The 104,822-nt window shown below is 46.4% G+C and overlaps 5 protein-coding genes and 1 pseudogene across 6 annotated transcripts; 3 read left to right on the top strand and 3 right to left on the bottom strand.

The window, feature by feature from the left end:
* The first annotated feature begins 36,095 nt into the window (after positions 1–36,095).
* Positions 36,096–37,280, top strand: LOC121046112. The gene has a single exon (XM_040499913.2). It carries the CDS (start codon positions 36,096–36,098, stop codon positions 37,278–37,280), a length of 1,185 nt encoding a protein of 394 aa, XP_040355847.1.
* A 1,734-nt stretch (positions 37,281–39,014) lies between these two features.
* On the top strand, positions 39,015–50,123 carry LOC8026535 (ras-related protein Rab-43). The gene is made up of 3 exons (XM_002404079.5): positions 39,015–39,302; positions 39,601–39,784; positions 46,142–50,123. Exons 1-3 carry the CDS (start codon positions 39,123–39,125, stop codon positions 46,402–46,404), a joined length of 627 nt encoding a protein of 208 aa, XP_002404123.1. The 5' UTR covers positions 39,015–39,122; the 3' UTR covers positions 46,405–50,123.
* A 1,979-nt stretch (positions 50,124–52,102) lies between these two features.
* LOC8026541 (dolichol-phosphate mannosyltransferase subunit 3) lies at positions 52,103–57,946 on the bottom strand. 2 transcript variants are annotated; one of them, XM_002404078.5, is made up of 5 exons: positions 57,836–57,945; positions 57,423–57,550; positions 57,313–57,342; positions 55,406–55,483; positions 52,103–52,210 (listed from the first exon to the last, which is right to left on the bottom strand). In XM_002404078.5, the coding sequence occupies exons 2-5, from the start codon at positions 57,537–57,539 to the stop codon at positions 52,157–52,159; spliced, it is 279 nt and encodes a 92-aa protein (XP_002404122.1). In that variant the 5' UTR covers positions 57,540–57,550; positions 57,836–57,945; the 3' UTR covers positions 52,103–52,156. The 2 variants fall into 2 exon arrangements, with proteins under 2 accessions (XP_002404122.1, XP_040063450.1); XM_040207516.3 differs by lacking the exon at positions 57,313–57,342 and having other exon boundaries at positions 57,836–57,946.
* A 4,657-nt stretch (positions 57,947–62,603) lies between these two features.
* LOC115323652 (coiled-coil domain-containing protein 88B-like) lies at positions 62,604–64,382 on the top strand. The gene is made up of 2 exons (XM_040207520.1): positions 62,604–63,324; positions 63,484–64,382. Exons 1-2 carry the CDS (start codon positions 62,604–62,606, stop codon positions 64,380–64,382), a joined length of 1,620 nt encoding a protein of 539 aa, XP_040063454.1.
* Positions 64,383–66,364: 1,982 nt separating this feature from the next.
* LOC115323646 lies at positions 66,365–70,267 on the bottom strand (annotated as a pseudogene).
* Positions 66,822–101,809, bottom strand: LOC8026540 (calcium/calmodulin-dependent protein kinase type 1). The gene is made up of 10 exons (XM_029984034.4): positions 101,580–101,809; positions 91,135–91,269; positions 89,685–89,759; positions 85,710–85,848; positions 84,224–84,347; positions 81,970–82,045; positions 80,345–80,457; positions 79,110–79,188; positions 77,227–77,314; positions 66,822–73,440 (listed from the first exon to the last, which is right to left on the bottom strand). The coding sequence occupies exons 1-10, from the start codon at positions 101,672–101,674 to the stop codon at positions 73,294–73,296; spliced, it is 1,071 nt and encodes a 356-aa protein (XP_029839894.1). The 5' UTR covers positions 101,675–101,809; the 3' UTR covers positions 66,822–73,293.
* Between the last annotated feature and the right edge of the window lie 3,013 nt (positions 101,810–104,822).

Below are 104,822 nucleotides of genomic sequence, written 5' to 3'. Positions count from 1 at the left end.
AATTTGAGCACAATGAATACGATAGTTTGTCGAAAATAGCTCGAAGCAATTTTCTCGTGTTTTTGTTTTTTGATTGGTTTTTGCACATATGTTTCAACCTTCTAGGCTAGGACACGTGTCCAAAAAGACAACTCAAAATCGCCCCAGAGAAGATCGCAACGTGCGAAATTAGTTTCACTTTGTTTCTTGATATCAACCAGGTGCGGAAAAATGCTATCGGTCATTATTGAAATCGGGTAGGACAGCAATCGCGGAGTAATTGCATTACTTTCTAAAATTAATGAATTGTAAAAAAATTGCGTTTTGTGAGCGAGTAATTCTACTTGTAATAAGCTACTTTGGTAACAAAGTAGCTGGGAATGTAATTAAATTACATTTCTAGGGTAATTTACTGTAGTACACTGAGAGAATAAGGACTTTTAGCAAACCGTTACCGCGTACGGTAAGAGGAAGACACTAACGGTTTGCTAAAAGTGCGTATTAAGCCTGCCCTTGTGATGTGACGAGACCGTATGTTCAACGCTGTATATACTTGGGACCCTAAACTCGTCAAAAACAAAGTTCGAGCAGAAAGTTCTCGGAAAGCGCCGACTGGACGTCGGCGAAAAAAGCGCGAAGTCATCGCCGTGATACGCCAATCGTTGCGCTCTGTCAACTTCGACCCCACCTTTGTGTTTGACGAGATTAGCGGCCTTGGACAGTGTAGTTCAAACCGCCAACACGATCGCTGTCGGTAGGTCTGTCAAGAACAAGCGCTGCGATTGTGGGAAATGGGTGCGATGGCATTTCATACGCACTCGCGTTTTGTATAGAATTCGCGACTCTATCGACCTACAGGCGTTTTCTTTTTCCTGTCGTTCTCAATCACGTGGGTTCCGTGTCTGGTATGCGGGGCGAAAAAATCATAAAACATTTCAACCTGGAAGATGGGAAAAAATATAGTTGAGGCAAAACAAGAATGTGTGAAAATCACGCCTTTTTCGTGCACACCTTCCAGCGGCGTGGAGAGATCAAAACGATGTTTTACCACATACCGGAAGTGACGATATTCAAGATGGCCGCGCCCTTCTGGAAATTGTGAGTATTCAATGGCGGCCAACGCGACTGCTGAGCACATGCCGACGGCGAGCTTTCACAGTTATTTTTCAACGTGCATTTTACACAAACAAGATTGTCGGTCTTAGCAGCTTCTTAATGTGAGCTCGTTCTGAGCAGGCGCTCTAAACAGCGCCCTCAAATATGGCGTCCAGTGGATACCACCTCCGTGCACGATGGTGTGCTGTGACACCATGCAGGATCGCGTCAACGTCAATGACGTCAACGTTTGTAACGTCATCGACCGAAACACAGAGAAATCACTTTTCAGGACGTGGTAAACACGCCAGACGGAGACGCGTTCCAGGCAGCATAGTATTAGTCTATACCAGCATGAACCCCGAAGCGGTCGTTGCCCGTCTGGGTCATCAGACGAACGACCCGCCGCGAATTCGATGCGCGGGAACGCGGGAAGGACGCTCCAGTGAGGCCGAAAATCGGGCACCCGTTGGCAGAGGAAAGAGCCCCACCCGCGTTGTGGGCGGCTGAACGGGAAAAGAAAACGCCTCCCGCCGTGTATGCGAGGTGAACCCGGACAAGTTGTCAGTCACGGACGGCCGATGCCGCGGTTACTTCTGGGCAAAGATGCGTGCACGCCGCTGCACCGCTGCGACAGAACTCAGTTTTCTGACCCAACGGGTCATTGGGGTTCGACCTTTGCTTGTAGTTGAAACGGTACCGTGCCCGCTACCGAAAATAAGTAACGAAATATTCGTTAGATTGTCAGGAAGTAACGCGTTACTGAGATTCGTTACCGTTCTGAGGATCCGTTACGTTACTTTTGCGTTAGTGGATTTCAGTATTTGGCAGTGATAAGCTGCGGTTACGAACTTGGACAGCAATGAAATACGGCAGTTTTATCATCTTTTTTTTTTATTATTTTATCAAGTTAAGACTATAGTAAGTTACAGGTCAAGAAGGTGGCGTGGCAAATGCCCCTCAAAGCGAATCATATATCCCTCCGCCACCTCCGCATCCAATACCGTCCCATCGTTTCCGTGACGTCGCTACCAACGTGCGAGGAGGGTCTTGCCTTCCTGTACATATTTGCTTTACCTTTGGACTTTGACTTAGCAATGTGGAAGCCACAAGAGAGAGATTAAAGTTTTCCCCCTCCGATGGAAACAAATACGACTTTGGGAGATTAGGTTCCCCCTCCGATGGATACAAGGGCCGCTTTGAGGGGATCGGTTCCCCCTCCGATGAATACAAAGATCGCTTTCTTAAAAAGTGGGATCGCAGACAAGTTGTCATCAGTCTGTAGCCAATATCTATCCATTGAAGCGAACAAGGGGCCTTTCCGGTGAACTATTTTTTAGACTGCGGAGGGATTTGAAACGGGCGCATCACGCTTGTGGGAGGAGCTTCTCCTACCTTCTTGACTTGTAACCGACTGTAGCTATACACAGAGATACCGACCGATGCTGGACCGGGACCGATAACGTGACTAATTGTAATCAAATGTAAGAATTAACGGGTAACCAAATTTGATAGGCAATAATGAAAATATAGTAAAGAATCTACTTTCCTCGCTAGTGACTTCGCATCCTAACGAGTGGATGGTTAGTGCCTTATTGAAAAACTAGCGCGTTACAAGTAACGTTGTTACTTATAAGTTATAACGCGTTGGTTCCAACACTGTATCAAAGTGAGCGAGGTCTTCGAGAGCTGAGGTAGTGTTCAAACGTGAGAGCGTATATACGTGGTCGAGCACGGAGCATCGAACGCTGGTAGTCACCATGGGTCGGGATTCCCCGTCCTGTACCGTAGATACATAAAACCACCTTTCATCGAGTAGTAAAAAACTAAAGGTTCAAAAGAAAAAGCAATTGAGACGCGATGTTTTCACAGCGTGACCTTGGTCTACCAGAGGGCGACACTGTTGCCCTTAGTCGATGAAACTTTTACCCACTGCCGTGTACGACTGCTCGCCTGGGGGTCTTTAACGTGCATCGCGCAGTGGTGATACACGACCGCACGCCGGTGCTCGTCCAGATCGAAAAGCAGAGGTCGGGATTAAACCCAGGTTACAAGACGATTTTGTAACACGGTGCAATAGCAAGCACGAGAGCGAGAGAGAGGGTCAGGAAGTTCCGGACACTGTCTCCATGAGGAATCAGTTTGCACCAGGGGAACCGTGGCATAGATACGAACTTAAGTTGATCATAAAGCAAAGGGGCTTTAGGAATGATTTCACGCTGAAGAAGAATCCAAATTTTCAAATAAAAAAAAGAAAAAAAAAAGACTCAGCTTTTCCACTGTGGTGAAGAAGGAAGACCAGCGAAGCTGTACTATGGCGGGACGACCTCAAGGACGACGCCTAGAGGACGACGTCTAGGATAACCTCAAGGACGACGTCTAGGACGACCTCAAGGATGACTTTTAAAACGACCTCGAGGACAACATCTACGACGACCTCAAAAACAACTTCTTTGACAACATCTGGGACGACCTCAAGGATGACTTCTAGGACAACCTCGGGTACAACCTCTCAGACGACCTCAAGAATGACGTCTAGGACGACCTCAAGGGCGACGTTAAGGACGACCGGACACCTAGAGAAAGTCAGCCTTTCCACTCTGGTGAAAACCAGAGTGGAAAGACTGCCGCCACCGCTCATAAATGGCGATAACTGTCCAGAATTTGTGTCGACATTTCTTTGTCCACGGACACGAAACTGTGAAAAGTAGCCCTTACCAGCTCCGCTGTGAAAACATTATATTGTCGAGACCGGTTATAACGAAGTCGGTTATAACGAAATAGCGGCTACAGCGAAGCGATCACGGTTTCTCATTTCCTTTCGCACTTCGTTTTAAGCAAAGTCGGTTATAACGAAATAGCCGATATAGCGAAGTGATTTCCGATTCCCGTTGACTTCGTTATAACCGGTCTCGACAGCATAATCACTTTAAGCAACAGAGTACGTAACGAGTTCCGAACATCTGTTTTATGATTTATGAGCAGTGTGAACTGCGGCTTTAGGGGGTATAGACCCAGAAGCCTTTGTCTGAACTCGCTGTTCGAACGCCGAGCGCCGGTCTTCGACGCTATTCTTCCATGGAGCCAATCAAGCAGCGCCAAAAGTGCGTAGTCACGACGCCTGTCGTTTTTGTGCGTTTGGTTAAAAAACTTTTAGCAAACCGTTACCGTGTTCAGCGTACCGCACTGCCGGAGCCTTTAAAGGCGAGTAATACCGTGGCCGCGGGGCGCGCGCTTAAAAGTATGCTTTAAAGGCTCCCTTAGTGCGGTGCGCGGAACACGGTGTCGGCTTGCTAAAAGTCCCCAAATGCTTCAAAGGCTCCGATAATGCGGTACGCAGAACACGGTAACGGTTTGCTAAAAGTCCCCATTGGTTCCGGCAAAGTGAGCGTCGTAGATCTAAAAGAGGATCACGTACTGCAAGTTCAGTACGAACCCTCCACACACAACGTCTTCGATAAGGACCGTTCACAGACCTGCATAGCCCAGTTTACTGCTTAAGTCACGAGGGTGACGAGCCTCGCGACCTCGTTGCTGGCAGCTCCTTTTACCGGAATTTCGCGGCCGTCTTTCTTTTTTTCTTTGAACCGAAACTAAACAGCAACCTATAGGTGGCAATCGCTGTATTCACTGAGCGCCATACTTGGGCGTAGCGTTCACAGCGCATGCTCAGAACGACACTCCATTTATCTTACAAGAAGACTAAAATTCTTGGTGGTGGGAAGTGCACGTTGCAGAAGCCTTGTGGAAGCCCATCGTGAACTCGCACTCTGCAACAGCGGACTCAACTATGGCCGCCAGTGAATACCACTTATCGAGTGCACAAATAAGTTGTTACGTTGATCTGTGGGGCCGAGTGGGCTAGTGTACACCAGCTCGGAGCACTTGGAGCGAAAGCTCGCACTGCAGAACCCAGGATCCTGGATACAATCCCCACCCCTGCCCGTTTCGATCTGAATGAACACCGGCGTGCGGCCGTGTATCACTACTGCGTGATGCACCTTAAAGACCCCAGGATAGCAGTTGTACTACACTGGCTAAATTGCTCATCTACAGCTGAGACACCAGATGCCCACTGAGGCAAAGTTCACACTGTAGAAACATAAACACACAGCCCCAAATGAATTGTCCTAATATCGTGAAATGCGAGTTGCACGCAGATGCCCCTCGTCCACAGCGGGAAGATGCGAAAAATCCCCCAATATGGTGCTTCATCTTATTTTTTGTAATTGAATTTCGCATATTATTTGAATGAAGCTCTGGTTGGGATGATTAACGCGCTCTGCTGTCTGAGGCGTGTTTCTTCCTTGTATGATGGTGGTCGTGCCAAAGCTGTCTGCAGACATGAAACAGACATGCTCCAAAAATACTTAAGGCGTAGTTCGCAGATAATTCTGAAAATAAGGGCTACTGCCCGGGCGAGCTGGTAAACGATCATAATAAAAAAAAAGAGCAAAACTTGAGATTAGGGACAAAAATTGGACAGCACTAAACGGTGTGTTGCGTTGTCTAATGTTTTGCCCCTGTACACGAGCGCCAGACCAGGCGTGTGGAAATAAACTTTATTCTCTCTCTCCCTCTAGTCTCGAGGGCTGCAGCGAACAGGTTTGTGAGATGTATGTAAAGTGCGACTGCGTTGATCTCTTCATAGACGTCCGAACGTGCGTCAACCCGTCGATGGCTAGAGTCACCCGCGAATGAATCAGAACGACAAACACCGTCATTAGAGAATTTGCGAATAGCGTGAGAGGATGGTCCAATGCGCCTGCCTTATCAACCGCGCGTCGTGCGACGTGAATTCATCGTCTACGCGGCGACTGCCTCCTCTTTTTTTTTTTTTTACGTGGTTTCGGAAGAAAAATCACGTAATCCGCAAACATCCCCCGGGCCACGGAACTTGACGCACCACTGTCGGGCTGCCATTGTTTTCGAACGCAATTTTGGTTGACCTCGACTCCCGCTATCCGTGCGTCTATCTGTTCTGACTTTTATAATATCTCTTCATGCGTCTTTATTTTTTTTTTTTTTTCGTTGGAGCGAGTTCTTGGTGAAACAATGACGCACCTTGATATAGCGTGAGTGTTGGTTATTAGTGTCCCCGCTACGCGGAGGAGGAAGAATGGACTCGTCGATGACGCTGGAGACAAAGGAAGGGAAGCTCTGGGCGTTTCGAGGAGAGCGGCGTGGGTGGCGCGCATGTTTGCGGAGGAACCCTCGAACGACGGGGCGGTGGCTCTGCATACGCGACGTGCGAGAACAACTACGTAATAGACCGCGTTTTACGGAACTCAGCATCGGTGTTAAGGGCCATGTGCGTGGGTGGTGCGCGTTTCACGTTCCGGCATGCGTTCTAGGTTGCTGCTCCGGGAGGGAGAGCTTTTAAAGCGCTTCGGGTCCCCCAAGAAGCTTGAGGAACGTCCCTTCTTTGTAAACTCCCTGTTATACTTTTAGGGTTCTTCTCCACCACCATTGCCCACGCCAGTGAACGAAGCGGACCATGACGACTGAGAAACCGTAACACCGGTAGTAAAACCACGTGCGGCACACGCGACACGGGATGTAGACCCACAATCCACTATTTATTATGGGACTGTCCCGGCTTGGAACAAGTGAGAAAACAGCACAGGGAGCCCAAGATCACCATCCTTGGAGAAGTTGACAACCCCAGAAACGGGCGCTCGCCAAACGATACTCTGCATGCCTGTGGGTAGTAGCTAGAACATACCAAATCCCTTAGTTACTCTTCACCCCTTACCCCAAATTAGGCCTTTGTGGCATCTTTTTGATCGATAGAGTTCAGCTGCAGCGGGGGTTCTTTTCGGCCCTGGGGACTGCCCGCATTGTCTGCTCAATGACGGCGCCTTTTCGTCGTTCTTTTTTTTGTACGCCTTCCCTCAAAACCGGAACCCGTGGCTGCGTTTCAGCAGAAGAACGTGTTTCTCGAGTATTGAAGGCCACGCAGCTTTCAAAAACAAAGCAATCACCAATGCTCAGGAAATCGGGAGACACATAATACACGCAGGAGAGGACCGAAGCACAGGGCGAAATTTCGTCATTTTCCCTTTTTTCTTGCACCACAGAGTCAAAAAGCGAAAATCAACTTTGTAAAGGGAAGGCTTATGACTATAGTTGTGCCCACTGAATAGGCTAAGTGTATAGAGTGTTTTCACGGACATAATTTGGACACAATTTTGTTGTAATGAGCTTTGTGCAGTGTGCCGAGTGTGCCCTCAAATTAAGGCTTACGACTATAGTTGTGCCCACCGAATAGGCTAAGTGTATAGAGTACTTTCACGGACGTAATTTCGTCCACCTTTCTGGTGTAATGAGCTGTATGGAGAGTGTGCCGGATGTACCCTCAAATGTGCACAGAAGCGTTTCATCATGCTGACATCGGAAGCCGTGTGAAGGAGCAAAGAACGTTTCAACAACACAATAAAAGAGCGATCACCCGGCGTTCAATCGAGAGGGAGAAAGAAGAAGCCACCGATGTGATCGGACGTGTTTTCTCAAGCTCTCGACTTTTTCGAAAATGCTCGGCGCTAAGCCCAGCCCCGAGCTGTCAAGTTCGGGCCCCCCTTTTGGATCTTCGGGGGATTGTCCCTCGGTAAAACCGGAAGATGCGGCCAGGACTTCGAGCAACGCATCGACCAGCCACGGTCAACCAGAGGCCATGGACACGAGGAATGCGAGTAACGCCGGTCCCGCCACTACCACGACGGGAGCAGGACCTGCTCCAGCCTCGATACTAAACAAATTGACGATGGGGTGCTCAACAGTCTTCCAATTTGGTGAGCCCTCCACAGTCCCAAGCACATGTCCCAATCTGTCGAGCTAGTCTTAAGGGCTCTCCTTTCGAGCATATCGAAAGAGAGCCTTATCGATATTTTCAAAAGTGTCATTGGAGAATCTCACGAAATCGTGCCAACTACCAAGGGGAAGAAGAAGAACAAGTCTGCGACTTCTAAGAAAGCCTTGAAAAGCAGCACAACAGCAATTCTGCCAGCGCCACCGGAGCTGCACCTATATCTGGCAAGACGCCACAACCAGCAGGGAGCCAGGGCGACAGCTCAGTGCCTGCTAAGACACTACCGGCACCAAAGCCTGCGGCCGCCGCGCCACCTACTACAGAACAAACGGAAGAAGAGGACGGCTTCACCACCGTCACGAGCAGGAAGAAAAGGAAACGGGCTCGCGAGGACCCGACACAACAAAATAATGAGAAGGCCAAGCCCTCCCGGCGTTGGCAATTTGAGTACAAGATCCGCCTAACACGATCCCAAGTCTCGATAAAGCCACTACTACCAAGACTGAAAACGCACCTCTCGAGCGTTTCAACAGCATTCACAATGCATTTACTAGACAAGGCCAACACTATTTCAGTCCGCACGGTCTCGAAACAGCTGGCCGAAACCCTCGAGAAGATAACCGAGGTCGACATTGGCGGACAAGCAGTTTCTGTACAAGTCTTTAGAACGTACGGAACCGCCTATTGCAAAGGGGTCATCTACCGACATTTACTCAAAAGAAGAGGATCCCCAAGACAACGTCTTGAACCTTGAATTGGAATCTGAGAAGATCCAGGTGGTCGCTGCTCGTAGACTGGGAAAGTCTAACACGGCAATGCTCACATTTGATGGAGAAAAGACGCCGAGGTCCGTTTTGTACGGCAATAGATATATGCGGGTCTTCCCGTTCAAGCCGAAAGCGGTGACGTGCGGTAACTGCCACCGATTGGGACACAAACCGGACATCTGCCCAAATGCTGCCGTGTGCCCCATCTGCGGAACTCAACGTTTAGCCTCTACGGATCCTGCCCAGGGACCCGGATGCCCCGACTCCACACCCTACTGCCAAGTGTGCAGAAAGAAGGGCCACCTGGGAACGGACCGCAAATGCCCCACATGGCAAGAGACCAACAAGCGAATGCGGGAAGACGTAAAAAAATTCCGAGAACAACATAAGCAACAACAACAGCAGCAGCAGCAGGAGACTGCGACCGGGGCTGTCAAGACCCCGGTCCCTCCCAGCGGCACTTTGTGGGCTGACAGAGTCAAACACGGCATCGTCGCTCCACCACCATCACCGTCGTCACAGGCGGAGATCCAAGAACTACGCAACACCTGCAACTACTTCAAAGCCGAGCTAGACAGGCTCAAGGCCATTGTCCAAGCCCAGCAAGAAGAGAACAACCACCACAAGTCCACCCTCAGTCAGATGAGGGCACTTACAGCGAATATTTTTTAACGCTAATGATAAGGGTGCTCCAATGGAACTGCCAGGCGCTCCGCAAGCGGGCGGCCGAGCTCCGAGTACGTCTGTTGGACAAGCCTGACGAGCGTCCTGATGTATTACTGCTTCAGGAGACTAATACTACAAGCATCAACTTCAATGGTTACACTACCTACTCAAGCCCGTCCTTAACTAGTAAACGGCCGGGGCAATCTGTCTCCCCGCCAGGGAAAGCGCTCGTCTATGTAAGGTGCGACTGGCCCCAGCACCAAGTAGATCTAACCCCCTATTGTAATGAAAATCAAGAAATCGTTGCAGTGAGAGCCACGGTCCGGCAGCAGAACATCGTATTTACATCCGCATACTACAGGCCTCTTAAAAACAAGACACCAAAAAGAAACCACGGTTGGATCGCTCATCTGCACAATCTGTACCCAAGAGAACAAAAGCTCTATTGTGGAGACTTCAACCTCCAACATCATGCTTGGGGATACAACCACGTATCGACAGGAGCGGAAGAGCTGCTTGGTGAGATGCAGATCTTCAGACTCAACATGGTCAATAACCACGGGACCAAGACAAGGCTGGGAGACGCCAGGCAGAAGGACACAACCCCAGACCTTACATGGACCTCAAACATCTACACATATCACCACAAGTGGAAGTGCCTTCCGGACTCTTGGGGCAGCGACCACTTCCCAATCTTCTTTGAATTCTCGCCTACAAAGAAGATCAAAGACAAATCCAAGCGGAGAGTGGCTAAAACCATTCACTGGGACAAGTTCAGGGCAACGCTGGAAGAAGGTAACCTTGAAGGGTCCAGTTTCGAGAGCCTCCTAAACAGCGCCCTGCAAGGAGCTACGATTACTACGAACGTCGATGAAGACGCTCCAAATCCCGACCTCTACCTATTACGGCTCTGGGCTAAACGGCTGCAGGTGGTACAAAAGTACCGAAAGGGTCGCAAAACTCCGCAAGGCAGACACGCCATAACAAGAGCTACGGTAGAGGCCAAGGAATACGCCCAACAATTAGATACACGCCGATGGCTAGACTACAGCTCTTCGCTCTCCGACAAAACCTCGATTACAAAGCTATGGGCTACAAATCGGGCTCTGCTTGGAAAGAAGAAGGTAAAAGGAGCGACGCTCACGCTCGCTCTCAAGATGAATAAGACGGAAGAACAGCTCGCAGGAATGGCGGGGGATCTCTTTTTTCCACAGGCAGACGTGAACGACTGCCCCTCTCTGTACGACGTAGAAATCTTGGCCCCGGACGACGGCATGGACCGACCGTTTACGAGGGGAGAACTCGAGTGGGCGCTACACAAAGGAAAATCCCGATCGTCGCCCGGGCCGGATAAAATCACCATGACCATGCTTAAGAACCTTCCAGAAAACACAAAAGAACAGCTCCTCGAATGGGTGAACCACATCTGGGTCACCGGAAAGCTCCCTGAGCAGTGGAAGCATTCACTTGTCGTTCCCATTCCAAAACCCGGAAAAGACAAGGGATCACTCAGTAACTACATACCCATCTCGCTAACTTCATGTACCTGTAAGGTCATGGAGCGGATGGTATTAGCACGAATTGACTGGCACCTAGAATCCTCTGGCACCTTCCATCCCTCCCAGACTGGTTTCCGATCCTGCCTCGGAACACAGGAAAGCCTCGCCCTCATCTCGGCAGAAGTCATAAGAAATATTGGACTCAACCGCGCGGCGATAAGAACAGTCGTGGCGGTTGACATCAAAAAAGCGTTCGACTCTGTACCCCACACCTCAATCATCAGCGAAGCCAGACAATTTGGCATAGTTGGAAGGCCGCTGAACTTCATCAAGAGCTTTCTAGAAGGAAGGACGTTTTCGATCCGCTGCGGTACGCACGACAGTGAACCGAAGATGAACCGAGTTGGGGTCCCTCAGGGTTCCGTCCTCTCACCAACACTATTTAACCTCGCAATGGCAGCCCTGCCGCATGAGCTCGCCAAAATACCTGGACTCGGTTTTACCGTGTATGCGGATGACATCACAATGTGGACGAAAGGAGAAGACATTGCAAAGCAGCAAGACACACTTCAAGCAGGCCTCGACACAGTCGACGCTCACCTAGCTAGGGTAGGAATGCAAGCCTCTGCAGAAAAGACCCACTACACCGTGGTGGCACCAGGAAAACACAGAAATGCCAAGATTGCAGAACGATTTAATCTCGTAATCGCGGGTAAAAGAATCAAACCCTCCCCTTCAGTCAGGATCCTAGGGATTACGATCGAAGAAACGGGCAAGGGAGACATCTGGTTACAAGACACAATCAAGTACCGCAACTCCGCGCTCAACGCAATCAGGCGTATATGCAGCGCAAGAGGAGGCGCGACTGAAAACGTAGTCAAACGGATGGTCAAAGCCCTCGTAGTCTCGCGCGTAGTCTACGGAGCCCGCCACTACTGGCTCAACAAGGGACAGTGGCAGAAACTAGAAACCTTAAACAATCAAGCAATGCGTGTAATTACCGGCCTTCCTAAGTTTACCCCCCTCGGCAAACTGCGGGAACAAGCCGGTATCAACAAACTCCATGACGTAGTGACGGCCCGCACGGTTGCCCACAGTGAGCGCCTCAAGCTTACTGGACCAGGCAGAGAGATTATGAAGCTTCTCCACAGACCCACGGAGAACCTTCCAGAACTACCCGAGCAACTTCCACCATGGGAAGACCTCGCGGAGATCACCGACAACAAGCCTAGTGCACGCAAGGGGGACACCAAGCAGCTAACACGTAAAGCCAGGGCGTACACTAAGATGGTAGAAGCATGGGATCCGAGTTGCATCATGGCTGCCTACACGGATACCGCATCGCTAGACGGCCCCGTCACCCTGAAGACGGCAGCTGCAGCCATCCCTGCCCTACAAATCAGCGCTACCAAGCAGCTCCCCGAAGGCGCCTCGACCAAAGGAGGAGAACTCACAGCAATCCGCCTCGCCCTTGAGACGGTCCTCGCACTGCCCGACCCGCTAACAACGAATCTCCGGATATTTACAGATTCGCAAGAGGCGGTGAAGGAATGTAGAATAAGGAACAGTCCAAGCCGGATAGTCCGCTCGATAAAAAAACTTTCTTCTCAACTAGCTTCAAGAGGCACCTCCACAAGAATTGCATGGGTTCCCGGTCACGCGGGCATGCCCGGCAACGAACAGGTACATTGCATGGCCCGCGCGTCGCTTATTCTTCCCCGCGGTTCAGACGACATACCTGCATCACAACATGACCACGGGTACGGCCACGCTCGCGATCGGGCACAGGCCAACTGGGAACCACAAGAATATGATCCAGGCGAGGTTCGGGCCAAGATCAGAGAAGACTATCTAGCAAAACTCGAAGAGAAGCTCCCCGAAAACCCAGATCCTCTCCCTTGCACGGGTTTTGGAAGACGGGCGAGAGTTCTCCTGACTCGAGTGAGGACGGACACCGCACTAACACCAGCGCGCATCGCATCTTGGAGCCAAGGAAAACGATCCGGAACTTGCTCCAAGTGCAATATGGGCGTGCCAGACATTTTTCACTTGGTGTGGGAGTGTCCAGAGTACAAAGACATAAGGGCAAGACATCGACCAACAGACATCGCATCTATGGAGGGGTGGACACATCCACCAGGCTCCGAGAGTGACAGACGAAGAGTCTTGAAAGGTCTCCTGGATTTTATCTATGAGGCCAAGCTGGACATATTCATTTAGATTTAGTTACCTTTCCTTAGTGCCAGCGTCCAGATCTTGATATCACCGGCGCACTCCCTCATACCCCCTTCCCTCTTTTCTTCCTTTTTTTTTCTTTTAATTTTTTTCTTTTATGGCATTAAACGTTTTCTGACTGACTGACTGACGTTCAATCGAGCCTCGATGGCGCGAACACTCGTGCGGCGGGAGCAGCAGGCAAAGCAGAGTCCTCACGCCTTGAATCTTCACGGTCAGCATCACAAAAATATTAGCGTGAAAGACAAAGGACAAAAAGGGACAGGACAGGACAAGCGCTCTAATATTTTTTATGACGTTCAAACAACTAGGCCACCAACTTCTCTTGTTTACGGTTAGCCCGTGTTAAGGTGAACAGTGGGCTGGAACAGAGCCCCTAGCTAAACAAGCTACGCATAAAGTCTTGACTGTCTTGCGGCGCCGCCATTTTCTTGACGATTCTAAAGGCCGACTTCCTGAGCTTTACTTACGCTGACCTGCAGGAGGCTCTGGCGTTTTGCTCTTTGCCTGAAGGAAACGCAAAAAGCATTTCCTGCGATTTCAGATAAGGCCAAAGGTAACTGGTAAGCAGCTCGATTTTAAGCAACCTGATGGCTCAAATGTTATCACCTTGAACCAAAGCGAGGCTCATTTAGTGATAAGAGTCATCGGGTGCATTTGTACACCCAGTGCATAGTGAGAGCGTATGGAAGGGAATATTTGTTTGGGTGCGTCTGTACACTTTATGAATTGTGGAATACGAGTAGCGAATGGCTGTACAACCTAATTAGGGTGTGTGCATACACCCGAGGGTGTATGGGATACGAAGGAACCACAAAACTAGGCGTATGCACGCACTCGTTATGAAGGCTCACAGATGGGCACCTGGGGTGCATTGTACGGGACAAGTCACTTACACCTCTGGGGGTGTAAGTAGTACACCCTTTTAGAGCGCAGCTCTTAGGCCCCCGTTTCCAGGTTTCGAGGCGTCGGCGTAACCGCGCTAAATTTAACGGGAAAATTGACGTCACATGACCTCAACACCATTTCAATTCCCCGCTAACTTTAGCGGGAAATCGAATTGCTGTTGAGGTCACGTGACGTCAATTTTCCCGCTAAATCTAGTGGAGAAACTGAATTTGTTCATAGATGACGTCACACCAAGTCATGTGACGTCATTTTGCCGGCTAAAATTAGCGGGGAAACTGCATTGATGTTGAGGTCACGTGCTGTCAATTTTTTAGCTAAATTTAGAGGGGAAACTGTGGGAGGAGGGGAGGGTGTGGAAGAGGAGGAGGATGGAATGGTACGCAGGAGGAGGGAGGGTACGAAGGAGGAGGAGGAGAATCGAAGAAGGTGTAAGAATTGAGGAGGATGAGGAGGGGAGGAGAGAAGGACGGGAGGGTACCGATATAGAGGAGGGGCATACCCTCTCCTCCGTACTCTCCTCTCCTCCTCCTCAAGAGCTGCGCTCCAATTTCGCATTACAGGGATTTGTAAACGCCTAATTTTTTTCTGAGAGTGCACTCGGGAACTGCCCTTAAATTAATTAGTTTCTAGAGTTATAATCGGGTGTGCGCGCGGCTGCGTACTTCTCTGGGTGCGGGGCGCCAACGGCCGGACTCAACGATCGCTGACCCGCATGAGCGATGAACCGAGATTCAGAACGGGGGATCGAGCTGACGGCTTCAACACCGCCGTGTCACGGGTCAAGGCTCGCCACGTTCGTCGGCGAGGCATTTGCATCCACATCGGCCGAGTCACCTCTCGGCGGTGGGAGTCGGAAGGAAGCTCGGATCCATTGCGTCACTGTGCGCCCTTCAAGGAGTGCACGCCGACAGAAGCGGGTGAAGCAGAACGCCCTGGGAGTCACATAACAGACGTTCAAGCTCCCAGCAAACTCGCACAATATACTAAAAAAACAATTGCAGCCAAGAAAACACAAATTACACAAGCTTGATCATGTTGACAAAGACAAGGGAGCATGTGTCCCGCATAATTCATTCACATGCAATTTTTTGTTTTGTTTTTTTCTTTTTCATTTCCCTTTACTCCCTTCCTCTCTCAATCCGTTCCCTCACCTTGCAACGGTGCCCCTTCGCCCCCTCCCGTTGCTTTCCTTCCCATCCCTCCCCCTTCCCTCCCCTACCATCCTACAGTGCTTTCTGCACTAAATTTAAAGGGGAAGCTGCATTGGCGCAGAGGTCCCGTGACGTCGTCCCGACGTCAATGTCCACGCTAAATTCAGCGGGGAAATTGTGGAACGCTCGTTTCTCATGGTCCTTCATGACGGTCCTTCACTGCGATGATCTCGTAGAAAACGGCCAACACAGTCTGTCTTAAAAGTAGTCAAGTTACCGAATATCGGGAAAAATAGCAGCAGAGTAGAGTACTCTGGAAAGTACGTGAGTAGAGTACTCCAAAAAAGTAATTCGTTACTTCCAAGACACTTTCAAGTCACAATTTTTTCTAGACTTCGGTCAGACTAGCTACTATACGAAACAAGCGAATATAAAACCGCCATGATCAAGAAGCCTCATTTTCAAGCAAAACTGCCTCGCAATGTGTGTCCGTCAGCTCGCCCTTTCGACGAAATCACAGAGCGCCTAGCCGAGACAATCTTGTGGAAGCATCCAGAAACTGCTCAAGTTGCAGCCTACTAGACAAAACTTATATTTTCACCCGACTATCCTTTAATTATCGTTCTATGAAAAAAATATTTATTTTATTTCCGTCTTGTAACCGGTGACGTGTATGGAGTATTCGCAACTTTCGCGGCCCATAGGGTGAGAGCGAGTTCTTAACAAAATGGCTTGTCATCTGGATGATCATCGTAGAACAGCAGTACGAGGTTGAGTCTGCGGCTCGTAAGTAATTCTAATTTTGTAAAATTCGAGTGATATAAAAGCCATGCCTGATCATTCTACGCCAGGAAGGGATAAGCAAGCACTTTTATTGTGAAGTCGATCATCCATAGAGCTAGGAAGCGCGATCCTCACACAGTGGTACCATCATAGCTGAAAGTTGCAAATACTTAAAAACAAACTTCTCGTTAGACAAGTACAGAACTACCGAATGCACGGCGTCCAAACATGCCTCAGTTCCGCGAACGTATACACGTTGAGTGAACAGTCGGTTCACAGATTCGTAGGTGAGCTTTTCTCCGCAGAAGACGGTTTTTGGCTGAGCTTTTCTCCGGTGAGCTTTTCTCCGGTGACCTCTTCTCCGGGGACATTTTCTCCGGTGTTCATTGTCGTTTGCGACGTAAGAGCTGCAGACATACTTCAGGCGATGCTTTGAGCTCGTTATTGCTTCTGTTTTGAGTTGCATTCTGAGTAATTCATCTCGGTGTGATACGACACTGTTATATTTGATCTGATCAGGAAGTGTCTACGATACTCTACCTTGTCTCGGTCAAATTCGGCTTCAACAAGAACGCGCGTTCAGCAGTACCGACAACGAGAGAGTTCGACTTAAATAACAATCGACTTTTTCGAGAATACCAAGAAGGCGAATTTACGAAGAGTCGTCGAAACATGGGCGCGCTGTCGACGCCGCGAAGTTTGTCAATAATTCTCCAGGCTCACATTTGTTCCTCAGTCTGTTTACACCTTTTCTTTTTTTCTGCCGTGAAACTCAATTCTCATTTAAGGTGCTGGGTAGCTAATTGATCGCCGGGCACCTCATCTAAAATTGACTAGCCTGCTCTCGCTACGCAGATTGAAACGTCGATTCCCAACTGATGCCTCATTCGTCTTTTTTTTTCTTGTTCTGGTCACGTGCACGCGCATTTCTACGAGCAGAATCGACACTATAATTAACGCTTACGTTATTTCGACTTATTATCGATTGAATAGAAGGGGCTGCCTTTTTTATGCCAAGATACCAGTCACCTCGAGGCAGTGGAGAACTGCGGGTGGGTAAATTCTTTTCGGGTCGCTCATCCACCGAGTTTAATTAATCGTTTAATTAATTATGTCGAGGCAAATCAAAGTTGGGGACAGCACATGCTGGATCACTGGACAGACTACCTCCGTCTTCGTAAGTCATCTTTTCTTCTTTCAAAAAAAGAAAAAAAAAAATCGGGCGGAGCACAGGACACTTTTTTTGTGGTTGCTGTTTCCGAAGTCGACGCACACTCCCGAATGAAAAGGGCTTATAGTATTAACTGTCTGCGCTCACATGGATGCGGCAGTAGCCCATCGAATGGAGAGGGAACCACTCACACAAGGTCCCTCTACCTCTTTATCTTGTACCCAATACCTCAGTCTTCGTAAGTCATCTTTTCTTCTTTCAAAAAAAGAAAAAAAAAAAAATCGGGCGGAGCACAGGACACTTCTTTTGTGGTTGCTGTTTCCGAAGTCGACGCACACTCCCGAATGAAAAGGGCTATAGTATTAACTGTCTGCGCTCATATGGATGCGGCAGTAGCCCATCGAATGGAGAGGGAACCACTTACACAAGGTCCCTCTACCTCTTTACCTTGTACCCAATCACAATCGTCATATCTGGATTGCATGCGCCACGGTCGCGTCCAGGTATCCGCGGCAACAGACAGATTCGGAAACGCGGGGCGTGCCGCGTCCCGAACGTCTTATTGCCGCTTCAATAAGATGGCGGCATTCGCCGAAGAAGGAATGAACGAGCATCGCAGGCAGCGGGGACTATTCAAGTCTACTCACTTTAGGTTCGACCGACGCTACGATGGACCCAATCGAGTAGCACCATCATCGTCTTTGACCCCTAACAGCGACTAAACCAATCACTCTTTTTTTTTTTTGTTCTGTGCGTGATTGGTTGCTTCGGTGATTTACCAAGACAACGAGCGCCGTGGTGATGCGCTCTGCTTGGTCCACTCCATCCGATTGTAGCGTCAGTTGCAGTCGAACTTAAAGTAAAGCATTATGGCTCGTTCAATGTGGCTTCCGTATGGTCTCAACCTTAAGCCGCACTGCTATAGTACAAAAAACAGACACGTTCCAAGCATACGTATACGTACGAAGCAAACGAGCCTCGAACTTGCGAGAGGGTGCGCATTATGGCTAACCAGTCAGGCGTAGGATGACCCGCTCCAGAGTCCGTACTTTGGGGGCCGATCGAGTGCCCTCGAGGAGCCCGATCCGAAGCCGGACCCGGGTCCAACGAGCCGGAGCCGCTGGGCCAAGTGCGGCGTGGTTCTGCTGTACGTCATCGGCTTGCACAACCTGGCCTCGTCGGTGGTCAAGTGCAGTTCCTCGAGGAACCCTTTCGAGGTGCTGGACGCGGTGTCCGTGGCCTGTCGGACGTTCTTCTCGGCGGTCACCACGCACCTCTTCTACACGGGGTACCCCTGCGTGGCCACCTTCCTGTCTCTGGAGCGCGGAGCTGACCTCGCCCTCTCGCACCAGGTTTGTCGGTCCAGGATACCGGAGAGCACTTTGGAAAGGAGACTTCCCCAATGACAGCCTTCGAAAGAGATTTTACTTGACGTGTCACCCCGCTCGTGTTGGCTTTGGCCTTAGCACACACGCACTCTGGGCGCGTGTGTGTTTTTTTGTTTTGTTTGTTTGTTTGGTCGTCGTATAAAGGGCCTTGACGATCAAACTTGTGAGTTCAGCCATTGTGCGTCCTCTCTCCTCTGTCCCGTCTGTCTACGTTGTACGCTTTAACTGTGCTTTCTTTCCCACAGTCATAGCTGAGACGCTGATTGTGGCAAGCCGGCCCAGGATCGTGCACTATAATAAAAGTCTGGGAGTTCACTTTCCTATACAGAACACAGAGACAGCCGACAAACAATGGGAGGGTCTGAGCGATTGACAAAGCTCAAAAATTGATTTGAAGCAAAAAATGTGCGCATGACAACTAGAAAGTGTCACGCTCATTGTCCCCTTCTTTTGCATAATCGTGTTTTCAGTTTCGTCGTTCGCTAGAAACCTTTCATTGTTCGCGCTTATTGGCTGTCTCCGTGTTCTGTTGGCTAGTGAACTCACTGACTTTCTTAGAGTGCGTTCGCATTGGCGACGGCTAAAAAATCGTCTGGCGCGGCGAGTCCTGGGCTCCTGTTTATCGCATCCAATGGGGCATTAGCTGAACGAATGCCGAACAACGAATCAGGAAGCAAATAGCGCGAACATTATAAATCACGCCGCATACGTTCCTTAAGCCGTCACTGACTGCATGTAGGGGTCCTTTTTTTTTTTTCCCCATGTCCCGCCAATTTCGCGTCGCATGCTTCCAGCTCTGATGTTGCCCCGCTCACATGCACATACAGGCTTTTTCTATATTTTTACACGTGGGTGTCATCACTGGTACTTGTATAAAGGAACCAGTCTTAGCTCGCTTCTATTCTACACGACGCTCCAGAGACAGATGAAGTGGAAGCATGGAGCAGCCCGAGGGTTCGTGGTGGCCTACGGCGTGGCCATGATGGTGCACCAGGTGGTTTGGCTGTCTCACTACGGTGCTGCCGCCTACATCCGGACCCAGGTGTACAGCTTGAATGTGAGCGCCCTCAAGATCAACGGCTTCTTAGCCGCGGTACTGGCCTACCTGGACTTCACGGCGTTCCACGCGAGCGTGTTCGTGCCGGCCCTCTGCATCCTGCAGTACGTTCTGGTCTGTGACATGGTTGTCCTCAAGGTTTGTCTTCACCTTTTAATAATCCAGCCCCCACCGTGTTTCAGTAAGCCGGGAGCCGTACTCAGCTTTCGCAAGCAAGTGTGTGTTAGTCTAAACTCTAAGAACTTCGAGTAGCGGGTTTCGTAGACACTAGGCTAGTTTTCGTAGATCGTTTCCGCTGCCCCGGAGCGTTCTTCGCAATCCACTACGGGATCCGGGACTCTGCAAGCAAGGCGAGGGCCGCGAATGCGCAGTAGTGGCGTCTTTGTTCCGGAAAACGTGGCAGAGGTGGGAAAACGGTCCCCCTACTGAATGCTGCGTTCATAACGTGAGACAAAGGGCACAGACAAGCGCCCCAACAACGTAGCGGCATCATGACTTACTTTCGGACTGTCAGTGGCGTGAACTATAAAATTTACGAGTACATATACGTGCTTGTGCTTTATAACTGTATTTTGCTTCCTTTATTTTCTTTTCAATTCACTCTTTCTTGTATTTCCTTCACGGCTCTCTCCAACAGAGAAGCCAATTAGGACAAATTCTCCTGATTAACCTCTCTGTCTACCTGCTGTCTCTCCTCCAAAGAGTATGCTGTCTCTTTGAAACCTGAGGCCCAAGGCAAAATAATAATAATAATATTAAGAAACATTCTCGACCAAGGAAATAATACAGTTGCTTTCAAACCACCTGACGATAAACTTGAGGGCTGGGATTGATTACCGCTACTGAAGGATACATTAGAAAATACTAAAATCGTTGTTAGCTGAACAAAAGGACAAGTTTTGCGCATTGTTCATACGCTGCACGAAGTATTTCTTGCGAGATTTGACTGTATACACAGGCAAAAATCGAGGCTTTTGGCGTCTGAGCGTGTACGCCTTGATAAGATAACATATAGCTAATCTAAATTGAACCCTACATATATCTTGATTTTCCAAATAAAAAGGGGAATTAGTAATGCTCCGTTATGGAGCCGGACTTACTTAGGTGAGTACTATAGTCGGCATTTTATTATTGCTAGGCATGTTTTGTTAAAAGAATGAATAAGGCTGGCACGTATTATGCTTTCATGGGGATCTTAAGTTGATATCAATTATAATATTTGGGATTCGTGGCTACACAGCCTGTACCTGATGCTATGTCAGGGGAGCGAAAGGTCGCGCTGTAGAGCCCAGGGATCCTAGGTTCAATCCCCAGCCGGTTCGATCTGGATGAGCATCGTACCGGAGTGTGGTCGTGTATCACTGCTGCGTGGCACACGTTAAATACTTCAGGCTGGCAGTAGTACTGCACTGACTAAATTTATCATGATACGCCAGACAGTGCCTAAACATACGCACAAAACAATTATTGATGTCACCTACGTGCAGGTGAAGCACTTCAGAAGCCTGGTACGCGTGTGCACGAAAAACAGCGACGTGCAAGCCGGCCCTGTCAAGCGACTGCACAGCATCTACACGTCCCTGTGGAACGCCGTCCAGAAGCTCGATTCCCAGCTAAGCCTAGCCGTGTTCCTGTGGTACGTGGACCTCGTCCTCAACATCATCATCAGCGTCCGGATGGTCCAACACACCCTTTCCCAGTTTAACCCGTACTCGGCAGCCGGTGCGTACGTCCAGGCGCTCTATTTGGGCCTTATGTTCCTGCTGATGTCGTACGCGGCGGCCAACTTGATCGTGGAAGTGAGACACGTCGACCACGACGTCTGCCAGCTGGTCTGCGCCCTGACGGCCGTCGACGGGCAGACGTGCAACCAGGTCATGCTCCTGCAAGAGGAGGTGGCCAACTGCCGGATGGCCTTCACGGGCTGGAACTGCTTCAACATCGATCGCTCGTTCATCCTCACCGTCATAGGCGCCATCATCACGTACGCGGTGGTGCTGCAACAGCTCACCTAAGGAGGATGTTAAATGCTTTGCTTACCTTTCTTCCTTTCCTTCGTAGTGATGTGCACCCAGTGTCGGCGGTAACGCCATTACCGATTACTCGCAGCTCTTTTGGTAACTTAGTAACGTATAAGTATAACATACTTATGTTACTTATTTACAGTAACGGATAATGTAGTTACGTCACTCGTTACTTCTTCCCAAGAATAAAAGAATCATACTTATTTCTTTTTCCGTGTTTATGGGCGCCAAGTCGTGAATTCTTGCACTCATCTTACAGCCTCAAAATCAAAACCGCAGAAAAGATAACGTAAGTATGTTATGTTTCTGCATGAACATAATGTTAAACATGATAAAATACAGCCTCGGTAATCAGGGACAAAGAACAAGAAACGAAAACGACAAGACAACGGCTGATCATAGCAACGGAATGTTATTCCATCAAAAGAAAACCAAGGAAACTTCTTACAAAGATTACACACGCACAGATTAAAACGGACGCTTACCAGGCAACTAGACGCGGCAGAGGTCGCTTTACAAATCGGCACTCATCCTAGATTGAAGATACGTTATCTTCAAGGATAACGCCACCGATGGGTCAGTGACATTTTTGTCTGCCAACGAAAAAAATAAGAAAAAGTGCTTCAATTATTTATTGAGTCCTTCTGTCTCGGTGTCTCCCCGCAACAACCACCTTAGCAAAAGAAAGAAGACATGAACAATCCCTGCCATGTAGAGTAAGCGTGCTTTTTCAACCTTTCATTTAAACATTTAAATAGTAAAAGTATACATGGGTTGCACTGATGGTCACATCGCATACTTTTGACCACCATGTAAGAGGAGGAGGGGGAAGCTGCTTTTGTAGGAATTTGGAGTGACGGGTTAATCTTCTATAATCTTCTGGGAGGAGAATAGCGAAGGGTCTGTGCAAATCTGGGAGTCACAAAAGAGGGCCCTGATAAGAGGAGAGCTCCTTCTTGCCCTCGTCTGTCGTGGTCATCGGAGCGCTCTTTGAATGACGTCACCTGCAACTCATGTATCGCCTTCCTAGAGCGCGGACGAAATAACCAGCAAATATGTTTTTCTTTTTCTTTGAGGGAGAGCGACAGATCCAGAAACTGGATAGTTTCTTTCGGATATATAAGTGTTTCTTCAAATATGGCAAATGTTGAAATGTTTCTTTAAATATGGCATTTAAAGACCCCCCCCCCCCCCCCCCTTCCCTGTTCTAGCGTCACTGCGTGTGCCGGAAGCTTATATAATTTCATGTGGCAGGCTTCAGTACATAAAATCAATAAAACAAACAGTGCACAAAAGCGAGCGATGCACAACGGTACAAATACCAGGATATCTACTCCCGTTCTCCTTACAAAGTAAGGCTCTATGGTATACTGTAAAGCGGGTCCTCGCACTCCACACACTTGGACTTGATAAAAAAAAAAATAATAAACGCTGAGCATTCGGTTTGATTTTCGGTGTTCATTTTTTCGCCTATCCCAGAGCCCGATTACTTCGCAAGTTCGCTGAGCAATATTGAGTATTGTACAGGTCTGGTCATTGATACCTTTTTAGGTACTATGGCGCTCATAAATTCGAAGCAATTTTTCAGGCTTCGATGCCTGATGCAACAATGGTGCGCTAATTTCTCGTTATACTTTTTCATCTTTTTATACAGATTGTGGCTTGGCTAAGGTTCTACGAAAAATGAAAGTCCTTTACAGTTTCCTGTAATGCCGAATTAGAGCGCAGCTCTTGAGGAGGAGGTGGGGAGGGTACGGAGAGGAAGGTATGCCCCTCCTCCTCCGTACCCTTTCCTCCTCCCCGTCCCTCCCTCACCCCCTTCCACCTACCCCGTGACGTCACTCGCGTAGTGACCCTCGTGAAGGTCACTGTGAAGGTCGTGACCGTCGTCGTGACCTTTGCGAGTGACCTTCGTGACATCACTCGTTACGTCATTATGCGAAACGTCCCATAATGCAACGCGCGGTTACGACGACGCCGCTCAAGCCGGAAACGGGCGCCTGAGAGCTGCGCTCTAAAAATATTCCCCAAAATCGCAAGGGAAGCGTATAACGGAAGTTTGTAACGGAAATGTAACGTAAATTCCCGGCTAAATTGAGCGGGGAAACGGCACCCGGCCTGGTGCTCGCGCTCCGAGCGAAAAGGAAAATAAGATAAAAACCAACGAAGCTTTTCTTGTTTTTCTTTTTTTAAGTCAGGTTAGCGCAGGCCACTACAGAGCTCCCCCCCCCCCCCCCTCCCCTCCCCCCCCCCCCCCGAACTCCGAGTCGCGTGCTCCACGAGAAAATCTTTGTGGCGGGGGGTGCACTGACTGACGAGCGGGGGACCTTTTGCTGAAAAGCTGAAGATAGATGAGCGTCATCCAGGAAGGCTGGCTTGACACGGCCCGTGGCAACGACTTCCGTTCGACTGTGCAGGTCGAGAGTCATGGTCTTCGCCGTGCGGCTGATGACTTTAAAAGGTTTGTCATAGAACGATGTAAAGCTTTTCTTTAATAATAATCTTTATTTCCATTTAAAGAAATGGTGGAGCGAAAGGGAAAAAGCTTCAACAAGAAGCTTGACTGGCCCTCAGCCCCATCGGCAGCCAGTGAACAAACAGTTTTCGTGCAAAAAAAAAAAAATTATACAGAAAATTATACATTATCAAATGAGATAACAGAAACAAGACACAGAACACTTAAATATGTAAAAATATATTACGCAACTCTTTAGTAGATATGGTTTCTATATTTCCATTTTCCTTTTCAAAGTTGTTTAGAAGTTTTGGAATTAAACACCGAAGCATTTGCTGCCCATAATTTGACCTGCATGTGGGAACCTTCCAATATTCATTATGGCGGGTCAAGTAAACCGTATTATTTTTTTCTAATCTAACTATCTGGTTTAAAAGAACACTTTCCTTTTTAATTTCATTCTTAATGGTGAGTAAAAGTCTATAATCAGATAGCTTATGAATTTTTAATATTTGCAGATTTCTAAACATATTCTCAGTGTGAGAGTCATAAGGCGCGTTGAAGATGGCTCTTAACATTTTTTTTTGAAGCAGATAAATTTTGTTCAGGTTGGATGCCGTTGTTGTGCCCCAGACAAGGTTACAATAACTGAGGAGTGAGTAAAACAAAGCATTGTACATAATTAATTTCACGCGAACTGGTAGAAATTGGCTGTGGCGATACGTTAAACCAACAACACGTGACAATTTGGAAATCAAATAATTTACATGGCTATCCCATGACATATTTTCAGAAAAGAAGACACCTAGTGTTTTAAAATTTTCCACGATCTCTATTGGACTTGAGCTAAATACTATAGGCCTTGGCATAAAAATTTGTTTATTTTTTGGACGAAAGAAAATAGCCTTTGTCTTTGCAGTGTTAATACTTAATCCATTAAAACCCTCTTTCCTCAGAAAAGCGCGCGACCGCGTTGACAGGTATAGGCTTGCTCAGAAATATTTTTTGACAGCTTGGTCACGGAGGTGGCGTTGGTTGTATAGCTCCTGAAAGCTCTGCTGCATATTATACAGGTAGATCTATGATGAAGGCAACTCCGACGTTTTCGGTTATACAAAGGAGTCCCCAGGCAAACGGAGTGGTGTACCATACACCAACTCTGCGGAGGCGCAATTCCGGTCTTGCCTGAAGGCGGAACGAATGCCGAGAAGAACAAGAGGAAGATGGTCGGCCCATTAAAGACGCCCGTCCAGCGCAGTGATCGCCGACTCGAGCCTCTGGTGTAAACGCTCTACTATGCCATTTGCTGACGGGTGGTATGCGGCGGTGTGGACATGGCGTGTCCCGAGGAACTACGCCAGAAAAGCGAACAAGGCGCACTGGAACTGGCGTCCTCTGTCCGTTGGTACAGTAGATAGGCAGCCGAAGCGATCAATCCGGGTCCATACAAATGTCCTTGCGACGGTATCGGCAGAGATGTCGGTCGGCAAGTGGGATTGCTTGAGGCCACCTATAGTGTAAAGTTCAACGCACGTTAGAATATACATGACTCCTAAACCTGGTGGGAGGGGGCCTACGATGTCCGTGTGCGCATGATCAAATCATGCATCAGATGGTGCAAAGGCTTTCAGTGGTGTTACTGTATGGCTGCTCACTTTGGAAACCTGGCACTGAAGCAAGCCTTTGCCCAGCTGCGAACATCAGTCTTCATTTTCGGCCATAGATAACGTGCTGTGAGCAGCCGTTGCGTGGCCCGAATGCCTAGATGACTGATGCTGTGTAGCCGGTCGAAGATCTGGCGTCGCATGGCCACCGAGATGAAAGGTCGAGCCATTCCAGTTGAAATGTCACATGTTATTGTCACCGACGAGCTCAGATGTTGTATATCCCTGAGCACCAGTGATGTCGTTGCGTTGCGAAAAACTTGGAATCCCAAATCTGCCTGTTGTGCTGTAGCGAGGGTGTGGAAGTTTACCGGACCCGAGGGCGAGGAAATTAGTTCTATGCGAGAAAGCGCTTCGGCCGCGCTGTTGCGTTGGCCCTTGACGCGACAGAGGTCAGCAGTAAACGCGAAGATGAAGCCAAGATCTCTTATCTCCCGAGCTGAGTAGGTCGTGTGGTTGCCACGAAAGGCATACGTCAGGGGATTGTGGTTTGTGAGTACATAAAACTCGTTCTTCAAGGAAATAGCGGGAATGTCTCACAGTCAAGTAAACAGCGAGCAGTTACCGTCCACGGCTACAGTGCCGCGTTTCAGCGGGCTCGAGTTTCTGTTAAAAGAAACCAAGCGGCTTCCACACTCCGTCCAAGAGCTGCTGTAGAACAGCTCCGACAGCTTTCTCGGAGGCGTCGGTCAGGAGGCGGGTAGGTGCATCAGGAAGCGGGTGGACAAGAAGTGTTGCGTTGGCCAAGGCTTCTTTCACTGTGAGAAAGGCTTACGCAACCTCTTTGTTCCAGTGCACCTTTGACGCAGGTCCTTTCTCTGTCTTCAGGAGCGCGGTCTGTCATGAGTTGAAGGATTTTTGCACAGTGTGGTATGAATCTGCGATGAAAATTGACCAGACCTAGGAACACTCAGAGCTTGCGCAGAGATGTTGGCTGCGGGAACTCACGACCTATTTTGACCTTGTGTTCCAGTGGTTGAATTTTTAGCAGGGTAATGCGATGCCAAGGAATTCCAAGCTGTCCACTCCGAAGACGCATTTGGCGTGGTTGATGACAATGCCAAATTCTTTCAGGAGGTCGAACAAAATGCGGGTGTGTTGTTCGCGTTCGTCCGGTGTAAAACAAGCAACAAGAAGATCATCAAGGTAGGCAAAGACAAAGGAGAGTCCTCGAGTGACTTGGTCTATGAATCTTTGGAACGTTTGAGTAGCGTTCTGCAGGCCGAAAGGCATACGGACGTGCTCAAACAGTTCGAAACGGGGAGTGATCGCCGTTCTGCCGGCTCCACGGGAATGTGGGGATAGGCTTTCAACAAGTAAATCTTGCTGTAGATGGTCGTACCAGCAAGACTTTCAGAGAAGCTCTGGATGTGCGGCAGAGGCTAGCGATCGGGCGCTGTGCAGTCATTCAGGGCTCGACAGTCGCCGCACGGTCGCAAGTCGTTGGGGTCTTTCTTTGGGACCATGTGCAGAGGCGATGACCAATCGCTTGCTGAGATGCGAATGGTTGAAGTCGGGGGAAAAGGCAACAAAAGAGAACACCTCAAAACATTGAGACGTTCTCCTTTGTTGTCTTTTTCTTCAAATTGAAAAAGTTTTTTTTTTTTTTCGCACCACAGCTTAGGTATTACATTATGATTAATTGTTCTCTCCTCATATTTTTAACTTCCTCGCTTGCGCTGACCGAGCGAGAAGTAGCGAGAGTTCGCAAAGATACGGGAAAGCCGCTCTATGAATAAAACGGAGCGATGCGTCGTCTGTTCGCGTCTCATGGTGACAGTACAATATCCCTCCCAGTATTTCTTCATCATTCTGCAATACAAATTTAACAATACCAAATTTGTAAAATGTACTTTGAAGTCAGGAGCTGTACTTTCCTCGGAAAGTACCAGAAGTACTTTAAGTGAATTACAAGTACATGCTCAGAGAATGTACCGCAAGTAAAATACCCAACAGTGTTTTAAAGACACCCAGACGTCGCAGTTGCTCGTTCCGAGTGGCACGGATCTTAGCTGTTCACTAATTTACAAAACGTCTCTTAAAAAACAGATGTCTTTTTTTTTTTTTTTTTTTTTTTGCACAAGTATAATTTAAAATCTACCGTACGCCCAGTCTCCACCCGTATCAGTGGCGCACTTAGAGGAGAGGTCAAGAAGTACGACCCCCCCCCCCCCCCCCCTCTTTGAATGCCGCATGTGTAAGAATTTAGAACAGGCAGGGGAGAGGGGGATCAGGACAATAATATTTCCTTTATTTTACCAACAAAACGCAATGCTGAAGGTGACAAGGGAAACATTCCGTGAAAACAGCTTGACTTGACCTATAGCCACCGAAACCAGCAGTCGTGATGCAGTCACCAAAGCAATTTATGCAATAAAACAAAATGCTAGGAACCTATACAATGATAACAAAATGGCAAATCCAAATCACGACTGAACTACCACACGAAATAAAAACACTATACGAAGCAATAGCAGAATAAAACAACCCCACACAGTCGTAAATACATACAGTACATTGTAACTCAGTTTGAATGTACTGTATGTATGTAACTGAAAAATAAATAAATAAATAAAAAACTTATAGCTCAAAACAATCAGCACTCATTGTAGGCAATTTGGTTTGAAGTAAACAATTCTAGTAAAATGCTCACTGATATATTGCTGGAGTCGATATCTTGCCAACGCAGCTGATTAAGAGTAGTCGGTAAAGTACAAGCTGTAGATTGGTTGCCGTAATTTGTTCTTGAAAAGGGTACTTCCCAGGATATCTTAGTACGCTGAACCCCCCCCCCCCCCCCCCCTCTCCCTCCCTTTCTCCCCTTCCTGGAAACATCTGCATCCGCAACTGACCCGTATGTAAAGCTAGTGGTCCGGAAAAGTTGTCAAAGTTTTAGAGCTTGCCGTAATCTGACTAAAACGTTATAACGGGCTCTGCGCTTTTTTCACTGTGGTCCTAACCACTAAACTTCGTTTCATCTTAAGTCTATACGCAGCCGACGCTAACGGGCTAATGGTGCCAATCGATCATCGTTGAAAGCGCAGGACACTGGGCCTTCTTCGCTTATGATTGGTTCAACGATGCTAGAACAGGTGCAGAAACGGGTTGTTGTCGTAGGCGAGGTAGTTGGAAAGAAAACAGAGGCGATCGTGGGTGTAGGCTTATAGACCCGTCTGTCACTGCCTCATACAGAAACACGACAAACACCATGCATGATGATACGCTTTGGACGCTGTCTGATTCGTCCGATCAGTTCTTGGCGTCGGCTCCGTCTGGACTTAATGTGAAACCAAGTACAGCTCTACATTTAGAAGGAGAGCGTTCGAAGTACACTTTTTATTTTCTTCTAGAGACACTCTTTACATGCCGCCATATCAAAAGTTCCCTGACAGAGTAATGATCTGCCCAAGTCTATGAACTCACAACCTTTTCGACTCGCACAATCTTAGCGCGTAATTTACCGTCCCAGAGGATGTGAGTCGTTTTAAGTTCGTGCACGTTAGATCTGCATGCTCTATCGAAAAAAAAAAATTAAAAAAAAAACGTGGAACTGGGTGTTCTCGAGAGCAGAGCGTAGCCCGTATTTCGAAAATTCGCCAGATGTTTTCATGAACAAACACGCAAAGCAGAGACAAACCATTTAATCTAGTTTCTTGCGTCGGTGTTTCTTCGTTTTTCTTAATTTTCGCTGGCTTCGTATTTGTGAACATCCGTGAGATACATCAGCTCGCCCGTAATTCTTATAAAAAAAAGTTTTATTTTTAAAGCATGCAGCGTCTAAGGTTCGGTGGCCTACCGTGATTGACTTCCTTGTCTCATCCTGAGCAACTCAGTTTCGCAAAGATGAATGGTGCCACTGGCGAACTTTCAAACGATGTATCAACCGCATCCGAGTCGAGTCACGAAACTTTCCCAACCGATATCTCTCTGCTTCACCACAGGAATTCCCGGATAACCTGCGTGTTTTTAGGGCTCTTTATATAGGTACGTTATACCTCCCCCGGGGTCAAAGTGGAGGCTACTTACAACCAGAATGGGAAATGAAATACATTACATTATTATATCTTATATAATTCACGCAGTCAGTAAAGATAGTGACAATGGAAATCCTCTCATTTGGTCAAAGGGCCAATTGATTCTCCGCACTTCGATCGTTGTGTCGCGTGATCGAGAGGACGGCTTCTGAACTAGGCTGTTCAAATTAAATGTAGTAAAATTCATTTGAGACAGGGCTTTAGGGACGATAGTGAGGTAAAAGTTGGCGCCTGAGCTATAGTTGGATTGCTGTGCATAATCCCGTCACAAATGGAAGTTTGCTTCCTTTCGTCTCTGTCAAGCCGGCCTTGATTCTCGTATTATCTGCATTTTAAAGCAATGACACCGGTGAGCTAAATTTGTGCAAAACTACCATTTAAATTTGTAAGCCAAGACTCGGGTGTTACAATAATTCAAACTAAAACGTCCGGGTATATTCGCTATTTTGAACCCTTCTGCAGTCCCCCCGCAGATGTATGTATACCTGCGATAATGCAGTGGTGTGATAGCGTCATTGAACAACCAATTACATCTCACAGTCCACCGACAAGCGCATCCTCGACGCGCTCTGGATAAGGAGCACCTTGCGTGTGCTTATATGCAATCCGTGATAAGAAATTCCGAGCCATTTTGGACGAGACAGACAGAGCAAAAAACTGGCCTGCGAAGGTATGAAAAAAAGCACTGTAAGAGGGAACGCGTGGAGCCTGTACATTATACCTGCTGTATACTTAGCGCGTTAACTTTAACAATGATGCTTTTTCCACTAAGGCTATTGTACAGTTTGTTTCGAGCATGCCGGCCTAAGTGTCGCAAGTGAGCTGAACGTGCAAGCCTACACTGTGAGCATAATCGGTGTAACACTAACCATCTAACCAGGCGGTGTGAGTTGCACCACAAGTATAGTGTACGTGGCGATGGCTCCCACGACCCCCAGAATGAAGGGTCTGTCGATGACGCAGAAGTGTCCGCTGTTCAACACAATCCTCGAAGACTGCAGTCCCGTCTCCAGGAGCAATATCTGGCCTCCGGTCTGCCAGTCGTCTTCATCGATGTTAGAACGAAGCTGCTTCACCTCTTGCATAAGATCCTTGGCCTCAGTGTCGACGCTGGATGCACTCAAGGACAACGTGACGAAGATGACAATGTAGTAGGCTGAGTCCAGGGCAAACTGCCTGGAGCTGATGCCCTTGGACAAGTTCCTCATTGACAGAACGAGGTTGATGATGATGTCCAGGTACCAAAGAAAAACGACCGTGGTGTAGATGTCGTCAATTCTCTTGAGCTCTCTCCAGGCGTCGTAGGAAAGATCTTGATACCGTTTGACCTCGGTACACGTTACGGTCTTCTTGACTCTTCCGTCCATAACGGTGATTCTGAAGCTGGCTAGGAGTCGGCGAAGCCTGAGGCACGCCGCGATGTAGTCTGCCATCAAGAGCCCTGGCACAATGCTGAGGATGTCAAACAAAGTGAGATTAAAGAACGTGGCCGCCTTGATGACTTCCTGCGTCATGTTGGTGGTGCTTATGTTGGTTCCGTAGAGAAAGGAGGTGACGTATTCTCCGATGTCGCCATTGAGTACGAAGTCGATGGAAAGCGACACTTCGACTACGAAGTACACCAAGACGAAGACCTTCAAGAAGGTGCTCACTTCGAAGCAGCGGCGCTGGTTTTCTCCGAAGGACAAACGCTGCAGAAGTCTGTTTGAAGGCGTGCTAATCTGGAAGGCTTGCCGGAGGTTGAGGCAGGCAAAGAAGGATCTCGCCGCGTAGCCAGCAATGTCGAGGACCTTCATCATGTTGTGGATGCGCATGAAGGTGAGGAAAACGTTGATAGTAGTGTGAACGGTGTATGCGTATGCCACCAACAGGAGGGGCCACTTGAGGATTCCAATTTTGTCCAGGAGGCCTTTGGATCCTGTTTCCAGGACTTGCATGTAGAGGTTCCGCCGGAACATTTTTTGCTGCGCTTTCTGCTGAATTTGTTTTTCGGACGTGATCATCTTGCTGGAGGCTGCAGGTGAAGACTGTTCTCGGAGCTTCACTGGGCAAGAACTGATCTTGGGGATCGAACCGGGGAGTCTTCGGTCATAGATAACATAGCTATCTCTTTTGCCAATAAGGAGCTTCGCTTCCTGTCACGTGGTGGTGTCAAGTCTTGATTGGCTAACTTTCAAGGTTAAACTTTTGTTTCTAGGAGACACAGTGTGTTTTGGCTAACGGTCCCGTCACGCAATTGCTATGAATCACATTATGTGCCCTTGAGGTGGGGCAACCTCGCTGTAGATGCAAATCAAACCCGTAATGGCCCGGCGATCCTCAAAAGATGGTTCACGAGTTGGCTGAACTGGTGAATACGTGCTGGCTGTCTCGATCGAAAGCACGTTCATGTAGATCAGTGGCGGCGACTCCGCCCAAACGTTGTGGGCTCTTGATTGACTTCTCGGTCACGGTCAGGCGATTCAGCACGATTATGTTGGCTCGTGAGTGCACCTGGCGCAAATGCTGTCGTTACCACCGAGTAAACGCATGCACATTACCGCCCTTCCATGTTCCATCGACCTGTTTATTTCTGAAGGAAGTTGTCGTCTGCAGCAAGGTGACACCCAAAAGGCGGAATAATTCGTTGGCCTCACTGTGCCCGTAATGATCATACTGAGAGCGACAGCCGGTAAGAAAGAAACGTCAGGTCACTCAACGTTTCTTCTTCGCGGAGGTCGCCACATTGTCTCTCGGCGGAAGCTGTCGGCAGGTGATACGCTGACAGGTGAGCTTGGTAAGGACATTTTTAGCGCTCCGTGTACCCGTGTAAATTCTTGGTTATATAATAATCTTAAAAATTCATAAAAAAGAATTACGCTTCTGGCACAAACTTGGGATCTGTATTCTGGATTTTTTGGTCTACAATCAAGAAGCATATTTTTTTTGAAGGTGGTTTTTATGAGATGATATAACAGTCATTCAAATATGGGTGATGTAAACTCAAGCTCCACGTGCCCTTTAGAAACAATTGCGAACAATGTTTCGCCTTGAAGTGGGCCACCAGCAAATATAATGAGTTATTCATCGATCTCAATACAATCAAATAACCTGTTAAAGTCAGGATAAGCGAGTTGGTAATAGGGATCACACACTGGTGAAGGTAACCGAAAAGGATGGATAAGTAAACAAATGCTAATGAGTTCCTTTTTTTTTTTTTTTTTACTTTCTTTAATGTGCTAATAGCACGTTTCGTAATTATGACTAGGGATTCAACCATCACAAGACGCACTGGCTCGTGGCGTTCACCGAAACACACATAAACTATAACGTCGCGTAATTATTGAAGCCAGGGGGAAAAAAAGTGATTCATCGAGGCGTGTTTTCGTCTCGCTATTTCGCAGGAATAAGGGATGGGGGGAAAAGGAGTACAGGGAGAGCATATAAATCTGGTAAACATTAAAAAAAAGACTTCCGGAACTTGTTTTCTTCACACATATATATATCACGGTTCTAAGACAGTCAGACTTACACAACAGTCATGAGAACGACCAGGACACAACACCACGGTATACCACAAAAGACGAGCGCTAGTCTCAAAATACGGAAATAAGGTCACTCGCCAACGTCATGGTGCACTCAAGGTATTCATGAACATTTTATCACCCAGAGAGTATTCTGGCACAACAATTCAAGAATGCAGATAACCATAATAGATTACTTCCCTAAATCCGTCACCGCGCGCGTTGCATTCTGCGAACCTCTGGGCCAGAAGCGGAGTGCGTATGGATTTTGCTTCTCACTGATTCCCACAATGTGCAACGTGGCATTATGCCGCGATGAGGCGCTTCGAGTTTTATCACCGGTTTCATTTAGTCTAATCTGATCAGTCAGACTTACACAACAGCTCAACAACAGACAACAACTTACACACAACACAAACAGTCAACAACTTACACAGCAGTCAAAAACAGTTAAAGGAAAGCTGAAGAGGTTTTTGCAAACACTCGTTAGAGGTGAATATTAGAGCATTTTCATCTCGCGAATTTGACGATTGCGTTTGTTTTCCCCGAAGATATAACTAAACGCGAGAAAACACGAAAAACGTGCGACCGGTCGTTACGTCATAAAAGGTCCTTTTTGGCTGCCAAGCACGTGTCGCTCGTGTGGGCAGCGCGTGCAATTGCAAGCTTGCCAAATATATTCCACAGCACTGACACCAACCGTGACGTCTTCTTTTGACCTCTTTGAAAATAGCGAAAGTGCGCGTGCATAGCTTTTAGGCGCTACAGATATGACGTTTCCAAAGGGTATGGCGTCACGCTCCGAAAAGAAGGGGCGGCTTCAGAGGTACTTTGGAAATTATTTTCTGCAGCCTTCGTGCACCAAGTTGAAAAATAATCCCGATATTCGTGATGCTGGTGGCCAAATGCTCCAATAGAGATCCGCTTTAGTTTCCTTTTAAAGAAGCGCGTGTTCCGATTCTTGCTTAATGATTGGTTCTTGGGCGAGGAATAATGCCGAAATTTCATGGGCTGCAGAGCCATCAGAAGATGCTCGGTACTGCAATGCACGAACCACAAGTGCAGGGCCCGGCTGCTACAATCAGCTCCCGCACGGGGAGGGTGGCACGTCGAGTCTTCACTGGCGGCGATAGTTGTGTGCGCGACTGCTGAGCGCGTGCTGACGGCGTGCTGCCGCAGTTCTTTCTTCACGTGCATTCCGCACCACCAATATTGACGGTCTTAGCAGCCTATTAACGTCAGCTCGTTCCGAGCATGCGCTTTAAACATCGCCCTCAAATATGGCGTCCAGTGAATACTCCCTATATACTGACAAAGCCTGGCAGGTCACCACGAGAAGCGTCCGCCGAAATTGAAAAGGTGGAGCGGCAGACAACGGATGAGAGGAGAGCCACGTGACTGGCGCCCCGCTGCGGCGAGACGCTGAAACACACTTCTCCCGAGCGAACAAGTGTGTTTCGGGTCCCCGCTGCTGCAAAAACTGTGCGCTGACGTCCAGATTCCCCGAGAAATGGCTCCTTGATGCTCTGTGCTACCAGATCGTCGCGCTCCAAATCTGCGACTGGGCGCTCTATAGTTCCGTCGTCGAACTGCCAGGATTTGTGAGTAGAGAGGAGGCTATAATCGAGTCTCAAGCGCTCGCGCGCCCCAGTCAGGCTTCCTTTGACGCAGTCTAAAGGGGTGTCCAAACAGGACACTACAAAACGCACGACTCCGACAAATCGTGAAAATTGAAGCGGACGCGTCCGCTTCAATTTTCACGATTTGTCGGAGTCGTGCGTTTTGTAGTGTCCTGCTTGGACATACACTTCATTCTAGCAAGCCGACCCAGCTGGTCACGCTTCTAAAAGCTGAGTTAATGTGCGTTTCAAACTTTTGTGGTGCGTTATCTTAGGTTCAAGCCAGGTTGTACATTCGAGCAGAACATGGACTAGTACGCCCTCAGGCCGGAGGTATCAAGATGTAGCACTTGTGTTTGTTCGTGAATACAAAGTTGCAATTTCGTGTAGCACGCAGCAAGGTGGCGAATCAAAACGAGAAAACTTAAATCGTGATTTAAATCGCGTCGGTTTTACTACGATGATTTGATTCGAACTTTTCCCGCAAAGGTGATTCTCAATATATTTTTTATTTATCGTTTGCCTATCATTTGAGGCTTTCTGTATGCACATTTGTTTAGTATTAAAAAAAAATCGATCGCAAGGAAGATTAATAGCAGATAGCAGACAGAACAAGAACAAAAAATATCACTCTTCTGAGCGAATCGCAGTGAACTACCCTCCACTACGTTGGTCAGTTACGTAATTTTATAACCAAATCCGTACACGGAAAAAGTAAAAAAAAAAAAAAGAAAAGAAAAGGAAGGTCCTAAAGCTAAGCGAGTCAGGATGTGAAAGAAAGCTAATAAATCTTTTTCATTAAATAAAAAGATGTAGCTTATTTTGTACGGCCGAGTTTACATTAATAAAAGCTGTTAATTTTACAAGTTGAGAATTGCAATAATGATTTTTTCTCGCATTGTTTTTGATTGATTTATCAATCAATCGTTCCTGTTTAAAAATATATCTAGTGATAAAAAATCAAAATATTTCCCGGCTACAGCGATATAAATCAAAGTATTCTGATTTAAATCGAATAAACGTTATCTAAATCAAATATTGTAAACGACTAAATATTCGGGAGGACCTATTTTTCGCGAATTTCGCGAATCGCCTACAATTCGCGAAAAATACGTCCCGCGAATAATTTCAGCTTTGGCCCGATTCGTGAAAATTTGAGCCCGCGAAAATTAAGTCGTTTACGGTATGTAATTTTTTAAATATATTTAGGATTTTTACTTTGGCACGCAGTGATCTTACTTTCTTTGCTTGTGTTTTTTCTTTCTTTTCTTTTTTCTTGCCAACAAGGATGCAGAGAAACATCATTGTCACGTCTAAGACCCCAGTGATGCCATTCAACGCGAAAGCCTGGGCCTTCAAGCCAGAGTCCGAGCATGACACGAAGAAGAAAACCGACGACGATCGAGGCACTACGTGGGATTACATAAAGATGACACTGATGTACATCTACGCGACACACATCGTCTCCAACGCCATAGCCGGCAGCATCCGGACCGGTTCTATGATGTACCTCATCGAAACCATGACCTACACCGTCAGGTCTGTCGTCTCAACGGTCACGACAACCTACTGCTTTGTAAAGCGTGGCGAGATCAACGAAATCGCGCAAGAACTGCAGACCTTCGAAGGTCCGGAGCCCACCGAGCTCATACAAAAGGCCTCTAGGAAGAGAAAGTACCTCCGTTTTTCCATATTGTGCTACAGTTGTCTTCTCATAGCCATGACATCCCTGTTCTTCGTTCTCGTGCCAGCGCAAAAGTATTTTGACAAGTGTTTCTACGGCATTAATCTGGAGAAAGCGGGAATTCCCAACGCCCCGGCAATCATGATCGGGCTCATCGAGTGGAACTCTTACAACATCATAGTCACTGGGTCGCCCTTGCTCATGACCTGGTACATGTACCTCTGCGATCACCTCCGAGCCCAGATGCTTTATTTCAGGGTTTCGCAGAGAGGCATCCTGGACAGCGGACCACTGAACCTGGCGAAGTTCAAGAGGATCCAATTCATGTGCGCCAAGATGATCGACGTGGAACGCCGACTGGACAATCTGTTCGCTCCGGTCCTTTTTCTCTGGATCGTGGACCTCCTCGTGAATATCGTGCTACCCATACGCACTCTCGTTAACGGTATTGCCTCGTTCACGCTCGCCAACGTGATGTCCTTCTTCATCGAAGTCATCTACTCGGTCTCGTTCTTCATGATCTTGTCCTTCTCCCTGGCTCAGGTGGACAAAGAGTACAGGGATCTGGACGAAGAGATGTACCGGGTGAGAAATTCTGTGCCCGGCGAAGACTGGCAGCTCTGTCAGCAGGTGGTACACATGGAGACCGGCATCAAGTCATCCAGGTTCACGCTGACCGGCTGGGGCCTCTTCGAAGTGGACAGGTCCTTCATCCTGACCATCGTGGGAGCTGTCGCCACGTACACGGTGGTTCTGATACAGCTGACGCCTGGAGAAGAGACTTACTAAGGTTTTCGGGCCCGGAGAACTCCGCTCAGCAACTAGTGCGCACCTCTAGATACTTTCTTCACCGAAAGCATCAGATAGCATTGGCGTAGCCAGGGGGACGAGCTTATATACTCCGTGACAACTTTTCTTGGCAATGCTGTGGAAGGTACAGGCCCGCGTCCCCTCTCCCATTTTGAGTGTACGCAGGCTCTCCTCCTCCCCCATTTCCGGGAAGAGGAGGAGAGCCCGCGCACACTCAAAATGGGAGAGGGGACGCGGGCCTGTACCCTCCACTGCATTGCCAAAAAAGTTGGCAATGCAGTGGAGCCTTGGTGCCCCCACCCCCGGGGGCACCAAGTTATGGACAACCCGGCAGCAAAGCCCCCCCCCCCCCCCCCACCCCCACACAAACACAAACACACACACACACGCACAAAAAATGTTCCTGGCTACGCCACCGTCACATGGCTCTCTTTTAGAGCCAATCGACTATTTTCAGAGTGCCACGACCGTCCGCCATTCATCTTCCGAGAATCTATCACTTCATCACTACAATTAAATTACTTTGTTAATTTCAATCAAATTAGACGAGTCATCGTTTTCAAATGAAATTATACGTTAGGTGTGGGCGATGATCTTACTGAATGAGCCACTGGGCTAATGCTGACAGGTTTGGAAAATGATGGCGACGGTCGTTAAAAAACGTGGACGAGGCGCGATGAACAATCTGATTATGTAGTTTGACAAGTAATGAGTGACATTACCCTCGTTCAGAGCGGTTAGTTTGACAAGTAATGAGCGACATTACCCTCGTTCAGAGCGGTTAGTTTGACAAGTAATGAGTGACATTACCCTCGTTCAGAGCGGTTAGTTTGACAAGTAATGAGTGACATTACCCCCGTTCAGAGCGGTTAGACGGCTTGTTTTAACGACGAAATCATTATGAAGTGTTCCATTGTCAGCTGTTTAAATGCAATGATAGCCGTTTTTGCGCACCGCAGACGCTCGGCCTGTAACCCTAGCGTTGTCGCACTTGGTTATTTCACGCTCGCTCATCCAACATCCTTGGTTGCCATGCCTAGTGCATACAGTCGGAAGAGAATTGCTCCCTCAATATGTGTACTTTTATCATTAAATTGTAGTCAACATCGATTCCTAGAAAATGTAAATACGGAACAAATAGAGACGAAGACATACGTGCACTGACTTTTTCGTATACACGTCTGTAGAAGTCTGCGTGCGATGGCCAGTGATTTCCCTACACACCGCCTAGGAAGGGTGCACCCCCCCCCCCCCCCCCCTCTCCCTATTGTTCCCCCCCCCCCCCCCCCCCCCCCCCCCCCGGCCTGTCTAAAAATTTAGATACCGCCCTAATTTCAATTTATGGGGAAACACCTAACAATGGCTTCGATGTCAACACGAATTTATTGTTCATTCTTGTATGAAGTACTAAAGTTGTGGGATCCTTGTACTGTGCTTGTACCCTCTTACATGATTCAACTGTACCTCATCTTCTATCGTGGAATAAAAAGGATTTTAGATCATTTCTCGAGCGCGCGTTTTCATTCAGACCTCGAACAGTCGCGCATTCCAGAAGAAACAGTTACTCGTTACACAAAATTTAAAAATAAATAAGGTCCCTTTCCTTCTACGGTTAGTTTACAAACAGCAAGCTACGTCCGTCGCGTTTTGAAAATGCCGCACTAGCGAAAACGGAAACTAGCGCCAGTGGAAACGCGATCACGTGATCCAATATGTCCGCCTTCCATTCACGGTGATCGGCTGGGAAGACGCTACCTCTGTAAGTGCGTCCGCTACGTGAATACTAGCGAGCGGTCGAGCGATCCCGTGCACCCTGGAACGATGAACGACGACGATCATTTCGATTTCCTCTTCAAAATTGTCCTGATCGGCGACTGTGGCGTGGGCAAGACGTGTGTAGTGCATCGCTTCAAAAGTGGAATGTACGTCGAGCGGCACGGCAACACAATCGGTGTTGACTTTGCCATGAAAACCCTGACAGTCGAAGGAAAGAAAGTAAAGGTACGTTACCCAAGTTCTCTTTTACGCAAATCATACCCGCGGAAGTCTCGGCGATCGGCGCCTTATGTCTTCACGTCCGAACTTCGGCGCGCCGTCTCTGTCAAACTTTTTAAACCTCCAGCTGTTCCGATCGCCGTGTACGTCAGAGATTAACAATCTTCGATATTAACTTCGGCTGAGTGATGCTTGTGATTGATAAGCAGCCCTTTGTTGTCGTATGCTTTAGGAGTCAAGCGTCAGTGTCGTTGTCTTGGGACAGCTCGTTGTTTTTGATAACATTCGTTTTATCAACTGACAGTTACAGATATGGGACACGGCTGGGCAAGAGCGCTTCCGCACCATCACCCAGAGCTACTACCGAAGTGCCAACGGCGTCATCATCGTGTATGACATCACCAAAAGGTCTTCGTTTCTCAGCCTACCCCGTTGGGTCGAGGAAGTCCGGAGATACACGGGTTCGAACGTTCCCCTCTTGCTCATAGGTGCGTGCGTGTTTGTTTTTTTATTCGTGTCCAATAGATGTGTTTACAAACGAGTACAGCGCCACGACGTTAGGACCATTGGAGGTACTGCCCCTGCGCAAATCTGTTCCATTGTTGCCAGATTTTTCCCACTGGTGATGCTCGCGCCGAAACCTGTGTGCCCTTATTTGTTGTTTTGCATTGTTAGTGCGGTGCATACTAGTAGTTGACGGGCTGTTTGTGTACCTTTCATTTGATCATTCGGAGGTTCCTTTTTCTTGCCGACAGCACATGTAGATTGAGCAGTATGTTAGCCCGCTAAATTTAGCCGACGATTGCACGATGCAGCTACGACAATGCGACAGCTACACGAGTTGCAAGATTGCATCGGTTAGAACGCATTCTGCATTGAAAACACGGACAAGAGGAAGGCCGTTGCAAATGTGAAGTGGCATATGCTCAAATGCCTCGTCAGTGGCCCCTTAGCTTTACCATGGTCCTTTGTTGAACTACTTACTGGTCTGGAAACTTAGGTGGTTCCCTTGTAAGTTTTGTCACCATAAACAATAATAATTCATGTTAAAAAATACATATATACTTTTTTTAAAGCAGATGTAGCTCCCTTTACATGGCGTTTACATTATTTGAGATAGCACAACCCCTAGATTTCAAGCGTAGATGACTTTTTAAATTGTCCACCTTCTCAATGGGTATGCGGGGTATTACAAATGGGTAGATGCGTCCAGCGGATTCTTCGAACCGAAGCCCACAGTTGGTCGACCCCTAATGTCTGCAGCTCGCCTTTGGTGTATCAATTTGTACATTTCCCATAGAGTGATGAAAAAGATTTTAGACCAGGTAATCTAAAGAACTTTAAGGCTCATTGACAGATTTGCATTTCACTCTGATGGAGTGCATTGTGGTCTCAAAGTGAACGCTTACGACGAAGGAACACACCACAGGTTTGTGAAAAACTCTGGCGCCATCTGACAGGTAGCCCTAGAATCCCGTATAACTAGTCTTGAGGTTTGGCAGGTGAAATCAAATCTCCACACTATCCGCGAGATTTTAAAAAGGGTTGTCAATAAGTATTTCAAGCCCAAGGTGAAAGAATAACCCGTAAGGGCAGGAGTAGAATGTGGCATATCGTGAGTGCTGACACCACTGCTTCCAAGGTAAAGACAGAAGAAGAACGACAGAAAAGCTGAGTAAGAAAGCAGATGATAGCTTAGGCGTGTTCGTTTTCCCATGATGAGTTCAAGTTGTTCGAGTGTTCATGACCTTTATGGTGTTTTCTTGCAAAGTAAACTACGAAAAAACTAGGACCTTACAGGTGGCGTTTTGCTGCTTCTTTTCTGAGTAGATTAAACCACTACCAGCGATATGGGCCCGTCGGGATCACCGATGTCCGTGTCCCCTGTTGCTCCGAAGCGGCTGAAATGTGTCGGACCTTTCCCTCTAGATTATTTATGCGTGAAAAGTGTTTGAACGGAATCATCCCAATCCCAAAATATTTCCCGTTTGTGCATCTCCCCCTAAATTTACCGGGGAAATTGATGTCACGTGAGTTATACACCAATTCAGTTTTTCTGCTAAATTTAGCGGGAAAATTGATGTCGTGTGACCCGATGTCATAAGTCTTAGACCACGTCAGTTGCCCCGCTAAATTTAGCAGAAAAATTTATGTCACGTGATCTATAAAACAATTAAGTTTCTCCACCAAATTTAGCAGAAGATTTGTTGTCACACAATCTGATGTCACATAACTAGGATTCTCTGTTATTTGAATTTTTTTTTTTTTTTTTTTTTTTTTTTTTTCCGAAATTCTAAGGGTGTTTTTTGGTGTTCATTTTTTGCTGAAAAGTTGGGGTTTATCAAAATTTATTTTTAGTTAGATTTCAAATTTCGAGAAATTCAAAGTTTATTTTATTGTGTTTTCTATCTTTAAAAATTAAAGCTGAGGGGCCCTAATCTACATGGCAGGACCAAGCGACCTGGACATTGCCGCCTACTACGATTGGTCAGCGCTGGGGAGCTGACCAAATCGCAGCAGGAGGCGATGTCCCAGTCCTTTGATCCTGCCGTGTAGATTAGGGCCCCAGGTGCCATGTCCCGTTGTCCTGAAGGAACCTTCACGCGCTAAAAGGAAACCCCTTTAGTCAGCAGTTTAAGATTTCAAAGGAAACTGAAGTCGCATCTCCTCGGGTGCACTAACCTTGTGCTCTCATAAAGATTATGTGCAAAACACCGTCTTTTTTGACCCTTTATTTTTTCATTGTAACCTCGAAATTCAGAGCTTTTCTGATAAATCCAAATCAACAGAAAATTTACCGGCGAGCGTTTTTTCGGATTTATCTGAAAACACAGAACTGTGCACGTAACCTAACACCAATTTAGTTTCCCCACTAAATTTAGTGGTGATGTTGACATCACGTGAACTTTGAACCAAGTCAGTTTCCCCTCTAAATTTAGCGGGGGAAATCGGTAGACCTAAAACTAGCTGCCTTTGTCTCCACTGCACTCGTTGAACGCATTAGAACACAAGAGTCAAACGCCGGCCTTCAGCATTCTAATGCCAAGTGTTCCCTGGCTACCCTATAGATGGCGCCAGTGTGAGAAATTTGAAGAGGTGGCCCACGGTCGCCAGTTGCAGTTGCCAGTGTGTCAACCAGCCGCAACGTACTGACACCCGCTACAAATTAATTTTTTTGTTAGGCAATTTAATAATGTGTCAGGAGACTGCCCAATCAGTATGTTGCTGCAGAGTTACATATATTTTTAATAAAGCGAGAAAACTCAGTTGCTTGAAACTGAAACTGAAACACGAGCACAAAAGCTCATGGCTGCAAGTCACGTGGCTCTACCCGACCGCATTTTTGTCTTCCTCCGCTTCTCTAGCCTCCGAAGCAGACGACGACGAACTTGCATGAACCGTTTGTCGCGCGATTGTTTTGCACTTGTATTCCTTCCTCTCGCTGTTCTGCGCTTGAAAATCAATATGCCGGTAGCACGAATGATGGCTCCGAAGTAGCGGCCCCATGTCCGTCGCAACGTTGGTCAGTCGTGCACCGCCATCGCGTCGTCCAGCCCATGGTATGTCTCCATATTGAGAATGACGTGTACATGTACTTCCCGTTATCTGTGCACCATTTGTTTTTTCAATCAACGTGTTTGCAGCTTTTTGGATCTAAGAAATCTAAGACTAAACATTTCTTCGCGCTTTAAACTTTTCGCTGACGATTGCGTCATACATAGAGTAATTGAGGAAGACGAAGATTATCTCAAACTTCAATTAGACTTGGACCGAACGTCAAACTGGTGTATCGATTGGCGAATGGAGCTTAATGCAAAAAAATGCAAAATGGTTAGATTTTCGAGGAAAAAGCAAGTCAGAGAAAATATGGGCTATACGATTAACACTCAACAACTCGAAAGAACAGAGCATATTCGTTATCTTGGTGTTATTTTCTCAAGCGACTTACTATGGAATAGTCATATTAATTTCATTACCACTAAGGTGAACAGCTTGTTAGGATTTCTATGTCGCAATTTTTGCCATTGCCCGAAGGAATTGAAGGAAACTTTATATTTCTCTTTTGTACGTTCAGTTGTAGAATATGCATGCATAGTTTGGGACCCCCAGACTAAAACTCTATCAGATAAATTAGAACGAGTGCAAAATCGCTGCGCTAGATTTGTCTAAAATATTTATAGGTTCAAAGCGAGCATCACGGCCATAAAGCAACAGTTAACTGGCAACCACTGCTGTACTGAGGAACAAATCTAAGACTAAAATTTTTTTACTGTCTTTATAATGATAAAACTTGCATGACTAAAGAAAATTACATTCAATGTTCTTTCTATGTGTTGGAAAGAGTGGACCACCAATACAAAGTTGCAACCATTAGCTCTTGTTGTAATTATATTTTGTTCGAACTGCATTAGAATGGAACATGTTTAACGAAAATGTGTTTCCATCTGTATTTTCAGCTGAAATGTTCTTTGTAAACCTCTCCCTGCAATAATGCCTCCAAGGCGATGCAGGTAACCTCAATAAATAAATAAAAATAAATAAACACGTGTTTGCAGCTTTTTGGAGGCCACAGAAAATTGGGTTCATTTTCTTTTCTATTTTTAATATTGAATGTGTGTCCTAGACAATCCACGACTTTGAATATTATTGGTACACATAGTTTGAATTCCACGCGACCATAGAAGCGAGAGCGATTGAAACCGGCCAATTCTCGACCGGCTGTTTTCGGGCAGAAAGAAAACGAATTTCGAGCCACAAATTGTGTTGTGGGCAGTTGGGCTTTTCTAGACCAGGGGTCTCCAAACTTTTTGGCTAAGGGGCCAGATGGAGGCTCTGTCTCTGTCTCGAGGGCCGGAAATATAAATGGGCCGATGTGAATGAGGAAGATCTAAATAAATAATCCTGGATATCTAACCCTTTGATGCCCTGCATTGCCCAGGAGCAACAACTCAAACATGATTTTATATTTCTCCGCCGAAACCTGAGAATCTATGCAATTTGCACCATCAGCCGGAAGGCCGAGGCGACCTGAGATTCTACAAATAAAATTCGGAGGGCGGCACTTGTACGCTTTCACTCTTCCGCTACACATGTCTGGACTGGCGAGCGACCTCGTCCCGCCACTGTACCAGGTGACCGAACATCGATGAAACCAAATGCAGGATGTGACAATGAAACAAATCCTTGATAAAAATCTCCTACTGATTGATTAAAAGAGACTCATGTGCAGTGAAAATGAACTTACAGTTTGTGAAAGCTCAGTAGCAGCTTGACAACTATGATGTTGCCAAGGAGCAACATCGGGCATATGTGGGTAGCATTGGTATTGGTGACGAAAAATTGGTGGCGTATCTGTTACGCTTTACCCGCGGCTAAAATCTTCTATTATGAATGACTTTTGTGGTTAGACGATCTTTGCACATAAAATAAAAAGTAATATAAATATTCATTTCGTGTACAAGCGACACTGCACGCAACTCTGCATCAAAAGAAGCCTTCTGATGCAGCGTTCTCAAATCGCACAAGCCCTAGCGCACGGGAAGGCCAAGCCTTCGAGAGAAGGTCAGACACATTGGAAAATGAAATGTGTCTCCAAGCAAGATCACTCAGCCACTAAAGCCAAGACCGACAGATGATGTGAGGTATGATGGAACACACCACTGGTCTCAGTACACTGAAAAGAAGAACAGGAGCAAATACAGCAAAACTGGTTACACGTTCCTGTACTAAGCAAAATGCGAGATGCACCTGTGCCTTCTCCGAAGTCGCAACCGTTTTCACTCGTTTCACGTGAAGTAGTGCCGCAGATCCCCAACGTTGCTCAGGAGCAACATATCGTTATGCGTTCACAAATAAAGGTAATTTTTTTCTCAGACCACGCTTTTGCTTTTTTGTCTCTTCTGAATCTGCACCAACGTTTGTAGGTGTGCGGGATTTAAAGTAAAGTTTTGGGCATCAAAAGGCTAAGCATTTAAATATACAATATTTAAATTTAGACGATTCTAAGGTGGATGAATGCATTCACTTTGTTATGAAATTTAATCATTTAGCTGCTTATGACATCACACAAAAATTGGAGCCCAGAAAACATACCAGCATAAACCAGAGCGCATACGAACTTTGGCGCGTTCACACAGGGCAGAAGACTAGTGAGAACGATAGAAGTTATGCTGACAACATGTAATAGCTGTGACACAGTGCACCAAGCACAATATACATAGGGACGTAAATTAATTTTAACGTACTTAGTTTTCCAGGTATGGAACAGGGGACTAGGAGTGTGGATTCTGCTAATGACAATGTCCAATTACTAATGTGACCAGAGGACACGCCTTACGGTAGGCAGTTTTCTCTCGTTTTTTTCTGGTAACTTCGTTTACGCGGTTGGTGCGCGCCACGGCGCCGTTTTACACACGCTTATTTTTTCGCTAGTAGCAGCGGGCGTGCTGAAAGCGAGCCCTGGGCCAGGCTCCATTGGGAGGACTGCAGCCAGCCACGGGCCGGTCGGAAGACCTCCGCGGGCCAGAATTGGCCCGAGGGCTGGGGTTTGGAGACCCCTGTTCTAGATCATGTTCAAATAAAAATCTTCGGCTAGCATAAATAGCCTATCTGTGTCCCCTTAAAGGCCGACGACCAGACTCGAGATTCTGCAAGGCAGAAGATCCTCCTCACCATGGGGGAGGAGGAATCAGGCAGCGGTGGACAGAGTAGAAGGAAGGTGAGGAGGAAGCGGGGGGGAAAGTGGAAAGCGCAAACCGGCCGTCGGTCTTTAAGAGAAGAACTGGGTCTTAAGCCGATGTGTGAAGCAGCCTTGTATAGGGTACGACCGACCTCTCTCCCGGCAGGGAACAAGTGCGACAGCGAGAGCCTGCGTGAGGTGACCCCAGAGGAGGCCCAGGGTCTGGCGGAGCAGTACCCGGAGTTCATGGCGGTGCTCGAGACCAGCGCCAAGGAGAACACCAACATTGAGGCGGCCTTTGTCGCCCTCGCCACCGAGCTCAAGAACACCCACGACCCCGTGGGACACCTGACCGACGAAGACTTGCGACGCATCTCCCTCAGTTCCACCAAGGTCGGGCACAAGGCCGCCTGCTGCACAAGGCTGTGATTCTCCTCGCCTCTTAGTTCCTTTTTTCCTTCCTTACCTCCATTCTTTTTTTTCTCTTTTATATATGTGTACGGCGTGTCCTCCCCCCGAAGAAAAACTTACGGGTTCTTTTTCACCGCAAAAGTAAACGAAGCATTGCCGAACGCTCAGCTTCCACCCAAATGAAGTGCTAGCGTTCCGAACGAGGTGGCGGAGTCCCATAACTAACCGTTATCTTATTCATAAGTTACGAGAGACGTTCTGAAAATTTCGACGAGAAAATGGGGCCCCTTCTCGGTAACTGCTGCCGTTCAACTTTGCGTATCCAAAGGCTCCGTCGACCACCATTTTCCCATTGAAAGTTTAAGAAAATCGCCTATAACCTTTGGATAATGTAACGGTTAATTCTGAAACTTTGGCATCTAGTTCGTACCGCTAGCTCAACATTTGGGTCAAGAATGAGCGTTCGGCGACGTGTAGTTTACTTTTGGAGTAAAACAAACCTCGTAAATTATTTTGGGGGGGGACACCCTGTACAGCGAGGGTCCGGCGGACCAAACCCACTTCAAATATATCTTAAAAAACAGTTTCACATGCTCCGACACTCTAATTTAGCGCAAAAATGTGGCTAGGTGGTGCACTTTTTACTGTTATCAATATCAGTGAGCAGTTTTGTTTTAATCAAATTATTTACAACTAAAGAAACAGAGGCCAGATTCCCGAAACTTTCTTACGACAAAAAATTTGTAAATTTATCTTACGACAAAGTTACAAACTTTTCAGTATTCCCAAAGCAAAACATTCATAAGTTTTGCGTAAGTTATGTAGAAATCCGTAACTTACGCAAAACTTAGGAACATTTAGTTTCAGGAGTACTAAAAATTTGTAACTTTGATGTAAGATAAATTTACAAACGTTTTTGTGGTAAGAAAGTTTTGGGAATCTGGCCTCAGAACTTTTCTTGTGGCTCGGCATGCAGTTATTTCTTTCGTTGTTCCAGCGTGAAAAAACGTTTGGAAGATTTGATTTAGCAGAAACTACAAAGAGGGTGAAGAAAATAATTCTGACTTTGCTCCCATTCTCTGTTCTTCCCAATAAGACGCTTCAATAGTCCACAAAAAAGCTTTTTGCACTTGTAATCTAAAAAGGCTGAACTGCATACCGAGCCGCGGGAAAATCTTTGTTTCGGAGTTGTTACGATTTATTGAGGCAAGTTTGCTCTTCGGTATTTTCGAAAAACAAAATTCACCTCCTCGTGGCATCTTTGTGCTCAATTACAGTGGCAGAGCGTGCTAAACATATTTTTGAGACTTGCTTAAAGCAGGTTTCATCCGTTGGGCTCACGCTGCATATTATACACGGAGCACACACTACCATCAACTGTGGTGGAACTCAACCAGGTCTGAAAGGACGGGGAAAAAAAAAATTGTGTCATCGTGAAGCCCTTTGTGAGCTTCTAGACAGAACTGGCGTCCGGACGACGTGGTCAAATATGAAACTGAGGCAGTTTCTGTGAAGCCTGGCCATATCCAAGGGCAGATGTCAGTTTGAAGGCTCATCTATGCAATCTGTACTGTGGACAAGAGATGTCAAAAATGTTTGTACTTAGCTTTTTTTTTTTTTTTCGTCTGGGGGTTGCAGTTACAATTAGCAATAAAGTTTTGCAAATGCAGCTAGCCAGCATACCCTTTTGCTAGCATGGAGGTTGTGTAGGTTGGCAGCTTGCCTATCATCTGCTATGGCCACTAATCTCAATGTTACCTTGATTGCAGTTTGCCACTGTTTTGGCAAAGTATCCTTACCAACCTTGTTGCCAGTACATTGGCTTGTCTCCTGCGATGTGGCAACACAGCCACATCATCTGCTGTGAGGTTGTGCATGATTCGGTAGATAACGAGCTGGTACTGGTCATAAAGGTCGCTTTGTGGCTTCGTCGCAAAAATGGCTGTAATTGTCGGAGGCACAATCCGTAAGATCTAAGAGAGATCTGTTTAAGGTTCCCATTTTGGAGACAATCGTTCGGCAGTTGGAGAATATGTTTCTTTCCACTAACACCTTTTCTGGCCTTCACACCTGTTTGAATGAGGACACACCTCGACTAGGACGACGACGTTAAGGTGCATTGCAGAACTAGTCAGTGAATTAATTGCACATGTTGGAGTGGCTTCATTGCTATATGGACGGGTTATGAGGAGGAGTCCGTGGAGCGCGATTTGTGAGGTAGGCACTTGTGTAGTTGGCCTCTGTTGTTCTTGTTGGGACGCATCACTTATGTACTTGCGAGTTGTGCATGTCAAGCAAGCGACCTGTGCTTCATTAGGTCACTCACTAAACGTGTGTCAAACAGTATTCCGACTGTTCTTCCAAACGAAACAGCAACTGTATCTTTCTGAAACTTAGCAACTAAATGCATAAACATATCGGGATTTCTCCCCAAACTCCATATAAAACAATTCAAAATGAGCAGCTAGGGCAGCACTCAACAAAAATTCCTTGAGACTTGCCGAATGCACTTTACTGGCAATTTTCTTACGCTTGCACATCTCCAACTTGCAACCAGAGAATTTGTCCGAAAAAGCAGCGTTGCCGAAGTTGCTCAGGTTGCCTGAAACCTGCCTTTGTTACGCTGGTGAGCTGTGTTTCCTGTAAGGTGGTGTTTATCTGGCTCGTGTAGTGTCGTCCAAATCGAAACACCATGTTTGAACAAATATCAACGACCTGTTGGGTGCACCTGCAAGGTGCTGCTTGCTATTTTCCCGTTTGTGCTAGAGTGCTCACAGTGCCATTCTCAGTTGTTGCATAATGTTTGCCGTAAGGCTGGTTCACTCACTTGTCACTGCTTACAACCGTGTGCCTTAAAATCCCTTGGCTTATGACGAGAGAACACCCTGGTGCTTTCTATGGGTGGGACACTTCAAGTTTCCCTAAATTTCCCATTTTTTTCAGGCATTCCTTTTTATTTTTTGCTCAAAAAGCTTTTGACATTAAGCATTTCTCATAGGTAGTATGTATATTTCATCTCGCTTCCAAACCCTCACTCTAGTGAAGTTCCAGGGTCACCTCATAGATGGCACCAGCGTGTTCTCTAGTCCTAAGAGGCCCCAAGAACTCGGTCCCCAGCAAACGCAGGTGTGTGAATTCATTCACAACCGGGATCTCAGCATCGCAGAAGGTACCACCCCGCACGAACAAGTTACCATCAAGTTTCTGAGCATAACAATGCGAAGTGCAAGTCGTCTGCTTTTTGCGCAGGGGTTTTACGACGTCAGAATGACGCCCACCTCTGATTGAAGGGTAGTGGGTAGATCACAAAGCAAGCTTCCTTCACGTCTACCCACTATCCTTCATTCAGAACCAATCGGAGCTTGGCCTTCCGACGTCATCGCAACGCCCGCAAAAGAAGCAGACGAACTTGCGCTCCGCATAGGGTGCCAACTCCCTCCATGTTTGTTTCATTTTAGACATCATCTGCTGTCCTATCTTTTAGTTTGCTTCATTGAGATTATTAGAGATTGTTTAGGGGAGGGACGAAGACTGGTGCTACTCGTCATCCTCGCAAGGTGCTTGGGCAACTTTGTCGAGACAGACGTGGCAATTCACAATCTTCTGTACTCTAGGACCACAAGACCGCGGGTGCAGCTAGGTTTCTGGGTTATATTGAACGCTTTGTTCGTATATTTGGAGGCCCTGCGGTGCTTCGCCCGCTGTAAAAAGCTCAAATAAACTCAGATTATTTTTACTGTTGCGTAAAGTCTGTGATCACTTCTGATGCGAGTAGTATAATTTATTGTCTTCCATAAGTGGTATAGATAAAACTGCATCAACCACCATAATCTTAGTGAGCACACTTAAGATCTTGCATTAGCCTTACAAACTCCTTTGACATTCTACATTTATACAAACCATGTTGACGTCCCGTTAGGTTCCTAGACAGCATAACAATCCTTTTTTGTTTTATTGTTCCAAGAATGTGTTCTATTACATGCTTAGACTTCATTTTACTTCTGTGTATATTGGTTTTAATTATGTACTCCCCCCCTTTTAATGCCTTTGGGCACTTAAGGGTACTTTGAATAAATAAATAGGAAACAGCATCTCACGACACACATGTTTAAGAGACATCCTGACTTTTATGCAAAATTATGGTATCTTTTCGCGGTGCCTCTATGCACTGTTCAACTGCAACACTCTAAGTACTGCTTGCACATATTTCTTGAATGTGTTTTTCCATCGTTGGTGCACCTTGTTCATTACCGCAGTATCAACATTTTCTCTGCGGAGTTAGGACCTGGCACCAGAGGTCGGCATTTTAGGTCACCCTCACTCACCCTCTCTCACAGCCACACTCACCTAAGCCCCTCACTCACCCTCACAGCTACACTCACTTAAGCCCCTCACTCACCCTCATCCTCAGTCACACCTTCAGCCCTTCACTCACCCTCACTGAACCTCACGGCCCTCACCGCCCTTGCTGCCCTCACACCCCTCACGCACTCATGGCCCTCACGCCACTCACCACCCTCACCGCCCTCACTGCCCTTGCTGTCCTCACACCCCTCACACACTCATGCCCCTCACGCCACTCACCGCCCTTGCTGCCCTCACACCCCTCACACACTCATGCCCCTCACCGCCCTTGCTGCCCTCACGCACACTCATGCCCCTCACGCCACTCACCGCCCTCACACCACTCACCGCCCTCACGCCACTCACCGCCCTCACGCCACTCACCGCCATCACGCCCCTCACCGCCCTTGCTGCCCTCACACACTCATTCCCCTCACGCCACTCACCGCGCTCACGCCACTCACTGCCCTCACACTCATGCCCCTCATGCCACTCACCCCTCACCGCCCTTGCTGCCCTCACACTCATGCCCCTCACCGCCCTCACGTACTCAACGCCCTCACGCCACTCACCGCCCTTGCTGCCCTCGGCCCCTCACCGCCCTCACGCCACTCACCACCCTCACGCACTCGCCGCCCTCACACCCCTCACGCACTCATGGCCCTCACGCCACTCGGGCCAGCTTCAGATGGGGCAATTTCACCCAGAAACTTGATGTCACAACACCAGCAACACGGGCCGCCCGCGATCACACACGCAGCAACCAATTGCTACAATTTGCCATCGTCATCATAAAATTTGACTTTTCTTGCACTATTTAGACACAATTACGCGTTATAAACGTGTTTTTATGCATTTAAATCTCGTTAAGAATACTAATGCACCTTTCTGAAACAGTTTATTTCCAAAAACGATTGATTTCAAACAAGAACCAAGTTTTTCGGTGTCATCACCGGCACGAGGTATCACGTGAAAATTCTGCGTCCCTGATTGGATGCAGCCGCTTCAAACGCATTCGAATTGCTCCGAGTTGCTTGCTTATTTCGAACCGGACCCAATCTCAGCAATTCGTGTAGATCTAGGGAAAGCTAGAGAACAACCCACCATCAACACCAAAATTGCAGAGAAAGATGCTCCGTTTGAAGGGGGCCTCAAGCACTCACCGCCCTCACGCACTCATGGCCCTCACACCCCTCATGCACTCACCACCCTCACACCTCTCGTGCCAATCACTGCCCTCACGCACTCATGACCCCCACACCCCTCACGCACTCACCGCCCTCACACCCCTCACGCACTCATGGCCCTCACGCCACTCACCGCCCCTCACGCACTCATGTCCCTCATACACCTCACAACGAGGCAATTTAAGGAAGTGTAAAAATAATTTATTAAAGAAAACCAGCCGTCAGGGCCACAGCAGTAGTCAGTCAAACTTGTAACCCCTTTTCTGGAGGTCTTCTTTCGCCTCCACAATTTGCTGCAAGTAGAAACGAGGCAATTAATTAGAAGACTGCTCTAGTTTCGGACACTCTTCTTTGTTATTCTAATGGCATTTGTATTTTCACTAAGGTTTCTATTGGTAGGACTACTATTTGTACATGGCGGTACCAATTTTTCATGTAAGATCATTGTTACAGCAGCTGTTACCATACGAGATGTCGCAAGCTTTTATAACAGATGTTTATTATAAGCAGTAAACACAGTTGCACGTTGTTAGCAGAAAAGAAACCTGACATCCTTAATAGGGCAGCTCAGCACAAAAGCCTTTGCACACTATTCTTTGCGCAGTGAATGAGAATGAAGTAAAGCTGTATACGCTTGTGCTCGAAGAAACCTCGGACCAATTACATCACTGCTATAGTCAATGGTGTGGGCACATGCTTTTATGCGCCGTTTTCAATGGGCCATATGTGTTACTTGGAAATCCACACAATTAATATGAAAAAACAAGGAAAGCTAGGGAAGCAAGCTCCCAACTTCAGAAGCTACTTACGTACGAAAAGCGCCAAACAAAATGGACAGAGTGAAGATCGATGACAACACAAGGTGCCTTCCAATGTCAATCCTTACTTTGTCCCCGTTTTCTTTTTTTTGCATTTTTAGTATGTAATGAATTAACCAGGCCAACTTGCTATTCTGTTAGCTATATAACATAAGCTACTGCATGGGATAAGTGCCTTCCAAGGCTTTCAGCCCAGGCCCATAGCCTTCACAACGCTCCAAGTTGAAACAAAACAGAGCATACCGCGTGGGTCAAATCATAGTTATTACAATGAACGCTAAAGGCTCAGCTGGCGCTAGCGTCTACGGGACTTCTCTTTGCATATTGAAGCAGACAGCAAAGAGTCTACTTTTCCAGTCTTCCTGTGTATTCCTATGGGAAAACATGCACAATATTTTTCCCTTCGCAAGGGAATAATAGAAATCAGCGTAGTTTCTTTACTCGTAATAGGTACTATGTAGCTTTATTCACATTACAAAAGTGTAATTTATTTAGTTAATGCTTTTTTTTTATTACTGAGCGATGTTTAAGTTAGCCAAAATCAAGGCCCAGGTCTTGTTGTACAGCACCATGTCAATACAAGCAAGAAAACATGAAAGACGTTTACAATTCTCTGTAACACCGAATTAGAGCGCAGCTCTTGAAGAGGAAGAGGGGAGGGTATAAAGGGGAAGGGTATCTGCCTCCTCCTTCCCCGCTAAATTTAGCGGGAATATTGGCAATGTTAGATGCGTGTGGCGTTACGTGTTTTCCATAATGACGTCACACATGGCGTCACGAGGGTTACCCTTGTAAGGGTAACCCCCGTGAAGGTTACCCTTGTAAGGGTTACCCTCGTGAGAGTAACCCTCATGAGGGTTACCCTTGTGAGGGTAACCTCCACGGGGGTAACCCTTATAAGGACAACCCTCGTGACGTCACGTGTGACATCACATGTCCCGTAATGCAACGCGTGGTTATGCCGACGCCGCTCAACCCACAAACGGGTGCCAAAGAGCAGCACTCTAAAAGAACAATTAAAATGTGCATAGGGTTTATTCAAGCTGTAATAGCATTCAGATGACGGAGCCACAGTTTTGTTACTAATGCACAGTTTGTAACTAATCCAGTGTGTTCTTCTCCATGCTTCGTTCTTGTTGTCTGTTTTGATTGTTTGATTCGATATGATTGCATATATTAACATCCTTTTGGTGTTTTGTCAAGCTGATTCACTCTCTGTGCTTCATAGCATTGACTATTTGCATAAATATGTGCCCTGTAATAGCAGTTTGCAACGTCAACACGCATTATACATGTGTATTGGGCTATTTTAGCGCAGTGTTCAACGCCATGAATTCTAAAGAAAAAACGCTCAGACACATTTTTGTACATCCGATTGTAAAACGTTCCAAACTTTTTATTCTGTCACAACGCTAAGCAAAATTTGCTCTTATAATCGAGCGCAAAGAGAAAACGCATTTGTATATTCCCATAGGAATGCATTACCGGATGTCAAATTTAGACTGTTTGCTGTCTTCATCAAAACTCAACAGCACACTAGTGCCATCTAAACGTCTAGCGTTTGTTGCAATAACTCCCGAGTCAAATGGATCGATGGCAGTTTGAAGGGACTGCATAAATTGGTTTCTTTACTTATTGCGCTGGGATTTACTACAGAGGTGCTCTAAGCTGGTGCATTCATTAATTGAGAGAATGAATACATGAAACCTCTGGATTCAAAAGAAAGAACATAAAAACTGCTTTTGTCTATGGAAAAATGATCACTTAGCTTTTTATCTCAAAATCATCAGAAAATTGTGGGCTATTCTGGCGTTTACTACGATTGAAAAATTTGTGAAATGGAAATAAAATAGAATTGGCTAACTTATTCTTCACTTCATTTAGCCCGATTAAGTGCCACAGTAACACATAATATTTCTTTAGTGTACATGTAAAGTATAGAGAAAACAGCTGTTGATTTTTCTTCCTTTACTCAAATGAGCCAGTCTTCCCACAATTTTACCGAATGCTTCCACTAACTTCAGGCACCTCTGTACTAAATCCTAGTGCGATACATTAAGAACCCGATTTATGCCGTATATCCAAATGGCCATCGATTCCTTTGACGCACAGGGTAGCTCCACGGCCAGCAAGCACTTGCTCGGGTATGAATAAGACTTGGAGCCCAAATTCAGAGTTTTTATGTAAAAAAAGAAAAAAGCTGCATGAACTTGTTGGAGTTCAAAAGAGCCAAAAGTTTCAATGGAAAGTGTAAACTTTTGAAGGACGATTATTTTCGCAAGAAAGGAAGCAGTCGGCAAAGGTGAGATATTGTGAAATAGCACGCGACATCGTTACCCTTGTCTTCTCTGCCATCCCTCGTTCCCCATCCTCCTGTTATTTCGTTTTTATTCTTGAGTTATGCGTTAGATTTGTCACCTGGTGCTGCCCACACTTTTATCTGCGGCTTTTGAGACATTTTACGCGGAAAAATGGCACATGGGTTTCAAATCGTCTATGCGCTGTACTTGCCACTCAGACTGCCAACTTCAATCCAAATTCTCAGTCCACTGTCCTTGCAACATAGGAGTAACCTTGCACAACGCTACGAGCCTTGATGGAGCATTTGAATATTGCGGATGAGCTATTAACTGATAAAGGGGCATTATTTGCGTCCCCTCGGATCGGTACCTTTCTTAGTTCTACAGCCGCCGCCTCGCAGTTGTTGAAGGTGAACACTCGGTACAAGACGACAGATGCTGCATAAACCTGCAAATAAAAATAAATTGGAGTTTAGACCGGTACTTTTCACGACGTGCCCTCGAATCATTAGAAGTGACCGCATTAATCAGCTTGGTGATGTATCGTGCTATGATTTATCACACAGGATAACACGAACGTGTTATCCACGAGATAAGACGTTTGATGAATGTCCATGGGGAGGAGTTTGAAGACGACAGCCCTCGCAAGGATGAAAATATTAATGAACGGTGATTTGCGGTTTCAATCGAGGCGAAAATATTGAACCACCGGTGTCTTTAGGTTGTAACCGATTTTGTATTTTCATCACCAGCAGATGTTTCTCTGTTAAAACCGGAAAGTGCAAAGCCTAGTTATAAGCTCGCATTTTTCACAGATGGTGCGTAGGTTTAATATCCCATATGATGCAAAACCTTTGGTCTATAAACCTTTCCAGCGGCAGTCTCAAACAAAGCTATTTAAAGAGGGCATTCCTAGGTTTGAAAGTATATGTCAGTGTATGTCAGTGACTGCACCGGGCTGTGGATTTTCTCGTCGATGGGTGTTGGCAGCCTGCATAGGTGCCATTGTGGATGCTAATGGCTTTAATTGCCTTCTTTATTTTCTTTTTTGTACTATGGCAAATAGAGTTTCTTAAGGTTTTGAAAGAATTCAACTATTTTTGGGAACCAAAACAAACAAATAAAAGCTATTTTTGGCAACTCTGTGCGTGACGGAACAAATGCAAATGGAATGTTGGTTTCGTTTTATGTTGGCTTTTCTTATGGCACCATACACTCATTTGTGTCAGTCTGCACACGTCTTAACTGTAGAAAATATCTGACCACACAGGATAGCCGGAATGCATGAGTTGCATTCCGGCTATCCTCACAACCTAAAATTCAATGAGTCGCATCAATCGAACAACATACCTTGTACGTACCCCACGGTGCCGCATTATCCAAACAAGATATGAGAGAGATCTAAGATAGCGCGGCATAGGCAATATACAGTGTCCATGATAGTCACTTCACAACGATCGGACGTAATTCGGCTTTTTCACACGGCACCAAAGCAAATGAACGAACGTGTTTATTCCGTCCTCGTACCCCGACCCGACCATAACAGCTACCTTTGGCGAAAACCGGGAACGTATTATCTCAGCAGAAATAATCCTCGAAGAAAGTCGAATGGCCCGTGTTGCGGGCTGCTTGTCTTTCACGGTCTTCATTCGTTTCCTGCGAAAGCCGAGCCGGTGTTCCCTGGTTCTCACAGTGAAAGATAACAGAAAGAGGGTAAGCACCCCGAACAGGCTAATAAAGTAAAGCTTCCAGGAAAAGCCAGCCAACTCCGAATGCACATTGCAGGTGGAGAGTTGCACTGACCGGATTTCCACAGCTCGGGCGGGTGTCAGAATTTTTTGGCCGATAGGGGTCGCTCGAGTTGCAAAATGGCGGCGGCCAGAGAGCTCGTTTTGCAAAGGTCTATACTTAGTTTTACCTATGTATGAGCTGATGGAACCAATCAGAGAGCTTCAAAGCGAACCTTTATGGTGATGTTTCTGTACGTGTTCGACGATCGCTGAACCAACCATAAACGAAAGGCCCAGTGAACTGCGCTCTTGACGTTGCTCGATTGGTTCTATTAGCTCCTAGCGTCGGCCACGTCTGGACTCAAGCTGAAACCAAGCATAGTTATATGCAGAGTAATCGAGAGATGGCGCCGGTGTCTTCTCTCGTCGCAAGTGGCGACAAGCGGTTACAATGGCTCCTGTCGCACTCCTTCAATTAATTATTCGACCATAACCTTCTCTCCCGCTTTTCACCATCTGTAGTGATAGACAAAATGAATCAACTCACCCCAAAGATCAAGCAGGCGTAAAGTGGTAGCTGGAAACAGAACCAAAAAATAAGTCGGACGGACAACCCTACAGACGCGATTGACAGCCCTGAACAGTAATGTTGCTCACCAGCCAGATGTGAAGCCTGTAACTGGAAGTGGACTGCAGCAGTCGTTCCGATAACAGAGTGGCCCAAATCGTCACAAATAGGCTCAGTCCGAGCAACCATTGCATCAGTTTCGTCATTGTGAGAGGTTCTGAAAATGATCACGAACGATGCAATACTCCAGAAGCAGAACCATCAGGTTTATAGTCCTATGAATTAATTTCTCGAATGACTATGGCATTTGCAGCTAAACCAATCGACGAACTAACGCCGGAGTTGCCGGGGTTGGAGTCTCGAAACATTTTTCTACCATGTATGTACATACGGCGTCTGTCTAAACACGAGTGTCCTGTTCTGAATTTATCGGTCTGCCAGGCATTATTATAGTTACGAAGCGCTTAGATATAGTCCATTAATGATAAAGAACACGCCTTACTTGGTGCCACAGTACTCTCCGCTGCTGACGCTTGCTATTGTAGCGTTGGCAACGACTCAAGACGCAAGTCACAAAACGTAGCCGGCATCGTGGCCGGCATAGCCAACGCAGTGGCTATAACTATCATCATCATTGAGTGGCCCGGTTTTATTGCGTTAGCGGCTTATGAGCGAACATGCCCGTCTGTGAGAGATATGAGCGCAAAGGCAGTGTTGAAAAGTACTTTAAGTATGTTCTACTTATAGTACTACTTTAGAGAGGTTTAGAATAGTTGTATTTTACTTGAAGTGCATTCACTGCGTAGGTACTTGTACTTTATTTAAGGGGCCCTGCAGTGACTTTTACTGGTTTCTAATTTGCACCGAACCTGAGCGCACTAAACGTAGTAACTTAGTGAAACTTCTTTTCCTTCGAATTTTGCTTTCTTTTAAAAGTTATAGGGGAATTACAATTACAAAAACAAGCAAAAAAAAAAATGAAAGCCGTTTACAACTCCCTGTAACGCCGAATTAGAGCGCAGCTCTTGAGGAGGAGGAGGGAAGGGTACTGGGGGGTGGGTCAAGTGACCTCGGGGGGCGGGGGGTCACGTGACCTTGGGGGTCACGTGACCTTGTGGGTCACGTGACCTTGTGGGAGTCACGTGACCTTGGGGCGTCACGTGACGTCGGGGGGTCACGTGACCTGGGGCCACGTGACGATACCGATGACGTCATCAGTAGCGTCACTGATGACGCCATCAGTGATGATGATGACGATGCGGATGCCGGTGACGTCATCAGTGACGTCACTAATGACGTCATCAGTGATGATGACGATGACGATGCGGATGCCGGAAACGTCATCAGTGACGTCACTGACGACGTCATCAGTGCGTATGACGTCAACGGGGGGTCACGTGACCTCGGGGGGTATCCCCAGGTCACGTGACCCCAGGGGGGGTCACGACCTGGGTAACCATCGTGACCCTCGTGAGGGTTACAAGGGTAAGTAACCCTCGTGAGGGTAACCCTCGTGAAGGTAACCCTTTTGAGGGTAACTAACCCTAGTAACCCTCGTGAGGGTTACGAGGGTAAGTAACCCTCGTGGCCCTCGTGATCCTCGTGAGGGTAACCCTCATGAGATTAACCCTCGTAACCCTCACGAGGGTTACGAGGGTTGCGGTTACGCCGACGGCGACGCCGACGCCGACGGCGACGCCGCTCAAGCCGGGAACGGGCCCCTAAGAGCTGCGCTCTAATAACCTCCTTCATGACCAAGGAGGATAGAGGGTAGGAGAGGGCATGACGTCAGCCGCGTAGCCTCCACAAGCCATGCTCCCTTGACGCCTCGCCTCTTTCTCATTTTCCTCCTTACTCTCCTCACTTATCATGGCAACGTGACCACATCACGTGACCGTAGCTAGCCTTTGTCTAGCTATGGAGTACTAGAATACACCACAGTCTAGCCTTCGATCTGATAAAACCTACCAGACGGAGCGCACGCAAGCCTGCAAGGAGTCCTTCTACAATCAACCATCCATCTCACACATGACATGTCACGCGCACCAAGTGCCAGAGAGATCTACGGTCACGTTGGCCACAACATCGTTTAAACTTTTTACGACTAGGCTTCCCCAATATTGCAACGTGCCCCCTCCTAGTACGTCTAACCTCCTTGTTCACGACGTCCTTGGTTGCTTGAGTGGCCGTGAACTAGAGGAGGGGTAGTGAGCTCAGCAAGCGCTCACAGCTGCCACACTCCGTGTCGACGGCACTAAAGCATGTTCTGGATGGGCTGTATAAAGCGGGCAGCCAGGGCGGCTTGCGTTGCATTTGTTGCGCGATTAAACACTAATTCGGCGTGACAATTCATTGGCCACAAACAACGGCAAACACTGGGTAAAGATCAGTTCAGAATGGAAGCCACTTCGCGCTGCCATGCCGCGAAATGGCTAAACAGCAAGCCAAACCTGCGCCGAAGGCCTTCGGAACGCTCAGAACCGGTCGGATCCTCGAGTCCATAAACGACCGCAGTGCCGCCGCGTACATCCGGGATCTTTCTACGCTCGCCGTTTGTTGGAGCCTGATCCTACTATTCTTTTCTAGTATGCGCCGCCTTTTAACCGCTTAGTGGTGGGTATGTCAACAAGTCATTTTTGTTTTCTGGACTTTCTAAACTGCATTTGTTTCTTTTCTGATCTAAAATACTGAACAAAAACTACTTTCATATATAATTGAAACGGTTTGCGACACTTGTATTTCGACTAAAAAAAAAGCTTTTAGCGGCTCTGACCAGTAGTAAGCCCAGGACCAAATACCTCACATTTCGTGGGCTTTCGGTACCGTGCACGTGGATTGCCTCCGTACGTGGAGGAGGTTTCCACGTCGTCCGGTTAAAATATGACGCACTGATATTTAGTTACTCTCTCCGTGCCCGCTGGCTTGCCCAAAGCCCAAGAAACTTGGAAATTGCAGAAAAGGTAGACGCTTTAATATGATTGCGGGGCCCCTTTAAAGGGCAACTCCGGTTGAATACGAAACCAACATAAACGAGTGGTATCGCTTTAGTGACACGAAATATTACGTCAAAGTGAAGCCGTGTGTTCCACTAAAGCCGATCTTAAAGATGCGACTGACCAGCTACATTTTAGCAAGTGGTAAGCAGCTTTTAGTCAAGGGACGGTGGTGCAGCACCCTTGTGACGGCACGTCGCGGGTTCCAGCCCGCAGTTGATTGGTTATACCATAGCCTCCTTTATACTCACAAAGCCTGGCAGTTCGGCGACGGAGCCATAGAGTGCCCGGTCGCAGATTTGGAGCGCGAGGATCTGGTAGTACACAGCATCAAATTCAAAGAGCCATTTCTCGAGGAACCTAGACGTCAGCACACAGCTTTTGCAGCGGCGAGGACCCGAAACACACTTTCGGGTCCTCATGTCTCGCGGCAGCGGCGAGACGCTGCGTTTCGACGTCTCGCCGTAGCGGGGCGCTAGCCACATGGCTCTCCCCTATTCTGTTGTCGGCCGCTCCATCTTTTCCATTTCTGCGGCCGCTGCTTCTCGTGGCGATGGATAGATGGTATAACTTTATTTACAAAAGGTTAGAAAACCAACAAGTCCCGGTCAGAGCCCTTAGTCCAGGGCTCCGTAGGCTTGTGGTATTTTCAATTAGATACATACATATATTAAGAGTGAGCGAAGGTTGACAAGTGCAGCTGTAGTAATATTGTAAACAAAGAGGGGAGAGTGATTATTAAATTTATTCCATTAAGGTTAGAGGAAGAGAAAAAGAAAGAGAGCAGGCGAAAAAGGCGGCCAGGAGCGGAGATCGAACCCACAACCTTCGCCTATCTGAAGCGACGCCCTAACCGATTAGACCGTCCCGACCACTGGCTTCGGCGAACTTAATTTTTCGGCCAGGACTGGGTAGACGACAGCCATTGCTGATTTAAGGCCCATGCTAGTTCCGAGCTGCGGCAGTGACGTAGCTGTTATGATGTCATGAGGCTTTCTGATCTTAGAAGAAGAGGACATCCAGTGAGCACGCTCGCAGGAGGTGGCACGCGCTGTTGCGTTTGGAACTGACAAGCATTCGCCATAGCTGCCGCTTTGATCCCGTATGTACTTATTAAACAATTTGCTTAAACCATCCTCCTCAGCTTAACTAGCAACATAACATGGTGTCAGAAGTGGTGAGCAGCTCAACGTCCATATTTTTCATTTAACAAGCAACAGCAGCAACAATATGGCATCTGCTTTCCTACAACCGCCGGCTCCGTTCCAGCCTGGTGACGACCCAGCAAGAGCATGGGAGGAGTGGAAATCGTCGTACCTTATCTTCGAGGAAGCCTGTGAATATGCATCCAAGCCTATCGCAACTCGGAAAGCTTTTCTGCTCCACTGCCTTGGACCTCAGGCAAGACAAATTTCGCAAACATTTTCTCTGCAACCAACGGGAGATGGTCAAAGCGGGCAAAGAGAGAATGCAGTAGATTACATACTGCACGAATTTGATAAAATGTATGCACCTTACAAAAGCGTGACACAAGCGACAGCCATTTTTAACACAATGTGCCAAAAGCCAGAACCATTGACGAATTTGTAACTGAGCTAAAACTGCAGGCTCAGAAATGCGACTACGGAGCTCAAGAAAACAGGCTCATCTGTGATCGTATCATCATTGGGATACGAGACGTGGCTTTGCGCGAACGGTTGCTTCGTGAACCGAGTCTAACCCTAGACAAAATCATTTCAACTTGTAAAGCAGCTGAAATCTCAAAAAAACACGTGAATGATATTCAGAAAACTGAAGACGAAGTTAGAGTTGATGGACTCTATCGTCAGCCATCTAGCTTCAGAGCAGCGCAACGAAGTTACCGACCATCCGGACCACAAAAAGACCAATCCAGCAATTGACAGCAAATTTCATGTTCGAGATGTGGTACTTACCATCAACCCCGAAACTGCCCAGCTTACGGAAAGCACTGCCTTTCATGTGGAAATTTTGGACATTTTTTCCGAATGTGCAACCAGACAGCAGAAAACCTACGGATATCGACGTGTTTCTGCAGTAGAAGAAACTTCCAACTCATCCATGAACAATAACCGCAATGAAACAATCCATTTGGGAGGCATAACAATTGGGCCTCTTCCATCAACCAAAGTAACCAAGTTTGCGCTAACTGGGACAGAGCTGGAGAGGCGGTCAAAGAAAAAAAAAAAGGGCATGCTGGCATCTCGCCCTGAAGAGGGACAAGGCCTGATTTCAGAGTTGGTGTTGGCAAAGGCAGAAATGCAGCGAATATCTTTGGAGCACGAGAGAAATATCGAAGCGAGCTTTGGACGAGAGCAGGCCCTTCAACGCGAGTGCAAGGCAGCTTCGGCTCTCCTAGGGAAGATGCAAGCGCAGCAAGCAGAATTTTCTCATGCCAAGTATCAGGAGTCTGAAGCATTGAAAGCCCAGTTAGTTTCTCTAAGTCGGGATTTGGCAAAGCAGCTGGAGCTTGTAGATGCCAAGGTGGAGGAAGCGGACACCCTGAAGGAGAAGTTTGAAGCATCTCAGCTTGAGCTCGAAAGGTTTTCTGCCGAGTACTGCATCTTGCAGGATGTCCTTCTTCAAGACTGTGGCGAAGACTTGCCGCTAGTTCAGAATGATTCCGAACAACGAGAGTTCAGTGCCTTTCAGTACCTCAAGAAGCTGCTGGACATCGCAAAACGCAAAAGAGAGGCCCTGGAAAACCAGCTTGCTAAGAAAGAGGAGCAGTTCAATCTACTTCAGCAAAACTATCAGTACTTAAAGGACCGGTACCAGTGGCCGTTACAAGATCTCAGGGCATTTGTCCGGAGCATCATCAAAGCATTTGTCCGGAGCATCATCGAGCACACCAACCAGTCGTCAGAAGCTGCAGTGTCTCTTGAAGCAAGTCAGCTGGAAGACTTGAACCGTATGCTGGCAGTGCTTCAGGAACGGGTCACATCCTTGACAGTTAGGAACGAGCTCCTCGCTCAAGAAAGTTAGCAGTGGAAATCATCTTGTGAAAATGCGAGTGAAAAAATTAGATGCGTGTCAAATGAAAGTCGCCTCTGGCAGCAGAGACACGAAAAGGTGGCGGAGACTTTGAGAGAGAGAGAAAATGCTGTTAAGTGTAACAATTCGTCGCAAACGGAAGCAGATGGAAGCTCCTTCACCGAGAAGGCAGAAACAGAGCGCGAGAGGTTAGACGAGAAAGTCAGCAGCCTCCTAAAATGCAACGGAAAGCTAGAAAGCGAAGCCGACGTTTTGTGGTCAGAACTTTCCTGCCTGGAGGAGCAAGCTGAGATGCTCGTCAGCGACAACAAACATTTTCAACAGCTAGCTGAGAACTTAAAACAGGCACGACATTGCCTCGAGGAGGAGTTAAAGACTCAGCGCGAGCAGTACGTCAAGGCCACCAAGGAGATGGAGAACGAGCACTGTACTGCGCTGGACGAAGCGGCCAAGTGTGAGGCAGCACTATCAGTGCTGAAGACAGACCACTCCCAGCTGTTGGACAAGTATAACCACATTGTATACAGACACAGGAACCTGCAGGAAGAGTTTCACGCGGCAGCCCAAGAGAAACGCAGTTTGGAGGGCAGATGCGCTCAGCTCACAGAAGAGTGGGCAACAGCCAGACGAGCTCTCGCAGTCTTCGAGGGGCAGCAGGGCGCAGTGGGACAAAAGACCATGCAGGAGCTGCAAGAGCTCTGGCAAGCAAACCAGCACTTGCAAGAGCGCTTCCGCCTCCTCAAGGACAAGCATCTCATGGCTGAAGAACGGTTGGTACAGGCGCCAAACCAAAAAGTGGAAACCTCGATGGAACATGTCGCCGAGGGCACTGGGGGTACAGCGAGAACTTTGGAGGCACCAGCAAGCCGAGTCGAGATAGAGGAACTCTCCCGACAGCATGAGTTCCTTTTGGAGCAGTCTCGTGCCAAGGAGAACAAGTGGAACCAGGACAAGCAGCAGCAGAAACACATCGAGGACTTACAGGCACAACCGGTACCACACCAAAGAAGCACATGGAACAGCAGAAACGAATACAGCTGCTGAAAACTATTCCACTACAGCCTCAAACGAAGCTGCTGAAGACAATGTCCATAGAGTATCAAATGACGAATCACTTGAAGACATTTCCACGTCTACAAGGTCAACAGGATAACCAAAAAACAAGAAGTCGACGCGTCGTGGTGAAGCCGCTACGATACAGAGACTGACAAGTGCCGCGATCGCATTGCGTTATCTTCAAAAAAAAAAAAAAAAAGAAAAAAGAAGGGGGCATGTTATGATGTCATGAGGCTTTCTGATCTTAGAAGAAGAGGACATCCAGTGAGCACGCTCGCAGGAGGTGGCACGCGCTGTTGCGTTTGGAACTGACAAGCATTCGCCATAGCTGCCGCTTTGATCCCGTATGTACTTATTAAACAATTTGCTTAAACCATCCTCCTCAGCTTAACTAGCAACATAACAGTAGCATGTCATTTAGCTTGCAAATGTCGGAAAGGGTCCACCTTCCACGGTATTTTGGGAACCACTCCTCCCCATGGGGGCAGGCTGCGCCGTATATATATTCAGAGGGGAGATTGACAAGCGCAGCTGTTGTAACATTGTGATCAAAGGTGAAAGAGTGATTATTAAATTCATTGCAATAAAGTTAAGGGAAAAGAAAGAGAGCAGGCAAAAAATTGGGCAGGAGCGGGGATCAAACCCGCAACCTTCGCTTATCCGAAGTGACGCCTTAACCGATTAGATCATCCCGGCCACTGCCTCCGGCGAACTCAATTTTTCGACCAGCCCTCTGTGTACTGTTAGGTTTGAATTCACTTGACTGGGTAGACGACAGCCATCTCCGATTTAAAGCCAATGCTAATTTCGAGTTGCGGCAGTGACATAGCACATCATTTTAACTTGCAAATGACATGCTCCCATTGTGCACCAGAGCAGGCACACTTCTACATGTGTTGCAATTTGAGACACTCAAGTTTGCACTACCCAAAAGAAATCCTAAGACGCCCCTTTTTGCAACGCCCGCTGGAAAAAATAGATGAAAGTCAGGAGTGGCATGAACCAACTCACCTGCATCACCACTTGAGTTCAGTTTACCTTTTTAGCACGTTTTCACAAAGCGAATGCATCACCTTGCTGCAATTTTGTGGCAAATTAGTGTCCCAGCACGCAAAACTGACGCCATCTAAACAAGGCAGTAAGACAAAACTCGACAGCATTCCAATGCAGAGCGCAAGTTTGTCTGCTGCTTGCGCAGGGATTGCAGTGACATGAGAACGACGAGCTCCAATTGGAAAGTAGACTTCAAGGCAGCTAGTATTGAGGTCTACCCACTATCCAGAACCCATCAGAACTCGGTGTTCCGATGTCACCACAAACCCTGCACAAGAAGGAGACGATCTTGCACTCCAGATGTTTCTCACAGGCATCCATTATGCTCCAAGTTCTGTGGAATCCTTCCCAGTGCTATGCAAACGTAATGTTTTTTTTTTAATAAATAACAAATAGATTGCAATGGAACTTCTCACAAAGGCGTCTTTATGTGGAACATTTATCTTACTAAAATTTTGATGAGTGTAGGTCAAGGGGGAAAAAATTGAGCCTTTTTTTTCCCATAGACCAGTTTTTTGTTCCATACATAGGGAGGAAAATGGTAAGCACCATCTGGTTGATGTTGCTATTCACAAATGGCACTACATAAAGCAAAAGCCCAAAAGCACACCCAGCAGATCCGAGCGTGTGTGGTACCATCGAGTGGCAGCACCAACGGGACGGTTTTTGCCCTTTTTCTTTCTGTGCATTGAAAAAAAAAACAGGATTTTTTAGGCTTAAATGTTTTCCTGAAACTCGCTCATAAAATGTGTACGATAAATGCACCACCTAAAGAGGTCTCCGTGAAAAGTTTCAATGCAATCCATTCATTGGTTTATACGTACAAATATTTTCCAGCCCGTAGTTATTGATGCACTCAGGGTCAACACGAAGAATGGCACTGTCGGAAAAGAAGAGAGCGAAAGCAGGGGCGTCCGAAAATGTCAAATTTAGATTTATTATTTGTTTGGAGAGAGAAAGAGGTTACAGAGGATAAAAGGAAGGTGGTCATTTGGAAATGCCGTTAAAAGCTAGAGCGATCGAGGGCGAGCATTTGTTTCAATCATAGCCGCAGGTCGGGACGCAACGTTCGACCGGGCAGAGGTATGGTATGCGTTGCCGTCAGAAAGCGTTACGGGTTATACGACAAATGTGCACGGAGCTTGCAAGCTGGTGTTCTCAGACAGCAGATGCAAAAGGACAAAGACACACACTTCGAGAGTTTGCCTGTACGCATCTTGCGCAGGTTATTTCACCTCGCTTCGATGTTAGACAGTACACAGCCTTTGTTCTGATATGGTTGCGAGAAAAGGTACTGTCAACAGCGAGGCGCGTTATTACCCTGGCTCATTAAGCGGTGTATGACTTTCTTTACACGGGCAATTGGAGCGAGGGTCAGGGTAAATTTTTATCATGACCAGCAAATGACACCGTTTATGCGAAGATAAAAAAAGATCTATTCTTTCACTAGTTGCCTGCATGACTACATCCAAGAACAATCAGCAGGCTCTGTAAACGAAGCAAAAAGATTTCCACTAAACACACTGAAAAAAAGAAAAAAAAAAAAAGGAAACACCTTCACGTACACGTAAAAAAACAACATCGAGCTTTCAGACTTGCATTGCGACAGACATTCCAAGTGCAGTTCTTGTACTCCAAAGAAACTCAAGGTAGTACAATGAGGCCAATGAGAGTTTGTAGTACTACTCCTGCTCCGCTCAGTTTTTAAATAATTATTAGTACTCAATTTGAGGCAAACATCCTTGAATCACAAATGAAAGAAAGGTTGGGGACCAATAAAATAGCCTTCGACAGATGGTGTGCTACGTTGGCAATCGTGCAATGTGAACTTTTTCTAGAAGGACTGAGATCGGTCCTTCCTCGGTCGCTACGGGGGTTCAATACTGGTCGGCTGTAAGCAGCACAAACTCTAAAACACCTCGAGCTCAAAATGAGACATTCGGCCCCCGACAACGTTTCCTCGCATCACACGCAGACTGTGCAAGCTACGAAAAGACGTTAAAAAAGCATGCTCCACGAGTGAATGTAAACCTTTCGACGCTTTGGCCGGCTTCTTTGGATACAAAAGAGACAGGATTCCGAAAACTCCCTCGTGGCACGTTAGCTTTCCGACGCCCGCAGACCGCAAACTCCCGTGCGTCTCGGCAACGACTCCAAGGCTGTGACCAGTTTCCGTATGTACAGATCGCGCCATTACACGTCGGTCACTTTCGACAGGCTGCACTAAAAGCCGACACGCAAAAAAGACAATCGCCGCCTTGCACAGTTATTGCTCTACTAAGTCTGAAACTCTCGGGAGCTAAAGAGCTACGAAGGGAAATACAAAACTGCGGGAAACACATGCACATACACACACGCACACACTCCCGGCCTACTAGAGGAGTAAAAAAAAATTGGTTCACCAGGTCTTGAAAACAAATGCAGCCACATATATGTACAAAACAATATTTACAGCACAATATGCATTGGATATGCCTTTCCAGATCTCCATTACGACGCTTCAAAAAAAAGGCGGTGACCGCTCCAAAAACAATCAAGACACAAGAGTGAAATCAGAAAAAAATGAGCAGTAACAAAAACATGCAGCAGATCTCAGATGGCCAAAAGCAAAGCGGGTGGTATCGCGCGGAAGGAACGAAAATAATTCCCGGCAAAACAACAACCGCTCAAAGTACAATTTTCCGGCCAACAGGTGGCCACGCAACAGACTTATGCACTGCAAAGTGACGACGACGAAAGAAAGAGTGCATAGTGGCATCAGTTATACTCCGTTTCACTTGCTGAACTGCGGAGGCTGCGGCCCTCGCGACCCAATAAAAGCGCCAGAGCAAAGGACATGATAACACGCCAAAGGGGCCTTGTTACCGCCACAGCAACAGTGCCGTCTGCGACAAAAAGCAATTCTAGGCTTCTTTTTCTTTTGACGGAAATTGAACTTGCACGCTTCCATATCTAAAGAGAAGGTATGAAGAGTAGTAAAGAAAAAATAATCACAAATTTATGAGTTTCAATTGTACTTAAACCAACAAAGTGACGTCACGTCCGTTTCCGATTTCTTTTCTCCTTGTTCCGCCCTGGCCGTTGGCGATCGCAGCCGTGTAATCTGCCGTTTCTGCTCTAAACATCGCACTGTGCCTGGCATTAGCACCCGTCACAGATTCGCGGCTAAATCGAGCGCATGGCTTTCTCAGCTGTTCCCGAGAGTGCTCACTATTCTAGCAGACGGAAATGATGCTGCGGTGGACGTTCATCCGAAGTTGGATGGTTTCAGAGCAGACGACCCTTGGCTGGCAGACGACAGCCGGTTCCTCAGTGCCTCGCGCCTCACTATTGGCAGGGCGACGCAAATGATGCCGCAACGTCGGGTCACGTGCCTCGCTCCGACGCTCTTCCTGGGTCGCGGGGCCCCAGCCTCCTAAGTTTGCCAAGTTAATGTGTAACGGAGTATAGTTTGTACACTTATTATGTCAACGGAAACCATTATTATTTTTTTTACATGTTTTATAAACCATGGTCTGCATAAGAGGTCGACACGCACCGCTCGAGATCTCCTACAAGCGCCAACACGTTTCGTCGGCTCTCCATTTGCCAGTCTAACAGGGAGAGAGTGCCACCTCACTACGGTCTTTGCACCGCAAGGCGCGGTTTCCAAAATCCGTTAAATGTTCTAGACAGAGAAGCTGGGCCAAGTAGGTAGCCGAGCCAAACACACAGAAACAAGTACCTTTCTTTGGGAGCAGGATAACACGGTAGAATAGGAGCACTGTTATCGTGTAGTCAACTATGGGAGGCGGCCAGAATTGCTATCTGAACCTCGTATCAATGCCGCATCAAGACCTATCTCCGCAACCGGCCAACGAGCCGGCATGAAAAGAAACTCGTCCCACGACGTGAGCCGGCAACAACAATTCCGGCATCCGTGGGCTTCGTGGTAGCTGGCGGAGGGTATCACCGAACGTACGAGGGGAAACGAATGACTGCACCTGAAACGCAATATAGGTCTTTCTAGTTTGGACACAAAACTGCATATTTGGAGAGCCGTTGGATCTCTCTTCGAGCACGTTTCCTTTTGGCACGTTTCAAACGTCTAGTCTACCCGCACGGCAACGCCAAAGTGAGATACCACTACACCGATTCGAGACGGGTCAAATGACCATCGACAAAGCGGTGCTCGAGGCATGTTGCTACCTTGAGATGCGACTTTCTAGAGGCCACTCGACGACGAGAAAAAGTTGGAGGTCGTCCCCGCGACCTCTTCACGCGCGTGACCAGAATATTGCAACCAACAAGAATATTGCACGCAAGAATGCACGCAACGTCCTCTCATGGCCGCAAAAACGTTGCAGAGAAAAGGGCATCCAGCGCGCGTGCTATCGTGACACTCCCTTTTCAACGCCCCGAGAAGTGAGCAATGTTGACTGAGCGCGGTGGCGTCTACCCAACGTTCGCTGCTACGTCCCCCATTATTACCGGCTCTGCTTCTCCTCAACTTGCACCTCGACGGACGCTCGGGGGAAGGGGGTGTACGTCGACTAATCTGAGCTCGACGCGGGAGTTGAGAAAACGAGACATGCAAAGCGGGCGACGGCTGACTAGCGCCGACAAGTGAGAGAGCGCGGACCACGGCAAAAAGGACGCGGAAAGTATAAAAAAATAAATGTGGCCCATTTTATAAAGAGCGTTATAACTCCGGGCTACTGCAAGGAGAGATTCGTAAACGACGGACTTCGGCGGCTGCGTCGAAGACGCCCGCAGGAACGTTTTAAGTAAGTATAAATGCATTACAGGAGTAAAATATGATCGGCAAAAAACACGGACATCTTGTGGTCGGTTGACTCTAGCGCAGCGAAAGCAATAAAAAGACACGGCCCAATGCTTTCCAATTTTCCTTCCCGTCATCTATCTCCGTCGTTCGCTGGGATCCCAGTTTCACTGCCAAAACTGCTTTCGACGCTGACTGAGTCCGAGCGCTAAAGGAGGTCTTTATAATCTTGACCGCTACTAGCGATTGAGAAGAGGAATGCGAGAGTTTAGATAAGTTAGTTTGTCGGACTACAATTGTGGCCTTCCTTTGCGATAGAAAATGCAGAAAAAAAAAAATGGTTGCACCAGTCTCCTTGCCCTTTTGGATTGTGTCGTGTTAGGGGACTTGCACGTTTGGAACAAACAAAAACATATCTTTCGTCGGAGGACTGTCTATCGTAGCTAAACCAATACTCAAATTTCACGTAACACAATGTATAAAAAATAAATATGCGTTCAACAATAACTGGTTTCATAGTTTGCCACACTCAATTTGAACCTCTTTTACTTGAAAAACGATTGCATCCTTCGCATCAGGGAGTCATTAAATGGCTGCCTTGACTCCATAAATCGAGATTAATTTTACGCGATTCTTCGCACCTTCAACCTACGAAACGTTGGTAGCAGTTTCGAGGTGCCGGCAATCGTTCACTTTGGCGTACGTAGCTATCCCAAGTTCACTTTCCACTGCCGCCCGTTTCGATCTGGATGAGCATCGCACCGGCATGCGGTTGTGTACCAATACTATGTGACGTTCGTTAAAAACCCCAGGGTAGCACTGGCAAAATTTCTCTCTACACTCTTAATCTCATTCCAGTTAAATTCCAGTTATAACTGAAAACTCTTTGCAAAAAAGTTTCGCTTCAGCAGGAAGAACCGTGTTTCACATACTTCCTAATTTATATCGAGCAGTGTTTCAGATAATTGGTATTTGTAAATAATAAATGTAAAAAAAGCATTTTCTGAAAGCTTTAAATGGAGCAGATTGGTGTGAAACAAGGTAAGTGGAACGCCATACGAGTGGAATGACAATACATGTAACACCTACTAGTTTAAAAAAGAAAATACAGAATTGAAGCAAAGAGAATTGGCCTTTGTTTCAGAAAGAATACGTCGAACAGGAATTTAACCGGAGTCATTGGGGCCGACCAAATTTTCGCTGTCTAAGCGTACGAGCAACGCAATTACTATCTTTACGTAGCTCCGCTAGCGTCATCTGACCTTCCACGTGCAGAAATAAAATGAACACAAAGCTGAATCACAGCACAACAGATGCAAAGACATGTCAAGAAACATCTCGCTCGCGCGAGAGCTTCTGCTTCTCGTCTCCCCGTTGGCGGTGCGTCCCACCCAACGCGGGTTGGAGGCTTAGGAACAGAACCCCTCTTGCGACGCACGGAGGGGCGGCAGAACAGCACCAGGGTCGTTTCGCACAGGCCGAAACTAACGTCCCGTGACGAGACTGCGTCGAAAGGGAAAGCGACCGGGTAACAAGAAAGGAATGTCCAAAGTGTGAGAGTCTGCAGCGCTTTGCACAAACGTCGAGGGGCGTCGGGAACGATGTCGCCTTTTGCGGTTGACCGTTCTGCAAATCGATCGCACTTGGGCGCGAGCACGGCCCGATCCGCGTTAATCTGCACAATGCCAGCGAAGGGCCTAGCTGTTTCTCCAGCCGTTTGACGTGAATGGGCACTTGGGCGATCGCTTTTTCGTCGCTTATATACGTGTCTAGGTTCTTCGTCTTAAAACGTTTTTGTCTTGGATGGACCCCCACGAAACAAGAGTCAGCAGCGGAAACCCTGAGGTTGTACTCCAAATCCTAGCTAAAGAAAATATAGCTTTTGTTGCTCGCAGTTCTCAAAAATATAAAATCAGAAAATAAAGAACAGAATTAATGTGTGCCTGGCTACAACCGCGGGACCTGTTAGCTATAACTACAAACAAAAATTATCCTCAACTAACACTACAATTGCTATGCCGAGTATTCACTCTTCATGAAAATGCATAAAAACTCGTTTAGGCGACTAATTATTGTCCGTCTAAGTGCCCTATTGACTGCACCTCCTGGCTTCATTCCTTCATGAAAGCTTTGCAACATACAAAATTTTTAAACCTCTCAGAACATTTTTCAGAATATTTTAACATTGCTGTACACCATTCCACCACTAGCATTTACACAGAACCAGTTCTGGCTTCCCACTACAACCTTTTTCTTGCAGAAAATCACTTCAAAATTTTTGCTAGAAGCTCCATTTATCATGCTTCCTGATAAACCATGAAATGTCAGTTCAGCTTTCTCTATAAAGTCTTCTGTTGAGAACCAGTTCAGTCTTTCCCCTAAGACATCCTTCTCATGAAGAATTCGTTAAACATTTCTTATAAACCTCTTCCTTGCAAAGAACAATTCATATTTTTATGCAAGTAAAAAAAAAAAAAAAACAATTCCGCCAGAACCAATTCAGACCATGTTAAAACCTCCTTCCTTGCTGAAAAGCAGTTCAGCCTTTCTGCCAAGACATCCTCCTCATGAAAAACCAGTTCAACCTTTCTTATAATCTTTTCCTTCTTGCGAAGGACCGGTTCACCCCTTAAAAATTTATCTTTCTCGAGAAGAACAGGTTCAGCCCTTATAAATTTCTTCTTCTCGTGAAGAACTGGTTCAGCACCCCTTATCAATTTCTTTTTTTCGTGAAGAGCTGGTGTAGCCTTTCTTATAAATTTTTTTTTTTTCACGAAGAACCAGATTAGCCTTCCTTATGATTTTCTTTCTCGTAAAGAACCAGTTCAGCCTTTCTTATAAATTTCATTTCCTCGTGAAGAGCCAGCTCAGGCTTCCCGCTCAAACCCCTTTTTCTGCCAATTGTGGCCAGCTACGCGTGGTTGCCAGGCAGCCACTTTCTCTCCGGCCCGTGCGCCCAGCGCTCGTTCTGTCAAACGATCTCGCAGCCGCATCTTCCCGACGCCCGCTCGAGCACACCGGGGCAGAGTGGCAAGGAGGGAGAGGCGTCACATGCGTCGGTCGTGGAGAGGGAGGGGCTGGTGTTCAGTCCGAGTTGGCGGGGGGCGACGGGACCGGGCGCCGGCCGCTGGTCGAGGCGTCCGTGGGACCGCCTCCGTCCTGCGAGCTTCCCGTGCTGCTCATGGCGAGCTTGCGCATCTGCCGAATCACCGCCGTCGCGTTGTACGCTTGCTGCGCAGGAAACGGAAGCAACGTCATTACTGTTGCCACGGTAGAGCGCTCAATGGTCAAGTCAACTTGCACCGAGTAATCGGTAACTCCTGGATCTTGGTTATGAGTTTCCTGCCTCGAGATTCTCTCAATTTAATTAAATTGGCAGCAACCTTTATTTCTAAAGTTCTATAATGCATAAATTGTAGTATTTAAGGTGCGATTGTTTGAAATTATTAGGAGGCATTAAACCGTCGTTTTGGGGAGTGAACAACCTTCGCTTTTATTAATTTCTCCGATACACTGGGTGCACACGTCATGTGGCGTCGATTTCCTCGCTGAATTTAGCGGAGAAACTGGAGGCGTTTAGGTCATGTGACAGAAATTTTCCAGCCAACTTTGGCAGGGAAATTTAATAGACCTTACGCAAAAGTGTTTGGTGGTCAGGCAACACTGAGAACGTCGTTATTTTAATGATGGCAAGCGTCGTCAGTACCCAAGCATGGTGGAGGCATCGCAGGTAACCATGCAGGCAGTGTGCGCTGGCACGGCGGCTGTGTTTTCTACCCTCCGACCATGGAATGTGGGCGAACAGTTTAAACAACCTACCGCAACTGTCTGACAGAGCTCTCAGAGGCCTGCGCATGCTGGCAACAACCCGCAGCATGTGAGCTTCTACGGCGAAGGCGTAAGGCCTTCTCCGCTGCTTCGACGAGGTTGTTGCTAGCGCGCACAGGCCTCTGAGAGTTTCGTCAGACAGTTGCAGTAGGTTGTTTGAACTGTTCGTCCAGATTCCATGGTTGGAAGGCGGAAAACACAGCTGCCGCGCCATTGCACACTACTCGTACGGTTGTCTCCAAGGCCTCCACCGTGCTTCGGTACCGACGATGCTTGCCAACTATAAAATAGCGACGTGCTTGGTGTTGTCAGACCACTAGGCAAATTTGCATAACGTCTATGGTGTATGGATCACGTCACGTCACATGACCTAAACACCAATTTAGTTCCCCCCTATATTTAGCAGGAACAGCGGACAGAATTTTGGGATCGGGGGTTCTGTTAAAAACAATTTCATGCTTTAAAAGGTTATTTGTAATACTTCAGAGTCCCTACTTTAAGTTCCACTTGAAGCAAGAGTAAGAGCTTTCAACGGGGAGTCATCTCGCGCTAAGGAGTTTGCAATACTTCAATATCTGTTATGAGTTCCACTACACAGAACTTCTCTCAATTTAAAACACATCCATAACACTTTAGAGTCCTTGTCTTAAGTATCGCTTGAAACTTCTCTCGATTTACCAAAGACACTTGTAACGGCCCAATCACGCACCTGGATTCGTTTACATCCGAGTTTTTGTGACCGCTTACGACGAGAGAACACTGGTGTCACCTACGAAGTAGCCTCGGAACTTCACTAAAGCGACTGTTTTGCAGTTGACAAGATCAAGTGTATGCACTCTCTCTGGGAGAAGGTAAGACTGTCAAAACTTTTTCAAGCTAATAAAAAAGGATCGCAGAAATAGAAAATGTACGGGAGTGTTCCCGATTTTTGGCGCCAGTGTCTTCTCTTGTCCTAAGAGATCAAAAAGACGCTCGGTCGTGAGAGTGAACGAGCCTTCCTAGTTTTAACTTCAGCATCTTTGTTACGAGTTCCACTACCTCAAGCCTCAATTACAAAAAATGTGCCTAAAACTAGAGATGCAGCACACCTTTTTAAACTCGAGGTTCGAAGCTTGAGCCAAGGAATTTATAACGTGCAAAAATGTTCCTTCTAATTTATTATTGAGAAATTTAACGAACTTCAAACTTATTATGGTGACAAATTGAATGATCTTCAAACTTCTAGAATGAATTTACCAAAGATTCGGCAAATTTTCAGCTTTTGAACCTACAAAAGTTTGACTAACTGCAAACCACTTAGCAACTGCCGCAAATTACCGACGATCACACTTGCACTGCACTGGCAAGGATGCACGATCGCCAAAAATTGAAGTAATTGAATCCTAAAAGACTGCAGAAGACTCACAATAAAGCTCTTAACTCAATTAACAAGCTGGTGGCAGCATTGATCTCGAGATAGTAGGGGGGCAACGATGACTTTGGCAGCCTTATCGAGAGCTGAGATTGGGCTTTGCTGAACGCAGCTTGTGTGCCAGCTTCTAAGTGAACAAAAAGGCTGTTGGATATAAATTCGAAACTTTGAATTTATCAGACTTTAAACTTTACAAACTTAGACTTGAAAAACTAGATGCCTCTCAAGTTTTCTAACTGGAACCTCGAAGAAATTAAAAAAAAATTGAAGACAAACTTTTGGAGGGTTTTCAGACCAAAATTTAGAAACTTTCCTAATTTGCACCTTGGGAGGATTCTGACATCTCTACCTGTAATACTTGAATATCTTTGTGATGAGTCCCACTTCAAGCTTTTTCCAATCTAAGTATCATCATTAACACTTGACCACCATCTTTTTTTAATGCAAGTTTACCACAGCTTATCAAGATTCACAATACACTTAATCAAAGTTTATCCCAAATCTTCCTTATAGTAGAGTTGTGGATATGCTCGCAGCAGTGCTGGTGCTGACATTTGAACTACTGAGATAGCTAAAATACGACTGAAGTAAAGAAGTTTCTCTGTAAGATGACTTTGCGATACATACATTCTACCGCATTATACTACTGCTGCAGATCAAAGAGTCTAAAGATTGATTTTCATTTCGACCAGTTTCGATTTGGACAGGTTTTGCCATGAAAAATATAGGTTGACAGTCATAAAGGGCAGTTCAATCTAAACTGGAAAGTGATGTGCAAAAAAATCCAAAACCCAAAATCAGTTCTTTTTTAAAAATAATTTCCAGGGCTTCTTGCAGCTTGAAAGTGTGCAATTGTGTTTGGATGACGCCATCAGCGCTCACTCATCTGTCTGAATAGGAAAGGCACTTTGAAAGCAAAAGTAGCATCCTTACCCTACAAGGCATTGGTTGAAATAGGAACTTTTAAAATCTAATAGAAGCACTTTTTCATGGAGGCAATTTTCCCAGGAAAATTGCATAGCCACGCTACTTGTACGGGTTGTAATATTTGGAAAATGTCTGAAAAATGTCAAACCCTTGGCGTTATGTTCTATAGTCGCTCTAGATCTTAAAGGGTAACTGCAAAGAAAAAAAAGTTTTTTTTTAAACAGCCTAATTGGGACAAGCATGTCACAAAACAAATGTTCCGTGAAAAAAATGATTTTTTTTTATCAATATTTACGCCACAGGACGTAATTTAGTAGAGTCAGAAGGTAGGCGAGACAGGCGGGAGCAGAGACTTCGGCGGCCATGAAAGAATGGCGAAGCTTTTGTTTGTTATGGTACGAATCCAAACGGAAGTGCCCGTCTTGTGAACCTTTTGTAAAGAATAATAACTCTCATCACATGGGTTATTCTTTAAACGTGAAAATATGCCGCTCAAAAGGAAATTGCAACAAATGACAAAGGTTTAACAACCAAGATCTAAGCTGTCAATCAAACTCTTAGCCAATGAGAAGTATAGCAGCCGATTGGGATTAACGTCACGGAATCCCAACTTCGTGGCGCGCGATTTAAAATGGGCGAAATAGCTGCAAACTAAAATCAGTCTCACGCAATAAATATTGCTGTAAAAAATTTTTTTTCTCGCGGAAAAATTGTTTTTTGACATGCTTGTCCCAATTAGACTGTTTAAAAAAATCTTTTTTTTTTCCTTTGCAGTTACCCTTTAAAGAACCTGGTCACAGAAGAGAGAAAGGGGATGTGGGAGAGGAGATTTGCTGCAGGGTTACACTCACCCTCCACTTAGTTTTGGCGAAGTTCTTCTTCAGTTGTTCGCTCACGGAGCCGTGAATGTTCTTGTCACTCGCCGTGTTGCCGGAAATCCTGGGATAACAAAGAATGACGCATGCAACTGACACCCCTGCCTCCGTCGGAGCACGGCAAGCCACAACGGGCACAAAAGGTGCGCTTGAAAACAAAAGTCGCCTCGGAAATCGGCGACGTAAGTGGAAAGCAGAAAATGTGACTAAACCAACAAGCAGAAAACCAAAATATGTAGCGCAACGAAAAAGTAGTTTCTTACGTCCACGTCACTTGTGAGTGCTGTCCCTTTTGTCCGTTTTTCATTTCAATTATCATTCCCTAGAGCTTACGATACGCCCAGACCAACCTTGAAATACCTGCCACTCAACTAACCTGCAGCCACTTGTTCAATTTCTTTGCTCACATCACCGCTTTGCTGGAAGCAATGGTTTCGCATTTGTAAGCCTAATTTCCTATTTTCAGCCCTCTCATCACAAATGTAACCCTTGTGGCAAAGATAAACTGGTTTGATTTGATACGTAATGCAAAATCTTAGGCTTGGCATCAACTTTCTTGTGTGACATCGTCCAACCCATGATAGCTTCCACAGCGCTGCTGCCCCACACAGCTGCTCAAGCTCGCGTCTTTTCTCTCGTCTTTGCCGCCGATGTCCGTGTCTATGCCCTGTCATTGCGAAGTGGGCACAATGTGCAGGACCTTTTTGCTCTAAATTATTCTATTAAAGGGACACTGACACCCCACAAAACTTTTCCAAAATGTTTTTGCCACATTTATATGGTGTTTAAAGACACTGCCCAATCAATATTCGGCTACAGTGTCACATATATCTTTAATAAAGTAAAAAAAGTAACTGCTCGAAACCGAAAATGGACTGGGGAGAAAGATAAAATGTAGAGGAGGAGAGAGTTCCCGGAAGTCACGCAGCTACATCCGACCGCATTCTTTTTTTTTATTTTTCGTTTTTTTTGGTTGTGTGATGCGGACGAAAATCGCGCACATCGTCCAAAAACTGCAAAAGTCAAGCACGTCATACTTGACATTTGCGAATTTTTCCAGCCCTTACCAATTCATGCTCGTAAGACGAGCAATGTCTTCAGCCAGGCGAAGGAGCGACGACTCGGTGGTACTGTCTTCGTTCAAATCAGCTTGGTGGTCAGGCATGTTTTACGGAATAAATCCTCATTTTTCTTTTATCAGTAAAATATTTCTCCTTCGGAGCTAGACAGATTCGCCAGTACCGTGAACAACAGTACAGTTCTCTGAAGTAGAGGTCCCATGCCCGTGTACCGTCGCCACCGCTTAGTCAGCTTCTTTTAGCCATCCAGTCCGTGACTTCCGAGATACGATACGTTGATGAAAATTACGCAGAGAACGCTCAAGACGCTTTTAAATTCTGCACATTTTTTATTTTTTTTCTATTTTAATGTATTTGCAGTTTTTTAGAAGCCACAAATAATGGGTATCATATTTTTTTTTCTACTTCTTAATATCGAGCGAGCACCTTCGATTATAATCGGTGGTTGCGTCTCAACCATAGAGAACGGCACGTGACCCCAAAGAAGAGAATGAGCGCGACTAAAACTGGCAAGTTCTCGATTGGCGGTTTTCCCGCAGAAAGAAAACGATTTTCGTGCCGCAAACTGTGTTCCGCATAGTTGGGTTCTCACGTGCCACGTACAATTAAAAACCTTGGCGAGCATAAATGCCCCGTCGGTGTCCCTTTACCTCTGCGGCGCACGAGCAGCCAAGGTACGAGGGAAGGCGACGAGCGCGTGCCGGAGGCATCCGAAAAACACGCCCCGCAGTATTCACTCCGTACTACGGCAACGACCGAAAGACGAAACAGACGACTCACCATGGGTGCGCCAGGGCCTGCCTGCAGGTGTACCGTCGCTCCACATCGACGCAGATCAAGTGACGGATGAAATCTTTGGCTGCAACGACGAGACGTAATCGCTGTAACCGCCGTTACGTGAACGCTCGCCGTCATGCAGCTCACTGCTTTCGTTCCCTAAAGCTGCGGTCGCACCGCTAACACGTCGCGCATCTTTCTTCCTCGTACAATGCCGCTTCGGTCGTACCGAGGCCACCTGGAGACATGTTCCAACGTGCTCTAGGCACGTCCGCAGGTGCCCCATTGTCTTTTGTACCATGTGCCAGCGGCGGGACGGTGGCTCCAGCTGCCGGTCAACCCGTAGCACGAGTCACCCCCGACGCTTTTCTCGCCTTTCCGTCTCCAACTACCTCTTTCTTCCACCAAAAGCGGCGAAATAAAATGCGTCACTTACAGTTGCCAACCAATTATTCAGATTCCATCGGGATCGCGAGGGGGTCTAAGTAACTAAGCGGCCCGAAAAATGAATTTCAACAAAAAATCTTGGAGAAACGGGTCGATAGTTCGCGAGAAGTTCACGTCTGTGAACTTCTGGAGTGTCACGATGGTGTCGGTTGAGTTGTCCATAAACAAAATTATGAACGAAGAACGGCGGCAAAGGGCGAAGCGATGCCTGGGCTTCACAGAGGCTTGAGCCTAGCCGTCGACGTAGACGACGAAGTTGAAGATGCGGTCGGTGCCATTGTACATTGCTCGGAGACGACGACGACAAACGGTACGCGGACGTTTAAAGGACCGCAATCTCTCCGTGCTTGGCAGAAAACGGAAGTGCCAACGAAATCGACCTCAATGGCACGAAAAGAAGCGGATGATACCGACTGCTCAATCGAGCTTCTGCGTCCCATGGACGACGCCTCCTGGCATACAACATGTGGAATGCGGTGTCAAAACTACAGGCCAAACCGAAATAAAAGAGAAACTGGCAGAGGCTCAGATTGCGGTGCTGGTACTATGGTCGCTAGAGAGTTCAAAGATTGAGTGACGTTGTTCGGATTATCGCTTACTGCGATTAACATTAACTCTATGGGGCAAATGGCAGTTCCGGAAAATTGCCCCAATGATCGGGCGCGTTGGAAATTTTGGCATCCGAAAAATTGGTCGACGACTAAGTGTTGCAAACTTACCTACGTTCTTCCTAGCGAAAACATTAAATATGCCCGGACGAGAGAGAAAACGAGAGTAGCATTTCAACTCACCAGAATCTGAGATTTCGTCCCAGTACGGAGAGTCGAACTCAAACTCCCCTTTAAGTATCTGAGCAAACAAGTTTGCGTCACTTTCGTCGTAGAACGGCGGATATCCGCAGAGCCTGCAGGGAAGATGCAAAAGACAAAAGCAAACAAGGAAGGACCAAGTCAAACACAGCCCCTACCAAAGATGGCCCACTAGGAACTTTTTTCTTTTCTCTAGTAACTCAGCATGCTCGAGGTGCTTCTGGCAGGCATGTCCGAGCACTATTGGAGAGTAAAAACTTCGCACAAATGAATGAATACATGGAGTCCACTGAAACTTTTCACAACAGTGTTTTTAGGAGGAGAATTTATCATACTCTAATATTGCAAAAGTAAAACTTAAAAAAAATATATATATATATATTAATGCCTAAACTATTTTTTTTTTTTTTTTATGCACAGGGAGGAAAACGGTAGAAAGCCGTCTGGTTGACACTCCTACTTGGTGATGGTGCCGCACATCCTTAGATCTGCTTTCGGGTGCTCATCTCAGAGAAGCCTTCACATTTTTGCTTTAGGTTATGCCATCTGAGTAGCAGCGTCATCCAAACAGTTTTTTTTACCATTTTCCTTTCAGCGCACTGAAAATCAAAAATGATTTTCGAGGCTTAACATTTTTTCTAAAACATCCACTCACGAAATTTCAGATGTTAAACGCACCACCTAAAGACAGCTACGTGAAAAGTTTCATTGCACTCGGTTGATATTAATTTTTTTTTTATGTCCGTATAGCACTCGGAAACACCCTGTCAAGTCGCTCTAGAGCTGCCTGGTTAGGAATCGGCTCTCGCCTGCTAATCCTTCTTGCTGAGGATACTTAAACGGAAGGCTCTTGCGACACACCAAATTTTTAACGGGCTCAAACATCTTTCCCAAGTTCAATAATTTCCGTCTGTATTCACATCCCCATGCCAGAGTTCAAGCTTAAATCGATGAGCTCGAATGGATGGAGCGATCGTCCTCGTAATAAAAGAGCCGTCGGGCGCTGCTAGCTGTCTCGTTGCCCCAACCATTCCCGCGACAAGAGTGAAGGCTACTGTTTCAGCTTCTGGCACTTCGTGTCTAGTGCTGACACCTAGTGCCGCTGCCATGTACAGGATGTCCCAAAAGACAATTCACGGGGGTTTTTTTTCACCGCAAAAATAACCTAGGCATCGCCGAACACTCATTCTTCGCCTATATGAGGCACTAGCGGTCCAAATGAGATGCCAAAGTTTCAGAAATAACACTCATCTCATTAAAAAGCTCTAAGTGATTTCCTAAAATTTTCAATGGCAAAATGGTGGCCGGCCAACCTCTTGAATACATGGAGCTGAATGGCACCAGTTACTGAAGACGGACGAAAATGGAGCCCCATTTGCCCATTGAAAGTTTCAGAAAATTACTTATAGGTTTTTACAAGGTGACGGTTATCTGGGAAACTTTCCCGTCTGGTGTGAACCACAAGCGCTACATTTGGGAGGAAAACAAGTGTTTGGCAAAGCACAGTTTATTTTTTGTCAAAAAAAAACCCGGAAATGTTTTGGGGACATGCCGTACGGTGGCTTTATGGTTGTCGAGTGACTCTGAGGATTGCTGGAAATACTCACAGAATATAAGCTATAACTCCTATGGACCAGACATCAACAGCTTTTCCGTAAGGTTTCTGAGCTAGAACCTCTGGAGCTGCGAAGACAAAAAGAGGAAATAAAAAAAAATGGTAAGGCAAATTGCAAGGCAAATGAGTTGGACAGGTGAAACCTTCTCACGTCACAAACGTTTAGCGATACTCTGACTTTTCAGACGCCTACGCTCAACGTGCCATCAGATGGTTTAACACGTGGCAAGAGTACACTTGATAGTTGTTCCCAGAATGAAGCAACAGCACCGCTAATCGGGCTGATGAACCTGGCCACCTTCCAGAGCGTTCCATACTCTCGAACTATTCTCCCTCGGTGCACACCTGTGGTCAAGCTCCTCCACACCTACTTCACTCCTCCTCGTCCACACCTCTGGTCACGTGACCTGCCCGCTAACCAATCAGCGTCAGGCAGCTCACTCCTTCTCTCCCACCCGATAAAGATAATAACCAGCGTCGAGCCTTGCGGCAACGCTTTTCCCCAGCGTTAACGTTTATCTGGGCTTCACGAAACACTGAACACCTAGCCAAAGGTTGTTTCATATTAAAACGTGTGACAGGGTGTCAACTTGGAATCTGCCAGACACAGGGCTTTTCCTCAAAACGGCACCCCAACTTTGCCTTTCACGGCTACATTCATGAAGAGCCCAAGCTGGGCACGGGCCTTGCATTCAAGTCTACAAAGGAGGCCAAGGCGGGCCAAGCCGGCAGTTTCTTTTTATTTTAGCAGCAATATTTTAAAAGCTTTTTTCGAGGACCTGCCTTTCCCTCCCCTCCCTCCCCTCCCCTCCCCTCCCCTCCCCTTCCCTTCCCTTCCCTTCCCTTCCCTTCCCTTCCCTTCCCTTCCCTTCCCTTCCCTTCCCTTCCCTCCCCCTCTCCCTCCCCCCCAGCCCCACCACTCCAAAATCCATGTGTTTACCAAGCTTCACCTTTATCCAGGCTTCACAAAATGCCAAAAACCTAGCCGGAGAATGTTTCACGTTAAAAACTACTGTGAAATACCGCGGAAGTGCCCACTTCTATCAAGTGCCCACTATTCCCATTTCTCAAACTTGTGAATCCTACAAATTAAATGTTAAGCACCCGATTTGACTGGAAGAGCGCCCATGAACAGTATGCCTCATTGTCTTTTGAAGGATGTTCCATAGTTATCTGGCTTTCAAAGATAGAAATCTCACACTCGAGGATCAAGGAATCGTTAAACTATTTCATTTTAAATGTAAGAAAATTTTGGAATATAGCTCACACACAAAATTCAAAACAGCATCTGCCCCCCCCCATTGTGGGTCCAAACATTCATAACAAAAAGTCAAACAAAAGTTAAGTCCATGGCATCAATAAGAAAGTTTAATAAAAGTCGGCTTTGAAATTGTGCATCCAACTCAAAAAATAACGATAAAGCAACTGCCAATTACACTTCTCCACAGTTCAAGAACATCCTCACTTAATGATTTCCAGCCACCTGCACCTGCGGGTGTCAACCTGGAACGGGGGCTTTCCCGGCACGCCCCGGCGCACAGTGGGGCAGCAGAGCAGCTGAAGCATCCCACACACATTTTCATTTAACCAAGATTCCGTTGACAGAATATCATGCACGAATATGAACATTTGAGTGGCAGCCCCATTTTAAATATATTTAAAAAAAAAAAGATTTATGAGGAGGAAAATCTATATCTTTAGCCAAGAACGGTCCTTGAGGAAAGTGTAACGGAGCACCACGAAAACCGTTGCGAAAAGTGCAACAGGTATCTCGGAGGACAATATGTACAGAAAAGTGGCAAATTGAGAACGAAAGAATAAAATTCTAAACAATGGGGACTGAAGTCATGACCCCACGACTGTGAGCTCAACGTTCTATCACTGGGCCAATAGGTTGGTAGACGCAAAGCTAGCTGGCTTTGACTCTACCACGGTAGTCTGTACTAACCGGGTGTTCACGTTTTAACAGCTTATGGGAACGAACAAGAAATCCTAGATGTGCCCACCATCACATAATAAAGGACAGAGTTTGTAATAAAGTGACATGCTATAACCGAAAAAAAACAAAAAAACAACTACATTGTCCACCACAAACCTCGAGGAATGCCACAGAAACACATTCTGTGTATGCCAACTTTATTCATAGAATTAAGATAAAGCTTTTTTTTTCTTTTTTTTTTTAAAAGAGGTGCAGTTACAAGGGGCGTCATTCATGCTTAACAATTTGGCAATGGATGGACTCTTACCGACGTAGCCGGGGGTGCCGCAGGCAGTCGCCATGATACCAGAGTCTTCCATCTTGGAAAGCCCGAAATCGCTGATCATTATCTTGGACTCCTCTTCAGGACAATAGTACAGCAAGTTTTCGGGCTGCAAGCGTTCGCCAAGGGAGCGCAGATGATGAGACAGACACCAACGCATGAGGGTGAAACTTTAACTCAACCAAAACGATGAAACAGAAGTAGAAAAATGCGCCCCAGTTTTAATGACCAATGGAAGGACCCGCAGCTACTTACTAGGTTAGCGCACCCAAAAGGAGGTTTATGTTCATGTAATCTTTAAAACCGATACACGGGATCAAGCAGATATTGTACTAAGTGTGATAAGAAAATAGCGCATATTCTAAAGAGCTTTCATTTGATATAAATGTATCCCTCCATATACAAGATTGTTTGGCACGTCACGTAGGCTCTGGTCGCTCGATAAATATTTAATCTGGGGTGTGTGAGGATATGTTAAGGGGATAGTGAAAGTAAATATTTGGGGGTTATCGTCATAATGCTGGAAGTTGGCTAAAAATATTTTGTGTATCACTGAAACTAGAACAGCATTCCACGATACATGGCTCTTTTAACCGCTGCGAAAAACCTCGGTACCCGTCCCTTGGCGTATCCTGTAGAATTTTTCACAGTTTCGTTCTTAGGATATCAGACCGTATACTTTGAGTTTCTCTTTTTATTTAGTAAGGATATAAAGAACTTAATTGTCTTCCGCTTTGGATCTTAAAATGTCGCCGACAATGCAATACTGTGACATCGACAGTCGTAGCGACTGTCGATAGAGGATCATAGCATGTCGTAATCCCGAATGTCTACAAACTTAGTGTGTATGCACAAGCAAACATCAGTGACGGGTAGTCATCGTGTGCAGGTGGAGTACAATACAACTCGGAGGATTATGTCCATAGCCCCAAAAGTTTGCAAGTTTCAGTAGATGTTCAAAATGTCCTATTTACTACACAAATAGTATACCTTGAAAGAAATTTCAATTCGACTATACAATGTTGCAGCATTTGAGCGGGCCAACTGCAATCTATGAATTACTACGATCCAAAAGTATCCGCTACTTGATTCGTCTACACATGAATTAAGCAGAGCTATGCAATCACCCTCTGGGTTGCAAAGAATATGGTCTTAGTCACGTCTGCAAATCCTCCACAGATCAATTACATAGAGTAGTCGAGGAAGTAATGCCTCAAAACATAGAGGAAGTAATGAGTTGGAAAGTAAGAAGTGGGCTAGCACATAGCATGCCGTGCTTTGGAATAAAACCTGAAGAAAAGCACTACAAGAGTAATGCCTGGGGGGGGGAGTAACAGTTGTAGATGTTGGGGCAGTAATTCTAGGACACGATTTCAAAGGGAGTAATGCATCGGAGGATACTACTGGGAAGTTGGGGATACCAACAAGGAAGTAATGGACAGGGACTCGGGGTGCAACGAACGGGAGTTACCTTCAGGTCCCTGTGCACCACGCCTTGCGAGTGCATGTAGTCTACAGCCTCCAGGATCTGCCGAATCAGGTCGCTGGCATCCTTCTCCGTGTAACTCCCTTTCTCCACGATGCGGTCAAACAGCTCTCCCCCCGTCACTCTGTGCGGCACAGAGAAGCCTGCGCTTCAACCCAATCGTCCACCCAGCAACCCGAGGGGCAAAGCACAGTCGCAGACGATACCAAAAAGTCCAGGCGAGCGCGTGGCTTACAAGGCTTGCCGCGCTATCTGTCGGATGAAAGCTCAATTATTATCGAGGCATTGGTGGCCATTCCCATTCTCTCGTCACTGCCCCCTAGACAAGCTGTCGCTGAGCTTGTGCCGACTTTGTGGAATATAGAAACAAAAGACAAAATAAAATGAGGCTGAATCTACGAAGTCGGCTGGCTGAGTGATCAATTTTCGGACGTTTGATAAGAGGTTTCTAGAATAAAGCATGACAAATGTTTTTTTTTTATTATTCTACTGGAATGACGCTTGCTTGCCGACTTAAGTGGGGAGCAGCGACAAAAACAGAACATCCGCCGAAATGCCGCTCGATCACACAATAGCCTCAATGATAGCTTTCTTTGGCTAGACAGCGCCGGAGGTGTATGGAGCCACGCAGCCGCCGGGGTTTTTTCATGCTGTCGTGACTGTACCTACGTGGGAAGGCCTAATGACGCAGTTGGACAACGGAGAGTCCTCACGTCAGAAATTTTACCTACGATAAAGCTGCTTCCTAAATCGTAGTACACGCACGACTTTGAGAGTCACTGCGTTTCGACGCAAGAAAGACGGGCAAAAGCACATAGCCCTGTGACCAACCAGGAAGTGTCAAGCGTACAGTGAAGCACTATTTTGTCTCGATTCCAGAATTAGACACGGCGTAAATGTGTGCAGCTCCAATACTATTTGAAACAGTTCGATTATATATCCGAGACAGGAGGTCCGTCGGTACCTCCCGGCATTGAAAAACACAATAAGATAGAACTTTCCTACAGCGTATTTCCGAGAGCTATTTGGGCGTAAAAGAAATGTCTTACCAATGAACCGAGTGCAATGAAACTTTTCACAAAGATGTCTTTAGGTGAGCATATATTGTTCTCAAATGTCATAAGTGTAGGCATTAGGAAAAAAAAACTGTAAGCCATAAATGTCCCGTGTTTTCCTATCTCTAGGGAGGAAAACGGCAAGATTCAAGATGGCACTACATAAGGCAAAAGCCCGAAAGCAGACCCAGCGATTCCGAGCACGTGTGGCACCACCTGTGAGCAGCAGTGCCAGCCAGACGGCTTTTGCATTTTCCTCCATGTGCATTGGACAAAACAGGTTTTTGTAGGCATACATTTTTGTTTCCCCGAGACCTACACTGATAAAATTTTACCATGGCAAACGCACCTCCTAAAGACAGCTTTGTGAAAAGTTTCAATGGATTCCATTCATTTCTTTCTTCGCACGGATTTCAGCGATGGAAGTGGCATCTGAACTGCTGTAGCAGTTTTTGCAGCAGGCAATACCGTATTCGTTTGGAGCAGCCACTGACGCGTTCGGAGCAAATGCCAACATCTGTTAGCATATTGCTCGAAATTGAGAAAGTGACTGCATTGATCACTAAATGAGTTCATCTTGGATAATGACTAAAGCTTCCCTTTGTTTATACCGAAGCATGTTATTTATCGTCTTTTCTAGTAGAAATTCATAGGACGCAAAAGGAAGATTCAACCTTCTTTTCAGAAGTAAAACTCAGGTCAGAGGAGGCTGTATTTACAATGGACAGCAAAAAAAAAAATCAGTTTAAAAATAAAGCATAGCTCGACACTTCACCTGATAATAAGTCTTCTCCCCCTCCCCCTTTTACACTCGGTAGTTTATTGAGCCTGTAAATGAAATGCTCGTAAAATACCAGCAAAGCCCAACATACCTGCTAAAGTACTGTCTATCAACTGAAATACGTCCCTCCAAGTTTTATGAACCTAACAAACTCAAGATTATAATATCATAAATTGCAAAGCAACCACCCGCAAATATAAAAACCTACAGTTTTGCTTTGAAACTGACACTGCACTTTACCGGCGTTGGAACCAGAGTTGTGTCAAAACTCGCTTCCCATGAATGTCGATTAGGAACTACATTGACTAATGTATTTATTCAAATATACACCCACATTTTTTTCTCCTTTCTTGGCACAGCAGTTTTAGAATCAGAGGTGAACCTAAAGTCAGACCAAAGAAGGAGAGCATGTAACGATACTCCGCAAAATTTCCGAGCCAATAGCAATTACCCCAAGAACCGCTGCTCCTAGCACTCCCCTGCAAAGTGGTGAAACTTGGCGCGCATGCACTGGTGTCGGGCGGTGAAGGTAAGGCCGAGCAACGCGGGTGCTATCGTACACTGTGCCCGTAGCCACGGCACAGAAACACCTGGTAGATACGACGATCGAGTGATCTCGTCGAGATTAAAATGTCCTGGTTCTGTATTATCGCAGTAGCTGCCATCCCATTATTTTGCAAAATTTTCTCTCTACTTTGAGACGCCCATGTTACCGACCTCGTCTGGAAGCTCGGACGATGACGGGACCGGCACGGTGGACGAGCAATCTCTATATTTTCTTTCGTTTTAGGTCAAAGTGCAGCAGACGCTACGAGCCAATGGGACCAATCAAACAGCATCGAGAGCACGACATCGAGGCATTGGTCATCGTTCTATACGTGTTCTCTCATAGACTCAATCGACTACCGTAATATCTCGAGAAATAGCCCAACTAAAATTGAAAGCAAATCCGATGGAAATAAGGAATAAGACAACTTCCAATGTGCAATAAAAAGTCAAAAAAAAAAAAAAAAATGGCTAGTTTTAGATTTTGTGATTTGCGAAACTTGAGATCGCTGAGAGAAGCTGATGAACCAAAGACCGTTTTTCTCAGTCACCAATGACTCGCTTATCTTTCGCCATGGCTAAGTGACACCATTTCTGCTGAGGTCATCACTGGTAAGGGCCTTGCAATTACTAGAAGTTTCTAGAACTGGAACTTTTGGTGTTTTTCGAAAAATAGCAAATCATGCCAAAAAAAGGGGGCGGGTTATCTTTCGGGGGTGGAGCATCTCTCTACGGCAAGCGCTGCAAATGCGCCATGACTTACGCCTTTAGTGCGTGAGTTCGTGGTTTTATGTGTTCGAGCCTTTGACTTCGTTATTACCTAATTTAAACAAACTATACTGAGAGTAATGATTCTGCAAAATATATATTTGATACATTTTTCTTTCCTTCTGCTAGTCTGATTATTAGAATCAACCAATATTAAAATATTTTAAAATTTATTTTGTTAGAGGTTATCTTGGTGCAGGCGTCGCGAACCTTGTAGACAAAATTACATTTTGGCACAAGATGTAACACCTTTCGTTCATGGTGCAATTGGCACTGAATTTCCATCCTTGCAATGTTTTTACACCAAAACAGTGCTCAGCAACACACTGTAGAGTGAATTTATGTATATATGTATAATTAAAAATATGAGTGCAGCAAGGGTGCATCGCTGGCTAGCATGATTGCATCACAAACTGAAAAGACACGGATACAGCAAAGAGAAGTTTTCATGCACTAGAGCTTGCTACATCAAGCTTCTGCTGTAGGCCAGCTTCAGAGAGAATATTGCTACATCACTGCTAGGAAAATATTTGTTGAAGCAGTAAGTATTAGGAATGCATGCGAGGTTTGCAACATCAAAATTGACAACTCGTCTGGAAACCACACGTTACTTATTAACGGGTGGTCACGTCTAACATCAATTCATTGTGGCGGTCACAAATTAAAAAGCACTTCTCTGCCTGCGGTCAGTTTTAAATAAACTCCCCATTCAAAAGACAAACTGTTTGCAACTGGCACAACTGTGCTCGTCCGTAACGAGGCAGCAACAAAAACCCAAGAAATAGAGGCATCAAAGCGTGCGAGACTCACAGCTCCATCACTAAATACACCTTGTTCTTGTCTTCGTATGTTTCCAAAAGCTGGACTATGTTTGGGTGCTTCAACCTGGAAAAGAAAAAAGGAACATAGGAGAGCAAATGTAGTTGGGATTAATGAATCAGGACCAGCCTGGTTAGAGCACGCAGGAAGCTACAATTCGCGCATATCCTCCATTCTAGCACGCTCATTGCTTCGTGTAAACCAGCCATCATGCTCCAGGGACCATGACTGAAATCTCATTGTACGCTTAGGGTAAGCTTCAGTGACTGAAATTTCATAGTGCAGTTACATATAAGCTATAGACCCTTTTTTTAAGGGTGCCGCCATCTTGAGAATTGCAGTGCCAATGCAGCCGTCTAGCGGCTTAAAGCTTCAAGTACTGGCTGGTTCTGGCAGCACAGCTATCTGGGTGGGCAACAGTGTGGGTATGGGGGTGGGAACATGGTTAGACCTGGCTACGGTGGGCTACAATAAATTGACCGGAACTTGGCCTGTTCAATTGAGCTGGCTAATGACAGGCCATCACCATGCCTCCTCGAAAGAACGAGGACGACGACAATGGGGTGCTTTGACTGAGTTTGAACAACGAAGGTATATATGAGCAGTTTAATGTAGTCCATGCAGGTAAGTTTTCACCATTTGATAGCTGAATCATGAGTAATGGCACATAGACACTTTCATACCCTTCAAATGTTATGGAGCAATAGCATACCTTGCAGTGAAAACATAACTGAGCACCTGCACAGGGTTGGAATCAGTGCTCTCGTAGACAAAGTAGTCGTGAGCATAAACATGACGATGAGTCTGGTACAAAGCTCTCACGATTGACGCTTGAAATCAACTGATTTCATAAATAAGGATCCTTGTGGAATGTGTACAGCTCAATAACACTGCAGTCACACTCGTGCTGCAGTTTCTTGTGCTCATAGCACGATCTTATTAAAATTATCTGTGCACACGACGACGACGCAGTGATAGCCAGACAACCGTAGATTTGGGGAATCGTAACAAAAGAAGGGGAGCACTCTAACTTACTCACGCACGACGTTCGTTTCTAAGACCTTTTCGCCCATTACCAAGGCGGTTGCATACCCTGCGTCAGCGGGCAATCCGAGAATGCACCGGGTCGAGGGTATGTCGGTTACGCGCTGGTACAAGGTTATGCGAAAGAAGTCTATAGTCACTAAAATTTCATCGACAAAAGGTTTCGAGGCTTGCCTTTTTCCGCAAAGTCCGCAAGTCCGCAAATGAAGTTCACGGAAACTGCAACTCAAATACATTCACTCGATCGGCGCTGTAAATACTCCGCAGGCCCGATCACGAGCGAGGATTTGGACGCAAGAACAGCCAAAAGACAATGCCAACCTCAACTTTAGGTAACTGCGTCGATCGTCCGTGGTTTGTCCGACGAGCGCACCGAGCGAAAGCGAGCTCTTCTCACCTTCTGAGGACCTTGATTTCGTTCTCGAGGGAGTCCTCCTTGCCCTTGAGGGCCTTCTTGTCAATGCACTTGATGGCGTGCATGACGCCGGGGGTGTCCCGGCTCTCCGCAAGCACCACCTGGGAGAAGGCTCCCCTGCACACAAACACACAGAGGGGCTTGGTCACGTCGGTGCCACCACCGACCGGGTATGCTACGCTCCCTGGAATGCTCTACTGCGTCCTAAAAAGCAGTCCCTCCATTTCCACTTGACGTCATAAAATGCGTCGCGCCATTGCTGGCCACGATCCCGGACGTGGCAGACACCCGCTCTGCTGCAGGTCACTCTCCAGCTGTCCTCAAGAACTTTGGCAGTTGTCGTGGACTCGTGCTTGTTGTGCTTTTTGCCAGAACTTGTACCTCCACCACCTCCGACGGCGTGACACAGCAGCTTTTTTGGCGTCGTTTCCTGCCACTTGGAAACCACTTTTGATGCGGAATAGGATGCCAAACACACCGTTCACTCCAGGCATCGTAGGTAAGCAACTACCGAACCACTTCTGAGCGGCTCTTGGAACGAGGATGGTCCCAACTGACGAGGAAACTGCCCGTTTGCAGGCACCACTCGGCAAGCGGGTGCCGGTCAACAAAAGCCTGAAATCGGATTCACACTCGAAGCACGTGGGAGGTGCGGGAGCGCACCAAAGGTACCATTCATGCAACAGGAGAAAAGCTGAAGTTTGAAAATGTGAATGATTAGATTATCCTCCAATTTTTCCCATCACTAGCTTTGCTCCTGTTGAACAAATAATACTTTAGTTACCCCCCCCCCCCCCCCCCTTGCTCCCCCCACGATTCGAGTCGTTCTAAAATTGACTGATCTAGTGGTCTTCAATGACACTCGCCAACAAGTTTCTAATTAGAACCACACATCTATTTTCACCAATTAAAAAGTTAATTAACAAAATTTAGTTAATTATCCTACTTACTGTCAAGATTAGCCCCTTATCTTATGTCCCCCTGATTATATAACACGCCTGCACAAACTGCATTAGTGTACCTTGGACGTATATCTTTAACTGTCTGAATTGCTCAAAACCAAACACCTCGTATAATGATAAACCATAAAAGGTCATCCACCCAGTTTTAGCGGAAGCGATGAAAGCCGAAAAAGCTTTTGGGGTGCAAATCTGGGCCATACTTCTTGGTAGGAGTTCAGCCCGATCCGTTAATCTGCACGGTTTGTGGACCCAACCGTTGACCTGTGGACCTTAATTGACTCATGGGGCCGTTTCCCGAACATTTTCTATCAGCGGCTGGTCCTTGCGCTTTAGTTCCGTCGCTCAAAACGTCGCCCAGCATAACCGAGCAGAGAGAGAGAGAGAAAGCTATTACCGTCAAATTGCTTGACTCCATATGCCAACTTTGACAAAGCACGCAAATGTGTGCTGGAATGGACCTTTTTCCAGCACACATGTGCATGCAATGGAAAACATATTCAGCATTTGTCTTTGTGCGTCTGCTGTCCTTTTTGCTGATTCTTTTGTCAGTAGCGGTAGCATGGTGCAAAAAAGCAATGAAACCCGACACAACAACACAATGCCAACGTGTTTTGACGGGTGGAGGCATGTCGGGCTGCCCTTCGTTTGTTGTTCGCAGACTACTCCCCACACGGCGCTTGATGCTCGAAAAAGGTCCGTTGGGAGGTGCCGGCAAACAATCTGTCCGATGCAAGTGACTCAAAAATTGAGAGCCCTTCCACCCCGTGAAGAGAGAAGTCCAGCGAAGCCGCCGAAGAGCGCGCAGGCCTCCAAAAAGAGCGGCATTGCGCAATGTCACGGGGGAGAGAGATGTTGCACGTAGCGAGGAGTATACACGACTCAGGAAAGAGGCGGCAGCGGTGGAGAGGAGTATAAAGTGGGGCATATATCGTTGCGTTTGAAAATTGTTGGTCTACGCTCGGTCCGTCGCCGGAAACCGTCCGCCAGAACCTAGTCACAGACAGCTCCGTTGTAAAATGCACATGCGTCATAGATTGGCCCCCCCCCCCCCCACAATGCGCATCAACCTGGGACTTCTCTTCTGCACGTGCTTCACAAGCAGCCAAACAAAAAGAGGTATTTTGTGAAAGAAGCATGAAGTTGACGGTGGATGCAAACCAATCGCCAAAACCAAAAATAAAAGGGGGACGATTTTGCTGCGTTGTGAACTTGAGGAAGCTGATGACGACGATGCGCGTAGAAACTGTGCGTAATATTAAAATAACAATAATAGGTTTATTTGCTATCTAAGTATAATGGGAGCTGATGAAATAAATGCAGTCCAAAGCAGCTTGACTGGACAGCACTCAAACACCAAACAGTGAGGAGAAAAGAAACAAAAATTAATACAAGAAATCATACAATATGGGATATGTTCACCATAAAAACAACAAAAACCACAAACAAAGCAATAGATAACAATTAAATTTGCCTAGATAAGATAAAATGATTGGGAAGCTGAACACAAGAAAGAAAAACAGAGAACTTAACGGATTATACTGACAGTTCCAATCTGGTATCATCTAGTCTAAACTCCATAGACGTAACTTAGGAAAGTAAATTTGTTAAAATATGTTTTCTTCTCATCAGGGTGTCTAGCAAATTATTATTTGAAATTCCCGGACTTTTCCAGTGAAATTCCCTGACCACTGTAGAGGCGGTTAAATATACAAGACCATTACAACACATGGAATTGAGCATTGAGCACTGTGAGGATAATTTTTCACGGGCATAATCCAACTTGCATATTCCGAAATATTCAGGTTTGTCCAGCCCGGATTAAACAAGCACTTTCTTGCCGCCGACATCAGTGAAGAGGCCGCTTCCGGAAACACGATAAAAACATAACGGCCAACAACGCACATCAATAACCGGATGGCAGCATGGCTGGCATGGCCGCCAGATGCACACTTTCGGATACTTTTGGCTTACGGCTTGGATTGGGGTCTGCGGTTTTTCCATTTGTTACTAAATCTAGTAGCTCTACTTGGATCTAGCCTAGTGTCGTGCCCTCAATCCAATCCAATCCAAGGCTTGGACTGGATTTGTCGGCTGTTTTATTTGCATCGGGTAGCACACTCTACATCGGGTGAGCAGAGCCCGCGCTTCGCTCCAAGCAGAATTTATTGCCTAGTTTTCTGCCCCCAAGTCCTGAAGCCTTTGCTCGGGGCACTCGATGGCGTTTCCGGCTCAATTTCCCTGACTGGGCTCGCTTTTTGACAATATCCCTGACAATACCCAGTCGCTAGACACCCTGTCATAGTATTTGTAGTTGAACGAATCTTTCTGGCAGCTACCTCAGTTTATTTTTCATTAAACTCTGAACATACAAAGCCCTACAAATACGACTTTTTTGCCAAACAAAACGTGGCAAGACCTCAGACTGCTGCTCATAGGACTTGTTTGGTGATAATAAATATAAATTCAAATGATTTTCACTAAAGCCAGGAATTTGAAATTATTTTCAACTGAGTGCACTAACGGCCTGAAACAGTAAAAACGAATATTTTTCTCTGAAAAGTGTATAAATTCTGCAATGTGACTTATATACTGCTCTGCATTTCCATAAAACAAGATATTTTAACTGTGACTCTTTCATTCAAGGGCTGAGCATTACATTAGCACGAATCACAAAAAGTTGCTATATGCGACGCCGAAGTGCTGACCAACAAACTTGAAAGGATACTTTTCTTCAAGGTCACATAAATTGTTAACATAAAGCAATTTACGTTATTCTTCGCATATTCCAGTTTGAAAGTTCTTAAAGTCGACTTTGCATCGTGCGAAAGCTATCTCGCCCCCCGCAAACTTAGAAGCCCCCATTGAACTCTTCTTTTCTCCTATGCTCGAAATTCTTTCCACAGAACTTCCACTGTCTTCAGAACAAAGGAAAATACTGGCCAAGGCATCAGGTCATGCGCAAGAACGGCCACCGGCCTTCCATAAATGATTGCGGCCTCACTGCACATCTGGCATTTGCAAAAAGATGTCGGAGAACGCCGAACATTCTTCCAAACCAGTCTTGGCTTCTTTACCTTTTCATATCGATGACAATCTCAGCTGCTGGTTCGCAAGCGGCATGAAGGGCTGCCGTTTCTTCGGCAGATTAGACGGCTAATGAGCCAGAAGAAAAAGGCCCCCCCGTTTCGAAACCTTTAATGCCGCCCTTATAAACATTGTGTCCCGGCTCCATTTAAAAAAGAAGAGAAGATGTTGTTTTTTTTTAAATAGCCCCAAAAGTTGAACACCAAGAAAATGTTATGCAAACTCAAAAGTGGTAACACCGATACATAAATGCAACAAAGCAGCGAGAATTTCACGAAGGGCTTGATGGCGCAATCAATTCGCCTCGTGTAATTATATTACTCGAGTAGCATTCGTGGTTGCGGTAAAGCATCGCTTATTATTCAACAAGCTGGATTCCCGCCTCGCTCCCCTTTCCTTTTAGATCCGAGACAGCTGCGAATGACTGATAGAGTCAGTGCAGTTTCTGCAAGCTTGCAGCTTCGCCGACTTATTGGATAAACAAAAGGCTCAAAAGAAAAACGGAAAAAAGGACCCCTTAATGTAAAACCTTGCATTTAAAAGAAAGAATAATAAAAGCTGCATCGCAATTTTGATTTGCTAAAGCGTTCCGCCTCTCTTTTACGGTTGACAGTTGTGGTGAAATTACGGATTTCAGAGGCCTAGAATACCACACGGCGGCCGTTCGTTGCGTCTCAGAATTTCATGGACAAGCTCAAAGCCACTACAAGCTCCACTACCAGCCAGAGTGCACATTTTCTGGAGCTCAATTGGCATTCAATTGTAGAGACAACTTACAGGAGAGCACATATATATCTATATTCCGTTTGAATTCCTAGCCATATTTCTGAGGACTTGACCAGTGAATGCACCATGATTTTCGCAGTTGTTGAAAACAGATCCCTTAAATGGCAAAATAATATCGAGCAAGAAAAACACAAATCACCTTTCCTTTGCGAGGTGAAATGGCCAAAGCACACATCATACGAAAACATGCATGGACGTGGTTGTAGCCCGGAACGCTAATTGTAAAAACTGTACACATAAGTCATTCAGGCCGAAAAGTAAAATATTCTCTCACATTGTCATACGGCAATTGTCACAAATGGGCGTGTTTAGGTATAAACAAATTCCATAACTGGCAGGAGTCTATTGGCATTTATTTTTTTAGTTAAGTTTGCCGTTTGTCTGTTTTGTCTTTGTTGTGCTAAACACGTTGTTTAATTATATTTTATGTTCCATTTGACAGCACCTAACGATTTAAAACTCCGGTCTTTCCCCAAGATGAAAAATGCGAGCAACTTAAAGTTCCATTCTCAAGCTTTAACCAGCTTGAGAATGGAACCAGCTTGAGAATGTGTCTAACGTAGCTCTCTTTCCCGGTCTCCTCCCCTTTCCAGAGATTTCGTTTTACACTCTTAACACATTTCTCCATGTCATATAACTAATAATCTTAATACCCATCAAAAATGAAAATGATGCAGTGGCAAGTTTTTCTAAGACAACTCCTTGGATGTTGAAATATGCTTGGCTAGCAGTTGGAGCATCTGTTACTGGCATCCGTACGACTCTTCACTGATAAACACAGTTGTGACCAACTTCAAAACCAATAAGGCAATATCCTTCACATGTGTGTGTTAAATAAAGAATGCCAGATTAAAACTCATTTCAATGCAATATTTCTGTGTCCCATTACTTTTTCATCAAAATCAACGACAAATTTTTTTTTTTTTCTTTTCCAGATTTTTTAAAAGTCCCCACTAATTCCCAACATTTTCCCATCTTTCAAAGGTGCGCCCTGGCGTGACCCTAGAACATTATGCTCCAGTGTGATAACGATCCGGCTCAATAGACCAATCTAGCTAAGCATACCACGCATGTGTGGCCCCGCCACAACTGTAGTTTGTAGGAGGCAGCCGCCAGCTCACAAGATAGCTCGTGCCGCCCCGTGCTCTGCTCGCGCAGGCCCTCGGTGGGGCTGTCGCAGAAAGACGACAGTTTTGACAATGGATGGCGGCAGTGGTGGCGTAATAAAAGTGGCTGGGAGATCGGTCTATTGCCGTATTATATGGTTTCACTTTTCGCTCGTTTTGACCCACCAAGTTACGGCGATGAGATCTACAGCTGACAACCACCAGGGATGTTGGAATGTTTTGTCAAACCTCAGGGTCGAATCTTCAAACGTTTGGCAAAATCCAACAAAGCTTGGCTTTTGAACGGCGTTGCTCGTCTTCACAAAATATTTTGATTTTTGAAAAAAAAAATATTATATACAATAGATTCTTTAGAATTCCAGAAAATTCTTACTCCTGTTTATACAGTATAAAAGAAAACATACAAGTTTTTAATTATTTACTTAGTAATCCTCCCCAACAGGTGGTGTCAGCTCATTCTGAGTTTCTGCGCATGCGCAAAAAGGTTCAACTACAGTCGAAATTCTGTTATACTTTGTGCTACAAGTTTGAAAAAGTCAAACCTGTTTGGACTCAAACCTCAGCAGGTTTGCAGCATCCCTGACAATTCATAGCTGAAATGTAGAGAATCCATTACAGTCAGGTTTAAATCTATACATAGATGTGAGAAAGAGAAGCAAGCAGACCCAAGCAAACCAGCAAAAGAAGCAACTTTGTAGCAGCCTACATGTCTACTACAAAGTTACTTTCTTAGGAAAGTACATGCTGAAAGACATAAAGTTAACTGCAAAATTATGTTCATCTCACATGGTGTTGCTTGCACCAGTCGTTCACTTTGCGCAGCTATCCAAGTATATCAGTCAATGCAACATGGGGCTAGATAAGACCCACATTAAAAAGGCAAGAACTGAAGCTGTGCAGTGCGATGGTCCTTACTGAACTTTGTCGTTTCAAGGTTGCACCGAACTAAGCCAGTTCACAAATTAAAAGAAAAGGTCTCGTTAGATATTGTAACCAGCAGAAACAAAGAAACACTTCACAAAACAGTTTGGAATGAATGCCACGTGTTCCGACGAAATAATGGACCATAGCCTCCTCTACACTGAAAATGCCTGCCCAATTCCTGGCTCCCCCATGCTTTAGCACTGTCGCGCCTGCTTCACATAATCATTGCCAGGGGCGCCACCTCCCATACAATGAACATGATGATTGTCTGCTGCGCACTGTTACTACCGCCCCCAACGTATGTAATTCCAATACTTCAGAACACATACTTCATAGCGGGTGAGCTGCAACATGTTGTGGAACATGAACGCTCGTACCGCAAAGAGTGTTTTCCAAGATGAAGGCTCACACCGCAAAGACTGTCGTCCAAATAGTGGGTGTGTGAAAGAATGGACGCCGTTAGAGCTTGACGACGAATCCTGACGAAACGAGGACTTTGAATTGCCTTCTGCCATAACAATATGTAGTTTCCAACAGTGAATAAATATAAGGGACAGTAGGTACAGCCCAACATAATGCCCAACAGCAAACACTTAAAGTTTTTATTGCTGAGGTCAAGGACAAGGCAAAGAGCAGGTGAAGAGCAATTGCAATGGACAGGGTCCTCTGGAGTTACAATCAATACAAAGTTCCCTATGCAGTGTGGATGGTGTTAACTGTGGCAGGGCTCACAATTTGTAATGACGTACTGTGCCTGTCGCCAGGCGCTCGCCACTACTTCAAGCTGCGAGAGGGCCGTGAGGTCAGCCACTCAAACAGCACCAGAAGACGCCATGGAAGGGTATATGGTCTGATCCAGGTTTGTTGACAGGGAGGCCCGGACCAAGCTGGGGCTGTGAGTGAAGCCTCAGTAAAATGCTGAGGCTTTACTCAAACAAGTTTTAAGGCAGGCCTGTCTAGATAGGCCTTTCTTAATGTCCATATTAAAGCCATGCCTACTTCATACATTGGAGTAGCAGAATGCAGAATTTGGGATGCAGTCTTTCTTCAAAATGGGCTTTAGTCACTTTTTATGCTTCCGGGTGTTGCTTGGGGTCTCAAGACATAAGAGTCCCTGCACCTCTTTTTGCGAGTCTGTCTAAAATGCGGCAAAAGGACTGGTAAAAAAAATAGCACCAAGAATGCACGAGAGAGGCTTAGTGACTTCGTTCACATTGTTTATGCTTTCTGTCTTGTATGGGGAAGCAATGCAACCTCGTGGTGATAGCTGGCACCTGGCAATTGGGCAGGCAATATCATTATAAAGGAACCTATGGATGGACATACATTTATTTTGCACTGCCCTAGCAAAATAAGTCTCAGGATCAATTTTTAATGACGCTTTTCACTGGAGAAGGTCGGAAACAAGTATCGGTAGCAGAGCCTTCCTGACGAGTTGTCAACCTCACAGATCAAGAATTGTTCTTGGATCGATGTATGTCCAAAACCAGAAGCTCCAGATTAATAAAAACGCATCAAATCGAGACAGCCATATGCCGAAAGAGGCAAACAAGCGCCTTGATGCGGGTCAGCCTGAAGACAAAGCGGCCAAGACAAATGCTTTACTTCCGAGTCAATCCAAATTAATTGATCCATTGCTTTCTTTGGTGGTGATAGTGACGTGAGGTCTCATCAAGCTGGAGGTAAAGTGCTGGCAATGTCAGCCAGAGCATGTCGCAAGGGGGTCTCTGAAGCCTAACCAGTTGCTACTCACCGACAACTAGACCTAAAGGCGCACCTTAAAGTCCCTCTATCCCTGGAAAAGTGGCGCCATTCATTGTTGTGGAGATGCTCGAGACAGATGCCGTGTGTCACTTCTGGGAAGAACATGGCGTCTGAAACCTAGCTCAGTGCTGCGCTGTGCTGCCATGATCTTCCCAAGGGCTGCTGCATGTTGCACGTGTCTCGTGCATTGACACACTTTGCGCTACTCTTAAAACATGAAGGGGCTCTAGCGCATCTGGCATGCCGGTGCCACCTATGAGGTGACCCTGGAAGTGAATTTCGCTAGAGTGAAGGTTTTGCACTATTTGCGCGACAAAAGTTTTGCACTATCTGTGAAGCCGTTTACAGCATTGTCAGAACTTTTCGAGTCAATAAGGAAAGAATGATGCATACAGTAATGCCAACTATGGCTATCCAATAAATGGTGCCAGTGTGTTCTCCATCACAAGGGGTCGTAAGCGGTTGTACCAATGTGCATTCGTGTCTCACTATTGCACAATGACTATTAAAGCTAGACCCCAGGTCATAGTGCACTCGCTCGATTTCTCGTGCAGCGTGAACCAGTGCTGCTGTACCCCGGAGTCAGATCAAGGTCACACTGACGAAATGCATCTAATTTTATCTTATATATTCCCCGGACGAAACAGCACCACACATACGCCGCAAAACTCTCATTCTGTACCCTCGGTTCGAAAACCAGTGGTGGCCAATAATTTATTGAGTCGTGTGACAGTGCACCTGTTCCAAGTTTCAGGAAATGAAGCCGAAATAAATATTGGAATTCTTTTTTTACTACTAATCTGCCTTTTTTTTTTCTGGGCAAAAGCAGGGGGAGGGGGGTTCTTTTTTTCTTGGCGGGGGGAAGGGGGGAGAGAGGTGCGCGCGCACAAATGTTTACATTTTCGGTTACATAACCCTCCACAAATGTTCGTATTTGTGGCTACATACAAATGCCAACGTTTGTAGTGTGTGAGTAAACCTAGATGCTTCCCTGGACAACGGCAAACCCAATGCGATGTGGACGGAAGTTTCCCTGTTCTCGCCTGATCTATATAATTTATTTTTGCTATTACACAAAACGGGAAGTTCGGCATTCCAGAGGGTTTACCCAGGAGCGTCGACATCCACGGCGTTACAATAGATGGCCAACTGTTACGTAAGCCGGATGCTCCACGGATGCATCCCCGGCGCATCTTTACATACCACACGCCGACGGACATCGAATCCGCGTCGTACAATCAAAACCATCCTCACAACGTCCGTTCGGATATTGCGCAACAGAAACCTCTCTTTCGCTAGTCTAACCTCAGCGCGGCTTCTCCAACGCCCAGAATCTGTGTTTTCAGTAGCGCGATTCATTCATTTTTCGGGAACAAATTAAAGATACAAATAACAAAAATCAGAGAGAAACGAGACGAGACGAACGGTGGTTTTCGCTTTGATTTCTCTCGTGCAATGCAGTCCGCCCGATTCAGACTGAACAGGACGAGAGATTTTGGGTGAGCTTCGCACGGCAATGCAGGGCCAAGTCGCTCCGATCCGGAGATGGACACGACGGGTGATACCTGTCAAGACAGCGCGCGCGGACAGCATTCCGACGCATGGATTTACCACGAGGAACCGGTGGCTGTCGGCATTGCGAATGATATAAAAGAAAGCTGGTCTGAATCTGTCGAGCTAAGAGCGTGCCGCTAGCCAACCAAGCAAATCCGATCCTGCATCGGCGGCATACGGCAAAAAAAGCAAAACAGAAACGGAGCGGTCCGGCTGGTGTACTTACGTTCCGAGGAGGTCCTTGAATTCATATTTTTCCTCGACACTGACACTTTCTTTGTCCTTCTTTCGTTGCGAGTCCTTTTTACCAAACAACGGCATGGCGAAATCACGGATCGCCGTTTCCCAGTTACCTCTAAATTAAATCAGTTTCTCCTAAATAAAAGCTGTCGCTAAACACGCTACGCTGGACGCCATGAGTACACTTTTCCTAAAAGAGCGACGGCCATTACCCGTGACGTCGCCGAAACCTGTCGTCGTCGACGTCATGGGCGAGAAGCGCTGACGTCACATACGGGCGCACAGGCGCACAGCGGCAGGCGGCGGCAGCGCAGCACGCGGCGGCGGCTCTCGCTGTAGTTCAGCTCAATATTTCTGCTCTCCGACGGCAAGATTAATTTGCCCGTTCAAATGCGCTACATAGATCTCTCCCGGCAGTCTGGCGAAAATGGAGCGCTGCGTCGTTTATCGCCCAGGTCATCCCAGTTAAAAATGAACCCGTTTAAACGAGGCGCTCAAACTCGGCGCCTGTGGCAGTGCTGTATGAAGTAGTCTTGGCAGAAAGATAGACAAGCTCCCCCTCGCCTTTTTTTTTTCTATATATACACATAAAACGGTTTTTGGCACTTAAAACAATTTTGTTTCAGAGTGAAAAATATAGATGCTTAGCGTCATAATAATAGGAACTTTTTTTTTTTTTTCCTTTATGCTTGACTTTGGCATGCCGCACTGCAACGTTTGCCCTCTTCGGTCGACTTTCGCTTGTCTGTGTTTGCGGGCGCACTTACATTTGCGCTACCGTGTCGCTGTCCCCGTCTTTCAGCCAATATAAAATCGACGGAGAAAATAAGATGTTAAGAAATCACGAGAATATTCACTTTCATAAAACCTGCGCTTTATTTCAAATAGGCGCGTGAATTATTAAATAAATTAAATATTGAATGTAACTTTACCCCTTTACTCTAGCAAAGAAAGAAAGCGAGAGAGGGATAAAAACTTCCGCATGTCCTATTTCTTTCTTTGTCTTCCTCGATGAATGCATTGAACATCCAGTTGGAGTCTGTCCTATCCCCTCCCAGGCAGCACACCATTGTTGGACCCCTGTTGGCCCAATGTTGGCAAAAAAATGGTTCCAATATTGGTCTGACGTTGGCATTTTCGAAAACGCTACCCGATCCAATGGTGGTCCAACATTGATGCCAATGTTGGACCACTGGTTTGCCAACGTTCTTACCCACGTTGGACCAACTTGGTTTCCGCTTTTTTATCCAATATTGGCATAGAAGTTTCACAGTTGGCTGAACCAACATTGGCATCCAACGCCTTACACACTGGCTCTTCCAACATTGGCATCCAGTTTTATACACTGGCAAATTTTTGCATCCATTGTCTATGACATTATTAGATGCTATTTTTTAGCCAGTGTTCTAACCAGTGTCACAATAACAGTGCAGAGAACCAAGCAAGTATATTTCCCTTTTTCCTAAAGCACCGTTTTCTTTCTTATATTACAATCTTATAAATGCGGCAATTTGACCATATTTGGGCACATTAGAAATCATTAAAGCATGCAAATGAATTGTTCATAACGTTTGACAGTTCATAATTTATTTAGATCGAATAAATATATTTAGAACATTGTGCAACCACGGGGGCCTGGGCAGACTCGGTGGCTGGGTCGGCGGCAGGCTCGGTAGTGGACAGGGCAGAGGGCTGGGCAAGGAAGGGGATACCACACAGGGGCATGACCACAGGATTCTGAAAGAGACAGAACCGGGGGTTGGATTCAGGTGAAGGGTTTCAGAGGCTCTCATTTCTCTTACGCCTGCCAATAATGAATATCAAAATAAAACATAGCTGCATTAGTAATCGCTGCCCTTTAATCAACATTCGATTAATCGGTTCAGTTTCTCTTCAAGTATAAAATCTCGGAAAAGCCTACCGACTTTTTTATGTTTACCTTTTTATATGATACACTTAATTTCTTTTCCAGTGAATTATTTTTCATTATTTAGTATATAAAAACCTTAGTACTACCTTCTAAAATAAATAGATGCGCAGGTAAGACACCGGGGCCAGCTTGCTGAAATCAGTGTCTCAGCTCAGACTGGGTGAAAGAAAGCACTGTAAAGGCTGGAACGCGCGAGCGTCTTGAGTCGAGGTTTGAGTCCCGTTCAGGTCGTACGCTGGCTTTGACAGTGCTTTCTCTTCCCCCGTCTCGGCTGAGACACTGTTTCTAGCAAGACGGCCCAGGCGCTTACTACTGTTTTGTTGGTCCGACTTGTCCTTACTCAAAGCTCGATCGATCTAAATTCAGATATTTATAGTGATTTAAAAAAAAATATTCGAATAGTACGAAGGTTATTTTATCAATTGCTTAGCTCTAATCTTGCAACATCATGGCGTCCCTTAACCTTTCATCTAGCTATAAGAAGTTTTAAGGATTATAATCTCGCCATCTAAGTTTACACCGATATTTCTACACGTAAGAACATGACAGTTCAACAAAATTTTACGCTTGAATCAATCAAGAATTCAAGAAGAAATCACGCATATAAAATAGCTTGCCGTGTCATCGCACTCGCAGAGCGCGGTGACATAGCTGACACTCAACTTGCACCCAACAAGCCGAACCTTGTCAAATAAGCACTACTCAACGCTTTGTGGTATTCGGCTTTGGACATACTTGGAGGACTTTTTACTGCAGCACACATCTACCGCCAAAATGACAGCCGTATTTTAACAAAGAAAATAAAATAAAAAAAACTTCGAGCGCAGAAATAACCAATCAGAACGCCTCTCGCCGTCTATTAGATTAAAAAGCACTACAAATAGCGCTGTACCGGGCCTTTCGGGCCGATCGCTGTGGATTCCGCGTTGAACTCGTCGGAGATCCCTGGCACAGAGTCCAACACGGTTCAAACTCATCGGAAAGTGACAAAACGTACATTACGTAGCAAGAATACCCATCCCCAATGGTCAAGAGGACCTCTCCTTGTCACTCACATGGAAGAAAAAGCGGTCCGTCGTGTCTTCGGTCCGTCGAAGCTAGTGGTCACATGTATGCCCACAACAAAGGAAGATCACCGGTATGTAGGCGCTGCCGAGAGAATATCCATGATCTTGGCAATCCGCATGTTGAAGATCGCACTTGGCACTAAGACGAAATGCGCTGCTGGTGATCGGAGCTCTAGAACCACCGATCTTGCCCATGGATGACGGAGATGCCGAGCCGCTTCGCCCGATAAAA

Source organism: Ixodes scapularis, unplaced genomic scaffold (assembly GCF_016920785.2).
Source record: "Ixodes scapularis isolate PalLabHiFi unplaced genomic scaffold, ASM1692078v2 PGA_scaffold8__174_contigs__length_109621045, whole genome shotgun sequence".
NCBI classification, from domain to species: Eukaryota; Metazoa; Arthropoda; class Arachnida; order Ixodida; family Ixodidae; genus Ixodes; species Ixodes scapularis.
The sequence above is the reverse complement of the archived record's forward strand: the minus strand, read 5'-3'. Positions and strand labels throughout refer to the sequence as shown.

What these genes read in the sequence shown, in the direction of transcription:
- LOC121046112 (XM_040499913.2), top strand. Translation starts at nt 36,096, where the DNA reads ATGCAGAGAAACATCATTGTCACGTCTAAGACCCCAGTGATGCCATTC.
- LOC8026535 (XM_002404079.5), top strand. Translation starts at nt 39,123, where the DNA reads ATGAACGACGACGATCATTTCGATTTCCTCTTCAAAATTGTCCTGATC. An exon ending in TCGAAGGAAAGAAAGTAAAG is followed by an intron (nt 39,303 to 39,600) that starts GTACGTTACCCA and finishes ATCAACTGACAG; the next exon opens with TTACAGATATGGGACACGGC. An exon ending in CGTTCCCCTCTTGCTCATAG is followed by an intron (nt 39,785 to 46,141) that starts GTGCGTGCGTGT and finishes CTCTCCCGGCAG; the next exon opens with GGAACAAGTGCGACAGCGAG.
- LOC8026541 (XM_002404078.5), bottom strand. Translation starts at nt 57,539, where the DNA reads ATGACGAAACTGATGCAATGGTTGCTCGGACTGAGCCTATTTGTGACG. An exon ending in ACAGGCTTCACATCTGGCTG is followed by an intron (nt 57,343 to 57,422) that starts GTGAGCAACATT and finishes TTCTGTTTCCAG; the next exon opens with CTACCACTTTACGCCTGCTT. An exon ending in CGGCTGTAGAACTAAGAAAG is followed by an intron (nt 52,211 to 55,405) that starts GTACCGATCCGA and finishes TTCTACTTGCAG; the next exon opens with CAAATTGTGGAGGCGAAAGA.
- LOC115323652 (XM_040207520.1), top strand. Translation starts at nt 62,604, where the DNA reads ATGCAGCGAATATCTTTGGAGCACGAGAGAAATATCGAAGCGAGCTTT. An exon ending in CGAGCTCCTCGCTCAAGAAA is followed by an intron (nt 63,325 to 63,483) that starts GTTAGCAGTGGA and finishes AAACGGAAGCAG; the next exon opens with ATGGAAGCTCCTTCACCGAG.
- LOC8026540 (XM_029984034.4), bottom strand. Translation starts at nt 101,674, where the DNA reads ATGCCGTTGTTTGGTAAAAAGGACTCGCAACGAAAGAAGGACAAAGAA. An exon ending in GGAGTTATAGCTTATATTCT is followed by an intron (nt 80,458 to 81,969) that starts GTGAGTATTTCC and finishes TCTTCCCTGCAG; the next exon opens with GCTCTGCGGATATCCGCCGT. An exon ending in CAGGCCCTGGCGCACCCATG is followed by an intron (nt 77,315 to 79,109) that starts GTGAGTCGTCTG and finishes TTGTTATCCCAG; the next exon opens with GATTTCCGGCAACACGGCGA.